At 43.1% G+C, this 121,896-nt stretch overlaps 1 protein-coding gene and 2 long non-coding RNA genes across 9 annotated transcripts; 1 reads left to right on the top strand and 2 right to left on the bottom strand.

Annotated features, from left to right (window-relative positions):
- The first annotated feature begins 3,826 nt into the window (after positions 1-3,826).
- Positions 3,827-81,369, top strand: LOC127493591 (uncharacterized). 2 transcript variants are annotated; one of them, XR_011390596.1, is made up of 6 exons: positions 3,827-3,963; positions 52,393-52,598; positions 64,574-67,844; positions 69,369-69,535; positions 73,143-73,312; positions 81,023-81,369. It is a non-coding gene; the product is annotated as an uncharacterized lncRNA (long non-coding RNA). The 2 variants fall into 2 exon arrangements; XR_007923997.2 differs by lacking the exons at positions 3,827-3,963; positions 52,393-52,598; positions 81,023-81,369 and having other exon boundaries at positions 67,170-67,844; positions 73,143-73,593.
- LOC138850619 (uncharacterized) lies at positions 51,337-52,738 on the bottom strand. The gene is made up of 2 exons (XR_011390597.1): positions 52,653-52,738; positions 51,337-51,635 (listed from the first exon to the last, which is right to left on the bottom strand). It is a non-coding gene; the product is annotated as an uncharacterized lncRNA (long non-coding RNA).
- Positions 76,148-120,583, bottom strand: SH3GLB1 (SH3 domain containing GRB2 like, endophilin B1). 6 transcript variants are annotated; one of them, XM_008264944.4, is made up of 11 exons: positions 120,143-120,583; positions 104,568-104,709; positions 100,726-100,854; positions 96,670-96,803; positions 94,462-94,554; positions 91,198-91,236; positions 89,564-89,587; positions 85,318-85,407; positions 84,833-84,933; positions 81,800-82,031; positions 76,148-80,763 (listed from the first exon to the last, which is right to left on the bottom strand). In XM_008264944.4, exons 1-11 carry the CDS (start codon positions 120,212-120,214, stop codon positions 80,656-80,658), a joined length of 1,164 nt encoding a protein of 387 aa, XP_008263166.2. In that variant the 5' UTR covers positions 120,215-120,583; the 3' UTR covers positions 76,148-80,655. The 6 variants fall into 6 exon arrangements, with proteins under 6 accessions (XP_008263166.2, XP_008263167.2, XP_051713488.2 ...); XM_008264945.4 differs by having other exon boundaries at positions 91,150-91,236; XM_051857528.2 differs by lacking the exon at positions 91,198-91,236.
- Between the last annotated feature and the right edge of the window lie 1,313 nt (positions 120,584-121,896).

Consider the following 121,896-nt stretch of genomic DNA (forward strand, 5'->3'; position numbering starts at 1 on the left):
TGCCTATCCCAATGAAACTGCAGTTATCCCCAGGTTATGTCATTGTCCCCTCTGTGTCTGTCAAGCATCGAAAGTCCAAAAGGCCAGGCAGATAACTAAAATTTAGATATAGTTTATGAGTACAGGTGGGAATTCTGGCAAAGAAAGAGGCATACATACCCTGTATAAAGACACCCCAATAGAAAGTTTTTAAATATCATCTTGGGCAGGGGCCGGCACCGTGGCTCACTTGGTTAATCCTCCGCCTGCGGCACTGGCATCCCATTTGGGCACTGGGTTCTAGTCCTGGTTGCTCTTCTTCCAGTCCAGCTCTCTGCTGTGGCCTGGGAGGGCAGTGGAGGATGGCCCAGGTGCTTGGGCACCTGCACCTGCGTGGAAGACCAAGAGGAAGCACCTGGATCCTGGCTTCCGATTGGCGCAGTGCTGGCCATAGCGGCCATTTGGGGAGTGAACCAATGGAAGGAAGACCTTTCTCTCTGTCTCTCTCTCTCTCTCTCTCACTGTCTGTAACTCTACCTGTCAAATAAAAAAAATCATCTTGGGCAAAAACCATTCATGGACTGGGCTGTTTAGCTGTTTACTGAGAAAGCTGTTTTCAGAACTCAGGTCTGCCTGTCCAGGACTCTGAGGACAAGACTCAGATGTAGGGTGTTTTGTGCATTAATTAACCCAAGAATAATAAAACAACAATCATTCCTGACTTCAAGTTCAGGAGCCTTGTGTAAGCTACCCAACATGATTTGCTTTCTAAAAAAATAAATTTCTATTATCTTATTTGAGAGGCAGACACACACACACACACACAAAGTTCCCACTGGCTGGTTCACTCCCCAGATGCCTAGACAGCCCCTAGCTGGGGCCAAAGCCAGGATCAGGAATTCAATCCAGGTATCCCATGCAGATAGCAGGGGCCCCACCACCTGCTGTCCTGCCTCCCCCAGGTGTGCATTAGCAGGAAGCTGGAATTGAGCTGGAGCCAGGACTTCAACCCAGGTACTTCTATGGGATGCTGGCATCCCAACTCGCAGCTTAACCACTGTGCCGAGCCCCTGCCCTTGGATTTACTTTTCATCTATGAAATAAGTTTACCTGGAGGCCCACCTAAATTTGTCAACACAATGCCTACAATCTTTCACCAAGTGCCAGTGAATATTGTTACTTGATAAGTTTTCTTTCTTTTTTTTTTTTAATTTTTTTTTTGACAGGCAGAGTGGACAGTGAGAGAGAGAGAGACAGAGAGAAAGGTCTTCCTTTTGACATTGGTTCACCTTCCAATGGCCGCCGCGGCCAGCGCGCTGCGGCCAGAGCATTGCGCTGATCCGAAGCCAGGAGCCAGGTGCTTATCCTGGTCTCCCATGCGGGTGCAGGGCCCAAGCACTTGGGCATCCTCCACTGCACTCCCGGGCCACAGCAGAGAGCTGGCCTGGAAGAGGGGCAACTGGGATAGAATCCGGCGCCCCGAGCGGGACTAGAACCCGGTGTGCCGGTGCCTCAAGGTGGAGGATTAGCCTATTGAGCCACTGTGCCAGCCGATAAGTTTTCCAAAGGGCCCTTTTCTATTTCTCCTAGAAGTGTCACCTCCATGCCTGCTGAGGGGCTCTCCCATCTGTGAAACCAACCCAGAATGTATTAGATCTGACATTTGTGCAGACCTCATAAAGGAATAGCATAGCTTATAAGAAAGGAAGAACTCACCAGAGATCTTAGTTATCATTTTTGTAAGATTTATTTATTTGAGAGTCAGAGTTAGAAAGAGGGAGACACACACACACACACACACACACACACCGAGAGAAAGAGAGAGAGAGAGAAAGAGAGAGAGAGAGAGAAAGATCTTCCATTCATTGGTTCACTCCCCATATGGCTGCAACAATCAGGGCTGGGCCAGGCTAAAGCCAGGAGCCAGGAACTTCTTCCAGGTCTTCCACACGGAAGGGGGGGGGGGGGGGCAAGCACTTGGGCCATCCTCCTCTCCTTTTCCCAGGCCATTAACAGGGAGCTGGATTGGAGTGGAGGAGCTGGGACTTGAGCCGGTGCCCATATGGGGTGCTGGCACTGCAGGTGGAGGTTTTACCTGCTACACCACAATGTTCCTAGCTGTTTTAATACTCTGCCGATACAATTCCAATACTATTGGAAGCCTCTATTTTCCTGGGTTTAGCAACCACAACCAGCCATGAGTTTAACATTCTTTTTCATTGAAGTTCAAGTCCATATGAGAAACTTTGTTTCAAAGAACCCAAATTAAAATACAACATCTGAAGGTGCTGTTACCTTGCAAGTTCAGAGCAGACATTTTTAACAAACAACAATAGAGTATTTGCTTGGGAAAGTTCTTAAAATGATGGACAACCACATAGTAGTGTTCATGTTTGCTGAATCTGCTACAAAGACACCAGAGGAATTATTCTTGGGGCAAAAACTACAAAAGACACCACTCTTCTCCAGGATGTGTTACCACCAGCTCAGCAATGCCAGTGAAATTGAGCCCAAGAACTGCTGGTCCTCATTTTGTAGGTCCTAAACAAGCAAAAGAGTTTCTGCTCTGAGCTCAGAAAAAGAGGATCCGGGGAGTCGAGAGTATCAGACTGAAACAGATACAGGAAGAAGCACAAGGCTGGAGTTTAGGCTTTCCCTCTACCCACTCCGGTTTTCCCAGCTCAGTCCCCCATATACCATGAGGGGAAAATATCACACATTTCTATCAAGTCTTCCCTTGAAGCAGTCACATCGTTTCCACCCTCCTCCAGCTTACTAACCTGCCCTTTCCCGCCCAACTAGCTTCCAAAAACTGATAGAAACATATTCTGTGCCCCTGTACTGTGTCCCCTGCGTGCCCACTGGACTGTAAAGGCCACAAGAGACCTTGCTCTTCTTATTGCCATTGTATCCATTGGACCAAGTCCAGTGTCTGACAATAAGAAGGTGCTCCATATATACGTGTTAAATTAAATGACATGCTCATTCACAGCACCGTGTTTTTGTCCCAGGAATTCTCTCCACCTGTAATGTCTTCATTCTTCATCTCTCTATGAGGCTTTCCCCAAATTCTCTGGCCCATACGAATCTCCCTCTCCTAAAGGAGATGGCATTTCAAGCGTGCCCTCTGCAATTTAGTATTTGATTGTATCCCACACTGGTGAGATTCTTTCAATCCACTGTTAAGCTCCTTGCAGCTCCTCGCACATTTGGTTGCTCAATGAACACTGAAACTCCTCCTAAGTAGACCCTTAGATAGAATGCCGGCAACTTTCAAGTGAGAGCTCTGCTTGTGTTTCGAAGGCCAGGGCTGCATTGTTCAGCTTGCAAATAAATCAGCTTCATTCCAGGAAAGTTTGAGTAACTTCAAGAAATTAGTCAAAAAGCATAGAACAAGCAGCTCCAATCCAAGGAACCTGAGCCTTTCACATCCTAAGAGGGTGATAAATCCCCTCAACAGGAACATTTGGGCCTGTACCCCCTGAAGATCCCACCCATTCCCTGCACACAGTACACTCTCACCCTGTTTTCATCTGAGCTGAACAGGAATCCTCCTATGGGATTCTTAAATGCTTCAAGATGATCTCTTTCTGGGATCATTTTGTGTGGTTAAATGAGAAGGTCATGCCAAGATGGCCACTGGCAAGCAAGCGTCCATTACTCAGGAATGGCTTCAGAAACCCCCTGGGAAACCACCTGGCAACGGAGCCTGCCTGGCCACAGGCTGTGATTGGATGGCTTTGGAGCCTGCCTGGCAACAGGCTGTGATTGGTTAGGACATAAACCACCCCTTGACTGGATTGGCTGCCTTGGCTATATAAGCTGCTGTACCATCTGAAATAAAAGAGTCTGTGGGCTGCTGGCCTCTGGCCTGCTTTCACCTGACTCCTCGTGTCAGTGTGGTGACTCCATGCCTCTTGTCCCCACCATGCTCCTCCTCTCAGAACGAATCCACAGCAACAGTTTTGTTCTACAGGGATTCAAGTGAGTATCCCAGGATCTTGTTTGACTATTTGCTCTAAGGCAAAGACTCATGGGGATACTTGTTTTTCCTTTGTGACAAGGACAGCTAAGTGCCAGTTAAAGTCCAAATTCAGTGGCAGCAACACATGACACTAGACAACTAGTCACTGAAGAATGGACTTTGTGAGAAAGGGAATTTTTTCTTCTTCCTAAAGTTTCCAGCTGATGAAAGCAATGTCCAAATTCTGTACCATAAGTCAATCTCCAACTGATTAATTAAGGTCCTATTTTTATCAAATGGAGGCTTGTATCAGGACTTTTGCAAAGTAATGATATAAACAACTCAAACTAGCCCAACACAAAAAAGAATGTAACGGCAAAACTAACTGAAAAGTCCCAAAGTTGTCTGGCTTTAGGCATGGTCTCAGACAGAGGTTGGCAAAGTACAGACCACTTCATTTTTGCAATAAAGTCCTACTGGCACACAGAAATAAAATTCTTTAATAGGTTGTCTAGGGTTTTTTTTTTGTTTGTTTGTTTTTGTTAAAGTTACAACAGCGGAGTTGAGACCTCTCAAGAGACACCTTATAACTGACAAAACCTAAACAATTTACTATCTGTCCTTTTCTAGAAAAAAATTGTCAAAAGATGATCTGGATTAGGGGCTCAGTTACTGTCCTCAGGATTCTCTCTCATCTCTTGCTGTGATGTTTCTCTGAGATGCTTCACTCCTGGGTTTCACATGCATCCCTAGCAACTCTGTGCTGATATTCCTTCCAGCTAACACTCCCAGCTGCAGAGAGCACACTCTCCCTGTTGACTCCTACAAAAGCTGATGAATTTACCCAAAACTGACAGCTTGGGTGAGGTACCCGCCCTTAAAGCCGTTACTGTTAATAACAACACTATGCTAAACATAAACAACTTCTTGTTGATCCTTTTAGCCCCTCCATAACCAGGCAGTTTTATTTCCACTTAACCAGTGAGGCAACTAAGGGGGAGAGGTTTAATAAAAGCTTGCTCTGAAAGTCCAGAGTCAAGGCTGGAACGGAGATCTGAGAAACTCCAGACTTGAATTATGCTGTCCCGTGTCCTCAACCCCGTAGAGCCTCACACTTCGGGGAATTCCCTCACTGCCTGAGTGATACCTGAGCACTGAACTGGGGGACCAGGCGGCCTGAGTTCTAGCTAACACCTCTGCCTCTTGTTCACTGAGTGACTTTGGACACGTTGCTTATTCATGTTTCCTCCTCATCTGTAACCGGAGCAGAGCAAACGCCAGTGACTTTCAAACTGTGTTCCATAGAGCATGGGACTTTGTAGTGGCATTTACAGTCTTCCACAGGGAGTGAGGGGACACCTGAAAAGTGCTCCCTTCACATTCATTCTGTCACATCATCTTCATTGCTGTCAACTGTGTTTCTTAGGTACAACAAGAGGGTACTTCTGAAAGTTCATGGGACAATCGAATTAAGAGATAACTTCATTTTGGTACAAAGCATTTTGAGATTTATGCATAGATTTTTCATAATATATGTTTTCCATAAACTTTTTGAGGACCCCATTGTATCTAAAGAACAAAGATGTCTGCCAAAAATTATTTTTACCCATGGGACTAGATGATTTCCAAAATCTCTGTCAATATTCTTTAATGTTCTTGCCAAACCCCTCATCTCTGCTCTATTCTCTGGGTTTGATCTAAGGACTAAATCGGCAAGTTCCTTGTACTATTAAGAGAATGGCAGAAAAACAAAGAATGGTAGGAGAGGTTATGGTGTTAGTTCCAAGCTCTGTGGCTGTGGTGGCCCTCCCTTCATCCCTTTCTGGGTTCGGGAAATTGCTCCATTCCTTGGTTCCACCTGATCTAGGGAGGTAGTGGCACAGTGCAATTGCTAGCCCTGGACTGCATCAACATTTCTTTTGCTATCCTGTTACAATGAAAATATGCCTGAGGGCTGGCACTGTGGCACAGCCAGTAAAGCCTCTGCCCACAGTGCAGCATCCCACATGGGTGCTAGTTGGAGTCCCGGCTGCTCCACTTCCGATCCAGCTCTCTGCTATGGCCTGGGAAAGCAGTAGAAGATGGCCCAAGTGCTTGGGCCCCTGCACCCATGTGGGAGACCTGGAAGAAGCTCCTGGCTCCTGGCTTCAGATTGGCAGCTCTGGCCTTTGAGTCTATCTGGGGAGTGAACAAGTGGATAGAAGACTTTTCTCTCTGTCTCTCCCTCTCTCTGTCTGTAACTCTACCTCTCAAGTAAATAAATAAAATCTTTAAAAAAGAAAAAAAAGCTATTAAAACAGTATAGATGGGGCTGGCACTGTGGCATAGTGGGTTAAGCCACCGCCTGCAATGCCAGCATCCCATATGGGTGCTGGTTGGAGTCCTGGCTGCTCCACATCCAATCCAGCTCTCTGCTGTGGCCTGGGAAATCAGTAGAAGATGACCCAAGTCCTTGGACCCCTGCATCCATGTGGGAGACCCAGAAGAAGCTCCTGACTCCTGGCTTCGGATGGGCACAGCTCCGGCCGTTGCGGCTAATTGGGAAGTGAACCAGCGGATGGAAGATCTCTCTCTTTCTCTGCCTCTCCTCTTCCTGTGTAACTCTTTCAAACAAATAAAATAAATCTTAAAAAAAAAAAAAGCCTGAGCCGGCGCCGTGGCTCAATAGGCTAATCCTCCACCTTGCGGCGCCGGCACACCGGGTTCTAGTCCCGGTTGGGGCGCCGGATTCTGTCCCGGTCGCCCCTCTTCCAGGCCAGCTCTCTGCTATGGCCAGGGAGTGCAGTGGAGGATGGCCCAGGTGCTTGGGCCCTGCACCCCATGGGAGACCAGGAAAAGCACCTGGCTCCTGGCTCCTGCCAGGATCAGCGCGGTGCGCCGGCTGCAGCGGCGGCCATTGGAGGGTGAACCAACGGCAAAGGAAGACCTTTCTCTCTCTGTCTCTCTCTCACTGTCCACTCTGCCTGTCAAAAAAAAAAAAAAAAAAAAAAAAAAAAAAAAAAAAAAGCCTGATTTCTGTCCCTACTTTCAGAAATAGTTCCTTTTAATACCCAACTACCCCTTTTTAGTGAGCTGTTAGAACCCTGACTGTATAATCTGTTAGCACTTTAGGACCTTTGATTTCAAGCATAGTAAACTGAGGCTCACCAATCCCAAGCGCATCCTCATTCCCACAGCACCTGAATGTCTTCCATATGCCAGGTATGGCTGACAGTGGATAGTTCCTTTTGCTCTAGCACTCTTTCACCTATGACCCAAAACACTTCATCAGAAATAATTCTTCTTCTTCTCCTTCTCCTTCTCCTTCTCCTTCTCCTTCTCCTTCTTCTTGACAGAGATAGTGAGAGAGAAAGACACAGAGAGAAATGTCTTCCTTCCATTGGTTCACTCCCCAAATGGCCGCTATGGCCGGAGCTACGCCGATCTGAAGCCAGGAGCCAGGTGCTTCCTCCTGGTCACCCATGCGGGTGCAGGGCCCAAGCACTTGGACCATCCTCTGCTGCCCTCCCGGGCCACACCAGAGAGCTGGACTGGAAGAGGAGCAACTGGGACTAGAACCCAGTGCCCATATGGGATGCCGGCACCGCAGGTGGAGGATTAGCCAAGTGAGCCAGGGCGCCAGCCCCCAGAAATTATTCTAATGCTCGCTTTTTAGAAGGAAGAGGCAAAAGATGGCAAAATAAACTGACATTTGGATTTTTAACATCTAAAAGGATACACATACATTCTTATTTTCCTCAGTCATTATTGCTTTTATTCCTTCACTCCTTCATTTAACAAACAGCTATGGAGTGTCTGAAATATTCTAGGCACTGGGCTTGGCCCTGTAGAAACAGACCAGGCACAGGTGTCAAAGATTTCACAGATCATAAAGGAAAGGCAAGTCAACGAGACATTTATGTATTGCACTTACTCCAGGGGCGTATCCTTCCCCAGAGCAGTTCACTGTCATCGTGCAGCACTGAGGTGGGCTCACTGTCAATCTTTCAGTAAGGCTTACAGTGGAGGTATGTTGGTTAACTTCAGGTAAATAAAATAAATTTTACTATTAAAATGTAATCTGTTCTCAAATTTAGTAAATTCTCATCCATTTGGATCTGTCGTTTGAGATTGTAAGTAATCACTAAGGTATTCATCTTTGCTGTTGATTAAACTTTCTAACTATAGTAATTCCTTCTTCTGTAGATTATCCATTTTCTTCATTAACAAAAGGAATCCAACTCAAAATTTGGGTTTGGTTGGGTTAAGACAATTATAAAATAAAACACAGTGGGGGACTGGTGCCATGGCTCACTTGGTTAATCCTCTGCCTGTGGACCGGCATCTTATATGGGCTCTGGGTTCCAGTCCTGGTTGCTCTGCTTCCAGTCCAACTCTCTGTTGTGGCCCAGGAAGGCAGTGGAGGATGGCCCAAGTGCTTGGGCCCTGCACCCACATGGGAGACCAGGAGGAAGCACCTGGCTCCTGGCTTCGGATTGGCATAGCTCTGGCCATAGTGACCATTTGGGGGGGTGAACCAACGGAAGGAAGATCTTTATCTCTCTCTCTCTCACTGTCTAACTCTATCTGTCAAATTAAAAATAAATAAATAAGTAAATAAATAAAACAGTGGGAAGATAGGAGAACTGTCATTGAGATGTTTCTCCTTCAGAGAAATAAGAATTATACCCATGGGTAGTGTGGTGATTAGTATTTGAATCGTGGTAGCCAGGGAGGACTGGTTAGCAGAGCTCAGATGGGGGAAATCCAGTGTTCCTGATCAAAAGAAGAGCATGGCCACAGCCCTGCCAGCAGGAAACTACAGAATGTGCTTCAGACAGTTCAGGTAGTTCCACCTGATAGAAAGTAGGGGGGAGCCAGCTGCTGTGCTTGCCGCTCAGCAACCACAGCCATTCATCCTGCTAGTAGAAGTGATACCCCAAATTATGCTTAGCAAGTAACCCCTCCTTCTGTTACTCCCTTCAGTGTGAGAGAGGTTGGCAAACTTCAGCTCTGAGAGTAATATTAATCAGCATATTCCAGCCCCCGGACCAAACTGATTGGTTCAATGATGGGCATGTGACCAAATGCAGACCAGTGAGAACCAGACCCCATGCTTCAGTTTGAATGTAGCAGAGATCTAATCAGAACACAGTGTTGACAGATCTCTTACTACTGGATTTGAAGCTAAGAGGATGTAGAGCTACTGTAACTGTTACATGTAAATACAGAGCTGAAGCTATTGTAATTGTTACATGCCCATAAAGGGGACCCTGATAACAAAGGGAGCCAGTCCAGAGGAAAGGCATCCAAAAGATAGGAAGTGCTTTACTTATTAGGATACTCTCTAAGTTGAAGTATTCCTTGAGTATTCCATTAACCAATCAACCAATTATTATATTAACTAATAAATTCCACTTAAATTCCCTTTAGGTGCTTAGCCAATTTTAGTTTTTGGTTTGTTTTTCCCAGAAAACTTTTTTTTAAGGAATATAAACTTTATATATTTCATAATTACAACTTTAGGATCACAGTGATTTCTCCTACGGTATCTGCCCTCCCCACCTCACTCCACCCCTCTGCCTCCTCCCTTCCTATTCTCATTCTTATTTTTTATATTAAGATCTATTTCAGTTAACTTTATACACATATGATTAACTCTATGTTAAGTAAAGAGTTCAACAAATAGTATTAAAAAATGTGTTTCAGGGCTGGTGCTATGGTGTAGTGGGTAAAGCCACCGCCTGCAGTGCTGGCATTTCATATGGGCACCAGTTCAAGTCCCGGCTACTCCACCTCTGATCCAGCTCTTTGCTACGGCCTGGGAAAGCAGTAGAAGATGGCCCAAGTCCTTGGGCTCCTGCACCTGCATGGGAGACCTAGAAGAAGCTCCAGGCTCCTAGCTTTGGATCTGCCCAGCTCTGGCCATTGCAGCCATTTGGGAAGTGAACAAGTGAATGGAATACTCTCTCTCTCTCTCTCTCTCTCTCTCTCTTTCTCTGCCTCTGCTTCTTTGTAATTCTGCCTTTCAAATAAATAAATAAATCTTTAAAAAAAACTGTTTCTCAACATTTGAGACAAGGGCTTTGCTTCTCAAAGTGTCAATTTCACTTCTATAGATTACCTTTTAGGTGCTCTGTTAGTTATCACAGGTCAAGGAAAGCATTTGGCATTTGTCCTTTCCTAAGCCAGTTTTGATTGGATTGTCTGTATCTACTTAAAAATATATTGTTCAAAGAATTGACCCTGAGATTTCAGAGGATCCATAATACCAAGACATCTTTTTGATATCATCATCTGCCTATGTCAGACTTGTGGACAGAATGAGAATAATGCTGATACAGATTCCATCTGACCCAAGTAAGCATCTAGAGTGTGTTGCCTTGGAAAGAATAAGGGCTTCAAATACATAATGGACTTGATTGTTCATTGCTGGCTTGGTCTTTGAGGAAGTTACTTAATGTCTCCTTATTTGTACAGTGTTGATGCCACAATAATCCTCACCTCACTGAATCGATATGAAAACTGAATTATATGTAAAGTTCCCAGCACACTATCTGCATTCACTAAAAGTTAATTTTTTTATTTTGGAAGGTAGTAGAATTAGACAGACCTGGGTTCAAATCCTGACTGCTCCTAATGCAATTTATGACTACCAGCTAGACAGTAAGTCCCAAGAGACAGGGACTGTGTCTGATCTTGTCCCCGCTAAATCTACAGTGCTCCTGGTAGGTACTCAGTAAATACTTGAATGACTTACAGTGAATTACTTAAGTTTTCTAAGCCTGAAAATTTAACACTGAGATAATAAGATACATATAGTAAACATGTATGGTAAAGGACAAATGATACAACACATTTAAGATACTTAGCTGATTGCTAAGTATTATTCACTGGCCCAAAATAAGTGTTCAATAAATAGTAATTACTGATAATTCTATTAATGTTTATTTATTTGAAAGGCAGAGTGACACAGAGGGAGAAATCTTATTCTCCTGGCTAATTTCTCAGATACCCACAACAGCCAGGGCAGGGCCACACTGAAGCTGCGAGCTGGGAACTCGACCTAGGTCTCCCAAGGCACCTGCCAGGATGTGCGTGAGTAGAAACCTGGAGTTTCAGAGGCAGGACTCCATCTCAGTGACTTTGATGTGGGCTGTGGGTGCCCTTGCAGAGGCTTAACTCACTGAGCCACAACACCCAACCCGACTGCTGCTCATTTTTATTGAGTACTTAGCACACGTCCGTCATATACTGACTCATCTAATTCTCAAAACCCTTTGCCTCTTTTATGAGTCAATAAAACGAGTCTCTCTCTCTCTCTCTCTCTCTCTCCCTTTCTATTATTGTCATAACTAAATAGTTGCCAACTCCTCGTCTTCTTACCAACAACTCAGGCAACTCAGATTCCGGTAAATGATGGCTTCTCTTTTTCTCTTTTACATTATTAGGAAGAAATAAAAGCTTCTTTCTTTCAAAGAGGACTCTTCTCCAGAGAGGGGCGGGACTGCCCGGGAGCCTTGCTGCTTGGCAGGAGCCCGCGGATTCCAAGGCCGGGCCTGGGCCCTCTCCTGGCCGACGCGGGAGCTGCAGCGGCGGCTTCCGCTCGGGTCCCTCTCCTTCTTTCCCTGAATTGCCTGCTGCCATCTGCTGGCCGCACGAAGGTAAACGCATCGTCGTCTTGTTCTCCCGGTTTGTCAAGGAGGCGCCAGCTGTGCCTCTCGGCAGCCTCCTGGGGCCTCTTCGGCGGCCTGCGTCAGGGCAGCGTTAGCCGCCGGGCCAGTGGGGCGAGCTTCGGGCTCTGGCTGTCCAGCAAACAGGACGCGCAGCGAGAAGTGTGTGTGCAGGAACAAGGCCCTCCCTGGGACAGATCCGGCAAACCGAGGCCATTCCCGCTAGCGTCCTCCCACTCTGGTCCCGCACACTTGCCGTCTTCTGCAGAGTCGCATTGTTTTGTGTGGCCTCTGCTTTTCCCACGCACCACCCTACCAGCCTTTGACACACACTAAAGGCCTCACACAGACCTGTTACTAGAAGTGCAGCTACTTAGCACTTCTAGGAAACAGTTGCACGTGGAAAAGGCACAAGAATAGCAGAAAGCATTTCCCCATCACTTCCCCATCGAAGATTTTCCAATTGTTGCAGAAGCGCCTGAGAGCAGAGGAGTCAACCCCGGCTCACCGGGCTTCTCCCCACCCCCCATTTTTAAATTTGGAAAAAAGAGTATTTTTCCATGACTTATTAACTTGACATTAAAAAAATGACAGATCAGTCATTTTTTTTTTTTTTTTTTTGGACAGGCAGAGTGGACAGTGAGAGAGAGAGAGAGACAGAGAGAAAGGTCTTCCTTTGCCGTTGGTTCACCCTCCAACGGCCGCCATGGCCGGCGCACCGCGCTGATCCGATGGCAGGAGCCAGGTACTTATCCTGGTCTCCCATGGGGTGCAGGGCCCAAGCACTTGGGCCATCCTCCACTGCACTCCCTGGCCACAGCAGAGAGCTGGCCTGGAAGAGGGGCAACCAGGACAGAATCCAGCACCCTGACCGGGACTAGAACCTGGTGTGCCGGCGCTGCAAGGTGGAGGATTAGCCTAGTGAGCTGCGGTGCCAGCCACAATCAGTCATTTTGAAGAATATCCCTTATTTGAGTGTATCTGATGTTGTCTCATAAAACCCAGCTTATTGGCCAGCGCAGCGGCTCACTAGGCTAATCCTCTGCCTGCGGCGCTGGCACACCGGGTTCTAGTCCCGGTCGGGGAGCCGGATTCTGTCTCAGTTGCCCCTCTTCCAGGCCAGCTCTGTGCTGTGGCCAGGGAGTGCAGTGGAGGATGGCCCAAGTGCTTGGGCCCTGTACCCTATGGGAGACCAGGAGAAGCACCTGGCTTCTGGCTTCAGATCAGCGTGGTGCGCCGGCCACAGCAGCCATTGGGAGGTGAAACCAATGGAAAAGGAAGACCTTTATTTCTGTCTCTCTCTCTCTCACTGTCCACTCTGCCTGTCCAAAAAAAAAAAAAAAAAAAAAAAACCCAGCTCATGCATCTTCCTCTAAAATGTAGTAGGTGCAGGGCTGTCCGTCCAGTCTGCTGCCACACACTGTTTATGATGGTGTTACTTTTAATCACTTTCATCAGTCAGTTTTTGTTATTTTCCTCTACTATGAAATTTTCTTCCTTATGTCATTGTTTTAGTTTCCTATTGTTTCCATACAAATGACCACAAACTGATGTAAAACGAATTCTGCAGGGCAGGTGCTTTCTTTAGTGATTAAGATACCACTTGGAATGCCACATCCTGTATCAGAGCAGCTGGGTTCAAGTTTTGGCTCTGCTCTTAACTTACACTTCCTGACGATATAGATCCCAGGACGCAACAGGTGATAGCCCAGGTACTTGGGTCCCTACCACCCATATTGGAGACCGGAAATGAGTTCCTGTCTCCCAACTTCAGCCTGGCCCAACTCTGGCTGTGGCTGGCATTTGGGGAGTGAACCAGTGGTTGGAGGACCTTTCTCTGTTTCTTCCTTGTAAATAAATAAATAGAATTCAAAAGAGCAATAAAGAATTGTTATCCAACAGTTCTGAAGTTGGGTCTCCCTGGGCTAAAATCCAGATGACAGCAGGGCTACGTTCCTTCTGGAGGCGCTAGGGGAGAACCTGTGATTCTCTGACTTTTTTCCGGCTCCTACAGGCCACCTGAGTTTCTTGGCTCTTGTCTCCTTCCTGCACCCTCAAAGCCAACAGCATAGCAACTTCAAATCTTTCTCTGATTCTGCAAGATAACGTGTTCACAGGTTCTGGGAAAAGGGACATGGACATCTTTGAGGGACTATTCTGCCTACTACTAGCTAACAAACTATTTTGAGACTGTGAGGATTCCTGTTACTTAGCCCACTGTCGCACATGAGTTTTGGGAGAAGTGAGAGACAGAGAGAAGGCAGGTGGGGGGCGGGGGGAGAACACTCCTATCTGCTAGCTCACCCCTCAAATGTCCACAAAAGCCAGGACTAGGCTGAGGCCAAAGCCAGGAGCTGGGAGTATAATCCAGATCTCCCAGGTAGGTGGCAAGAACCCAATCACTTGAGCCATCACCACTGCCTCCCAAGGTATGCCTTATCAGGAAGCTGGAGCCAGGAGCCATAGCCAGGATTTGAACCCAGGCACTCCAAAGTGGAAATGCAGGCATCTTAACTGCTAAGTTAAACTAATCTTGATTTGAGTGACTATCAATGTAATTATTACTAAAGCCAAATGGGCATTTTCTAGTTTTTTTTGTTGTTGTTGTTGTTCCTTCAACATGTATTTGCTGGCTTTCTACCATAATGAAAAACTTTCTTGGGGCTGGTGCTGTGGCGTAGTGGGCTAAGCCTCTGCCTGCAGCACCAGAATCCCATATGGGCACCAGTTGGTGTCCTGGATGCTCCTTATCTGACCCAGCTCTCTGCTATGGCCTGAGAAAGCAGTGGAAGATGGCCCAAGTGTTTGGGCCCTGCACCCATGTGGGAGATCCAGAAGAAGCTCCTGGTTTCTAGCTTCAGATCAGTTCAACTCCGGCCATTTGGGGAGTGAACTAGCAGATGGAAGACCTTTCTGTTTCTCCCTCTCTCTATAACTCTACCTCTCAAATAAATAAATAAAATCTTTTTATAAAAAGAGAACTTTTCTTATCCCCATTATTAATTCAGTTTTTTTTTAAAAAGATTTTATTTATTTTATTTGAGAGGTAGAGTTACAGACAGTAAGAGGGAGAGACAGAGAAAAATGTCTTTCATCCACTGGTTCACTCCCCAAATGGCTGCAATGGCTGGAGCTGCACCGATCCAAAGCCAGGAGCCAGGAGTTTCTTCCCAGTCTCCCATGGGGGTGCAGGTGTCCAAGGACTTGGGCTATTTTCCACTGCTTTCCCAGGCCATAGCAGAGAGCTGGGTGGGAAGTGGAGCAGCCGGGACTAGAACCAGTGCCCATATGGGATGCTGGCACTGCAGGTGGAGGATTAACCTACTCTGCCACAGCTTTGGCCCCTATTAATTCATTTTTATGTCAATGTGGATACATGGATTCCTTATTTGACCCAATAGATTATGATCCATTATAATTATTATCTATATTGGTTCTTGAATTGTCTAGATTTGGCCAGTGGAAGCCCTTTCAAGCTGCCTTTTGGTCTTTTTACTCTGTTATCTGTCTTGAGCATGTCCTTACTTTCAGTCATAAAAGATAGAGGTGTGTTTACCAAGTGGTTAAGAGGCCCCTGGGATGCCCGCATCTCATATCAGAGTGTCCAAATTTGAATTCCAGTTCTCCTGATTCCAGCTTCCTGATAGTGCACATCCTGGGAGGCAGCAGGTGATGGTTCAGGCGGTTGGGTCTCTGCCACCACATGGGAGAACTGGATTGAGTTCCTGGCTCCAGCCCTGGTTGTTGTGGGCATCTGGAAAGATTTCTCTGTCTCTGGCTCTCCCTGCCTTTCAAATTAAATAAAGTAAATAAAGTTCCCTGCTTTTTTTTTTCCTCTAAAGATAGATATTCCAGGCTCATCTTGTCCTGCAATTGCCCGTTTCTCCAAGGATTCCGTTTCCTTTCAGTTGAGATAGTTGTTGAGACACCAAGATCGGGCGGCAGAGGTGCTCACTCGTGCCGGGAGCTGCTGCTTGTTACTTGGAATGAAGAGAGCTAGGAAACACTTAAAACAGAAACCCACATATTTACATCTCTATTACTGTATCTGTGTGCATTGAAAACCAAGCGTTCATAACAATACCTGCAATTCAACATCCCCGGATTCATCACAGGGTTTTGTCTTTCTGTCTTGATGCCTAATACCTTGTGAGAAACCTGGCTCAGATTTCCTGTGCGCTGCTGATCTCTAGTCCAGTGCCCCTTCTTGTGCAGGCTGCAATCCCCACTGAGACCTGTCTTCCCCACTCTGGCTGCCTGTCTCGTTTGGGCCTAATGGCTTTCTGAAGAAGAATGGCAGTAGGAAGGAAAGAGGAGAGGGAAGAAAGGAAGGGAGATAGTACTTGTCTTTTTAAGAGAAAGGAAAGAGGAAAAGATGATCATGTCCTCCATTATTATTATTATTATTATTATGGAGGCAAAGACATCCGCTAGTTCACTCCACCCACTGGTGTACTCCGCAGACATCCAGGGCTAGGCTAGGTTGAATCCAGAAGCAAAGAACTCAATCCAGGTGTCCTCAACCACTTGAGCCTCATTACCTGTTGCCTCGCTGGGTGTATATTATCAGGAAACTGGAAATGGGAGTGCAAGTGGGACTCAAACCCAGATATTCTGTATATGGGACACAAGTGTCTTAACTACTAGCAAATGCTTGGCCTTATCATGTATATTTTTCTTGGACTTCAAACTACTATTATAATGAATTATTTATTTCATAGTTGTTTTCTCCACTAAAACTTAAACTCCAAGAAGACAATTACCATGTCTGCTTTGTTCACTGGATTGAGCCCCATGGCCTAACACAATGCCTAGCATGGAGTAGATACTTAATTTTTTAAAATAAATTATATAGAGCAACAATAACAAAATTATAACTTTCAGTTTATGACATAGCACATCTAAACAACTGCCATGTCTAGGTAGCCCGAATTATCTGTAACTATTTTCATCCAGAAAACAAATTTTGATACCTTTGCGATGTTGTCAAACATCACCATCCTGTAGCATTTGGTGGAACTGGTGTTGGCCACCATGTTAGCCTTTATAGTCCTGGGGCCTTGGTACTGTAGCAGAATATTTTAGACTGAGGGATGTGTAGACAGCAGAAACTTCTTGCCAGTTCTGGAGCTGGGAAATCCCAGATCAAGGCCCCGTGGACCTGGCATCTGGTGGGGCTCCCTCGATGCTCCACAGCACCTTCCAGCCACGCTCCCACCTGGTGGGAGGGGCAGACAAGCTTCCTTGGGTCTCTTTACAAGGATGCTAATTTCATTACAGACTCTGTCCTCATGACCTTAATCACCTCATCCCAGATGCCCTATTCTTTTTTTTAAGATTTATTTATTTATTTTAAAGGCAGAATTACAGATATAAATATGTATATATACATCTATCTATCTATCTATATCTTCCATCTGCTGGTTCACTTCCCAAATGGCTGCCATGGCTGGAACTGGCCTGATCAGAAGCCAGGTTCCAGGAGCTTCTTCCATGTCTCCAATGTGGGTGCAAGGGTCCAAGCACTTGGGCCATCTTGTGCTGTTTTCTCAGGTGCATTAGCAGAGAGCTGGATGGGAAGTGGAGCAGCCAGAACTCAAACCTGCACCTATATGGATGCTGGCACCACAGGCCATGGCTTTAACCCTCTATGCTACAGTGCCAGCCCCAAATTCCCCATTTTAATACCACCATAATCAGAATTAGGTTTCAACATATGAATTTTGGGGATGCACCAACATTCATTTGGACCCTAGAAGCCACAGAGGCAAGACAATGGAATGTTCCAGCGATCTGTTGAGAGAAATAATTGCTGTCATATCCAGAAGTGTGGCAACAAAACGGGCACATTCAGCTGCTTCCAGGCGTGCCCCCTCACTCTCCTAAAAGCATGTTTTAGCTCGAATTATTTGCCCTCAACTTCTATTAGTAAATGTCAAAGCCAGGCTTCCTACAAGTGTAACTCCTCCTCCCCTCTGTTCTCTTCGTAGACATGAAGTCCTGACGCATCTGTGCTTTCCTCAAGTGCAGGTGCCCTTTTCAGCAACTGATGGAAATAAACAGCTGGCCCCTGTCAGAGGCCACGTGAGGAAGCAAGGGAACACAGCTGCTGCGAGGGCTGAAAGTGGTTGCTCAGCACAAAGGGCTGGAGCTTCATGCATAAAAGCTGTACTTTCTTCCCTCTCTCGGAAAACCTGCCTCTCGGGTCACTTTGGTTCAGTGGTAAATAAGCAGTGAGGGACGCTGCCTTAGGAAAGTAGGGCATCCGTGGGAGCAAGGAGGGGCTGCTTTTGGTGCCAGAACCTCCCAGCCCCTCACCGGTCTCTGTGCGGAAGCCCAGAGTCTCCCTCCACCCTCCCTGGTCTTACCTGACCCTGACCCCAACAGCATGGCTGCCAAGTTCTGAAGACCCAGGGAAGGTAAAGGATATGAAACCTCAAGGGCTACTTCTGACTCCTGGCCGTGGGGGAAAGCAATGGACTGATAATATCCTTACTCTTTTGTTTTATCTGAGAGGTAAAAAGACAGAAGAGAGAGGCGAGAGGGAGCCTTCAAGCTCTCATTCATTCCCCAGTTGCCCACCATGGCTGGGATTGGGCTAGGACTGAGCCACAGGCTGGAACACAACCCAGACCTCCCAAGTGGGTGGCAGGAATTCCATTACTTGAGTTATCAGTGCAGCTTGCCAGGGCCTGCCTCAACAGCAGACTGCAGTGAGGAGCTGGAGTCAGGTATTGAACTCAGGTACTCTGATATGGGATGAAATATCCCAGTGTAGCACACCAAGTTCTCCAGGCAGTTAAAGGCTCTGGAAATTTCTGTAGAAGCAAAAACCATTTAACTTCATTTAATTCACTGTTTCCCAATCTTCACCAGGTGGGACCATGTCCCCCACCTCCCCACCCGCAGCAATCCTATTAAGTGTCATTTGGTTAGTAACTTCTGTTTATACAGAAGTGTCGTCTAGGGGCTGGCATTATGGCGCCGGCATCTATATGGGCGCTGGTTGGAGTCTTGGCTGCTCCACTTCTGATCCAGCTCCCTGATAATGCACCTGGGAAAGCAGTGGAGGATGGTCCAAGTCATGGACCCCTCACCCATGTGGGAGACCTGAAAGAAGCTTCTGGCTCTGGGTCAGCTCAGCTCTGGTCATTGCAGCCATTAAATCAGCAGATGGAAGACCTCTCTCTCTCTCACTCTCTCTCTCTCTCCACTCCCTCTCTGTAACTCAATCTTTCAAATAAATAAAACAAATCTTAACAACAACAACAACAACAAAATGTCATCTAACAATTTATTCTCAGTCTTATAAAACTGTCTGACCCAAAAGAGAGACACTTCTCTGCGAAATTAGTTCCAGTGTAGCCCTATGCCCAGCTGGACCTCATTTGTCATGGCTTGCACCTCAGTGACTGGCATTAGCAGCACTCAGTGGCCAAGCCCGAGTTCTCCCCTTTCCTCCCGCTTGACATCCTGACAGTCCTCGGTCCTGCCGTTCTTCCCTGGGACGTGTCCAGGCCTGCCCACTGGCAGGACTTGGGTCAGGAATGCTGGGACATCACCATTTCTCAGACACTTGCAATGTCCCCCTGGCTGTTTGCACTCCCCTGATACACTATTAACATCAAACAATCAGAATGTACCTTCTGAAGTTCAAATCTGACCACGTCACTCCCTTGCCTGCTACTCCTTGGTTGTCCTTGGTCTTCCCTGTCTTCAACCTGACAAACCACACCCACTCAGATCTGCCTCTCCCAACTCCTCCAGCCTCAACTTTTCACTTCCGCTAGGTGCATATGGAACTACTGGTAGTCACTAAATATGGGAATGCTTCTTCTAGCTGTCCCCACCTCCCTCTCTCAGCTGGCTCTTTTTGGCTAGTTTAGTATTCAGGGTCAACATAGAGGTCCCCTCCCTGGGAAGTTCTCCCTACCCACCCAACCTAAGATGAATGTCCCTGATCTGTGATCTTGAGGGACCACTTATTGTACACACAGTGTTGGGATTGGTCGTTGACCCTGCAAGGGGATTCTCTAGTTAAGCTCCTTCAGGACAGGGTTTATGTTTTCTTCATTGTTCTGTCTTCAGGACCTGGTACCCTGCCTAATGTACACAAGGCAATCAATAAATACTTGCTGAATCAGTGATCGAATGAATCACACGCCATCCAACACGTGAACCACAGGGACCCCACAAGAGCCCTGAAGAGTGCATTTCAGTTTCTCAGAAAGTCCCCCAGTCTTGCACTTCCATTGCAAACTTCATTATCAATCCAGTAACGCAATTTCACTGCATTTTCCTTTTCCCAGAATTCTATCTGCATTCTGTTCCTTCAGCCTGATGCTCCTGCTGAAGCCTATACCTGTTTTGCCCTCCTGGAAGCTGCTTCTCTGATCATTTTCAGAATCACGGTCCACATCAGAAAAGTCATGTGGCATCCCCATTTACCTAACCTAGACCAGTAATTTGGCTGCCACATCTCCTGGGAGGAGTTAGAGCACCTCTTACTGAGCCACCGTCACAACTCAGGATCAGGTTGACCTGCTGGGTAAACCTGCAGGACTGGTTACTGCGCCCTGCTCCACGCTCGCTCTTCACCGTTTTCTGTCTCCTGTCTTCAGCTAGCAAGACACCAGCAGATTATAATGAAGGCAGAGTAAGAGAGAAGTCTGGAATGTATTCCTTTGCTCCTTTGCTCCTTTGTCCTGGGCTGGGGTTTGATAGTGCCTGCGTTCCTTTATAACCCCAGCTCCTGTGGACGGGCCTCTCCTCCAGGGTTCCAGCTCTCCTTACACTCTAGTAACACAATTACCTGAATTTTCCCTTTCCGGTGATGTGGAGGTGGCAATGGCTCCCTGGTGCTTCAAGTCCCTGGACGCTTCAAGGTCTCTTTATAGCTCCTCTAACTCTGCCTACGCTTCTGTAAATAATTCCTTGATTAAACTCGCTTTTTGTTTTTGAAAGATTCAACTTTACTATTTTTGAAAATTAATTTTTTCAATGTAATATTTGTACATTTTATGGGGTACATTGCAGTCTTACCACACAAATACACAGTGCAAATTGATCATACCAAGCTATTAGCCTTTCTGTTCTGTTTTGTTTTTGCCTGGAGCCTACCAGCTCATGTATTCCAGATAGTCACCCCACTGTTCTGCAGAACACCAGAAACTGTTACCTTCCCTGGACTAGGTTTTGGTACCCATCATCCAATCTCCCCACCTTCTCCTTCCCTCTACCCTTGCTACCCTCTAGTAGTCTCTTTTAAATTCAGATGGAGATATATATATGTGCTTCCACATACGAGAGAAAAGAAAACACACAGTATATTTGCCTTTTTGTTTCTGGCATATTTTGCTTAACAATGATCTCCAGTTTCTTCCTCTTTGCCACAAATGTCAGGATTTCATTCATTTTATGGCTGAACAATATTACTTTGCTTACGTATATCAAATTTTCTTCACTCATTCACCTACTTTGTTTCCACATCTCGGCTACTTGTGAATAGTGCCCCAATGAGGTTGTGATTTTACATCCTTTGGATATATATCCGAAAGTGAGAGAGCTGAGTCATATGGCATACCTATTTTTAGATTTTTTAAAATATTTATTTATTTTATTTGAAAGGCAGAGCTACAGAGAGGCAGAGGCAGAGAGAGAGAGAGAGAGAGAAAGGTCTTCTATCCACTGGTTCACTCCCCAGATGGCTGCAATGGGCAGAGCTGTGCCGATCCAAAGCCAGGAGCCAGGAGCTTCTTCCTGGTCTCCCATGTGGGTGCAGGGGCCCAAGGACTTGGGCCATCTTCCACTGCTTTCCCAGGCCATAGCAGAGAGCTGGATGGGATGTGGAGCAGCCGGAACTTGAACTGGCGCCCATTTGGGATGCTGGCACTGCAGGCCGCAGCTTTACCCAGTATGCCACAGCGCTGGCCCCACCCTATTTTTAAATTTTTAAAAATGATTTTATTTATTTATCTGAAAGGTAGAGTTACAGAGAGAGAGAGAGAGAGAGAGAGAGAGAGAAAGAAAAAGATCTTCCACCTGCTGGTTCACTCCCCAAATGGCTACAACAGCTTGAGCTGGGCCGATCTGAAGTTAGGAGCTAGGTCTCCCACATTGAGTACAGGAGTCCAAGCACTTGGGCCATCTTTCCACTGCTTTCCCAGACTGTAAGCAAGGCAAGGCTTAACCAGCCTCAAGAATCTAAAAATAGGGGCTGGCGCTGTGTCACCACAGCAATTCCAACTGTGCTAATTTGCATTCCCATCAACAGTGTATTGGGGGGAGGGGCACAGCTGTGGTGTAGTAGGCTAAGCCTCTGTCTGTGTTCGAGTCTCAGCTGCTCCACTTCTGATCCAGCTCTCTGCTATGGCCTGGGAAAGCAGCAGAAGACGGCCCAAGTTCTTGGGCCCCTGCAGCCATGTGGGAGACCTGGAAGAAGCTTCTGGTTCCTGGCTTCGGATCAACTCAGCTTCAGCCTTGCAGCCATCTGAAGAGTGAACCAGAGGTTGGAAGACTTTCTATCTCTCTTTGCCTCTGCTTCTCTGTAACTCTGCCTTTCAAATAAATAAATAAACCTTAAAAAATACAGTATATTGGGATTCTCTTTCTTCCACATCTTTGCTAGTGTTTGTTATTTTTTATCTTTTTGATAATAGCCATTCTTTTTTTAAAAAATTTATTCATTTGAAATCAGAAAAACAGAGAAGAAAGAGAATCTTCCATTTTCTGCTTCACTTCCCAAATGGCTATAATGACCAGGGCTAGGCCAGGCCAAAGCCAGGAGCCAGGAGCTTCTTCCAGATCTCCCAGGTGCATGCAGGGGCCCAAGTATTTGGACCATCCTCTGCTGCTTTCCCAGGCGCATTAGCAGGGAGCTGGATCAGCCATTCTAACTGTAGTGAGATGATACTTCATTGTGGTTTTGATTTGCATTTTCCTAATGGCTAGTGACATTGACCATTTCTTCATGTACTTTTTGGCCATTTTCTCCTTTTGAGAGCTAGCTATTCAGATCCTTTGGTAATTTCTTATCTGGATGTTCTTTGTTGAGTTCTTTGAGTTCTGAATAATTTGCAAATATATTCTTCCATTCTATTGGTTGTCTCCTCACTTTGTTGATTGTTTCCTTGGCTGTGCAGGGACTTCTTTGACATAGTAATGTTTATCTATTTTTGCCTTTGTTGCTAGTGCTTTTGGAGTTTTATCCAAAAAAAAAAAAAAATCATTGCTTGTGCCAACGTCTTGAAGAGTTTCTCCTATGTTTTCTTCTAGTAGTTTCATGTCTTACATTTAGATCTTCAATTCATTTTGAGTTTCATGCTTGTGTAGGGTGAGAGGTGGCTGGGGTGGGGGTCATCTTTGTTCAGTCTTCTGCATAAGGAGATCCAGTTTTCCCATCACTGTTTATTGACAAGACTGTCCTTTCTCCAGGGCATGTTTTTTGGCAATATCTATTCAGCCATCTTGGATCCCAGATTGAACTCTGTAATTCCCCCTTGGGCTGCAGCAACTATGTCTTGATAGGACCCAGTCTAGTGATATCCTTATCTCATACAGTCCCCTCATTTCACAACACAGAGTTTGAGCAAGCAGAACTGCAGAACCAGGATCTTCTGGCCTAGTCCAGGGCTCTTTTCTACCCCGCTGTCATCACCTCTCTTGTGCTAGAATCCAAATATCCAATGTGTAATAATATAATGAATAGCTATCATTTGAGGTTTTTAGTATGCCAAGTGTTGTGCTGAGTTTTCTCCATGCCTGATCTCATTTCATCCTTACAGCAAGCCTGTGATGCAACCCTGTGAAGAAGGGTTTGTTAATTATCTTGATTTTAGAAATAAAAAACCTGAGTCTTAGAGACATTGAGTAATTTGGCAAAAGGCATGCAGCTGGAAAGTGGCAGAGTAGGGATTTTTGTCTGAGTGTTTGACTCCAAAGTGGGTAAGGATTATATGTGTGTGTGTGATTCAAAAAGGTGGTTGTTTTGCAAATGTATATGTAATTGTAGATATTCATGGGGTGTGGTGTGATAATTTGATACATGTATACAATGTGCAATCATCAAATCAAAAGAAAGGAGTTTGAGTGTTCCCAATACAAATAATAAATATTTAAGAAGATGTGAACGTTAATTATGCTGATTTGATAGGAATTGTTGTAAGCTAGTCACCCTATAGAAGACTAGAACTTATCCTGTTTAACTGTACTTTGGTACCTGTTATCCAACCTCTATCTGTCCATCTCCCACCCTCCCTAACCTCTGGTGACCAGTATTCTCCTGTCTACTTCCATGAGATCCACGTTTTAGCTTCCATGGATGAGTGAGAGCATGTGGTATGTTTTTGGCTTTCTGTCCCTGGCTTATTTCAGCTAACATAATGTCCTGCTGGTCCCTCCATGTCGCAGAGCAGGTGCTCTGGTCACTGTTGGATTATCTGCCCTGGATCAGCCCCATCACGCTGTGATGAGCTCACTGTCAGCTTCAGCCCTGTCAAATGATGATGTGGTCTCACTGTAGCCTGCTGGGAAACAAGGATGAGAGACCAGCCAGCCCAGGAGACAGCACTGGAACAAGATGGTTCTGTCCGAACAAAGGGATTGGCCAAGACTCAGCACTTCAAAGGCAAGGATGGCATCTTGGCAAAAGAAAGGGCAGGGCAGGCTGCAGGTGAGAAACACTGCAGGCACTTTGTACCACACCCAGCAACAACACCTCCCTGCATGCCCGTAAAGCAAAGAGACAAAAGCCCCAGAGTCCCCAGAGCAAAGTCAATGTTGTTCTGATTTTAAACAACAAGAGAGACCAATTGGCCACTGTGTCTGCTGGGAGCCATTGCAGGCATCTGGGGCAGAGTTAGAATAAATGCTGTGTATCTACCTCTGACATCTGTGGGTAAAGGAAAACATGAGCCTTTGAACAAAGACAGAGCAGATTTCTCTCTCCTGCAATCCTCTGTTCCTATGTGGCCCCATGGTGATCAAAATGAGTCCTTTATCCTGTCATTTATTTCCCAATAAGATTCAGCTTCTTTATATATGTGTTTAAAAAATCAAGTGTTTTTTCTCCTTATAAAAATGTATTTTTTGTGGAAATTAAAAAAAAAACACAGAGAAAAAAAGTCAGAATAAAATCACCTTTAATCTTATCACCCATTGCTAACCTGTGCTTTAATGGGTACTCCAGAGAGGGTGGAATTTGGAAGAATCTGGCTCACTGAGGGAAATTGTGGCCAGTGCTCCAGGGCCCTCGTTTGGATTCCAGCACAGCCCCTCCATTAGGGCTGTGTGTAACATTTCTAGTGGGATACACAAAGATGCCTTAAAAAGGCATAGAAATGGCTTTCTGCATGGCCATTTTTAATGTCTTAGAGTGTGTCCCCAGGTCACATTTTGTTAAATCGTCCACCCCAAATTCCACAAGCTCCGTCTTCAGAAAGGAATCTGGGAGGGATCAATAAAAGATGGCCAGCTTGAGAGCTTCAAACACCCTCCCAGTGAAGCTCCGCGGCATTTATTTTCTGAGACTGCCAGTCGTGAAACACCTCAGTTTCCTTCTCCATCACACAGTCAGTTAACTTCACGTCCATGAAGAAACATCACTTGAGGAAGGGACAGTCATGGCATTTAATTTTTTATAATTTATTTATTAATTTGAAAGGCAGAGTTATAGGAAGGCAGAGAGAGAGAGAGGTCTTCCATCCACTGGTTCACTCCCCCGATGGCTTCAATAGCCATAACTGGGCCAATCCAAAGCCAGGAGCCAGGAGCTTCTCCGGGTCTCCCACATGGACTCAGGGGCCCAAGCACTTGGGCCATCTTCTACTGCTTTCCCAGGCCATAGCAGAGACCTGGATCAGAAGTGGAGTAGCTGGGTCTTGAACTGGCACCTATATGGGATGCTGGCACTGCAGGCAGTTGCTTTACTTGCTACACCACTCACTGCACCAGCCCCCAGTCATGGCATTTAATGAGTTAATGAATATCTGCAGTTTTTTGCTCTTGTGAACAAGTTCAATGCTGTGGATGAACCCCTGTGTTCCTTCCATAGATAGAAATACCACTCTGAGATGTTTTCTTGGGAAGCATGGATAGTTGGGAATGTTTTTCTGTTCCAAATTAGAAAATGAAGTATTTGGTGCTGGTGGTTTTTTTTACAGTGTGAGGTTAGCTTTAGATGAAGAAAATGAGTGCCCTGGGTTATGGCTCTTTTTCCAAGCTCACTTTATGATATGTTCTCTGATGGGTGAAGTTATCATCAAGTATACACCATCATGAGTACTTTCAGTGGAGAACAATGATTTCAAAAACATTCCATTTAAAAAGTGATAATTAGGAGCCTCCCCTGTGGCATAGAAGATTAAGCCTCTGCCTGTAGTGCTGACGTCCCACATGGGTGCTGGTTCAAGTTCTGGCTGATCCACTTTGATCCAGCTCCCTGCTAATGCACCTGAGAAAGCAGCAGAAGATGACCCAAATACTTGGGTCCTTGTACCCACATGGGAGACCCAGAAGAAGCTCCTGGCTCCTGTCTTTGGCCTGGCCCAGCCCCTGCCATTGTGGCCATCTAGGGGGGAACCAGAGGATAGAAGATCTCTCTGTCTCTTTCTCTCCTTTTATCTGTATCTCTGCCTTTTAAATAAATAAACAAATATTTAAAAATGAAAAAAAATTCTATTTCAAAAATTTTAAGACATAAAAATTATAAATATTTATGGGATACAATATGTTTCGGTACATGTACACATTAAATCATGTGAAATTAGAGTAAATATATTTGTTTTCCCAAACTTTTAGCATTTTTTTGTGTTGAAAACATCCAAAACCGTATCTTCTGACTTTTTGTTTTTTAAAAGAGAAATTGACAGTACATTAACAGGACCCATAATCACCCTACTGTGCAATTGAACCCCAGAACTTCCTATACCTATCTAGCCACAACCTAGTACCTGTTAACCATCCTTTCCCTCACAGTGGTGTCTCCCCTCCTCACTCTCTGGTAATCTGGGAGGTGGTAATATGGGAGAACAGCATTAAATAGTTGATGAAGGAGCCACCGCGCCTGAGGAAAGCAGTGAGTGGAAACTGACCTGCTGGTGGCACCTCAAGATCTGTTAAGAGGCTCAGGCTGCATTGCCTGCCTGTGCCAAGTCTCGTGATGGAGGCTCCCTGCCTTCCAGGCCCGTCCCAGCGAACAGCATTTTGTGGAGGGAGAACGTTCATCTCTCTCCTTTTCCGTAGTGACAATTGCCCAGTTCATTATTCCAGCTTTAGCGGTTTTGCTTGTATTCATAGTCATGTTGAGACATGCTAAAGCTTTAATTCATTTTGCAATACTAAATAGTTTCCCTTTAATCGTTCATGTCAGACACCTATTAACATTTCTTAAAAATTTATAAAACAATTCTGAGCTGTCAAGAAAAAGAGCCTCTTTAAAATTCAGGTTATCAACATACCGCCTGTTCCCCATGTTAATGTGTTTCCTATCAGTCACCGGTGTCACAAAACTATTTGTACAAGGCTTAACATTCAGAAAGTAATTTTATAGTTTTCCACATGGGAAATGTTTTCCTACACCACCTAGCTTTTACAGACACTGTCCATCAACCTCTTCAATGCGTTGTGTTTTCCTTTATCATTGACCCTTAGAATCTTTCAGTTGAAGGGGCTGATCAGCACCCCCTGTGGAAACAAAGCAGTGTATGTGTGCTGGTTAAGAGCAGGCAGGTCTGGGGCTGTACCTTAGAGCAGTATCTTCCTAGCTGTGTGACCTTGAACAAGCCTAACTCTCCTGAACGCCAGGTTCCACACTTGCTAAATGGACCAACAGTATCTACCTCAGAGGTAAAAAGCAAGGGGAAGTGAGTGAGAGAGAGAGAGAGAGAGAGAGGAGAATCTTCTATTGGATCTGGCATTGTGGTGTAGAGGGTTAAGTCATGGCCTGTGATGCCAGCATCCCATATGAGCACTGGCTTGAGTTCTGGCTGCCCTGCTCCAGTTCCAATCCAGCTCCTTGCTAACGCACCTGTGAAAGCAGTGGAAGATGGCCCAAGTATCTGAGCCCCTGCCACTCACATGGTAGAACCAGATGGGGTTCAAGGATCCTGGCTTTGGCCTGGCCCAGCTCTGCTGTTGCAGCTCATTAGATGGATGATATCTCTCTGCATCTCTCCCCCTCTTTCTCTGTAACTTTGTCTTCCAAATAAATAAGTAAATGGTAAAAAAAAAAAAAAATAACCTTCCACCTGATGATTCACTCTTCAAATGCCCATAACAGCCAGGGCTGGGCCAGGTTGAAGCCAGGAGCTTGGAACTCAATCTGGGTCTCCTATGTGAATAGCAGGGACCCAAGTATTTGAGTTTCATTTTCTGCCTCCCAGGGTGTGCATTAGCAGGAATCTGAACCAAGAACTAGAGCCAGGAATTGAAGCCAGGCATTCAGATATGGGATGCAGGCATCGCAAGCATCATCTTAACTGCTGTGCCCATCGTCCACCCCCATGAGTACTGAAAAAACTTAGAAAGCAAGTGGTAGTGTGAACTGAGTTTCTATTACAAGGTATCATTAGGCACTGTTACAGCTTGTGCTTCCCCCAAATTCATGTGTTGAAATCCTAATCTCTGATGTGATGGTATTAAGAGGTGGGGCCTTTAGGAGGTGATCAGGTTTGGAGAATGGGGTCCTTATGAGTGGTATCAGTACCTTTGTGAGAAGAGACAAGAGAGCTGGCCCTGCCCACCTGTGCTGGGTGAGGGTTCAATGAGGAGACAGCTGACTGCCAATGAGGAAGAGGAGCCTCTCCAGACACGGTTTCTGCCAGGGTCTTGATCTTGGCCCTGCCAGCTTCCAGGACTGTAGGAATGTTGTTTAAGGCACTTGGTCTATGACATTGTGTGATAGTGCCTGAACCAAGACAGACATTGTGAATTTTGTTCTTCATCCTCTTCCATTTATAGACATTCTCACTAAACTGAAAATCCAAATAGGTCTGGTTAGTGCGTAGTTAATAAATAGTGTCTGAATATTGCTCCATACCAAGCACATGTTAAAAGAAGTGCAAAAAAAAAAAAAAAAAAAAAAAATCTGAGCTAATGCCTGCTGGTGTTGTGGAGAGGGTCCCTAGAGGCAGGGTAAAACTCTTGGCTCTGTACCTGTTTCCTCTGGGGTTCTCTGTGAACAACTTAAACTTCCCTCACCTGTAAGAGTAAATGCCTCCAGGAGGTGAAAGTACTCAGTCCTTTGCCAGGTCTCTGGAGAGTGCTTAGCGTCTCCTTTAAGACAGCCTGCAGGTTTTATGAGAACTAACAAGAAAGTGTGGTTCAGTCGCTGGGATGCTAAATGTTATCAAAGGCGGAGGGGGAGAAACAGGTCCTTCTGGAACAGTGAGTGAAGGTGTTTGGAGGAAGGCGTCTAGCAATGTGGAGAGTCCTGAGGACAAAGGCATTGCCGCTAAGCCCAGAAACCCATCCAGCTTTCTACCCTTAAAAGATGGCCTACGTTTATTTGGGGACTGGAGTTTCTTTAAAAAAAAAAAAAATCTATTTATTTGAAAGTCAGAGTTACACAGAGAGAGGAGAGGCAGAGAGAGAGAGAGAGAGAGAGAGAGAGAGAGATCTTTCATCCGCTGGTTCACTCTACGCAGATCTGAAGCCAGGAGCCAGGACCTTCTTCCGGGTCTCCCACGTGAGTGCAGGGGCCCAAGGACCTGGGCCATCCTCTACTGCTTTCCCAGGCCACATCAGAGAGCTGGATGGGAAGAGGAGCAGCCGTGACTAGAACCGGCACCCATATGGGATGCTGGCGCTTCAGGCCAGGGAGTTAACCCGCTGCACCACAGCGCCCGGCCCCAACTGGAACTTCTTAAAGAGCACAGCTCTGTGGAGAGCACTGCGGCTCTGTGGTTCAAGGTGGAATGACTTGGGATATGCGCCCTTAGACACAGGCTTCGGAGGGAAGGATCAGGATCAGGATCAGCAGGGAGGGTCCATGCTATCGCTCTCCAGGCGGTGAAACTGGAGGAGCCCTGTCTGTCGTCACCTAGCTTTAAAACCAGTCCTTTGTCCTGTCTTCAATGCTTACATTTAAGGTGTTTGAAAGCGAAGGTGTGAGAGTGCTTCCAACAAAACATACCTCTAAGGTCTCCTTCAGTCTAATGAATTCCCTCCTCTCCCCAGTCTTCTGTGATTTGGAAACCAGAACAAGTCCTGTGTCCAACAGCAGAATCTCACTGGCAGATCACAGTGGCTCCGAAGCACAGAGCACAGCTGTCCCCTCTTCTGGTGAACTTTGCTTTCCCTGCCCTGCACTTGGATCTGCTTTCACTCTCCCCCGCTAATTGCAGCCGCAGGAAAGCTCCTGGGAGCAGAAAGTGTCCTGAGAAGCAACTTGAGGACTGAGTTGGGCTTTTGAATTGCATCAATCTGTGTTTGTACTTCTGCCCTCTGCAAATGGCCCCTGAAGCCGCGAATGGATTTCTTCCCTTGGATCACTCTACATAACGGCTAGACATTTCTGTTTGTTGCAGGGTGGCAACAAAAGAAAGAGAACTGTGGTCACAATTTCCCTTTCCTCCAGAGAGACAGGGACACACACCCACAGGCTTGCTTCCAAAAACTTGGCACTAGCCAGCCTGGACTTGCTGTAGGAATATCAACAACCTCAGTTGAGGTTTCGTGGCCTACAGCAGTGAGAATCAACTCGCCTGCCTCCTGCAAGAGCTGGGCCAACAGCAGTGGGAGTGGGCAGGGGGCAATGAAGAAGCTCATTCTGTTGGAAGTTCACAGCATTCCCAACATAAGGGCTTCCTGGGGACTTTTTTTTTTTTTTTTAAGATTTACTTACTTATTTGAAAGGCAGAGATACAGAGAGAGAAGGAGAACGATCTTCCATCCATTGGTTAACTCCCTATATGGCCACGATGGCCAGGTCTGGGCCAGGCTGAAGCGAGGAGCCAGGAGCTTGATTCAGGTCTCCCACGTGGGTTCAGGTGCCCACGTACTTGGGCCATCTTGCGTTGCCTTCCCAGGCACATTAGCAGAGAGCTAGATTGGAAGAGGAGCAGCCAGGACTCAAACCGGTGCCCATATGAGATCCCAATGCCGCAGGTGGTGGCTTAACCTGCTGCACCACAGCACCAGCCCCTAGGAAGGGTTCTTATGGAGAAGAGAGGTCAGGCTTCCTCTAGTGAATTTGGACCAGGTTCCAGGGGGGCAGAACCTACTACCAGGGTCTAGATTCAGATATCTGTATTCTAAAAGGCTGATTTGTCTGAAGGAAAGAACACTGTTACGAGCTAGAAGCCTCATAAGAGAGGTTGTACTGGTCAATTTTCAAATCCTTTTCCGATTATGAGATTTTTCTGTATCTGACAACACAGACATTGGTGACATTGCGGAGTCATGAATCAAGCCTGACCTGAAGCCAGCTCTGTCTTTGGACAGCTCTATCTTTGTCCCTTGATTGAACAGTTTTAGTTGGGTTTTCTGTTATTGGCAAACAAAAGCATCTTAACCAATGTGAAAGTAATTGCAGGAAGCCTAAGAGTCAGTTTCTGACCTCAAACAGCTCCCAGTACTGTTTGGGAGATGAGACATTTTGAGAGGATACTTAGAACAATATAGACTAAGAATACAGAGAGATCAGATGTGACCACCAAATATTAGGCATTAGACATGATCACCAAAACCATAACAAGCCACAAAAAAGTCGCAACTAATTCTGTAAGCCACTCATAGAAAGCCACAGTGTCCTGCCTCCCTCCTCTAGCAAGAATGGTGAACCCTGAGGCTCGGTGGTTAGGAGCATGGTCTCTGGAGCTGGATTGCACAGACCTGAACCAGCTTAGCCACACTACCTGTTTGATCTTGGGCTAGCAACCTGTATTCTGCACCTTAATTTTATGATCTGTAGGTATAAGAAAACAACAGTTGCCTTGGCATAGTTGTAAGAATTGAATGAGTTAATGCAATAGTGCCAGGTGCATAACCAATATTCAGTAAATATTCATACTAGTTTGATCCAACAAGCAATTTTTAAATATCGAAGGTGTACTAAACACTGTATTTGGGTTATAATAGCAGTGAATAAAACACAGTCTTTGTCCTTAAGGAGGCTGGAACTTTTTTTAAGTAAAGATTTTTTTTTAATTTATTTGAAGGGCAGAGCTTCAGAGAGAGAGGGACATACATACATACACACACACACACACAGAGAGAGAGAGAGAGAGAGAGCGAGAGAGAGAGAGGCAGAGAGAGAAATCTTCCATCTGCTGGTTCACTTTCCCAATAGCTGCAATGGCCAAGATTGGGCCAGGTCAAAGCCAGGAGCCCGAACTCCATTTGAGTCTCCCAGGTGAGTGCAGGGGCCAAGGACTTGGGCTATTTGCTGTTGCTTTGTCAGGCACATAAGCGAGAAGCTGGATTGGAAGTGGAGCAACCAGGACTCCAACCAATGCCCATATGGGATTCCAGCATTGCAAGCAGCATTTAAGCCACTGTGTCACAGCACCAGCCCCCAGAGGTTGCAACTTCTAGTGAAGGATACAGACTACTGAAGCATGTGACAAACCAGCACAGGAAGCGTGCTTTAGACTTTGTTTATGAGAAATAGAAATAAATGAGCTCTCCTAAGCAAAAGAGTTTCTAAAAATGATATTATTCACTTTATTTTTTTAGAGATTTTATTTATTTATTTGAGAGGTAGAGTTACAGACAGAAGGAGGGAGAGACAGAAAGGTCCTCCATCCACTGGTTCACTCCCCAAATGGTCACAACCGCCAGAATTGAGCCAAACTGAAGCCAGGATCCAGGAGTTTCTTCCAGGTCTCCCACATGGGTGCAGGGGCCCAAGGACTTGGGCCATCTTCCGCTGCTTTCCCAGGATATCAGCAGAGAGCTGGATGGGAAGTGGAGCAGCTGGGACATGAACTGGCACCCACATGGGATGCTGCTGCCACAGGCAGAGGCTTAGCCTACTGCACCACAGTGCTGGCTCTGCAAAAGAAAATTTTTAAAAATAAGGATGTAGCCAGCTCTCTGCTATGGCCTGGGATAGCAGTAGAAGATGGCCCAAGTCCTTGGGCCCCTGCACCCACATGGGAGACCCAAAGGAAGCTCCTGGCTCCTGGCTTTGATTGGCGCAGCTCCGGCCATTGCGACAATCTGGGGAGTGAACCAGCAGATGGAAGACCTCTCTCTCTGTCTCTACCTCACTCTGTAACTCTGTCTTTCAAATAAATAAAATAAATCTTTAAAAAAAATAAGGATGTAGGGGATCGGTGCTGTGGCATGGTGGGTAAAGCTGCCACTTGCAATGCTGCCACCCCATATGGATGCCAGTTCAAGTCCTGGCTGCTCCTCTTCCGATCCACTCTCTGCCATGGCCTGGGAAATCAGAGGAAGATGGCCCAAATCCTTGGGCCACTGCACCCGCATGGGAGACCCAGGGGAAGCTCCTGTGTCCTGGCTTCGGATAGGCACGGATCCAGCCATTGCAGCTACTGGGGAGTGAACCAGTGAATGGAAGACTCTCTCTCTCTGTGTCTCTCTGTCTCTCTCTCTCTCTGTAACTCTGCCTTTCAAATAAATAAATAAATCTTTTTTTTTTTTTAAATAAGAATGTAGAAGGTGGGTCAGAGTGGGATTAGAACCAGGAACTGGATAGCCACTGGGAGCCCTAGAAGTACTCTTTCTCTGCTGGTTATCTGCATTCTTCTCACTTCTATGAAGACTGGCCTCTTACTTCTCTGTCTCCACAGAAGAATGTGACCATTCCATAGTTCGCTGCTGAGTCCTCAGGTTCCAACCTTGCCGCAAGGCTGAGTGGCTGTCTCTAAGTCCCTATGCTAAGTTCCCGGGGAAGGGACTCTAAATGGCCCCCTTGGGTGAGGCACTCAACTCTGGTCTACTTGGAGAGGTCGTAACAGAAACACGATTTCTGGGTACCAGTGACTGTCAGTTGTAGGGGAGTAGGCAAGAGGGGCTCAGCTCTCAGGGAAGAATGTGTGACTACTGGGCCAATTAGAGCCCTCCTACCTTAGGTTCTAAGGCAAGGACCCTAACCCAGTCTTGAGTCCCAGGATGCTTCCTGGAGGACATTGTGCATTGTGTCTAGACTGAGGTGTTGAACACTCACTAGAATTAAGAGGTGAAAGGATGGGAGTGAACCAGCAATTGGAAGATCTCTCTCTTTCTCTCTGCCTCTCCTTCTCTCTGTGTGTAACTGTGACTTTCAAATACATAAATAAAGCTAAAAAAAAAAAAAGAAAAAAGTCAATCTTAGGACACCTGCATTAGCACAGCCCCTGGTTTATATCAGGATGTCAGTTGAATGATAACAACACTGAAGCAAGATAAAGCTCATGTGTCTGATCCAGTGTCTGCAGTCCAGATGTTTTCTGGTTGCCTCTGTCATCAATGGAGCTGGTTGAACAAAAGCATTGTTAAATTGTACAGATCAGCACCACTGAAGGAAATATCAAAGACATTTTCTTTTTCTTTCTTTCTTTTTTTTTTTTAATTTATTTGAAAGGCAGAGATATATATAGAGAGGGGTGGGGAGAGAGAGATCTTCCATCTCTTCCATCAATTGGTTCACTCCCCAGATGGTCTCAACAGCTGGAACTGGGCCAGTCCACAGCCAAGTCCCTCATGTGGGTGCAGGGGCCCATGCACTTAGGCCATTTTCTCTGCTTTCCCAAGGACGCTGGATAAGATGAGGAGCAGCCTGGACTTGAACAAGTGCCATATGGATGCTGATACTGGAAGCTGAGACTTAACCTTCTACGCCACAGCACTGGCCCCAAATATGTTTTCTACCATTGCTATTTGGGATGATTTGCACTCCTTAATGAGCCAGGGAATTCAGCTTTGTAACACATGAAGAGAGGGGAGTTATGCTTCATGGCCAGGTCTTGAAGAGGAGGAGGAGGAAAAAGAGGAGGAAGAAGAGGAGAAAGGAAGGAGAAAGGGGAGGAGAAGGAGAGGAGGAGGAGTAAGAGGAGAAGGAGATGGAGGGAAGGAGGGATGGATGGCACAGATGGGATGGATGGTATAGTTGGTATCGATGGTAGTGAATCTTCTTCGCCACTGGCCTCTTTGGTTACAAGAAACCTAAGAAATTGTGTCTTTGTGAGGCTTGGGAGGCATGAGGGCCAGTTGACAGCTGTTCACAGGAAATGGTGTGGGAGCCAGGCAGGCTATGTGGCTGCTGCTGCAGCTGACAGAGTGTTCTGTGGGCCACGTGGAAGCTCCTTTTAGAAATATCTGGGTAGAGAGGAAGCACGGGCATTTGAGGGCAAGGGCTGAGTTCCTCTTCGTGTGTGTGTGTGTGTGTATGCGCGCACACATGCAGCAAGGCAGGGAGGTGGGATGCACGTTTGAGCCGTGTAACTCAGGCTGCTGAACTGTGAGGAACCCTTGTCTGCTGGTTACAGACTGGAGGCTGGTCTTTGAACCTGACAGTCTGGTGTCAGGGAAACAGAGAGGGGCAATACTGAAGTCAAGTGATTTACAATTTTGTGCCCATGACACTTGAGTGGAGGTATTTTTGCTCACCCTCTGGGTTCACAGGACACCACCGTGCCAGCGTGGTCCCAGTCGGAGTCTTCCAAATGCCCCGGGCAGCACAGCGGGGCTGGAGCACTGGGAAGCCCCCCAGCTCACAGAGGCTTCTCCTTTCAAAAGCTGTGATGCTGGCGTAGTCTTCCTTCCTGTTTGGTAGCTAAAAGCCTTCTTTTCAGGGAAAACATATTAATTAGTTTTTCAAAGGCAAGCTAAATCAGGAAGTTGAAAAAGTAAATTTAGAACAACACATTGGAAAGGTCTTTGTTTAATTATGAAAAATTCTAACTACACTTTATAGACCTCTGGTAGTGAAGTGTTTGGCCGGAAATTTCTATTCATGTTGCTAAAGGATCACTTATCATCTTAGGTAGTTAATAAATTTCTGCCTGATGGCAGATGTAGCACACTAGAGCTCTCACTGTCAGGAAATAGATGTTTCTTTCAGAAAATCAGCAGTATTGTGCTCTGATTGCATTTGCCTAATCGTGACGGAAATTCCTTTGATGAAGAGATTCAAACCTGGTTATTTGATCACGGTGTTTGGGGCGCTCCTTTGCTTTATGAGGAAGTTGATGCATTGAGCTTCTGTTCTGTTACCTGAAGAGTGGAAATTCTTGCTTTTGTTTTTTTTCCAGAAAGACCTTAAGTGTCCTGTCCACATCTGCTGGACTCTGCCATTTCAGTCAACTCCAACATTTCCAATTGCTTGTGTCTGTCGCTTCCTGCCTTCTCCAGCACCGAGAAAACTGCCACTTACCTGGCAGGAAGTGCTGGAGAATAAATACTGCCCTGGAGCAGTTCTCAAGAAATGTCGGGTAGTATCGGTGCATCAGTATTCCAGCCACATCCTCTTTCAGTGGGATAATTCTGACATGTGTTTGGTACTGTTTCAGGCACTTTTCCTGTAGGGTTGAGCTCCATTCGTGGTGCAGACTTAATAATCACCTATGAACATTGCCTGCAATACCCTGTGTCCCTTCTTCACTCCCCTTCTGTGGCTTCCTTCTGGTGCACCTGCAAAATAAGCAACTAACACTGAAATCCTTGTCCTAGGGTCTACATCTGGAGAACTTAAACTAAGACAGTCCCATTGGCTCAAAACAGCATCATTCTGCTGTTTGAATTCTTTTAACTGCTAGTAGAGTGTCAAAGCACAATGTTCAAACTGCTAAAAATGTAGTTCTCATACAAAAAGATGGCATGTGTCAAGGTTTTACTTAATTCATTTATGAGAGAACTGGCAGAATAACAAAGCTGATTGAATGTATTCGGTGAAAAAAGGAGGGCTGAAGTAAGATTACTAAATTAGATGTAAAACTGATGAATGTCCTATAGGGCAGTAGCATCATTAACCTTGCATTATGAGGAGCTTTCAAAAAGTTCCCAGAAAACTATACATGGATTTCAATTTTTTTGCACCAAAATAATTTTATCTTTTAATTCAATTTTCCACAAGTTTTTTTTTTAAAGTACCCTGTATATTATCACTTATGGGAACAAATATCATTTTGACTACCAGTTTTCTACAGAGATAAACTCAAATTTTATAGACTTGAAAAGGCCTGAGGCCGGTGTTGGGGTGTAGTGGGTTAAGTTGCCATCTGCAGTGCTGGCATCCCATATGGGTGCTGTTTTGAGTTCCAGCTGCTCCACTTCTGATCCAATTTCCTGCTAATACACCTGGGAAAGCAGCATAAGATGGTGCAAGCAGCTGGACCTCTGCACTCATGTGGGAAACCAGGATGGAGTTCCAGGTTCCTGAATTCAGCCTGGCCAGCCCTGGCCATTGCAGCCATTTAGGGAGTGAACTAGTGGATGGAAGATTTCGTTATCTCTCTGTCTCCTCCCTCTCTCTGTAACTCTGTGTTTTATCAAAAAAAAAAAAAATTATTTATTTATTTGAGAGGCAGAGTTTCAGAGAGAGAGACAGAGAGGGAGGTCTCCCATCTGCTGGTTCACTCTCCAAATGGCTACAACGGCTGGAGGTGGGCCGATCTGAAGCTAGGATCCAGAAGCTTCTTCTTGATCTCCCACGTGGGTGCAGGGGCCCAAAGACTTGGGCCATCTTCCACTGCTTTCCCAGGCCATCAGCAGAGAGCTGGATTGGAAATGGAGCAGAGGGGACTCAAACCAGCACCCACATGGGATGCCGGTGCCACAGATGGAGACTTAACCTACTACATCAAGCATGGGCCCCATAAATTAATAAACCTTAAAAAGGAAAGAAAGGGTCTGGGATGCTTCTCAATTAGTCATAGTCCAATAATGTCAGACCCTCCTCACTAAATTGGGTCCATCAGAAGAGCCATAGAGTGATCAAAAAGTCACTCAATTCTGTTTTTAAATTATTTCCAAATTTAGAATAATTTTTCTGAAGAGCATAAGAATTTTATGGTGTTTATAAGTAATCTATAGGGTAATGATTCTAACATCTTAGTGACAGATCAGTAAATTGTGAACGGTGTGCATTTATTCATTTTTTAAAAAGATTTACTTATTTATTTGAAAGGCAGAGTCAAAGAGATGCAGAGAGAGAGAGAGAGAGAGAGAGAGAGAGAAAGGGGGGGAGTCTTCCATCTGCTGGTTCATTCCCATTTAGGCTACAGTGGCCGCAGCTGGGCTGATCTGAAGCCAGGAGCCTGGAGCTTCCTCCAGGTCTCTCATGTGGGTACAAGGCACCCAAGGACTTGGGCCATCCTTGGCTGCCCTCCCAGGCACATTAGCAGGGAGCTGGATTGGAAGTGGAGCAGCGAGACATAAACCGGCATCCATAAGGGATGCTGGCACTGCAGGCGACAGTGACACCTGCTACACCACAGCACTGGCCCCACATTTATCCATATTTTAAGATGCTTGTTTTTCCATTATCTCTCAAATAATAATAATAATAATAATAAAAATAAATGAAGACTGAGGGGCAGGAAGTTGGTCTAACAATGAAGACACCAACATCTCATATCGGAGTGCCTGGGTTTGAGTCCTGCTTCCTGCTAATGTGGATCCTGGGAGGCAGCAGGTGATTTTTCATGTGCTTGAGTCCTTGCCACCTACATGGCACAGCTGGGTTGAGCTCTTGGCTCCTGGCTTTGGCCTGCACAGCCCTGACCAGTGCAGCAATTTGGGGAGTGAACCAGTGGATGGGAGGTTTCTTTCTGTCTTCATAATAATAATAATAATGAACTACTCATTTCACTTTTCTGAAACCTTTTGTAGACATTTATTATTATTTTTTTAAGGTTTACTTATTTATTTGAAAGAGTTACAGAGAAGCAGAGGCAGAGAGAAAGAGAGAGGCCTTCCATCCGCTGGTTCACTCCCTAAATGACCGCAACGGCTGGAGCTGGGCTGATCCGAAGCCAGAAGCCAGGAGCCTCCTCCAGGTCTCTCGCATAGGAGTAGGGGCCTGAGGACTTGGATCATCTTCCACTGCTTTCCCAGGCCAGAGCAGAGAGCTGGATTGGAAGTGGAGCAGCCAGTACTTGAACCGGCGTCCATATGGGATGTTGGCACTGCAGGCAGTGGCTTTATGCGTTACACCACAGTGACAGCCCCTATTATTATTTTAAAATATTTTATTTATTTTTTGAAAAGCAGAGTTACAGAAAGAGAGAGAGAGACATCTTCCATCTGCTTGTTCACTCCCCAAATGGCTGCAAGAGCCAGGGCTGGGCCAGGCTGGAGCTAGGAGCCTGGAGCTTCTTCCAGGTCTCCCACATGAGTTTCAAGTGCTTGGTCATCCTCTGCTGCTCTCCCAGGTGCATTAGAAGGGAGCTGAATTGGAAGTGGACCAGCCAGGATTCAAACCAGCATCCACATGGGCTGCTGGCATTGCAGGCAGCAGCTTAACCCACTGTGCTATAGCACAAGCCCTTTTGTAGACATTTTTAAAAATGTCCGTGCATTTTAATATTGAATAAAAATCTAATGTGGACTGTCAAGAACAAAGATCTATCATGTAGGGGTTCTGCTTTTTCTGTTTAGTTTTATTAAGTGTTTAGTATTTTGGTGAAAACATGGAAATTCCAGATCAGGAACCTGGCTACAGATGTGTTGTTTTCAGATTTTTCTTACAGGCTAAGGGTCTTTGGGGAGACATCAAAAATACTAGATGCATTTGAGTGTTTTAAGATTGCTGATTATTAGTCATTATGGAGAATAGGATGGAGGTTCCTCAAAAAACTAAAACTAAATTTACCATTTGACCCTGCTATCCCACTTCCAGGGATAAATGAAGGAAATGAAATCAGCAGATGAAAGACATACATGTATCCCCATGTTCACTGCAGCACTAGTCACAATAACTGGGGTATAGGATCAGCTTAGTTGTCTATACCAGCAGGTGAATGGATAAGGCAACTGGTGTATTTACACAGTGGACCATTATTCAGCTATAAAGAAGAATGAAATCCCAACATTTGCAGCAAAATGGATGGAACTGGAGATGATCATATATTAAGTGAAATAAGCCAGAAGCACAGATGATACGTGTTCTCTCTCACATGTAGAAGTTAAAAGACAGTGCATCTGAACTTGGAATAGAGACTGCTAGTGTCTGCAAGGGGTGTGGGGAGAAACTACAGCGTGAGCCTCAATCTTGGGTAGCAAAACAGACAGCGGCAGCCGCAGGTTCTGGTGTTCCATACCACTGCGAATGACTACAGTTCACGGTCACGCACTAAATTCTGTCCTCAGAACTGGAAGGAAGGAGCTGGTAGACTCCAAACACAAGGAAAAGATAAGGAGATGGAGAGTCTAGAGGCCAGGCTTGGTCAGTTTATGCTGTGTACAAGTGTTGAAATATCACACGGGGCCTCATAAACATGTGCAAGTATTACATGTTAATACAACTTTAGCAGAATAATTTATAAAAAATTAAAGACTTTATAGCTGGAGATGTTACATATTCTGATTTGATCAGTACGCAAATTGTATACATTTGCTGAAATATCACACTATACTCCATAAATGTACCACTGTTAAGCGCTAAAATTTCTTTAAATAAATTTAAGGCGATGGAAATGCTAAGTAACTTGATTGATCATTATATAGACAGCAAATTATTACCCTGTATTCCATAAATATGTGCAATTTAAAAAATAACATAAATATTGAAATTAACAAATGAAAAAACTGATTATTTTTAAAAATCGCTGAGTATTATTTGTTTTAAAGCCTAATAGTGGTCTTAAAAAAATAAGAAAAAACAACATAGGGCATTTATCACCATCCTCTGGAAATTGGACTCCTTTTGGCTTTATCTTAAAGGAATCTGGATGGACCATGTCAAGTTGTGATCAATGGTGCACTTTGTTAGAGAGCCTGAAGAGCTGTCCCATTATCAGCTAATAAGACCTACCTGCCACTGCTATGTGTGGCTAAAACCCAATTTGAAAACTTAGGAAAGGTAAGCAAGGCACGCCCCTGCCCTCTGATGCCCACGGTTTTGGTGTGGAAGCCTAGGCATATTGTCAGGAATTAAGTGGAGGTAGTTTAAGAGTCATTCTCAAAGAGTTGAAAGAGGCTTTTTCCCCTGATCTCTGAAAGCCACAACCCCCTGAATGCTGGCAGTAGAAGGGAGCAGTCACTCTGCAAATTCAATGACCTGATTTTTATCTCTACTTGGATTCCAGGAGGAAGCATGATGTCATTTCAACCACTGGCCAGAAAACTTCTTGCTTAATGAGCACTTTGAGCTTACTGGCAGCCAAGAAGGCCTTTGTTTACTGTGCTTAGAAACTGGGGTCAAAGATCCTCTTTCTCCGGCTCTTAGGAACAAAGAGGCAGGCTTGCTCACCAGCCTTTCTCTGTGAGCAAGTCGCAGACAATGGCAGTCAAATACCACCGCTTCCCAAAAGGTTCAAAAGTCTAAGAGGTCAATGGGACAGGAGCAAGAGGAGTTGAAATGCCATTAGAGATGGGTTTCCTGCCTCTTTCTATGGTGTGGGAGTCATCCTAACAGGACCCAAGTAGGGGCTGACCTTCAATCTGGCATCCTGTGGAGGGTATGCCCCCCACCCCACCCCAGCTCTCACAAGCTCCTGCCTCGGGCCCCACCCCAGCAAAGCGTCCATCAGCTCTTGAGCAGCTGCTGATGGGCTTGGATGCATCCAGCCCCTGGCAGCTGTTGAGATGTGTTCTGAGAATGGAAACAGGTCCCTGGAACTCTGCTTACAAACTGCTGAGGGCCATACCAGGAATATATATAAAAGAAGTGCAGAATGTTGATTTCTACTTGTTGCACATAGTAAATGAACTATTAGGCCAAGAAGCTGAGGATTATGCAAAACACGGTGAGGCCGATCTCTTATGGAAATAGCACCAACCCTCTGATAATTTTCCTTTTTAGAAAGCAGCTTTATTGGGGGTATAACTACTGTACAGTGAAGTGCATATGGCTGAGAAGTTTGGGTTTATATATATGTATATTATACACACACACACACACATATGTATATACACTTGTGAATATTCCATCCATCACAATAATGTGGCATTGTCAGCTCAGCCATGGTAGCAAATGTGCCTCTCTGTTTGGGGGATGTTGATAATGGGGAAGGCAATGCCTGTGTCTGTGTGAATGGAGCAGGGAGAGGAGAGGCAGAGAGAGAGAGAGAGGTCTTCCATCCACTGGTTCACTCCCCAGTTGGCTGCTACGGCCAGCGCTGCACAGATCCGAAGCCAGGAGCCAGGAGCTTCCTCCAGGTCGTCCCTTGCGGGTACCTTGGCCCAAGGACTTGGGCCATATTCTACTGCTTTCCCAGACCATAACAGAGAGCTGGATGGGAAGTGGAGCAGCAAGGTCTTGAACCAGCACTCATATGGGGTGCTGGCTCTACAGGCAGCAGCTTTACCTGCTATGCCACAGCACCAGCCCCCACCTGTTCATCTTTTGATAGATGTTTGGGTTGTTTCAGTTTTTTTTCTGTTTCAAATAAAGTTATAATGAATATTTGTATTTGTGTACAAGTCTTTGTGTAGAAATATGCTTTCCTATCTCTTGAGTGAATTTCTTATCTCTTGAGTAAATGGCTGGGTCATCTGGTAGAGGGGTATATTTAACTTTTAAAGAAATTGCCAAATTACTTTCCAAAGGGCTCATAATATTTTACATTCCCATCATCAGTGCATGAGGCTTCCAGTTCTTCTACATCCTCACTAGCAGTTTTTATGACCACTTTTTTAAATTTTGGATTAATACCATGAGTAGTATCATGTTGTGGTTTAATTTGCATTTTCCTAATGATTAATGCTGTGAGTGCTATTTCTGTGCTTGTTTGCCACTTTTATATTTTTGGGGTGAGGTGTCTGCTCAGATAATTTTGCACTGTTTTTAACTGAGTTGTCCATTTTCCTATTACTGAGTTTTGAGAGTGCTTTATAGATTCTGTATATAAGTCTTGTTCAGACATGCTATGCTATGCAAATATTTCTTGTCTTTGTCTTGTCTTTTCATTTGCCTAAGAGTATCTTTTGAGTAGCAGAAATCTTCAATTTTGATGGAATGCAATTGGTCATTTTTGTCTGACAATATTTCTAAAGGGTTAGAGCACTATTTAAATAATAAGATGGAGTTGATGTAATTTTAAGTGGCTTCTCAGATCTATGACTTACATTTTAAAATGTGGCCCAACAAGTTCTTTCCTGGTCCAATTTCATTTTGAAAACCATGATAAAAGTTGTCCAGGTTCCAGTGCATGCCAACTTATTTCAAGCACGATTTGATAAAGCAAAATTATAGTACCACCAGGAAATCCGGATGGAAGCACACAGGGATGGTGTGATGTTTCCATAAACGCTACTACCATAGGGAAGCATGAAGCCATTGAATTGGGCTTCTTGGGGATATGGACCAAGCAGCTTTGTCTTCAAACACAAGACATAATAAAGCCCAAATCGTCCCTGAATCAGGGATCTGCCCTTGAGTGAATCATGGGACTCCATCATAGATATTGGCTGCCTATGCATTTTAGAATGAGAAATTCTCCAGATGTTTACATGGGAAGCCCCAGCCTTACAATTCTATTTTTTTTTTATAATTTAGATAAAAGATTCATGTCTAAACCCAAATAATACAAGTAGCAGTTAACATTGCTAGTGCTCCTGCTTGCTAGAGGTGCAGCCTCCCAACAGTTGTGTGCAGGCACACTGGGTCGCTCGCTTTTACCGATGAGGACGCTAAAGCAGACAGGGGGCGTGAAACCCTGCAGTTGCCCAGGGAATGTGCTCTTCCTCTACGCAGGAAGCGCTCAGCCCCCACACAGCTGCACTCCCTAATCTTTACCCATGACTTTTAGTTAACTTTATCTTGCTGATTTTAGTCTGTTTACCAATTTGTCATTTAAAGGGGGAGTAGAGAGAGGTCACTCAAGGATGATTCTGATTGCCATGCTCACACCAAGAGAAGTGGCAGATGCTGCTTCCGCTTCTTTTATTTATTTTTTAAATATTTATTTATTTGAAAGTGACAGGGAGAAGAGACATAAAAAGAGAAACAGATTTTTCATTCACTAGTTAATTCTCCAAATGGTTGCAGTAGCTAGGGCTGGGCCAGGCTGGAGCCAGGAGCCAGGAACTCCATCCTGGTCTCCCACATGAGTGGCAGGGGCCAAGCATTTTGGACCATCTTCAACTGCCTTTGCAGGCACATCAGTAATAGGTTGGATCAGAAGCAAAGCAGCTGGCTCTTGAAATGGCCCCCTGAAACTGGATGCTAGTATCTCCAGTGGTGGCTTAATCAGCAGGACAACAATGCTGACCCCATGAATGCTTCTTAAGTAGCACACATGCCTTTCCTTGGTCCCCATCCACAGATCCCAGCCTGGGTCCTCTGTTTACCACAAGCTGCCTGTGGGTACTTGCTAGACTGGGAGCTCCAGGGTGTAGAGAGCAGGCTTTATGCAGGCCAGAGTCCGATCAGTTCTTGGCATACATTTGCTAATTGAAGAACTTATTCCAGCCCTGATTCTAAATTTATTTATTTAATTTCATTTAATTTATTTTCATTTGCAACAGCTAATATTGTTCTCATTTTATTTGAAAAGTGGAGAGTCAGAGAGAGAGAGAGAGAGAGAGAGAGAATCTTCTGTCCACTGGTTCACTCCCCAGATGCCTACAACAGCAGGGCTGGGCCAAGCCAAAACCTTAAGCCTAGAACTTAGTGCAGGTCTCTCATGTGGGTGGCAGGGACTCAAGTACCTGAGCCATCACCTGTTGCCTCCCAGGATGCGCGTTAGCAGGAAGCTGGAATTGGAAACAGATCTGAAACTTGAACTCAGGCACTTTGATACAGGATGCAGGTGTCCCAAGTAGCATTTTACCTGCTGCACCCATTCTATGACTTGTACACCCCTCTTTCTAAGTTTAGATGGTTGGGGCCAGCGCTATGGCGTATGGGTTAAGCTGCCACCTGCAGTGCCAGCTTGTTGGAGTCCTGGCTGCTCTACTTCCTATCCAGCTCCCTGTTAATACGCCTGGGAAAGCAGTGGAAGATGGCCCAAGTGCTTGGGCTCCTGCACACATGTGAGAGACCCATATGAAGTTCCTGGCTCCTGGCTTTAGCCTGGTCCAGCCCTGGCCATTGTAGCCATTTGGGGAGTGAACTAGCATGTGGAAGATCTCCCTCTCTGTCTCTCCCTTTGTAATTCTGACTTTCAAATAAATACATACAATTTTTTTTTTTTGTAAAGAGTTTAGATGGCTAAGAAAGACTGATTGCTTCACATGAAAAAAAAATCACTCAGCTTCCAGGTAACCGGGGCATTGCTGGATCAATTATTCCGCTAGGGAAGTGGTCAGACTGATTCCAAAGATAGCTCAGAGATCCTTATTCTGGGAACATGCTGTTATCTCATTCTCAGAATGAGTCACAGTCTCTAGATGCAGGCTAAAATCTATGGGCTTTGATAGATACAACCACAAAACTATGGGTAGTCCTCCTGAGGAGCCTGCATCACAATCACAGAGGAAAAGCAATGAGGTGCTTTGCCCAGGGAAGGCGCTTCAAAGGGCCCTTCCTAACAGCTGTCCCAGATTGCGCTGGCTGCTACACTGCTGTCCTTTACCTAACCCTAAAGGCAAGATAAAGAAGCAATGAATCAGGCCTGTGCCGCAGCTCACTGGGCTAATCCTCTGCCTGTGGCGCCGGCACGCCAGGTTCTAGTCCCGGTTGCTCCTCTTCTAGTCCAGCTCTCTGCTGTGGCCCGGGAGTGCAGTGGAGGATGGCCCAAGTGCTTGGGCCCTGCACCCCATGGGAGACCAGGAGGGAGCACCTGGCTCCTAGGTTTCCCAAGTGGATGGAGGTACCCAAGTGCTCAAGCCATCTTCTGTGGCCTTACAGGGTGCATCAGCAGGACGCTGGATTGCAAGTAGAGTAGTTGGGACTCAAGCCGGTACTCTGATGTGGGATATGGCGTCCCAGGGGTGCTCCAACATCCACCCCCACAATTGGCATCTTTTTATTTTATTTTAAGATTTATTTATTTACTTGAAAGTCAAAGTTACACAGAGAGAAGGAGAGGCAGAGAGAGAGACAGAGAGAGAGAGAGAGAGAGAGAGGTCTTCTATCCGCTAGTTCACACCCCAGATGGCTGCAATGGCCAGAGCTGTGCCGATCTGAAGCCAGGAGCCAGGAGCTTCTTCCAGGTCTCCCATGTGGGTGCAAGGGCCTTAGCACTTGGGCCATCTTCTACTGCTTTCCCAGGCCCTAGCAGAGAGCTGGATCGGAAGTGGAGCAGCCAGGACTCAAACTGGCACCCATATGGGATGCCAGCACTACAGTCAGCAGCTTTACCTGCTACGCTACAGCGCCGGCCCCAACAACTGGCATCTCACCTATTATGCCACATGCCTGCCCTGAGCATGTTGCTTAATTCCCACATATCTGTGGATTTCCCGGTTTTCATTATTTCTGGTTTCATGAAATTCTGGTTGGAATGGATGTTGGTATTAAATTTGGCCATAAGTGTTCTATTCTGGAGAATGTTTTATGTGTGCTTGAGGAGACCGTGCGTTCTACTGCCGTAGGGGGAATGTGTGTTTGATAGGTTCAGTGCTCTAGTGTTGTTCAAGTCCTCTGTTTCCTTATTGATCTTATGTCTGGTTAATCTATTCATTATTCAAAGGGGGGCTATTTAAATCTCTTACGAATATGCCACTGTGTGTATCTCCCTTTAATCGTCAGCATTTGCTCTCTGTATTTGTATACTTCTGCTGTTAGGTGCATCTATATTATAATTGTTATATCTTTCTGGTGAAATGACCCTTTTACCCTCTCTTAATGTTTTTTGTCTCTTGTGTCAGCAAAGTTTATTTTGTCCAGTAACAATGTGACTTCTGTTGCTCTCTTTTGGTTACCCCCTTTTTTTTTTCTTTTTAAAAATTTATTTATTTACTTGAAAGGCAGAGTGACAGAGAGGGAGGGGCAGAGAAAAAGATTCTCCATTGACTGGTTCACTCCCTAAATGCACAAAACAGCCAGAGAGGGGCAAGGCAAAAGCCAGGAGCCAGGAATTCCATCTGGGTCTCCCCCATAGGTGGCAGGGACGTAAGTGCTTGGGCCATCCTCTGCTGCTTCCACAGTGCATTAGCAGGGAGCTGAATTGGAAGCAGAGTAGCCAGGACTTGAACTGGCACTCTGATAAGGAATACAGCATCTCCAGTGACCTTTGCGTCACACACCTATCACTGTTCGGTTACTCTTTGACCAAAGCAATTACCGTAAGTGTATTTTCATACACTCATATCTATATTTCATATTACTATCTAGTGCCCTTTTGTTTTAAATTGAAGGACTTCCTTTAGTGATTCTTGTAACGCAGGTTTTGTACTGAGGTACTCCCTCAACTTTTGTTTATCTGGGGAGATACTTATTTTCTCTTCAGTTTAGAATGACAGTTTTGTGGGTTAGAATATTTTTAGATGGAAGCTTTTTTGCCTTTCAGCACTTTTAATGTATCATTCAACTCCCTTCTGACTTGTAAGTTACTGCTAATAAATTTGCTTCTAATTTTATGGTAGCTATCTTGTGTGTGACAAGTCACTTTTCTCTTGCTGCTTTTAAGATTCGCTGGCTTTTGATGGTTTGATTATAATGTGTCCTGATGAGAGAATCCATGGATTCATCTTAGTTGATCTCCTTTAAGTTTCTTGAATTTGCATGTCGGTTTCCTCCCTCACATTTGGGAAGTTTTTGGCCATTATTTATAATGAATCCTCTACCCTACTCCCTCTCATTTCTCCTTTTGAGATTCTCCTAACATTTCTGTTGGTTCACTTAATGATGTTGCACAAGTTTTTAGACTTTCTTCACTTCTGTCCTTTGACAATAATTTCAAATGATCTTTGAATTTGTTGATGGTTTCTTCTGCTTGTCTGATGTTGATCCTTTCCAGTAAATTTTAAATTTAGTTACTGTATTCTTCATCTCCAGACCAACTGCTTATTTTGCATAATTCTTTTTGTTGATGTTCTCATATTTTTATTGAATAATTTTCCTGATTTAACTTAGTTCTATTGTAGTGTCTTGAGCTTCTTTAAGATTATTATTTTCATTGTGATCTCCAATTTTAAGGTCAATTTTTGGAATTTTACTTTATTTTTTAAAAAGGATTTATTTCTCTTAAAAGTGATTTATATAAATAAAATATGACAAAGACACACACAGAGAGAGGTAGAGGTCTTCCATCTGTTGGTTCACTCTGGAAATGTCTACAACAGCTGGGACTGGGCCAGGGAGAAGCCAGGACCAGAAATTCCATCTAGGTCTCCTACGTGGGTATGAGGGTCTCAAGTACTTAAGCCTTTATCCGCTGCCTTCCAGGTGCATTATCAGAAATCTGAGTTGGAAGTAGAGAAATTGGGACTTGAACTGAAATGGCATGTGGGCATTCCAGGTTGGGGCTTAAGCCACTGTACACCCACAATACCCATCCCATTTTTATTCTTTTCATTGTTCCTTGTTTCTTCATGTGCAGTGTGTAGTTTTTGCTGTGAATTGTGCATTTAAAAACATTCACTTTTCCAGTCTTTACAGGAGAAGGTCTTCATACACAGGAAGACCTTCACAATAACCTGGTTGAGATTCTGGGGCCTTTGAATTCTTCTGTGAGAATGCATCGTGTCTCTTGCTTGTGGCTCTAGTTTCTTAATTAGAAAGGTTTACAGGTTCCTTTTTCAGGAATTGAGTCTCTTGCTCCTTTTGGTATCTACCTGCAGTACTGCAGGCTGACTGTGGCCGCAACAAGCTGTTGATCTCTTATGAGCTCTGAGGCCCATAGTCATTCAAAATATGCTGGTTTGTTCAGTACCATGTGCCAGGCATGTGACTGAGAACCCAAACCTTTAGCCACTGTGTGGTTTGTTTTTAGCACAGATTTAGCACAGATAATAGTTGCAAGTATATGTACTCTGTGTCTTGCCTATCTAACTGAAAGCTCTGTAGCTTGTTCTCTAGTGTGTCCTGGCACCCAGACTAGGGTTCGGTTTCATCAGAGCCCAGTAGATACTTGTGGAGTAAATAATGACATATGTAGTGCAATGGGAAGAACAGTCATCAGGAATCAGAGTTTGTTACTTGGCCACTGACCAATTAGTGACTTCAGATAGGTCAGTTGACTCCAAGTGCAGCAGTTTTTGCATCTGAAAAATGAGAATTAAATTATCATGGGAATTCACTGCAATTGCATGGGAAATTATATTATAAACTGTACTCCTTTGTAAATGTCAGCTATGATGGCTTCTTAAACTTGATGGGCAACTGCTACGTGCTTCTTTCCATTTCCAAAAGACAAGCAAGGTAGAGGCTATGACCAGAAAAATTCAGTTCCTGCCTATGCTGACGAGGCCTCCAGAGTAGGCCTGAAATTCTTAGACCATGAGAACATGTAGCTGACAAAAAAGTCTGATGGGAAGGTAGCTGAAAGGCCCATTTTCTCCTCTAAGAGCTCTGTTTGGGGTGTGAAACTCAGTGTGTCCATGTGGGTCTGATGGGATAAGTCTGGGGACAAAGCGATGTGAGTAGACAGTACTGGGACAGAATCAGAGAGCAGGATGAAAGAGCTGTGAGTCCACTGTCTGCTCATTCATACAGAGGAGCGCTCAGAGGGACAGCTGAGGTCTCTACTCCCTGCTCTTGTCCACATCTGTCTGACCACATGCCTCTGCCTGCTGTCCAGGATGGCTGAAAGCCCAAGATGAACAGTAACTGTGAGGAATGATGTGATTGATTGGGCCTGTCCTGAGTGATTGCGAAAAGTAAGGAAATGAAAAAAAAATCATAGAGAAAAACCTTGATTCTGGTCATGTAAAACCTAGAGGTGGGGCCGGTGCTGTGGCGTAGCAGATAAAGCCACTTGCCTGCAGTGCTGGCATCCCATATAGGCGCTGGTTCAAGTCCTGGCTGCTCCACTTATGACCCGGCTCTCTGCTGTGGCCTGGGAAAGCAGTGGAAGATGGCCCAAGGACTTCATGAACATTTAGGATTGGATCAAACAGGTTCTTCTCAACGTCTGTTCCTATAGTCCCACCCATAAATACCACATGGCCATCTGCCTCCCGTGTGGGAGATCCAGAGGAGGTCCCTGGCTCCTGGCTTCAGACTGGCACAGCTCCGACTGTTGCAGCCATCTGGGGAGTGAACCAGCGGATGGAAGACCTTTCTTTCTCTCTCTCTCTCTCTCTCTCTCTCTCTACCTTTCAAATAAATAAATAAATCTTAAAAAAAAAAAACAAAACAAAACTAGATGTAAGGAGAGTCCTATCTAGTAGTGATGATGGCCACATCCCATAGTGGAGTACCTGGGTTCAGTTCCTGGCTCTGGCTCCTCACTGCAGCTTCCTGCTAATGCAGACCCTGGGAGGGCGGCAACAGTGATGGCTCAGGTAGTTGGGTGCCTGCAAAGCATGTGGGAGACTTGGATTGAGTTCCTGGCTCCTGGCTTTGACTCAGGCCGGGTTCTGGAGCTTGCAGTTGTTTATAAGGCAAACCAGCAAATTGGAGCTCTCTTGCAGGGAAGACTGAAAAGCAGACAGGGGTACAATCTCAAGACAGCAAGATGGCTGATTCCCCATACTAAAATACTTATCAGGGGAGGGCATTTCCTCCCCACTTTTTAGCAGTGAATTTCAGTGACCCATGGACTCATGTAAGGTCACACAGTATTCAGTGTCAAAACCCTGAGCGGTCTGCTCACTGGGGTCCCAATCCTGACATTCGCTTCTTTTGTAGATCTCACTGTCTGAATATGTTCTTTCTTTAAAAACAGCTGGAGACAGATCGTGAGCATGAACAGACACAAATATGGATTTCTTCACAGTGGGGGAAAAGGCAGACTCCACACAAGTACATGAGGTATAGAGATACTAATGGCCTATTAGGATCGCACAGTTCTGGCAATGTCTTACCACCTGGACTTTAATGATTGCAATTAGTTATCCACCCTGGGCTGGCCCTGGGAAAAGCTGCCAGGTGCAGTCCTGCCCTGTAAGAAACCACTTTGCTGCCAAAGAGAAAAAGCTTGGTTTTTTGCCACTAAATTTGTAGCGGGAGAAGCAGTTCTTTCTAATGGGTCTGGAATCTGAACTTTCACAAAAGGCACCTATCTCCCCAACTTTCTCATATGTCTTCATCTGTTCTATTGACTCTCTTTGATGGACTATAGCAGCAGGCGCTGCAAAGTGCTTTTTAATACTTTAGTAAACAGTTGAGAGAGAAACCTCATTACAGATAAAGTGAGAAGTGAAGCTGGACAGCCCATTTATCTTACTCAAGATGATATAAGGGCCATTGTTCAATTAGGCTAAAATAAAATCTCTCGTGTTTCCTTCCTAATGTCTTGTTTGAGGGCAGAGGAATGGGGGCGGGGGAAGCGCGTGGCAGGATGAGTAAGCTGCTGAAATATTGCCCGAGAATGTGACAACAGAATGTGACCGGCCTCGGGGGAGGGAACGGGACTCCAGCAGCTGCTCCTTGATTTCTGTCAGCAGGAAGCGGGGGCGTGAAGCAGACAGGGATCCATCCTCGGTCCTGGCCCTGCCCTGGGCCCAGGAAATCTTATTTGAGTGCCTCGGAAGGGAAAAGGGATCGGGGAGGCAGATGGCCATGTGGTATTTATGGGTGGGACTATAAGAACAGACGTTGAGAAGAATCTGTTTGATCCAATCCTAAAGTGTTCATGAAGATTGTTTTTTTTTTAAAGATTTTATTTATTTTTTATTTATTTGAGAGGTAGAGTTACACACAGAGAGAGGGAGAGACAGAGAGAAAGGCCTTCCATTTGCTGGTTCACTCCCCAAATGGCTGCAACGGCCAGAGCTGAGCCAATCCGAAGCCAGGAGCCAGGAGCTTCTTCCGGGTCTCCCACGTAGGTGCAGGGGCCCAAGGACTTGGGCCATCTTCTACTGCTTTCCCAGGCCATAGCAGAGTTCTGGATCAGAAGAGGAGCAGCTGGGACATGACCTGGTGCCTGTAAGCGACGCTGGCCCTGCAGGAGGAGGGTTAGCCTACTATGCCACAGCGCCGGCTGCAAAGATGGTTCTTTAGCTGTTAATCATAGCAGTGTGTTTTACTCCCCATTGTTTCGTTTTGCTGTGAAGGAAGAAACATGTTGGGTGGGGCACAGGAGTTGGGAGACCCTGGTGGCAATGGAGGAGGAAAAGGAGCTTGCCTTGTTGCTCATAGTTTGCACCTGGCTCTTTCTCAGCCCACTCTGCTGGTTAATGAGATACTTTATTTATTTTTTCTTGGATGCACAGTTATTCTTCAAAGATGGGAGAAAATCCCATTTTTGACATCTAGACTGTTAACCAGTCCAGCTCTTTGCTAGGATGTAACTTTTCTCCACTTTGTTTGAATCACATCAAATTTACCCTGAGAGATCCAATATATTGAAAAACAAAACAAAACCCAAAGCAATGAAAACTGAAGGCCAAAGTTCTGACTCATTTCTTTGATGTTTTGGACTGTCTAGGTACAAAACTCCTCCCTGCCCTCAGGCGCTAATGCAGTTTTCTCTAGGACATCCATCCCTAGCCATAACCGGCATTCTACTCTTCGCACTAGGATTCTTGCGTTTTTAAAGAAAGTTTTTAAAAACAGGAAACAGGAACAGTATGTTCACTCTTAAAACTTTTCTGTCAGCCTTAGAGGCTATTGCCAAATAGCAACTTGATTCAGTTCCTCTGATGAGGTCATTAAAATAAGAAGATTTTACTTCCTCAAACCCTTCTTCCTGTGCACAGGAGAACAGAGCACCCTGGGGTTGGAGGGCAGCAGCTTCCCTGTGTGCTGGGCCACAGGACAGTGAGGATGGCACTACGGTCTCCACGTCAAAGCCTTCGTCTGTGATCGCCTGTCTGCCCCAGGTCTGGCACTCTCAAGTCCTCAGGAAAGTGGGAGAACACTTCAGAAAATACAGAATGAAAATCCAGACTTGACTTGTGCTATGGTAAATAACTGGTCTCTGGTTCCCAGGACTGAGCCCCTCTGCGTGTTAACTTACCAGGAATGCACCATGAAGCAACTCTAAGAGGCTGCCGGGAAGTTATTCAGGCAGTATTAGATTCTGAAGTGAGAATTCAACTTGGCTGCTTGTTGGGGAGGCTGGAGCTGGGCTCAAGACCCAGAGGGTGGAGCCAGGTGGCCAACTTCCAAAGCTTCCTTTAGCTGCTTTTAGAGTTCAGACAAGTTTACAGTCCTTTTCTAAGGCCTCCAGCAGCCTGAATCCCTAGGAAGGGAATAGTAGCCATCTTCGTTGCAATTACGTAGATGACTTATGGTACATCTTGTTTCTGCATTCACCAACCCACCCTTAAATTACCATGTGGTTCCAGACACCTGTGTAACAGGAAGAAGTGCCCAAGTCAGGGGTTTGCTTTTCAGAGGGAAAAAGGGGAGAAGCTAAAATAAGTTTGTGGAGCTTCTCTGTTCAAAAAGTTTAGAATCCACTATGGAAATAAAGTGAAAATAACCCACAGTTAATATAGGACACAAAGCTGAGAGGAATTGAGTGTATGGCCTTGATGGATTCTCTGAAACCTGGTATGTGGCTCAGAAAGTTGGCAAGTTCAGTTTTCCATACACCTTACTATGGAGCGGGACTGTGGGTCTCCCTGTGGACACCTCCAGGCAGCCATCTTCAACCCAAAGGGCATACCTTCCCTTTGAGGAATAGGTGAATTTCTACAAGACCTTTCAATGAACTGTAAGAGGATTAATTTCTAGATTCTCAATTTCCAACTACACTCTTTCCTAACATTGATTTGCCAAGTCTGTGTTTGTTTGATTCTTCCCAAATTCTCTTTTAAATCTTCTTTACCAAGGAAAGACAAATCTCTCTCCCATCCTAAATCTTATTAATGTGCATTGCTCCAGTAAACCAAACAATGGGACAATTCTAGGATGTCATGCCCCTGTAGGGTGTCCCAGGGGTACAGGCAGGAAATATTGAGGGAAGTGGTCCCTTATTTCACCCAAGAGATAGTCTTGGCAAAGCTCTGAGGATTTCTCTATTCGTCCATCCATCTGTCCATCTCTGAGTTAGAATTTAAAAATGAAATGGTTGTCAGAGGGGTAAGTGTCAGAGGGATAGGTTATTTGAATTGAAAAATCAAAGCAGGATTTTTTCTGATAGAAAGCAAGTCAGATTGGATAATTGGTTTAACACTGAGAACTGAGTTTTCCAAGTTACATAGTACATTTAAAAAATCTATTTATTTCTTTGCTAAGTAGAGTTACAGACAGAGAGAGGGTGGGGAGAAAGAGAGAGAGAGAGAGAGAGAGAGAGAGAGAGAGAGAGAGAAAGGTCTTCCACCCACTGGTTCACTCCCCAAATGGCTGCAACTGCTGGAGCTGGGCTGATCAGAAGCCAGGAGCCAGGAGCTTCTTCTGGGTCACCCACATGGATGCAAGGGCCTAAGCACTTAGGCATCATCTTCCACTGATTTCTCAGGTCATTAGCAAAGAGCTGGGTGGGAAGAGGAACAGCCAGGACATGAACCTGCATGTCCCATATGGGATGCTGGTGCCTAGGCAGAGGCTTAGCCTATTACACCACAGTGCTGGCCTAAGTGGATATATTTTATAAATAGAATAATCAAGATTTACAGCTCTATAATTTTTAAAACTTTATTTATTTGAAAGGCAAGAGTGACAGAGAGAGAGAGAGGGAGAGACAGATAGATAGATATAGGTCTTCCATTCACTAGTTCGCTCCCCAAATTCCCACAAGAGCTCAGACTATGAAGGGCTGAAGCCAGGAGGCAGGAACTCCATCTGTGTCTCCCACGTAGGTGGCAGCAATCTAAGTACTTCTGCCTCCCAGTCACATAAGCAGGAAGCTGGATTGGAAGTGGAGGCAGGACTTGATCCCAGGCACTCCCATGTGGGACGCAGGTTTCCAGGCATAGGTTTAACCCACAATATCACAACGCCCACCCCTACAGCTCCAAGATTCTGACAAAAAATACTCTCAGAGCCCATAGGCACCACAGACCATGTTGGAAATTTTAGAATTCACATTTTGAGTGTCAGTTTAAAATTCTGCAGGATGCATATGAATTATTTTTAAAATGTTAAGGTAATATGCAAGAAAACATGAAGATATCTGCTCTTAAGATTCATAAAGGACTAGGTTAGGCTGGAGCACTCTGAAGAGGATTCTTGAAGTGCAAGGCCAGAGAAGGGTGTTAGAGGAGGGTAGGATGGGTCAAAGAGAAGAGGCAATGTGGCCATTCATTCAGAGCCAACAGCAAGTGCAAGGACTTCTACAGATGTGTCCAGGGAAGAGACAGTACCATGACCAGCCTCACCTTAGGACAAGAACCAATGGCAGGGGCTGCTGCTGCCGGCATTGCTGGCATCCCATATGAGTCCCAGCTGCTCCACTTCCAATCCAGCTCCCTGCTAATGTGCCTGGAAAGACAGTGGAGAATGGCCCAAGTACTTGGACACCTGCTGCCCATATTGGCAATCCAGATGGAGTTCCTGTCTCCTGCCTTTGGCCTGGCCTCACCCTGGATGTTTGGCCATTTGGGGAGTGAACCAGTGGATAACAGATTTCTCTCTGTCTCTCTCTCTCACTCTGCCTTTCAAATAAATAAAATAAATCTTAAAAAATAAAAGAACCAATGGCGTTGCAGGGAAAAGAACTTTGGTCTTCTATCTCAGCCTGAAAAGAGTATCTTCCTTGATGGGGAGCAAAAGGCGGGCAGATTGGACAGATGAATGGGTAATGAGGCAGGTGAGATAGCCTCATGTAGGAACCTCATGAACAGAGCAGGATTTAATCAGTGTTAATGCCGCTCACTTCCTCTAAGAACGGTGTTCTGTTCTTCACGGATTGTCATGAAAACGATGTCCATTCTTCTACTACAGGATGTTTTCTTCCCTCTTGTGGCAATTATCTGCTCACATGTTACTTGGTGAACTCTTCAGAAAAAAACTGATTATGTCTTATTATCTTTGGAACCCCAGTCCCTAGCACATCTTTCCTTAGGTGACAAAATCTTAATAAACTTTTTATTGATGAACTGAAGAGGGATAAAATGGGAAAAAGGACAATACCGCTATGCAGTCCTAGGTACCAGGGACTCCTAGTCATTAAGGTAACCCTCACTTGAAGGATGGGTATCATTTTTGTGGTCCACAACTCAATAGCAGTTATAAAATCAATTTAGTGGATCATGACTCTCATTAAAGTAAGAGAGCAGAACAGTATAATATGATTAATTTTTATGTTCCATTGTGTGTAACTGTGGGTGTGCATGTGAGTTTTTGTGCTTGGTCTTACTGTAAATTACATTTCTCACTGTGGGTCTAAGGGAAAAGCTTTGAAGAACACCATACAACACTCTGTTGCCAACACAAGGTAGCAATAGGGCTGCTGGAAAGTAAGGGTGCAGTGGCACAGACACTTCAAAGCAAGAGTAGACAGGACCTGATAATTGATTTGCTCTGAGAATTCATTGAGAAAGGCCTTCAAAGTCTAGAACCTGGGACATTAGAAGAATATGGGGGTAGCACTGTGGTGTAGTGGGTAAAGCTGCTGTCTGCAGTGCTGACATCCCATATGGGCACTTGTTTGAGTCCCAGCTGCCCAACTTCTGATCCAGCTCTCTGCTAATGTGTCTGGGGAAGCACTGAAGGGTGATCCAAGTACTTGAGTCCCTGTACCCTGTACCTGGAAGAAGCTCCTGGTTCCTGACTTCAACCTGGCACAGCTCTGGTTGTTGTGGCCATTTGGGGAATGAACCAGTGGATCGAAGATCTCTGTTTCTCCTTTTCTTTGTAACTCTACCTTTCCAATAATTCTTAATAAAAAGGAAAAAGAATATGGGTACCATTGTTATAAACATTAACAAGGGGGGTTGTAGCAGACACTAATGCTGCTCTCAGCAGCCCAGGGTAGGTTTGCTATGGGCAAATGGTAAGCTTGCCCTTCTTGGACCTTCTGTGTGGGTAGCATCATGTGGCAGTGAGGCCATTGCATTGGTGTGGGAGGGATGTGTGTCACTTCCAGGCTGGCATGTCCCTCCAGACCCTCCCATTCCCCTGCATGGCATGTGGCAAGATTTGAAATTGTGGTCGCTCTGTCAGTCTGGAGCCCGGAGAGAGGAGATTTGGAGCAGAGTGTTTTGGCCAACCCATAGTGGAAATGCATCATGAGCAAGAAACGAACATTTGCTATTTCTGTTGAGGGGGGCAGTGCTGGTGGAGGACAGACTTCTTTTTTACATTAGTGAATGGGAAGGGAGCAGCGTGTAGCTCGGAGCGGCTGCTGAGGAAGCTCTAGGCTGGAGTAGGGTAAGAGCTATAGGATGAAGGGTATAGGAATTGAGAGTCCAGGGAGCTTCGTTATCCAGTAGCTCTAGACCCAGACGTGTCACAAATGTGGGAATTTTGTTCTATCTCTTTCCATATTCTATCTCTTTTTTGGATCCTTGGCTGGGGCTGTTCTTGGGCGAATTGCCTTCCTTCCTGTGGTAGTAGAATAAGGGCCCCCAAAAGGTGTCCAGGCCTTAATGTACCCTATGAATGTATTATTTTACAATTACAAAAGCGATTTTATAGATGTCAATAATGGTCAACATTTGAGATGAGAAGGTTATACCAGACTGTTCAGGGCCCAGTCTGATCACGTAAGCCCTTAAAACAAAGAACCAGAGCTGGCAACGTGAAAAGGATTTTGGTTTTGCAGACCAAGGGTGGGGCCAGTGCTGTGGCATAGCAGGTAAAGCCGCCGCCTGCAGTGCCAGCATCCCATAGGGGTGCTGGTTCGAGTCCCAGCTGCTCCGCTTCCGATCCAGCTCTCTGCTATGGCCTGGAAGAGCAGTGGAAGATGGCCCAAATCCTTGGGCCCCTGCACCCATGTAGAAGATAGTCCAAGTCAGCGGCCCTTTCTGTTACCCCAGTGTGGCCCCCAAATAAATAAATCTTAAAAAAAAAAAAAAGCAACACTTCAAAGAGACAACTTGATTTTTTTTTCTTCTTCATTTAACTCTTGGTCCACTGCAACCAGCCCAGAATATCTGAATGGACAACTTGGAAATAACACTAACAAAGGTGTTTTTCTCTTATTTGGTACTGAGGGTGCTGAAGATTACAGTTGCTGTTTTTACTGGAAAAGCCTGTGCTGTCCATGAGATTCTCATCATGGGCACTACTTACTGCACACACTGCCCTCCGTCCTCACCGCCTTGATTTTCTTCACAGGGAGCTGACTTAGGGACTCCACCATAGCTCCTAGGATGGCTCCTGAGGGTCTAGGTAATCTCATTCCCCTTACTTAGGGGAACTGCCCCACTTGATCACCTCGGGTGCGTTTCTCTGAGGCGGAGCTCCTGCTGAGGGATTACAGAGGAACGTAGCGACGTGTGAGGTGATGCCAGCGAGCAGGGCTGAGGGGACAGGAAGGTGCGCGTGGACCTTCTAGACCTGCCCGTCACGACGAAGGGTGAGACAGAAGTGCCCCTTACAGAACCAGACTGCAGAACGGACCCGTCTCCTCGGACGCAGCGCAATTTTAAGGGGAGGGAGGCGGTTCTCTGTAAGGCACTGGCGGGACGTTAGGTAGAAAGCAGAGATTTTTTGTTGTTGTTGTTGCTGTCAAGTCAGTGAGGTCAGCAAGGATCTTAATTTACTTCTTAGGCTTTGCTTAGACAAGATAATGCACTTAGTACCGCTCGGCTGGTCTCCAATGCTTGGCTGCCTCTCAAAGAGCTCTGGGGAAGGGATAGGACAGGGCGTTCCCAGGCAGCCTTATCAGCACCAGACAGTACTCAGACTGCAGTCTCGATTGTGTGTGCGCCCTTTTGCGAAACCTTTCAAAGGCTGCGTCTGCTTACTGAGAGCCATTAGCCGGGAGATCCCACGAGGCAGCTTGCGGGGTGGCTGGGCGTCCCGCCCTGAGAGCACCCCGGTCGTGAGGCAGATTTCCCTCTTCACGGTCTCTCACCGCGGCTTCCATCACGGGTGCAGGCAGTCACCCCATCTGGGTGGCGGGAGCGGCACTTCTTACGCTCACAGACAGCCTTTCTCAGGGAGGGCTCCTCCTCTGAACCACATCACACACACATCGATCTGAGGGACTATTTTTTTTTCAATCCTTCTGAGAACAGTACATAGCTAGTGCCGTTCTTGGTGTGGGAGAGGAGTTGATTCATGAGATGAATGGCCAGGACAGCAGGGGTCAGTTATTTCATGGAATTCTGGTTCATTTCCTCAGTGAGTTTACTGAGTGCCTACTACATGCCAGGTACTCTTACAGGTCCTGGATATACAGAAGTGAACAAAAGAGTTTATATTCTAGTGGAGAATTCAGATTTAGGATAAATACAAAGAATATACACGCTGGACCCCAGGTCTTGAAGAAAAGATGGTATTTGCATTGTAGGAGGGAAGGAGAGGTCATTTAATAGGATCTGGGGATGCCAGGTTGTATGGACATGGATCTGAGACCTACTGCTTTCTGCCCCTCCCTGCAGAGAGAAGGGCTGTAGGGGCAGGCTCCCCCTGACCCTGACCACCGAACCTCATAGTCCCTGGTCTCTGAACACATGCCTTTTTGTCCATCGGCCCATGGTCAGACTCATTTTTAGGGACAGATGGTCCTGGAATCAGATGTTACCCAGAATGAGACTTGGAATTTGGTGATAGGACTGGGGAAATTGACCACTGGAATGGGGACACCCACTTATACAGTGTGGTATGATATTTTTTAGCAAAGATTTATTTATTCAGAGGCAGAGCTACAGAGAGAGAGAGAGGGAGGGAGATATCTATAGATATCTGTATCTCTATCTATATATGTAGATAGATATCTCTCTATATAAATATAAATATAGATCTCTATATATGCATATCTATATATATAGATAGGTACAGATATATAGATATACATATATATTGAGAGAGATCCCCCATCCACTGGTTCACTCCCCAAATGGCTGCAACAGCCTGGTTGGACCAGAGTGAAGCCAGGAGCCAGAATCTTCTTCTGGGTCCCCCACATGGGTGCAGTGGCCCAAGGACCTGAACGGTCTTCCACTGCTTTCCCAGGCACAGAAGCAGGGAGTTGGATCAGAAGTGGAGCAGCCGGGACTTGAACTGGTGTCCATATAGGAGTCTGGTGTTGCAGGTGGTGGCTTCACCTGCTATGCCACAGCGCTGAGCCCGGTGTGGTATGATTGAGGGCCGTGAGGGGGACTTCCACTCAGACTCCCTTCCCAGAGCTTTTTATGTGGCTGAGTGCTAGCCTTCCCTATTCCTTTGGCTTAAGGTAGAAGCTCTGAAACATTCTGTTTACAGCATGCTTAGTGTTTCACTGCTTTATTTATGACTCTTGTAGGCCAAAGAAAGATTTGATGGTTTTGTTTCTCAAGGAGGTATGTCCAAACAACTTCATCATGGGTCTGCCAGATGTCTCTGTGTTTCCCTCAAAAGCCTAAAAATGTCCCGCAGCGACCCTGTGGGTTTGCGATGGGATGCTGAGCATATGCCTGTCCCTGTGGGCTCAGGACATACAAAGCCTTATTAAGGCATAAATGGTCCTTATCAGGGATAACTCATCGTCCGCCCTCAGTGCCACATGCCTCCATCTGCTGCAGTGGAGAGGGAGCTGAGCTGATAGAAACAGGAGACAGGGTGGTTCTGTTTGAGTGGAGGGGAAAGGGGAGAAAGGCCAGGTTACAAAGGGCTATGGGAGTCAGATGGACCTATGAGGGGAAGAGGCTGCCTGGGATGACAGGGGATGTCATGATTAGTGAGGGGAATACGAGGCACCGAGCCCGGCGGGGGAGCCTTCAGACCTGCAGCAGGGAAAGAAAAGCAGTAGGCGATGAAATGGATGCAAGTTACCTTCCCTGGAGGGTCTGCAGCCTCCAGTGTGTTCCCGGGTGTGGAAGCCATGGTGAAGGCTGACTCAGTCTCCTTGTTGAACTGGTGTTTTGATGACCTTGAACTAACTAGCTTTCTTTCTTCCTCTCTCTCTCTCTCTCTCTTTCTTTTTAAGATTTATTTATTTATTTGAAAGGCAGCGACACAGAGAGAGAGAGAGAGAGAGAGAGAGAGAGAGGTCTTCTATCTGCTGATTCACTCCCCAAATAGCCACAACAGCAGAGCTGCCCTGATCCGAAGCCAGGAGTCAGGTCTCCCAGCAGGTGCAGGGGCCCAAGCACTTGGGTCATCCTCCACTGCTTTTCTAGGCCATAGCAGAGAGCTGGATCAGAAATGGAACAGCTGGGACTTGAACTGGTGCCCTTATGGAATGCAGGCACTGCAGGTGGCAGCTTTACTCTCTATGCCACAGCACCAGACTCGGCCTTGAGCTTTCAAAAATGCCCCCCTCTCTGCCTTACCTGCCCCACCTCCAGTGTGTATTCCAGGGCAGGTAGAACAGATCTCTCACTTTCTACACCAACGTTTGCCGGCCCCTCCCTCGGCGTGTTGCCCAGGTGCGAGGGCTGGATGAGTAGTCTCTGCCTTTATGGCCATCTTCCCTGAAGACCTCAGGATCTCCCTGTTTCTTTCTCTCTAGCACCAGAGTTCTGGTTCACCTGGCTTTCTGGGACTAGGGTCTGTTGATGAACTCTGTCCCTTATATTCTCTTTGTACCTGGACCGTTCATTTCCTTCCCCTGACTCATGTCATAGGGAGAACCTGAGTGAGAACTACAAAGTCAAAGGCTGCGAGATACACCCAAATATTTATGTATTTCTAAGAAAGAAAAAAGGTTGCCATTCATAGCTAGCTATAACATTGATTTTAAAATATATGTTATCTTTTGAAATGATAGAATGTTAGGGCTGGCGCTGCAGCGCAGCAGGTTAACGCCCTGGCCTGAAGCGCCAGAATCCCATGTGGGCGCCAGTTCTAGTCCCGGCTGCTCCTCTTCCAATCCAGCTCTCTGCTATGGCCTGAGAAAGCAGTAGAAGATGGCCCAAGTTCTTGGGTCCCTACACCCATGTGGGAGACCCAGAAGAAGCTCCTGGCTTCAGATTGGCGCAGCTCCAGCTAATGTGGCCATCTGGGGAATGAACCACTGGATGGAAGACCTCTCCCTCTTTCTCTATCTCTCTCTGTGACTCTTTCAAATAAATAAAATAAATCTTAAAAAGAAAAAAAAAAAAGAAATGTTAGAATGTGCAAGCAAGGCAAGATGTGTCTTAGAAAGCATAAAAGATGGTAACACTGAGTTAGCATCTGTCATGATCAGACATTCAGCGAGGCACTGTTTACGTTGTCCCATTAACCCCTTCCTTCTGCATCTACTCCTAATGATCTGTCTCTGCACGACTAAGACAGATTGAGATCCTTTCTGCACCACCAGTAGACTGAAGGCCTCGTGTGGGTTTCTCTGAGGCGGAGCTCGTGCTGAGGGATTACAGAGGAGCGTAGTGACGTGTGAGGTGATGCCAGCGAGCAGGGCTGAGGGGACAGGAAGGTGTGAGTGAAGAAGGGGAAGCCAACTGAGTGTGGGGTTCACTGCCTCAGACTCCAAAGGCTCTGCAGGGGCAGCTGATGCCTAAGGACAGCTTCTAGACCTGCCCGTCATGGCTTGGAAGGCTGGGCAATTGTCTAGCAGATCCTGTTCTCCTTTCTAATTTTTTGAAAAAGGATTTGTTTATCTATTTGAAAGGCAGAGCTACAGAGGCAGAGAGAGAGAGAGAGAGAGAGGTCTTCCATCCACTGGTTCACTCCCCAAATGGCTGCAACAGCTGGAACTGTGCCAATCTGAAGCCAGAAGCCTGGAGCTTCTTCCGGGTCTCCCACATGGGTGCAGAGGCCCAAGGACATGGGCCATCTTCTACTGCTTTCTCAGGCCATAGCAGAGAGCTGGATCGAAAGTGGAGCAGCTGGGACGAGAACCAGTGCCCATATGGGATGCCAGCACTGTAGGCAGTGACTTTACCTGCTACGCCTCAGCGCTGGCCCTCCTCTTCTCCTCTGGTGGACAGCTGCTCCTGGGGGCTTCAACTACTCTCTCTTCCTGGCCCAATCTGAGTGTGGCCTGAGAGGGCTCCTGTAGTTTAGGAGGAAGTTCTGAGGGGGAAGAACAAAGGCAGGGGACACTTGAAGTGAGACTCTGTCACAGCTGCACCTGGGCCTGAGGGGCTGGGATGCAGGGTGACAAAGCCACCTGCCGCATCTGCCAGGGAATGGGAGTGGGCTTGAGACTTGTCTGTGGTGAGGTAGTTCCTGAGACGCGTTTCCACAATTTGTGCAGGAGTGGGATGAATCACAGGGCTTGGGCTGTCCAGTTTTAGCCTCGGCTTTGGATGTTCCTGGGCAGGGCTCTCCCCTCCTAGGGCACCAGCTGTCCCCTCTGCTGAGTGAGGGCAGTGGACCGCACAGGGGCCGAGGAGCCCATTTTCAATATTCCGCCGCTTGACCCCACCTTTCCATGGAGCACAGTACACTGGCTGTGAGTTTCAGCACCAGCCGCTTTGCTGCCCACCCCCTTCCCTTCTTCAACAGCTTCTCAAAGGCCACAGGGATGCTGATGAGCAGGGCTGGCTTTGTGTATTTGTCTGACTACACCAGACAAATCTGACTCCACTTTAAAACACAGAACTCAAACTTTCTTCTTTCTTTAATCCAGTCATTCATTCAGTAAAAATTTTATTGAATGCCTACCACATGTCATGCACCATGGTCAACTCTGGTATAGGGCAAAAAAAAAAAAAAAAAAAAAAAAAAGTTCTGTTCTTTTGCAACTTGCATTCCAGTGGAGAAGGACACAAAATAAATAATTAAACCAGCAGTGAGAGAGATAAGTGCTATGAAGAAGAGAAAAACAGGGTAAGAGCTAGGAAGTGCTGGGCGCTATTTTCTACAGAATGCAAGCTAGTGGCGAGCAGGGTCTTCATTCATGACTTCAGAAGAGGCAGAGAGAGAGGTCTTCCATCCGATGGTTCACTCCCCAGTTCGCTAATCTGGAGCCAGGAGCCAGGAGTCAGGAACTTCTTCCAGGTCTCCCACATGGGTTCAGGGGCCCAAGGACTTGGGCTATCTTCCACTGCTTTCCCAGGCCACAGCAGAGAGCTGGCTTGTAAGTGGAGCAGCCAGGACTTGAACTGTGCCCATACAGGATGCCACTGCTGCAGGCTGTGGATTTACCCACTGCTCCACAGCTCCAGCCCCCTCTTTTACTACTACCTCCCTCCATCCCCCCACCTCTGGCTAAAGTCTCATGTGGCAGGGTGCAGATAGGTGTGACAGTATCTTCAACTCCCCATGCTCTTCTTATAATATGACTTGGATATTCCTTCCATCGAGATATGGTGTCTGTGTTCCCTCATATCGAATCAGTGGGTTTGTGGTTTTGGAAAAAGTGACATTTAGTGACACCTAAGGTTAGTCTTAAAAGGAGATGCAGCAAGCAGCAGGGTCTCAACACAGCCAAGTTCATGGCAACATTATTCATAACAGCCAAGCGGTGGAGGCAGCCAAAACGTCCAACGACAGATGAGCAGATAAAGAAAATGCGGCACGTGCATATAATATGATGTTATTCAGCCTTACAAAGGAAGGAGATCCTTCCACCATCTGCAGCACCAATGAACGTTGGGGGCATTGGGCTGGGTGAAGTGGGCCAGTCTCAGAAAGAGAGGTGCAGCCTGGTTCCACTTTCATGAGAAACCTCAAGTAATCGAATTCATAGAAACAGAAAGTAGAATAGTGGTTTGCAGGGGTTTGGGGTAAGGGCGAGTAGGAAATTCTTTAAGTGGTATAGAGTTTCTTTCTGCAAGGTGAGAAAGTTCTGGAGATTGGTTGTACAGCCATTTGCATACTACTGAGGTCCACACTTAGACGTGGTGAAGGTGGAAAATGTGGGGTGTGTGTGTGTGTGTGTGTGTGTTTTAACCTCAATTGAAAAACAAGATTATGTAGTTTCTGCTCTGCTCACTATAAAATTTCCACCAGAGTCCTGAGCTGGGATGGAAGTGCACCACCTACTCTGAGGTCACCGTGTAGAGGTACCACATGAAACAGCCCTGACTATCGGAACAGAGAGAGGCGCCTGGCCATCCCCCAACTTCTCAGGCATGACCTGACCACAGCCTCGGGAGAGACACTGCACCAGAGCTGCCCAGCCACATTCTTCTCAAATTCCTGATCAGAGAAGCCTTGAGAGGTGATGGAGAACTGTTTTTTGAAGCCACGACAATTGGGCTTAATCTATCACACAGCAATAGGTAGCAAGACATCTCACCTCAACCTCCAGGTCAATCCTGACCATAGGCAGAAAGGAATTAAGTAGCACTAGCCTGCCACTGTGCAGTGGCTGGTGGTCAAAGCTCTTTCACATAAGGGCTCTGTGTCACCACGGTGTCCATTATAGTCTCTTCCTCCAGGAGAATGTTTGGTGTATTGCAAACATTGTGCACCTTTTTACTAAGTGCCTACTATGTGTTGATGACTCTGTTAGAAGTAAAAGAAGTCTAAGGTAAGCTCATTGCTCTCAGGGAATGTAATCCAGAGACAAACATCGAACATACAAACAAAGTGTGGTTCAATGAAAAAAAAGGACCAGGCATGCTTAGATAGACTTAACACAGGGGCATAATTTCTACTGGAGAGAGTCATGGCAGGGGTTTCTGAGGAAGTGACATTTACGTTGAGACTGGATGAGAAGGCATTATTGGGCTTGGGAAGAGTACAGGAAAGAGTATTTTAAGCCAAGGAAATAGCCCATATGAAGGCCTTGAAGCCAAAAAGAACTTGCTGTGTCATATGCTTGATAAATATGTCTTTGCCCGGGCATGCTGCAGGTCTGCTGCACAGGTCTCTCCTCCTGTTTGAACTAGTGCTACCTGGGAGGTTCTTCTCATGGCACTGGCAGAAACCCAAGAGGGCAAGCCCAGCTCTACAAACACCTGCTGAGCCCCTGTCTTTCACACCTGTTGTTATGGTTTGGATGTGCTTTGTCCCTAAAAGGTTCATGTGCTCAAGGTTGGAACTCAAGAGGATGATATCGAAAGGTAGTGTGACTTTGAGACGTGGGGCCTGATGGGAGATGATTGGATCAGGACTGTCCTTGTGTAGGGGTTGATGCTGGTCTCACAAAGTGCATTGGTTCTCAGGGAAGCAGAGCAGTCCCAAAAGAGCAGGTTATTATAAAGGAAGGCAGCGGTTCCTCCCTGGTGTCTTGTTTCCTTCCTCGCCTTGCGACTTCATGCTCTTGCTTATGTTCCTGCCATGAGGCCTTCACCAGAAGCCCACACCAGGGCTATGCTCCTGGACCTCAGACTTGGGAGCTAAATGAATGCCTTTCTAACGTACCCAGTCTCAGGTATGCTGTCATAGCAACATAAGCCACAAGAAGACACCCACTAACCTCCTAGGGCCAAGCCCACCACCCACTGGGCACAGGAGGCCCCTGCTCTGATGGAGGGAGAGGAGACCGTGGTGGGTGCTGTGTGTCTGTTGCTTATCTCATAGCTTCTACTGGCGTGCCTGTTGCCTGGGCCCTCACTTTCGATCTGTTCATTGCCTTTGTGGGTTACCCAGACACCAGCTAAACTGCTCCAGCACCTCGAGCTGGTTGTGCTCCCTCTCCTGCCCCCTCCAACCACTCACACTGGCCATGTCAATGCCTTTTTGATTCTTCATTCTCATCTGTCTGCCCCATTCCACAGCGCTTAACCGCCTTGCCAGCTGTATCCGGCTATGACAAGAAGATCTGATGAAAATGTAGGGTGCTGGAAAAATCATTTCATGGAGATAAATTAAAGTTGCCGAGGCTGATTAAAATGTGGAAGAAGAATTGAATTGGAACAGGATAATAAAACTCACTTATCTTATAGGGTTGCCATGAAAATTAGCTAGTCAGTATTCATGGCTTGAACACAAAAGAAAAAATTGTTATCGATTTACGTATAATGTCTCTGTTGTGTCTTCCAAAAGCCATCTCAGCTAATATATAACAGAGGATGGACAAACCAAATGTTTAGGCTGCATCCATCTTGGCTTTTTTTTTTTTTGGCCCATCAAGGATGACATCAGTGGTGGTGAAGATAGCAACAATTCTCTTGGCAGCAGGAGGGAAGAGCAGAGAGGGCTGGCTCTGGACCTAGACGTTTTAAAGAATTGCAGTGTAGCTCGTAAAACACCATTGCAAGCATAAAGGATGGCTCATTAGATTTCTGATGAAAAACTCCAAGGGGCATCTGCTTCCCTGCTCTGTGCTCGCCCACGCCCGTCACCATTAGGGACCATTTTTAGAGTAAATTATGGCCTGTTTTCAGTCTGGTTACTCTGGGCCCGCTTGGCTCGGCAGCCATCTTTCCTCCTGCCCGTCCATGTCCCCCCCTGCCTTTCAGAGCTTCCTAGCCCTGAGCCCTGAGCATCCAGAGGTGGACACAGAGAAGCAGGCCTGTGGCCCATTTGTAGGCCTCTCGATGGTGATGCTGGTGAAAGGTTTGAGGGCAAAGCAGGCTGCATGATGGCTCTCAGTGGCAGGTCTAGGGACGGGGGCACACCTGCCTCCCTCCGTGCTGACCTTCTCATTGTCTTTCAGAAGTTGGGGCTTGTGTCAGTCAAAGGCCCTGTGATGGAGTGATGGCGGTCACGACCACAATGGGATCTAGGGAGTGACTGATCAGCTCCATGCAAAGTACTTTGGAGAAACGATCTCGTTTGGTTCCCATGGAGACGATGGAGGTGGGACATGTGCGGTCCTAATTTCTCCCCACAAGGTCATGGCTGAGAGCAGCCATGGCAACTGTGTGAGAAAGATCGAGAAGCCTGCTCCTTCTCCAGGACAAGCTGCTCCATCATCTCTGCCCCACTGATGCCTTTCTTTCCTCTGCGCACTCCTCTTCTGGACCCGGGCTTGTATGGTGGCCCTGTCACACAGGTTCTCGTCTCCCCTCTGTGAAGGGGCCACCAGGGCTCCGGGGCAGCCACTCCCCACCTGCTTGTGCAATTTCCATGTGTGTATTATGGGTGCTGTCCATGCAGCAGAGCCTCTGGCCAGCCTCACTCCTGACTCCCAGCAGCTCCGCACCCACTGAGGTCCCACAGTGCCGCAGCTAGGGGGCACCAGCCTTGGATCCAGCCTGCTAGGGCTCCGTTTCTGCTTCAATCACTTATCACCTCTGTGGCCTTGGAAAGTCACGTGACTTCAGCAAGCTTCTGTTTCTTGAGACTGATAACCGTGCATGTTGCCTGGAACTGTTGTGAAGGTCAAATGGTGAGTGCTTAATAAATACATCATCCCTCATTGTTGGGACCCCAGGCAAATCTGTGAATACTCGAGTCCCTTATATAAAATCATGCAATATTTGCATATAGCCTATGCTTTAGACATTATCTCTGGGCTACTTACAATACCTAATATGAAATTCTTTAAGTAGCTGTGACATTGTATGGTTTAGGGAATAAAGACAAGGAAAAAAGTGTGTCATACTCAGAACAGACATGATTTTTTTTTCAAATGTTTTCCATGCATAGTTGGCTGAATCTGCCAATGTGGAACCAGCAGCTGCAGAATGTTGCTTATACTCACTATGATTATTTTCTACTATGTGCTTGTCATTGCTCTGGGACTTGAGGGTCTTGAAGAAGTCTGAGAAATTCTCGGCTCTTCAGCAATTCTACACTATTCTGGGTTCTGCTGCACATTAATCCACAGGCACATCAGAACTGAAGTAGCATTTGGTGCACTGACCATATATGGGAGCCTCAGCATGGCTTTTGGTTGGTGAACATCCTCTGTATTTCAGCCCTTGGCTCTCAAAAGGCCTTGTAGGAAAGCTACTGAGAGAGCTGTGTAGACAGGATTCAGAACAGGAGCAGTGTTCATTTCCTAAGGGAAGGATGAGGCTGGTGCCCCTACTTGCCCTGATAGCCAGGGTTCTCAGCCCATTGGATGTTCCACTGTAATGGGCACCCACTTGGGTTTAAGGACCCAGAGAAAAGGAAACCTCTTTCCTGGAATAGCCCCAGCAGGCAGGAACCCTCAAACCATGCGTGGCTGTTTTTCTCTACACATGTCTGTGGCTGCACTCTATGCTGATTGTAGAGAATTGTCCACCCCTCTTCATTCTACACAGTAGTCAGGTGTGTGGTATGACAGTTCACTGAGGCGTCTTGGTAGATGTTGAGAGCCTGTTTTTTTTTTTTTTTTGTTTGTTTGTTTGTTTGTTTTTTGACAGGCAGGGTTAGACAGTGAGAGAGACAGACAGAGAAAGGTCTTCCTTTCCATTGGTTCACCACCCAAATGGCCGCTAAAGCTGGTGTGTTGCGCCTGGCGCACTGCACCTAGCACACTGTGCCTATCTGACGATCTGAAGCCAGGAGCCAGGTGCTTCTCCTGGTCTTCCATGGGGTGCAGGGCCCAAGCACCTGGCCCATCCTCCATTGCCTTCCCGGGCCACAGCAGAGAGCTGGACTGGAAGAGCAACTGGGACAGAATCGGGCGCCCCAACCAGGACTAGAATCCAGGGTGCCGGCACCGCAGGCGGAGGGTTAGCCAAGTGAGCCACGGCGCCAGAGAGCCTGGCTTTTGAAAGAGGAAGACCTGGGTTCAAGTCTAGACTCTAGCATCCTACCAGGGCTGTGATTTCAGAGCCTTCTGTTCTTCGCCAGTTAAGGGTGGTACTTACCTCACAGGCTGTTATGAGATGATGCATGTAAATCACTCTTAGCACAGTGCCTGGTATGTAGTAGGTGCTTAACTCATAATATGATTTCCTTTGTTCTCTGCAATTGCAAGTTCTCTGTGGACAGGACTTTTGGGTGAGAGGAACCTGGGAAAGCGGCAGGGAAGATGCAAAGGAATCCCTGTGTCGCCACTCTGTCCATTACCAACGTCCAAGGTCAGTGATGTGAAGCCGTCAAACTAACCAGTGACCACACATGGAAGATGGTTTCTCAACTGTGGTGAGTTTTTAATATATTTATATGGCTGCTAAGAGCAAGTATCTGGGACAATACTAATATTTTTCCATTACCAAACTAAAGGGATTTTTTTTCGGCCTTAGAAAGTACTTTGGGGAAACAATCTCATTGGTTCCCTTGGAGACTGTGGAGGTGGGACGTACATGGCCCTAATTTTCCCACACAAGGTCATGGCTGACAGCAGCCATGGCAACTGTGCAGGAAAGAACGAATAACCTGCTTGTTCTCCAAGATGAGACGCTACTTCATCTCTGCTCCATTGATGCCTTTCTTTCCAGAGAGCCTTCCTTTTCCGGATCCGGGTCTTAGAATGTAGAATGTAGGCACCATTGGTGTATACATATTCTTTAATTTAGGGAACTACAAGGGTACTTCAAAAAGTTCATAATAATGGAATTAAGATGTTTAATGTGTTGCAAAAATTAAATCCATGTTTAGTTTTTTCACAATACACATTTTCCATGAACATGTTTAAAAGAGATTTATTTATTTATTTGAAATATCACAGTTAGAGAGAGAGAGGGTTGATCTTCTATCCACTGGTTCACTCCCCAGATGGCTACAAAAGCCAGGGCCGGGCCAGGCTGAAGGCAGGAGCCAGGAGCTTCTTCTAGGTCTCCCACGTGGGCGTAGGGGGCCAAGCACTTGAGCCATCTTCCACTGCTTTTCTCAGGCCATTAGCACGGAGTTGGATCAGAAATGAAGCAGCTGGGAAACGCATTGGTGCCCATACAGGGTGCTGGCGTTGTAGGTGGCAGCTTCCCTGCTTTGCCCCAATGCTGGCCCCTCCATCATCATTTTTAATGCCCCTCATGCAGATAAAACCAGTGGTCCCTGTGGCAACCCTGAAGGAGTGGCACTGTGTCATACGCTCAGCAAATGCTGCAGTGCTGCGTTGCCACAATCGTAACAAAGTTACTATTCCAACACAGCAAGCCACACCCACAAGGTCTATTCATTCAATCCAGTTAGTAATATGCACGCTAGCCCCGCTGTACGGCAGTGAGGCAGAAACATCAGCCATTTATAGATATGACTATACTTTCCTTAATTTCTCTATGACCTTAGGTGGTTGCTCAGTATCACTGTGGAGTGGTTTCCCACATCCTTCTACATCATGCCTCCTCATGCTACTATGACTGTCTTCCCTCTTTCTCCCTGGGGCAATCCTGTCTCTGAGACACCAAGGGGCCTTGAGCCTCAGCCACCACCCTAGGTCAGTGTCTGGGTGTTGAAAGGCTCCCATTTGCAGACATTGAGCATAAAATTAGCCAGAGTGGGCATCCTGCTGGGGTTAACGGAGAAGTGAGAACTGGCTGCGAGGGAAGGCCTGGAACACTCCTTCAGCGTCTGACAGTCCCAGGGTTAAGAAACGGGCGGCATTAGCACCCAGAGGAGGCAGAAGGAAACGGAGACGCAGCTCAGGACATCCACTGTAGAGACGCGAGGTCCGTTTATACTTAATGCTGCTAAGTTTCAGTTTTCTCATGTGCAGAGCGAGGGCCCTTGAAGCGCTGTTGTAGGACGGAAGTTTAAGTTTGAGAATGGGTGCAAAGCAGTCCACACAGTGACTGGCATCTGGCGAATGGCAACGGGCAACCCCGACGTGTAAGTGGTGCATTCTTGTCCTCAAATAGGGCAGCAGGCCCATGGGGAGAACAGCACGACACTGGTTAGAAAGAATGAACAACATTACCTGGCTTTCTTACCTGGGGAAGAGGCAAACAGAGCACATTCCCTTACTATGGAATGCTGAAATAAACTCTTCCATCCCTGGTTTCTTCCCCCTCTTCCTGGCAAAGTCATATTCTGAGCATTTTTAGTTGCTTACTAAATTGCTCATTAGTGAGTGGCCAATGGAGTCAGGAAAATGGTATTCCACTTCAGTTATTTTAATAGCTGGGAGGCATACTTGGGGATGTGTCATTCTTTGTTTTTGCAGGTGAGTCAGCTTTAAAGTGAGGGAAGACAGAAAGTTTGTTTCTCTCGGCTTTACTGAAGCGAGTGCTTCTGAAACACGTGCACCAGAATTATCTGGAGAGCCTGCTGAAACATGCAATGGCTGGGTCCCGCTGCCAGAGCTAGTGGCGACTGCACTTCGAGAAGCCCAACCGAAGGAAGCAAGGCTGACTCCTCTGTGTTTTCCGTCATGGAGGCAGTGAGGCTGGCAGATCCCTATGTAGCTTGATGATATTTGTAGGTGTTCTTACTTGGTTAAGTAGTTTATAGCTACTTTATGTGAAAAGCAACACTTTTTTTTTTTTTTCCTGCCCAAGAGAAGTTACTAACCCAGAAGGAGTGTGGGTAACCAGCTTGGGGGTGAGGGGTGGGAAGCACAGACACACTGAGGAAGGAGAGCCTGGGCTTTGAAGCGGGGAAAACAAGCATTTTCTGGCTGAGCTGCCCCCTAAAGTCTGCTTTCTTATCTGTAGGATGGGGATAAGTATAGACTGTGAGCGTCACCTTCACATAGACACTCCTTAGAACCACTGCAAAGTCTAAGCACAAAGTGCGACCTCTTCCTCTGAGATCAGGGTCAGTTCAGGGAGAGAATTTTCAAAGGAATTTCTTGCATGGGGTCATTCAGCTTTTCTAAAAATAAATAAACGGACAAATAAAGGAAACAACCCAACCAACTGCCTACTAATATAGTGGTGCATACTGTTTAATTAATAGTTTGGGGGGCTGGTGCTGTAGCATAGTAGGCCAAGGCTCCATCTGTGGCTCTGGTATCTCATATGGGCACTGGTTCGAATCCTGGGTACTTTCTTCTGATCAAGCTCCCTTCTTATGGCCTGGGAAAGCAGTGGAAGATGGCCAAGTACTTGGCCCCTGCACCTGTGTGGGAGACTGGGCAGAAGCTCTTGGTTCCGGATCAGCACAGCTGTGGCCACTGCAACCATTTGGGGAGCAAACCAGCAGAGGGAAGACCTTTCTGGCTCTCCCTCTCTAACTCTGCCTCTCAAACAAAAAATCAAAACAAAAGCCTCCAAAATGTGGGTATTTTGAGATGGTCCTAGTCAAAGCCAGTGTTGCATAGCTTAACATGATCCCTGAGGGACCCTGACATGAAGGTAGAAGTAGCCTGCAGCGGTGAGTAGCTCCCCAGCACCCAGGGCTGTGGCACCAAGGGGAACCTCGGTTCCAGATCTACAAGGTATCTAAGAGTAGAATTTTTCACCAGCCATCCTGGTGAGTTTTCTCCTGGGAGTACTGGCTTTGTGTATGTAAATTCAAAGAGCTCTTGAGCTCAGAGTTGTGCTGAGAGACTGCAACTGAGAACAGGGAAGGAGGCAATGGCTCATGCCTCAGCGCTCTGACTTCCATCTCTCTCTCTCTGAAGCAGCTGTGGGCAGGCACTGGGGCTGGAGTGTTTAAGGGGTGGGGTCAGATGTCAGCCAGAAAGCACATTGTCTGGGTAGCATCCTTGTGACTCTGGGTGCCTCGTTGCTGGGTCCCTGTTAGTTTTAACAGTGAAGCCAAGAATTCTATCAGGTAATGAATGGAAGTTTTGAGTCCTGATGACCAAACCTACTGCCTCGAAATAAGCTCCATCAACTGCAACTGCATTCCATTCCCACTTCTGTAGGATGCCCCATCAGAGGCCAGCAGCGACCTTCAGCTTGATCAACTTGCAACCCATGAAATCCTAGCTTCCCTGAAGAGGCCACAGAAAGCTTTGAAGCAACTGGGATACTTGCATGATCTGAGAGCAGAAGGCAGAGTTCCTGTGTGTGAGGGTGTTAAGGTGATCATTTTGTGCTTATTTATATGCCCAGTTTAATGAAACTTGCCTAGCACCCATGTAAAATTTGCTTCCTGAATCAGGGCAGGAACTCTGGTTTCTTCTCTGCTTTGGTCCTCGATGCCGTCCTTAGTGCCCCCTTTATGTGTGGTTGTCTCCTGAGCAACTGCATTTCCACATGTGAAGGGGCAATTTGAAGTCTGGTCACACTTCTTGCCTCCTAGAAATCTGGGTCAGATTTGTCATTCATAAGTAGCACCTGAATAGAACCTTATAATACATTATTCAACTGGTCTACCATCTCTCTCTTGTGCATTTACCTTCCTCTGCCATGTGGTATACACTTTGCCATCTAACATTTTGAAAGAAAGAGGAATATGTAGAGGAAGTGGGAAAAACGACGGTGGAAAAGAGGTGGAGAGGAGAAAGGAAAACATCTACAAAAAAGGCTTATGGTAGGCATAGCCCAATCCAAACTAGAGCTGGTTCTAACTTTAAAGCATAGATCTAACTAGCAAAATCCTTTTTTTTTTTTTTAAAACCAAATTAGTTTTCATAAAGTACAAATCAGTGATAAGCACTGTAAAATGAACTGAACAGTCAATGGGAAGTCATAATGATGACAGATTCTGGACTCTGCTCTCCAAGAAAAGTAGGACTGAATTTTTTGGTGCTGACATCCAGAAATGGGCAATGTTTCTTAAGACAAATGCACATACCTGCACATCTGAATAATTTAATACTCTTGTAGAAATGAAAATGTTGCAAGCAGCTAAAACTCAGCTTTAGCTATGCAAGGGAACGCAAAGTGTTGTCCTGGGGCTCAGCTAAGTCAGCAAATGACTGCAATTCAGGACAATAAATGCTTGCTGAGAGAGACAGAGAGAGAGACAGAGAAGGGAAGAAGGGAAGAAGGGAAGAAGGGAAGAAGGGAAGAAGGGAAGAAGGGAAGGGAAGGGAAGGGAAGGGAAGGGAAGGGAAGGGAAGGGAAGGGAAGGGAAAAGGAATGATTCCATGTGAGGCAGTCCAGATTATCTTAATAAAGGGGTATGTGCATTTGTCTTAAACATTGCCCATTTCTGGATGTCAGTGGCATTTGAGCTTATTCTTGACAAATGAGTAGACAGCCTTCAGGGTGGAGCTGAATAGAACAAAGTTCATGGAGAGTCAGGCATTGTGGTGCAGCAATTCAGTTGCCCCTTGGGATGCCTGCATCCCATTAGAGAGCCTGCTTTGAGTCCTGGCTACTCTGTTTCTGCTTCAGCTTTCTCCTAACGTACACACCCCGGGAAGGCAGAAGGGTTAGGTTCCATACTCGGGTCCCTGCCACCTACGTCGGAGTTCTGGGCTCCTGGCTTTGGCCTGACCTAGCCCTAGCTGTATACTCAAATACAAAAAGTAGGCAGGCAACAGGCAGGCACCAAAATGCACCGTTGTTTGGGAACTCCCCAGTTTAAGAACTTTCAGACAACTTCACTAGCACATGGGACTAGGCAGAAACATGTGCCCTGAACTCTGGTGCATCAGCCTCAGAAAAGTTTCATCTAACAGTCCATCTGTTTCATCCCAGTCCAGGCATCTGTCTTGTTCTCATCAACCTGAAGCCTCCTATCACTCACTACAACTCTCTTGAGTTCTCTTACTACTCACTCCTTTCAACAAGCCAGATGTTAATTTAAATTTAACAGGGTTCATTCCAAATGAGATGGGTTGGCTTCTGGGACTTAGTCTGCTATGAATATTACAGCTGTCTTTTTGAGAATACCACTGATCAACTTTTAAGAATTCAGATACTTCTCTAAATAAATTCCTTAGTATGAGTCAATCAGTTCCTTGTTCTCTAGTCTTGGAGATGCTATATGGACTTAGCTAATTAACACTATCTTTATTGAGCCCAAGCTTCTGTGTCAGGGTATTTGCAGAGAGGGTCCAGCCCTCCCAGGCATGAAGATCAGAGGTGGCCCAAGTGTGAGCAGTTTGTTAGAAAGGGAAGTTTGGCATGGCATACACGTCCCCCTCACCATTTAAAAACAGTAGGACTACCACTTCATGGTAACATTGACATCTCCCACTAGACATCTTGTCTCTCATTTGGTTAATTATTTGGATATCTGGCTGGAAAAATGCATGGAACCAGATTTTGTAGGTATACCATGAAGTACAAGGCAATGTCCATTTATTGTGACAACTTTCAAAGAATATTTTAGGTGACAATGGCAGTGATGTTTACCCCACAGGGGCTGGCAGCAGTAATTACCCTGTAACTACTCCAACACACTTAGCAGGAAATCCTATTAAGTTATTATCACCAGGCAGCGGTGGGAGAGCCAGAGTTCTGCCTATCATTTGAGGTTCTTTTCCCTATCATGGTCATGCTCCCTCAAACCATCAACAGTAAGTAAGGCTGCCTCAGGGCTTCTCCAATATCCCAGTCTACTCAAGATTGCTCCCCTAACATCTCAGCAAGTCAGAAACACGATAATGCTTCCAGGAGGCTGAACAAAAGAGACGGCCAGTACTGCAAACATTCCTAAGATATCACAAAGTGTTAAGACAGAAGAGAACAAGTAAGATCATAAGAGAACAATCTTTTAAATTTTTAGAATTTAAAATCCTTTTACCTTTGATTTAGAAGCCAAAGGTTCTAAGAACATTCAGTTGGAGCTCTCCAAAAAGAAATTATTCTTTCATATATTGCTAAAAAACTGTAAACTGCTGAAAGTTTTCTAGGGAGCAAGGTGGCACTAACAAAATCTTTTCAAAAGTGCATACTCTCTCCACTAGCAATTTCACCTTAAAGAACTCATCTTAAGGAAATAAGGATATATAAAAGATTTAGTAACACAATATTCTTTAAAGCATTTTATTAGTGAAAAACCAGAAACCTAAAAATTCAATAGTTTAATAAAAGGTGGCACATATGATGGAATATCATGCAGCCATGAAAAAGATATAGAAATATATTCGATACAGCAAGATAGTCATGGTATTGTGGGAAAAAGTTACAAATGGCATGTACAATTTGATCCCATTTAAAAAAAATCTACAAATGCACAGAACAGTCTGGAAGGCCATATTCTGTATTCCTAAATTACAGTGGTTCTCTCTGGATGGCAAAATTATAGGTGGTTTTAATTTTCTGTTCTTTTTGCCAACAGGACCGTGACTTTGTGTTACAAAAAAGCATTAACAAATACCTAGTCTCCTTTGAAGTAGGAATGAAAACAGAGTTTATCTAACAGGCACAGGGAAGTACATATACATTAGTCTGATACTGCTTCAACAGTTCCCAGCGGTGTTTTGAGGTTAAATTGTCACCAGTTAAAGGCACAGTGCTGAGTGGAGACAAAGGATCCATTCCTAGAAACCTTTCACAACCACCAAGTACTGGCATTCAAGCAAGATTTCCCTTACAGACACCAAACATTGCCTTCTATCTTCATACCCGCTTGCATATAGCCTCCACACTCAAGAGAGTGGTGTTTGTTGGTAAGGACTAGAGAAAGCAGGGAGAATTTTTCAAGTGACGTCAGATGGCAGGTCTGAGGGTGAAAGGCAAGTTCTCTTTGTTACACTGCAGCCATTCTCAAACTTAAGAATGTAACAGAACCACTCAAATGGCTTGTCAAAACGGATTGCCAGGCCCAACCCTCAGAGTTCGATTCAGTAGATGTTGGGAAAGGCTTAAAAATTTTAAATTTTTTCTTTCATTCAACAAATATTTATTGAGTACACACTATTTGCTAGATTTGGGCTAAGAACTGGGAATCTGTGGTACAAATAATTAAAGTTTCTATCTCAGGAAGCCTATCTAAATTGATAAATACTAAACAAATAAATTATAAAACTATATAATTACAATTATGATTAGTGCTACAACACAGTAAACATAAGATCTAGTTTTTGTCTTAAGATACTTAAAAAACTATCACACAGAAGATTAGTTCCATAGGCCTCGGAAAACAAAAGAATACAAGTGAAGGTAAAAATACTTGGAAATAGTTGATTAGCATTTTCACCACACTTCCAGGTAACACTAGTGTTGCCAATCTGGGGCCTCACACTTTGAGAATCACTGCCCTGCCGAGCTGATGTTCTAATTAAGATAACTGGAAGAAATTGTACACGTGGTTGCAGGGACTCCCTCTCCCCCTTCTGAGTCTCACCACGATGGAAGAGCCATTTACTCATCTGGAGCACGGCTGAAGCTGCCGCCCACAGCCCGCACTGTGAAGCCATCCCCGCATTCTGGCTCCTCACCCAGGCTGGGAGTACATTTATGCCAAGATAACAGATTTGTAATTTCAGTTGTCTGGGACACAGGGAAGGGATTTTTCAGAAATCCTGTCAATAAAGTATGGGGGAAGTTAGGCCTTCTCTGGGTAAATAAGTTATTTCCTGTCCTCCTCTCCATCATCTCCTCTACTCTGCAAATGAACTCAAAATGTCTTCTCAGCCCAGCTTCCCCGTCTGGTTCTAGTGAAAGAAACTACAGACTCTAAGACCAGCTCTATCCAGCTGGGGTCCTGGCCTCTGGTTCCTTATTTCCATTCCCTAAGTGAGGAACATTCCTATTTTGGGGACTTCATCTCCTACATTATGATTTTCTTAGATTAGCACCATAAAAAATTTTAACACCATGACCTTTTAATCTGGATTACTTTGAGAACAAAGGTAGACATAATACAATCATTTCTTTTGTTTATGAGAGGGCCCTTAATTACTTCCGAGTTTATGATTTAATTCATATTGTGTCTTCTAAATGTTAATATGCTTTCAGATTAAGCTCAGGTATGCAGGGCTTAAACACTTCTGGCCTGCAACATGAATTAACAGGGTTCCCAGGCTTTTACTTCCATGCCCAAGAACCTTTATGGGTCTTCACAAAAGTGAAAACTAAACTAGGAGTTTAAAATGAACCAAAACCCAAATTAAACAAAAAACTCAATGAAGCAACTGAACAAAATTCCACTGAATTAAAACAAAAGCATCAAACATAGAATAAGCCTACATATTCTGCAGGATTTGTGGCAAAAGTACAAGGTCTTTGAACCTGTTAACATGATACTAACCCAGTAAAGTACAGAAGCCTTCAAAAATTAACATCTACCCACAGAAAGCAAGTAGTTCTGAAAACACATCTACACTGACTGGCGGTGGGGTTAAATCTAGATGTATATCTGCTTTAAAGAGGGTAAAAGGGAGAAGTGATACAGAGCATAGGTGAAAAGAAGTACCTCAGGTACACAGACACAAACAAGGTCCACAATTTGTGTAGGTAAGGAAACTACAGCAGTTAACAAGTGGAAACTGGTAGGTAGAGTTTGTTTGATATGTGCTACGCCTTTCCCTAAAAAGCATCTAAAAAGATATTTCTTGACAATCTTACAACTCTAAACTGGCATAACTATTACCCCAATTTTACTGGTAAGGAAATGGCAGTTATACATCTGAACTGAAGCTCAAAGAGAACTGACTGGGAGGAAGAATGGATACAAACCCAGGTCCATTTCATTCCATGACCCATAACCTTTTCCATTAATACTCTACTTCTCATAAACCAAATTTACAGTTGCTGTTTAAGTTGACCTAAATTCCTGGTAGAATCTTTCACAGCCTAAATTTGGACTCGGACCAACACAGCAGATGGTACTTCAAGTTGTTGAACTTGCTGACAGAGGATGAAAAAAAATGCTTCATTCACTTGGTTCTATAAAAAACCAGCTTGAGCAACTTCTGGAGTTAAGAGTATGGCAATTCATAGTAGGAGTCAAAGTTTCTTGTACAGTAATACAACTGCACAAGGATTTGTCTTGCACCACAGAAATAAAGGGTAAAAACTATTAACAAATTTTGGACTGTGTACTAAGTTATTAACATGTCTACCAAGCTCTTATTAGGAGGTCTAAACACAAGGGATATTTAAAAATGGTATCTAGATATTCATATTTTAAATGTACCAAAACAAATCATTTAGAAGGATTAACATGATCTGAATAAATGAACTACGTATTTTCACTTCACACTTAAGCCACACCTGGCTGTTTTGAGTAGTGAGATCTGAGTGAAGCACCCCCAGATCCAGTCCCTATCTTTCTTCCGTACAACCCCGATCGTGTCCCTGGACAATGGCTTGTTCATCTTTTTGTATCCATAGTGGTCTTTTAAGCCCTGCAGGGGAAAGGACTGCACTCTTGTTCAGGGTAGTATCCCCAGCTGGTCAGTGCACACCTGGTCCTCAGCAAATGTTTGTTGAAAGAACAAATGAGAACGACAACAAAAAAATGTAAGTGCTAATACAGAAGCAATTTGTCACCTTGCTGATTTATAGAAATTGCCGATTCTTAGTAATTGTCTAAATAGCAATTCTGACTCCAAATGTGTCACCAACAATTAGTGCGTATTTTACAACCAGAGATTTGAAGCAAAATAATCTGTATTCGTTAATAAATTTTCAAAGTTTTAGTAAGCTCAGAGTAATGCAGTTTATTTTGTTTGTATATATAAATTTATAATGAATGTAGTTATACTAATCTCTATTTTTATATAGCTATGTTGTTCAATTAGGACAAATCCTTTTTACTGTATGTTAAAAGATCCAATTCTGATTATGCATTAAATTGTGCCAACTGAATAATCTTAAAAACATTCTTAGTGAATTAAATTTTTCCCAGATGTTTTAGAAGTCAGAGAAACATGGTAATGCTTTTCAAGGACTGGTTGTTCTTACATCAAAAAGATCATTCAGTAGTGTTCAAAAAGACCCCAAAAAAACAAAAGAAAACCCATCAAAACATAGTACTGCAATCATTTGATTTTTGTTGGAAAACAAGGTCAACATGGTATAATTACATTTCAGTTTACGAAAGAAACATTCAGAAACATTACATTTGTCACAAAAGAAGTTTTTATCCTACAGCTCTTTTCTAAATCAAAAGTTTAAAATAAATTTTAATTTTATTCATTGGCTATTAATTATACCTAATAAATGAGTCACTGATATCAATTCACAATAAATTTATTTTTACATAAAAGAAAAAGTCTGCAGTTAATTAAAAATTCAGTATAAAACAGTTCTGCTTTAAGTTGGGCCTCAAAAGTAGAAGTTGCTTGTTAGTGAAATCTCAGTAGAAAGAATTTTGTAAGAAAACATTCTTGGCATGAAAGCTCTAACATAAATTCTGTAATGAAATCTTTACCATGCAACTTTATTGGCAGAAATGCCAGTTTTTGGTGGCTGATAGTTTATTTCCAGTCTCTTAAGACATTTACATGGAGGATACTTAAACCTGCTTTATTTAGTTAACTGTGTATAAATATGGTGTCATGATGGGTAATCTTTCCATAGTCCACCTATTTAATTGAGCAGTTCTAAGTAGGTAATTGGCACCTTGCCTTTCTGATTTCCTCTTTCTCCCATTAGCCAGTCTGAATCCATTCCAACGACACTGAACACAGTGATCACCTACAAAATAAAATATTTCCAGTTATTAACTACTTAAAAAAACAGAGAAAACTAATCAGAGTTGGGTTTAAGTTGTATTTTACTATGAAAGGACTTTATGTATGATTATCAGTTTTGTTGGAGGTCAAAGGATTATGGGAGGCAGATTTATACATCTTTGTTACTTAAATATTTAATTTTAATTATTAGGATGGGAGTTTGGTCTAATGGTTAAGATGCCAGTTAAGATGTCTGTGGGGCTGGCGCTGTGGCATAGCAGGTAAAAAGCTGCCACCAGCAGTGCCTGCACTCCATATGGGCACCAGTTCAAGTCCTGGCTGCTCCACTTCTGATCCAGCTCTCTGCTATGGCCTGGGAAAGCAGTAGAAGATGGCCCAAATCATTGGGCCCTGCACCCACGTGGGAGATCTGGAAGAAGCTCCTGGCTTCGGATCGGCATAGCTCTAGCTGTTGCGGCCATATGGGGAGTGAACCAGAGGATGGAAGACCTCTTTCTTTCTCCCTGCCTCTTGTATCTCTGTGTAACTCTTCAAATAAGTAAATAAATCTTTAAAAAAAAAAGATCAATATGAGATCTGCATCTCATATTGGAGCCCTTGGGTTCAAGTTCTGGCTCTACTCTTGATTTCAGCTTCCCACTGATGTACACACTGCTGGCAGCAGGTGATGGTGCGTGCAAGCAGTTGGGTCCCTGCAACCCATGTGTGAGACCTGATTGATTTCTGGGTTCCTGGTTTTGGCCTAGACCAGCTCTGTCTGTCATGGGAATATGGGAAATAAGCCAATGGATAGGAGCTCTGTCTGCCATGCAAATAAGTAAGACAAAAATTATAAATTTTAAATATTTGTGATGTTCTATTATGTTATGAAGAATAGCAATTAAAATTTTATAGAATGTTAACATAACCACCTGAAATCCAGTAGGTATTCATGATGATCTTTTTTTCAAATAATAAGGTATTTACATATTGTTATAGTACTAGAAGGCATGTCTGTTTGTGATTTTGTTTCTTCCCACCATACCCACATTACTCACCTCATCTGCAAGAAGTGATAATTCAGTACTGTTTGCAGCATCATAATCATAGAGAACTCTGGCCTTCCTGCTGCCACTTGACTCCTTAAGGTCATTGAGATTGGAAGGAGAGTTGATTACTAAGCCACTTGTTGCTGAAGCCATGGCAGAAGAACCAATCACATTTGATAAAACAGATGGCACAGGTGTTCCAGAAGTCTGATTATTGTTACAAAGATAATTGGATGGAAAACTGTTTAAAAGAAAACAGACCATTTAACTATTTCCATGTGATGAAAGTTCTGAATTCCTCCACTTGGTGGCACTGTTTACTGTCTACCAATCTCCACAATGGAAGGTTTACACATGACAACATATGCTAACTTCCTCTTCCTTCTGGCCAATTATACCAGACCATACATGTGGGATTCAAATATAAGTCCTTAAAATTTTGTTTCAAAGCTGTATATATAATATTAACTTAAATAAAATATGAAAAACTACAAAAGTATTAAATATTACCACAAGAATGAAGTTTTTAGGTTAATTCTTTGAGAAGTAAAAGTATATGAATATCTGAACATTTTATTTTTAATAAAACCATCTAATCATACTTTCCTATTCATTCCAATGACAAATATTCATTTTGAATATACACTCAGCATCATTAGCACAATCTGAAGACAGACAGATGAAATTGTCCATCCCCTTAAGGACACACAGACATGTGAGGTGATTAAAACACTCAAGCTGTAGCTTGATTTAGTAAAGCCTTCCAATTATGTTCAAAATAAAAACACTGACTACCCTTATAACAAATACTGCTGTTTCATCATCTATATAGTGTGGCTAGTAATAGCACCCCCCTCATTTGGTGGTGAGGATTATAAAGTTAATGACACATGTGAAGTATCTGGAAGACTGGACTGGGCACAACTGAACCCTGCACAAGTGATTGCTGTTTTTCAGTTACTGCTACTGCCAATACTGCTGTTAACAACTATTAACAATACAACCTGGTTCTACTCTTCAGAAACAGCTTTTGGATATGTTAGTGCGGATCTGGATGATCTGTGAAGTTCTGGGTTTGAATATTTCTATGTCTTATGACAAATAAAAGGGCTAATACTTCCCCTACTCCCTCTCATGGGTCCTTAGGAGTAATATAATTCTTTGAAGGCAGAGGTAAGCTGGACTTTGTTCTCCAGAATTATCGCACTGGTTTTACTCTGTAATGTTGGAGCTTATCCCAAGGTGTCGCAAATAGCTACATTTTCTTTGAATGGCTGAGTGCCCAGCAATGTGTGGCTTTAAACAGAACTTAAGTATAAGTAGTAAGAAGAGTAACCTCTTTGCCGTACTCCTAGAGCTCCAAGGCAAAGTAGAGAGGAAGTATCAAGGCCTCCTGGGTTTAAAACAATTGTAGTGATGTGGGGATAAAGTGGTATTCTGCCTTTAGACATTAAAACCATTAGAAAAATCTCAAATATAGACATATAAATCCTATTAGAATAACTGATGTTGGGATACAACTTGTTTTTAAGCATCCAAGTGTGCTTCACTTTGTTCTAGGCCTAGTTTTGAAGAATTCTGAATTCTTCTGAATTAATATGCAGAAAGGCAAAGTGATTTTTTAAAAAGAATCTTATTTCTTGTAACTTGATACTCTTCCTTCAAATGTACCATATCACTACCCAGCTTTAATGCTTCCTCCCTATACAAAATCCAAATTCCTGGGGCCAGCTCTGTGGCACAGAAGGTTAAGCTGCTACATGAGATGCTGGTACCCCATATCGGTGCTGGTTCAAGTCCCAACTGCTCAACTTCTGATCTAGCTCCCTGCTAATGTGCCTGAGAAAGTAGCAGCACAAGATGGCTCAAGTGCTTGGGCCCCTGCACCCAAGTGGAAGATTCAGAAGTTCCTGGCTTTGGTAGGGCCCGGTCCTGACTGTTGCCATTTGGAGAGTGGACCAGTGAACAGAAAATCTCTGTCTGTCTCACCTCTCTCTGTAACTGTGCCTTTCAAATAAATAAATAAAATTTTTAACAACAACAAAAAAAATCCAAATTCCTTACCACAGTTCACTTCAAAAATCAAATCATGGCATGGCCCCACTTAGCTTCTCTAGCCTCATCTACCATTTCATTTCCAATGAACATTGTGTTACAACCATATGTTAGTACCCTGAACTTGCCAAAGTCTCTCCCCTCCAACCTTTTTATATATATGTTCTCAGTTTGCTTGGAATATTCATTCGTACCCCTTTCTGGATTACTCCGCTACTACAACTTCACCTGGGAAACTCTGCTAGCTGTCCTGAGTCACAGATGCCTCACACTACCCTGCACTTCTGCCTTCCCACTATCACATGGCCTCTCCACCAATGGCTTGTATTTCTACCTAGATATTAAGTGTTGTGAGAACAGAGACTGTATTTGCCTTATACATTTTTTTTTTCAAGTATCACCTTACAACGGGAGCCTCATAAATACTACCATTTTTGCTTGTTTTGTTTGCTGACATAACCTCCAGAATATCAAACAATGCCAGGCACATGGCAGGTATTCAATAAGTATTTGATGAATGATTGGGTATATGCTTTAAACACTATCATTTTTCTTGAAAGCCCATTACCCTGACCTTCAAAATAATACTATCAGTAGGGCTTGAAGTCTTTGAGAATACTCCAAAACTTTTTTATATAGTGAACAGTGAGTAATGAATAACTATAAATTAGTTTTTCTTTAAGGGTAACGAAGAGTCAACATAATTCACTAACAGCAAAAAAAATCACTCAGTAGCAAAGAAAAGTGAACCTCACTTTTAAGTTTTCTTCATATAGCAATAAAGTATTTACTTAAATTCTCTTTTCATCCCTGCCAGAAGAGCTCAATTTCAGAAATCTGATAATTACTTTCCTAAGAATAAATCCCAGTTCTACACAAGCCAATAAAAGCCTTCAATTCTTCTAATCTTTATCCTATTAGCTTATGTGCAAAATCTTGAGTTTCTTCCCTCATCCGGAGTTTTTTATGTGAAAAGGAAATTACCACCTTCCCAATTGTTTCTGGAGATCTAACATGTACTGGTAACACTGTGCATAGTAAGTCATCTGGGCTTCTACAAAGTCATTCAGACAGCGGAGGTGATGGGCCTGTGAAGAAGAGGTGCAGTCAGTTCTTAGATCTGTAATATACCTAATGAGGCAAATGCTAAGGGGAGACAGCACAGCACTGTACTGAAGGAGAATTACCAGTATTGTACATCTTATTAAGATTGACCTCAATGAATGATACAGTAACAAATTCTTCTTAGTCCATAAAAACCAAGTGAATTTGATGAGGATAGGACAAGATGATGATTAGGTATAAGCAAAAATTTAGAATATTTCATTATGTATCTTGGAAAATGCCACAATTTAAATTTCCTTGATAAATGAAAAGGAAGCCCAATAATTTTACTCCCCAAATTGCCTTACAATCTTCAGGATTATCAAAGTCTTTTGCTCTAAATGAATTTCCAATCAATGAACACTTACATGTGTACTGCTGATTCCCTCTAGCAGAAGTCTGGTAATCTCTGCTTGACGATCAAATTCACTTTGAGTTATTCTTAATTCCTGTTCAGACTTAAGTTGGAACATAGTTTTAGAATATCATTAGAAGACTCATTTCATCTTACATAAATTCATTTGGACAGTATAAAATCCCCCAAACTCAAATCATAATCTGGCAATTCTCTGATTCCGCTTTATAAATAAACTTATTCCTGGTTTCTAGTTCTTACTTTTCTAATATTACTTAACCTTGACAGAACTGATTCCTTATCAGTTCTCAACTATTAATGCTAAAGCTTAATTACATACTCCTAAGAGCCTATTAAAACTACTATGGGAAAATAAAGATATTTTAATAATTTCCTAGTATGAACTTTTGCTGAATTTTAATATTTTACAAAATCTTTTTAAGAGTACCAGTTTTGTAAGTATAAAGTAATAGTAGTGCAAATAAATTTCTCAATTATTACTATGATTTTTTTTAAACTGTGAAGTTAAAGTCTTTGATCTCACATACAAGACTTCAGCATAAAGCCAAAGGATTTTTTTTAACCTCTAGTATTTAGATATTCAGTACTGGTTCTTAGCAACATAGTTATTAGGTTCTTTCAGAAGATTCTTTGTCAAACACTTTAAATGTCTTTCTTATACATTTTCTTTTCTGTTGATTAGAATATGCCTTAAGCAGAAATATGTTAATATATATGACTGCTTAAATTTTTTTTAAAGTTATGGCTGACCTTCAATCAGTGGTGTGCTAGTAAACTCGTTTTACAGGAAAAAGAAAAACTCAAATATCTTGATTTTGTGGTATAATGCTCAAACCCTGACTGATTTCTGGCTGATTTCAAGCCAGCAAGGTAAAGTCACTGATGAGCTGGGAAGAGATTACACGCTGAGTATCCTTCATCTGAAAAGCTTGGGACCAGAAGTGTTTCAAATTTTAGAGTATTTGTATCCATTGGGGATGGGACCAAAGTCTAAATGTGAAATTCACTTATGTTTCATATGTCAAATACACACAGACTGAAGTTAACTTTATACAAATATTTTTTGGTGTGTTATGTTCTATAACCTATCACAAGGTCAGGTGCTGAAGTTCCCACATCCTATCAGTGCTTAAAAAAGTTTGATCATGGGGCATTCTAAATTTTGGATTAGGAACCTACATATTATAGCATACCACTACTAGCTTCAACCTTCCAACACAGGCATATAGGTTTAGTGCTGAGACAAATCAGTATACTGAAAAAATCAAGATCTAAAAATGGTAAATATGGCAAATATGTTTTCAAACCTTCAGCTAGAATTGGCTGGTATAAGTAATTACTGGAGAGGAGAAAATTAAACCTCAGCTCACTGAAAAGAATTAGCTTATCCACTTCTGTTCTCCTCTCTCCAATTATCACTGGTGACAATGTCATCTTAATGCTACTTTTTATTATCTCTCCAGCTTAATTTTTTCCCTATGGAAATAATTTACAACACTTATAAGATATAGTAAATATAAACATTTAGTCTGAACTTTTTCATTTTATGCCCTATCACTCTTCCCTTCACCCTTCAGCAGCAATAGTTAAGTGAGCTCATCAATATGGAAGTAGCAGCAAAGTAGAAAATCAGTTGCTGTAATATTCGAATGGCCAAAAGATCTGGCAGAGGGGACTAAGAATTGACCTCTAGATTGGATTTATGGATATAAACTTGGAGTACTTGGAGTAATTAAAAGAAATTAAAATTCATGTGACTAAAACCAGAACACATGGAAAAAGCAGGGTTAAAGTAACTTCATCTGGAAGCTAGTATGAAGCGGAAAAAAAGTCCCGGGGGAAGAAAAGAATTAATATTCTTTCTAAGGAAAACCAATCAGGTCAGTGTTATATTCTCATTATTTACTATTCTGCTTGGTTGAACACAAAATGGCTTTATTAGAAGTAATTACAGCAAACCCAAAATAAGTAAGTTCAGAAGTAAAGTAGGCTAGTTCCATGCAGGTCTTTGATTCTGAAGGGACAATTCAATGGCCTTTAATAAAAAGGGCAAAACAGCCTACTAAATGGCAATATTTCTGTACAAAAGTAAGCAAGCTAGGTAGCAGAATAAAGTGACCAGTTGGTTTGAGACTGAAATGGAAATGTTTAAATGCCACGCACACTGAGTAAAAAGTATATTAAATGAAAAAAAATATATATTGAATGACCTCATGAAGGATGAAGGATTGGCTTTCTAGGCTTATGCAAAATTTACTTAACTGTGAAGAAAGGTACCATGTTGCAGAGTTTAGTAAGTCATTCTTCTATACAACTTAGATCTTTATTTAGAAAAGGTAAATGATCGGAAAGGAATGAATCTCATTTCTTGAAGAAGTTTCAGTATATGTCTAGGGTGGCTGCAAACAGGCAAATGTCCCAAACTATCTGTACTTTTGATACATATAATTGATCATAATTAATCTGAGAGGTAAAGGAAATTTAAATTAGGTTCACCATAATCTGTTTACTTGGGAAGAAAATGATCTAGTTAGATAAGAAGGGTATGAAGTAGGACAACTAACTTAAAGGGCTAATTTTAAATCTTCCAGAAGATCTCATTCCTTGACTTAATTTTCAATTGAGATGTACAGTGCTAGGGAAAAGACCTGCTAAGAACTGCTGTTACCAGACAACTTGGTCCATACTATAAAATAGCATAATGAATTAGGTAAGCAAAAAAGAGTTCCAAAGATATAACTTGGGAAATGGGCAAGATCTACTGTCCGTAATATCAGGACTAGGTATCAAAAAGCTTGAAATTTTGGCCAGGCTTCTGAGGCATTTGCTGTGACAACCTTGGTCATTGTTACCTACTTCTTTAATTAGGCTTAAGTCTTGAAATAGTCCAGGAATATAAACTTTTAAACTTTAAATTATAAAAATCACAGAAGTATAGAATAAAAAAAAAACACCTTCATGAACTCATTTTGATATATTTTCTTCAGATTTTTTCAGATATATAAACATTTGCTTTATGAGTTTCTTCCCATTTACATCAACTATTTCTCAATGTAGAGACTGCAAAATCAAGTCAGAAATTTATATACCTGTACACTGAACAAATGGGTAAGCCATCCTATTTTTCTTATTTAAACCTATATTCTCTCCAATACATTGTTCTATCCCGTTACCATGCTAGAGGTTTAGGAAGAAATCAGAAAAAAGAATGGAACCATGACTAAATTAAATATATTCCATAAAGAGGAGGGGAGGATAAGTCATGAACTTCACACTGCATTTCCAAGTCTTTATCAATAGCTCCATAGCTTATGAATGAAACAGAGTGTATAGTCAGCAATTCTACAGTCAGGAAATAAAGTTAATAAACTTATTAATAGCCAGGGACCACAATTATCACCTGCCCTCAATCCTGAGCATTATTCTCATGTAAAGGTCACATTTGGCAGGCTTGAACAAAAGAAGTAAATGAAAAATGTTTCTGAAGACCTAACACAGCACTCCAACCAAATCTGTGCTAATGTCATAATTTTATTCCTTAAATTCTTCCTTAATTACTAGATTTCCTAACTCAGAGAAGATCAGAAATGGTTAACACAGGCAGAAGGACTGGTAGCAGTAGTCATATGGACAGCTTCTAGAACAGTCTGACATTATGAGAGAAGATACACACTTGAAAAATGATCAAATCTAACTGTTACATGGTTCACTAATGGATATTTGCAATAATGATCTTAATTTTAAGTAAAAATAAATATTTGCTATCCCATTTTTAATGCAGCAGTAAAGTATGTTTTTCACAGTTATAGCTGTGGTGCTGGAGAAAGCAAGCTTCAGCTCTCTAAAAAATTCATTTGTGTGAAATGATAGATCCAATCTCTGAAGACATAGGATACGGTGTTAAGTATATTTTAGATTTTAAAAATTACTACTAAAATATAATTGTCAAGGAATAAACAAAGTACTTGAATTGTCTTCTAGCAAGGCATTGTAAGATTATCACTTAACAGGCATGTAGGATTTATCAGGGTATGTATAAACCACATCTTTGCAGCTTTGCTCTGTTGTTCTGTGGAGCTATTAGCAAAACAGACTTGAGCATTTCCATGTTTTCAGATTTTGTAAGACATAGTAAAATAGATTGTGACAAGACCCATGGTTGTTATGCAGTAAATATTTATTGAATGAATGGCAATTAAATTCTTGTTTCATATTCCATAGTTTAATAATTTACTTACTTTTGTCACTTCCTCTGCCCAAATCTAGCCAGCATTAAAAATTAGAGAAAAATATAGAGCATGAAAGAAAGTTGGAATTTAACATTTTCTACAAGTATTGAAAAATTTAAGTATTTAAATTCAAATGGCATACTCTTCTTTCCCAGAATCACACTAACAGATAAAATACAGAAGGTAACTAAGTCTGTACAATTTAAAATACTGTGAAAGTATGCTTTTTATATTTACCAATATTGTCAACTTTTAAATCTTATGCTAATTCTACAAGCTAATTTAACAGTTTTCTCAAATTGAGACTATCTAACTTCTCAGTTCCAGTGTTCTCATCTGCAAAATGAGAGATCAAGACTAAGTTTTGATTTCTAATTTCTCACTTAGGTATTAATTCTAGAATTTTAGAGAATGAAAATAAAGCAAGGATAAATGGACAATGAATGCTGATACAGCCCCTTTTTGGGGTACACGATAAAACTGAGATACAATGAATTTAACATTACCACAGTTAAATATAAATATATCTTACTGTAAGTAGATTACATTAGTAGTAAAACAATGCTTAATAAATGAAATAAAGTTCTGTTAACTGTTTAGGAGACTCTTTTACCCAAAAGAAAATCTATGATTAACATACTAAATTAGCAATGACTGAAAAACACTTTTCATTTATCTACAGATAGAACAATGGAAATAAATGAATGCATTCTCTTGCTATCTAAAGCAAGCCCTAATTCACCCAGGGCTTCAGTAATTTTAGCTAAAAACAAAAACAAAACTGCAGTTTACAATATTCTGTAAAATAATCTACAACACTACAAAAGTTGTTTTCCCCTGCTTTTTGTACAATGCTAGTGCAAGTCACTTAACTGCCAATTTATATTTGTACTGAAGACACGCCACTTTTAAAGTAATGTTCTAGAGGTATACCAAACATTGTATTTATACATTTTTATTGGCTAACAGGTACCAATTGGCTACATTCAGATTTTATAATTTTTTAAAAAATTTCTAGTATCTCAAAAACTTCTTCAACTGGAGCTCATATATACATAGGATATTGATAGAAAACAAATTTTGACTGGCTATTGGAGGCTATCACTATTCCACAATTTTGTTAACCGGAGTTAGCACTGGACAGAGAATAGACCTGACCCCTAGAAGAATACTTAACTTACTGGAGGTAGTCTTGGCCCAGAATGGCAGAAAAAATTAATTTTGTTAACTTTATGTTGAGTTTGGGTGAAAATAATGTAAATAACGAAGCAACTGAGAAGTCAATTTGTATACCTTAAACCTTTCTCAAAGTAAAGGTTTCTTTGCCAAAGGTGATTACATGAATTGCCAGCTTAATTAGCAAAAAGCACTATATTTTAATGTATAAATCCATTCTAAAAAACTATATTTGGCATAGCCAATATACTTGGCAATTAAAACATACGATTTCTTTTTTTCAAGTTTCAGTATCACTTGAGCTAGATTTTTTTGTTAATGAATACTTGGCTTTAACTATTTCTTTAACTTCTACATGCAGCTAATAACAAGAGAAGGCACTTTAGTCAAGATGTAGAAAACACAGTAGGCCAACAAACCTTCAGCCATTTTACATGCAGGAAGTTGAGCATGTAAGAGAAATTTACCATAATGTTATCTCCTTCAAGGCGAGCTGAGTTTAGTTGCTTAAGTGCATAGGCAAGAGACAAAGAACACATTACAGCAATGAACACAGTGAAACAAGTTACTTCTGCACAATAAAGAACACACTAAACAAGAATTAAACAAGCTGATAAAATGTATTTTCTACTTTAAAAAAAACTCAACCATAATTATTGTTATGAAATTTCATAATTTGATGCCCATCAATTTTTCCAAAAGATTCAAAAATTTAAAACGAAAATATGGTTGATGTTTTATTTTCAAGTTACAATAAATTAGAGAAAATGCATTATTTTAAAGTCAGTTACCTAAAATTTTTATAAATTTTCACCTATTAAAGCCCTTCTGGCTACACAATTTTCTTACTCAAAGATCATTTCTATTTTATGAATTTATGATGCCTTCAACCACACTCTTTCAATCAGTCTCAGCCAGGTCTTGGCACAATCTGAAGAAATATGAAAGGCATGTCAATCTTAGTATTTTTATAAAATTTGAACATGTGTTCATACAAAGTTTAGGCTATGATGGTGCTATAAATTTAGAGTTTACAGATTAAAGATTTAGACTGTTGGGGAAATGCTTAAGTGTGTAAAGGGAACTATTAGACACATAATATTATTTGAAGAAGTATTTCACATCAAATTTGGGTGTCCAAAAGTAACATTCATTTAAATCTCTAAATTTTAGACTGCTTTGAAGCCAGCTGATAAAACTCAAATATTATTAAAGTTTCCATTAGATTCAATTTAATTAGTAAAGCAGGTGCCTTATAATTTACATGCATTTGATTTTTTTTTTTTTTTAACAGGCAGAGTTAGACAGTGAGAAAGGTCTTCCTTTTTCCATTGGTTTACCCCCTAAGTGGCCGCCATGGCTGGCACGTTGTGGCTGGCGCGCTGATCCGAAGCCAAGAGCCAGGTGCCTCCTCCTGGTCTCCCATGCGGGTGCAGGGGCCCAAGCACTTGGGCCATCTTCCACTGCAGCATTGATATTTTTGCCTTTGCTTCTCAGACCTTATTTTTATCATATATATATTTATATACATTATTTTCAAGACTACTTTTGTTCACTGGGAAACATTAAAGTGGTTTTTTCTTTCTGCTCTGCTGACAATTTTTGAAAAAAGGCTTTTTTTTTTTTTTTTTGACAGGCAGAGTGGACAGTGAGAGAGAGAGACAGGGAGAGAAAGGTCTTCCTTTGCCGTTGGTTCACCCTCCAATGGCCGCCGCTGCAGCCGGCGCACCGCGCTGATCCTGGCAGGAGCCAGGAGCCAGGTGCTTTTTCCTGGTCTCCCATGGGGTGCAGGGCCCAAGCACCTGGGCCATCCTCCACTGCACTCCCTGGCCATAGCAGAGAGCTGGCCTGGAAGAGGGGCAACCGGGACAGAATCCGGCGCCCCAACCGGGACTAGAACCCGGTGTGCCGGCGCCGCAAGGTGGAGGATTAGCCTATTGAGCCACGGCGCCGGCTCTGAAAAAAGGCTTTTGATGCTGCCTTATCATTCTTCAACATACTAAGACAGAAATTAGCAAAGTAGCAATACTGGACACAGGCAGAAATCTTTTACTGATATGCCTAAATCACCAAAAAGTTTAAATTAAGAACTAATGGAACCACAGATTTTGCAATATTATCTATGAACTCCTTCTCAGTATAGTACCTTACTCAGATTTAGCATTTAATAAACACAGAATTTGACAAGAGGTTCCAGAAACTAGTAAATAAATTTTTTACAAAGTGCTAATATGCGTGGTTCCCGAACCTTAGTAGTGGAGGACAGAAAAATTAATCCATATAAATTTATAAAGAAGTGAAATCAAAGGAAGTAGGGTTAAATTAATCTTTTTTTTTTTCTTTCTTTTTTAAAGATTTACTTTTTTGAAAGAGTAACACAGCAAGAGTGAGAGGAAGACAGACACAGACCTTCTATCTGCTGGTTCATCCTCCAAATGGCTGTTGCAGCTAGGGCTGAACCAGGACAAAATCGGGAGCCCTGTAACTCCATTTGGATCTCCCATATGTCTGGCAGGGGTCCAAATATTTGGGCCATCCTCTGCTGTCTTCCCAGGAGTATTAGCAGATTGCTGGATCAAAAGCAGAGTAGCCAGGACTCAAACTGGCATGGTGATACATATGGAATGCAGGTATCACAAGTGGGAGCTTAACAGGCTGCGCCACAACACTGGCCCTAAATTAATTTTTTCATTTGTCAACTAAGAACCAGAAAATGCGTCAAGGAGGGAAAAAAAGTAAACCCTAACTTCTAGTGGTTTCAATTTTTGTGAATTCTTCAAGTAAATTAAGAGAAATACAGTTAAAAAATTTACCAAATATAGGTATGCCTCAAGGTTTTCATAGTAAAAAATTAAAAGAACTTGTCCTTTTTAAACTATTTCAGACTTGTTGTTATAAAGTTTAAAAAAATGTATTGGTTATTTGGGAGAAAGAATACCACTAAAATCAGGAGATGTGAATTTCTTTTGACTAATATTTTTAATACTTGGCTGAATTTAAATTTTGTGTTATATATTAATTACAGAAAAGCTGTGTATAAATGAAATTGCTGAATAAAGTCATTTGTATTCTCTTTTATTTTAACCATAAAATTCCTATGGAAAAATTTTTGACTTAAGAAATACACAGCAGAAAATCACTAAGACCTTTTCTAGATATATAAGAAGGAAACAGCTCTTAAAATTTTTCTACTTAGCTCTCATACTTTTTGATAATAGTAGTAGTAATATAATTCAGAATAATAAAAGAACTTGTGTACTAATAAACCTTATGTTCTTTCTGGTACTCTTCTAGGAACAAGGCAGAATATCATTAACCTGTAACAGTGCTTGTTAAAGTTTTGTACTGAAACTTGACCAACAGTATTTTCCTTCCACAATGACCCTTGGGGCTTGTGTACGCATTTTGAATAAAGAGATTCTGCTCCAGCTCAAACATTTATTTCCAAATGATCCTTGCTCATCTTAACTATTTTTTCCTGTTTATGAAATTATCTTAAAAATAAATTCATATTTTAGCATACTAATTCATTCCAAGAGATATACTGCCATTTCCACTGAGGATTTTTAATGAACATGACACAGCTTTAGGAACTACCCTAACTTCTGCTATTAACTCTGTTGAGTATCACCTCTTACTTCATCTACTTTGTACTAATCTTTACGTAGTAAGTTTTGATAAACAAATTGAAGTAATATTCTAGTCTTAACAACAGAAAAAACAATACTCACTGAATTTCTAGTTTCTGCAGCTTTTGCCTTTTTTAGCCTGGTTTTTGCAGCATCCAAATCCAGTCTCTTATTTTGTAATAGTTTCCTTTCTTTCTGTTAATATAGAAAAGAAAAAAAGAATGATCAAACATGATTTAATCCAGTAAAAACACACATGCTGAAAGTATTATTCTCCATTAAATATATGTATTTCCTGGTAAAGATTTGTGAATACAAAATTGGCTGTTAAGTAATCATTCAGGCATTTAACTTTCCTTTTTCCTTAAAAAAACAAAAACAAAAACCTCTGGGGCAGATGGAAGATTAGGATAGAAATAAAAGAATAGTAGTTTGAATATTTTGTGATTTTGCCCCTCATAGAATACTGCAAAGTATCTTTTTGGCTGTTCCAATTAGGAAAGGGATTTTACTAGTAGCTACTGGGTAGAATCTAGGGATGCTACTACTAAACATCCCACAAGCAGTCAGCTCTCACAAAAAACTATTCAGTTCATTATGTAAGAAGGGGCCAGGTCGAGAAACTGTTTCAAACTGTTACAGATTATCCAGAAGATGCTTATGCTGAAGGAAGTATATGGGTCTAGAGTATGGCTCTCTTAATGTGCCACAACACCAAATGCAACTCAACTCCAAAATGGAATTTCAAAGTACAGTAAATAGTATGTGCCTGTGTGTGTGTGTGTATACAACTTGGAACTCCCCTGGGAACGTCAGTATGAAAATTAAGTTTAGGGGCTGGTGCTGTGGCATAGTGGGTAAAGTTGAAGCTTGTAGTCCGGGCATGCCATATGGCTAACAGTTGGAGTCTGAATCTAGCTCTCTGCTATGGCCTGGAAAAGCAGTGGAAGACGGTCCAAGTCTTTGGGCCCCTGTACCCACGTGGGAGACACGTAAGAAGCTCCTGGATTCTGGCTTCAGACTGGCTCAGTTACAGCTCTTGTGGTCATTTAGGGAACAAACCAGCGAATCCAAGACCTCTCTCTCTCTCTGTTTCTCTATAACTTTTGTCTTTCAAGTACATAAAAATCTTTAAAAAAAATTAAGTTTATAAAAATTGAGTTTGCTTTATTAATAGATTCCATACATCAAATTCTATTCTACTGACCAGCTAGTATCTTTTGAATCACATTTCAATTTGGTGGTTCTTCTCTGTTTCAGAACAGATACTTGCTTATATATGTATGTAAATACATGCTGACATTTAAAAATATTAAATTTCTCTACAATTTTAAAAGAAATCTACAAATTAAATTTGAAGATGCATTTCAGTAGACCACTCTTGCAAAAATCTGAGGAAAAAAATCCACCTAGTTCTTTACTCTGCATCACAGGCAATTTAAAATAAAAAATTATTGACTTGGTTAGGTTTGAGAAAAAGTTATGTTTTATACACTTCAGAAATAAAATAAAGCAGTGTGAAAACAGGCTTCTAGACACACATTAACAGATAAAAAAGAATAGCCAGACTAATACTTCCAATAATTAAGTTTCTAACTCCTAATGGAAGAATAGTTATATAATTATGCTATCGTGATATTTTGTACCATATTTTCATAATCATTCCAGGGCTGTATAGATAGAATTTAGTAATAGTAATGAATAATAATGGATGTAAAAGTATCTCAATAACACTACAGGACACAAGAACAGATGATGTTATTAATAATGGTCTTCCGTTTTAGTTTAGTTTTATGTTCTAATGAACATGTACCTATATAGATAATTTAAGTTTTCTAATCTCCTATATCTATAGTCAATAAGGGGCAAATTATTCATTAAAAACTAAATAGGCTGGTGCTGCGGCTCACTAGGCTAATCCTCTGCCTACAGCACCGGCACCCTGGGTTCTAGTCCTGGTCGGGGCGCCAGATTCTGTCCCGGTTGCCCCTCTTCCAGGCCAGCTCTCTGCTGTGGCCCAGTAAGGCGGTGGAGGATGGCCCAGGTCCTTGGGCCCTGCACCCATGTGGGAGACCAGGAGGAAGCACCTGGCTCCTGACTTTGTATCGGCGCAGCACACTGGCCGCAGCACACCGGGCTGTAGCGGCCATGTGGGGGGTGAACCATTGGAAGGAAGATCGTTCTCTCTGTCTCTCTCTCTCTCTCTCACTGTCTAACTTTGTCTGTTAAAAAAAAAAAAAAAAAAAAAAAAAAAAACCTAAAAAAGATCTAAGTTATTTTACTTAATAAAGGGAACATTTTCCAACTCACAGCAATTGTTTTATAATCTCCTTCTATAAAGTTTCTTAAAGGAGTGAGAAAATTTAAGGCTGAAGTTTGAATCAACTCTCTGTCTGCTGTTCCAATTCGTTTCTGTGTTTCTCCACATTTAATAAGAGCATTACCTGCAAAGGAGAAAAAAAAAATTTAACCAGGGTTTAGTAATGCAGAACATAAAATCATGTAAAGAAAAATTAGTAATGTGACTGCTTTAAAGTTATCATTTGTTTACTTGTGTTTAAGGTGGCTTTATTTTAAAAGTAAATTTAAGACTGTAAACATCTAAATAAAAAAAACTCAGATGAACTTTATGTCATATCATAGGTAACTGTGCAAATTCTACCAATGGATATATACATGTACCAAAACTCAACCCAAACAGTACAGTTATTTTACAAAAGTATAATGTTTACAATATTTTAGTAAGTAGATCAAGTTACAATTTTCCTCTGTTTCTGTAACTATACATTTATCTTATATTTTAAGTTTAGAAAAAAAAACTCATGTCATTATAACACATACACTCTAGTATTTAAATAGGGCAAGCACAGTAGGAAAGCAGAAAGTAGAGAAGAAAAGAAATCCTAAGGATCAGCCTTCTACTCCTAGTTTTGCCTATAATAAACTTTACCTCTGTGTATATTAATTCTTTCATGATAGAATGAGATTAGAACTAACTGGTAAGGAAAGGAAGACAGTACTGTAATTAAGAGGTCTGTCTCTGGATATGGACAGATTTACATATAAATTAGTAAGTATGTGATCATGGATGAATTACTTAACCTCTCCAAGCTTCAATTTCCTTCGCTTTTAAATGGCGATAATAGAATTTATCTTACTTGTAGGATATGAGAGGATTTACTGAAGTAATACATAAACACATGTACTCCATTGTACTTATTAGTACAATGCATGAAATACTACATTTTTAGTTACAAGCTATTAATAATAGGTTCAAGAGGCCCAATTCCAATAATCAGGACACATTTACTGAAACTATCAGAGGTACAGATTAAGGAAATTAAAAATGGAAAAAATCTATAAGTTTTTTAATGCTCATGCTTCAGCAGGTCTTTAGCTTGGTGAAGGAAAAAACTGGGTCTCCTTCAGATATCTTTATGACTCAAGCATCTGATCAACAGTGATGTACAAAGTTTTTCTAAAAATTAAGTTAAAATTTAGAAATAATTATCTATTTTAAAATCTTAAGAATTTCATTATTTATTTATTTATTTTGACAGGCAGAGTTAGACAGTGAGAGAGAGACAGACAGAGAGAAAGGTCTTCCTTCCGTTGGTTCATCCCCCAAATGGCCACTACGGCTGGTGCACTGCGCCGATCCGAAACCAGGAGCCAGGTGCTTTCTCCTGGTCTCCCATGCGGGTGCAGGGCCCAAGCACTTGGGCCATCCCCCACTGCCTTACTGGGCCACAGCAGAGAGCTGGATTGGAAGAGGAACAACCGGGACAGAATGCGGTGCCCCAACTGGGACTAGAACCTGGGGTGCCAGAGCCACAGGTGGAGGATTAGCCAAGTGAGCCGCGGCGCTGGCCAATCTTAAGAATTTTTTAAAAGATTTTTATTTATTTAAGAGGTAGAGTTACAGACAGAGAAAGGGAGACAGAGAAATCTTCCATCTGTTGGTTCACTCCCCAAACGGCTGCAATGGGCAGAGATGAGCTGATCCCAAGCCAGGAGCCAGGAAACTCTTCCAGGTCTCCCACATAGATGCATGGGCCCAACCACTTGTGCCACCTTAAACTGCTTTCCCAGGCACAAGAAGAGAGCTGTATTGGAAGAGGAGCAGCCAGGACACCAGTGCCATATGGGATGCTGGCATTGCAGGGGAGGCTTGGCCCAACACCACAGGACTGGCCCCGTATTTAAAATCTTAAGAATTTTCAACTTTATCAAAGAATTTTTTTGAAGAATACAATGTAGAAATTACAAAGTTATACATAGGAAAAGCTTCATTCATTGCATTATACAACTTATACATTATTTCCTCAACATAAAGATGGCTACCAAAACTTAATTCATTTAATCCCAGGATTTATGAGTTATTTCATACATCAGAAACTATCTGTGGAAACTCAATCTATTTACAATTTCATATCCAAATAAGAATCAATTTCTTGCAAGAGTTTTTTTTTTTTTTTTTTTACATTCTGAAAGTTTATTTATTTAAAAAGCAGAGTTAGAGAGAGGGAGGGAGAGACAGAGAGAAAGGTCTTTCATCTGCTAATTCACTCCCCAAATGTCCCTAACAGCCAGGATTCTGTCAGCAGGAAACCAGTATATCAGAACTCTATCCAGTTCTCCTACATGGGTGGTAGGAATCCAAGTACTTGGGCTGCCTCCCAGGCACATCTGCAGGAAGCTGGACTGGAAGCACTGTATTCAGGACTTGAACTTGCACTCTGATATCAAATGTGGGATCCCAAGCAGTGTCTCACCCCACTGCACCACAAACCATGTCCCTGTTCAGATATTTTGTTTGTATCTTATTGAGAGGGATTATTTAAGTAAAGTAGCCTGAAAAATGGTTTCCCAGATCATACAACCTTCAGAGGGTTGTCAATTTATTGTGCTGCCTCAAACTAGTGGTACCTTCTGCTCCAATGACACTGGAAATAAGCTCTTGATTTTAGTTCTTAAAGTCCTCTGCCCCTTCTGCTTATACTCAGCAACTGAATTTTTTTAAGTCTTAATAAAGAGAAGCATTAGCCATAAACATCCAGAAAATAAGCTATAGAAATCTCAGGTTGTCTTATGTTACCAGAAACTTTTATCTGAGTGATAAGGAGGTATGACACTGAACTTCAGAGTTGTACATTTAAGTCAGAATATAGCAATTAAGAAAGACTGGCCGGCACCGCGGCTCACTAGGCTAATCCTCTGCCTGCGGTGCCGGCATCCCATATGGGTGCCGGCTTCTAGTCCCGGTTGCTGCTCTTCCAGTCCAGCTCTCTGCTGTGGCCCGGGAGGGCAATGCAGGATGGCCCAAGTCCTTGTGCCCCTGCACCCGCATGGGAGACCAGGAGGAAGCACCTGGCTCCTGGCTTTGGATCGGCTCAGCGCGATGGCTGTAGTGGCCATTTGGAGAGTGAACCAACGGAAGGAAGACCTTTCTCTCTGTCTCTCTCTCTCACTGTCTAATTCTGCCTGTCAAAAAAAAGGAAGATGGCATAACTGTAAAACACAATTACAGAATATCTGAAACATACAAAAGGAAACTAGAAATTAATTCTAAACATCTAAAGAGAACATTTTTGGGGTACTGATATTATTCCCAAATTTTAACAACAGCACTATAGTGATTTGTTCAACTTACTATGCACCAAGTACCTTCAATATAAAATAAATAAGCCCTTTAGAAAGCTTAAAAATAAAAGCAGAAGATATATATATATATATATATATATATATATATATATAACAATGACTGTATTATAAAACAAGAAATACATTACAATAGAGATGTTGGAAGATCAATAGGAGTCCAAGTGAAAAATTCACTTAACTTTTCAGAACTAAAAAAGATATAAATTCTGGGGCCAGTGCTGTGACATTTGGAGACCTGGCTGCTTCACTTCCAATCTAGCCCCCTGTTAATGTGCCTGGCAAAGCAGTGGAAGATGGCCTAAGTGCTTAGGACCCTGCACCCATGTATGAGATCCAGAAGAAGCTCCTCACTCCTGGCTTTGGATTGGCTCAGCCCAGCCTGTTGTGCCCATTTGGGTAGCAAACCAGCAGATCAAAGACAACTCTGTCTCTTCCTCTCTCTGTAACTCTACCATTCAAAATAAATAAATAAATTCTTTTTTAAAAAAAGATATGAATTTTCAGAACAATTAAATATTTGCTTAAATATATTAAGTTGACCTTTAGCTACTTATTGGTCACTTGTATTTCTGAAGTTATCAAAAATTTTAACTTAATAAACTTGAGGCTAAAGGAGATTTAATATATGTTAATTACATCCCTAAGCAGTTAAAATCTAAGAATAAATGTATTTTTTACAAAACCTTTTTACCTTTCACTTACCATATGCTGTTCCGGGACCAAACTCAGTCCCCGCATCAATCATATATTGTCCCAAAAGTTCTGGGTTGTTTATACGACTTGGAGCTTTTCTATCCAATTTCTCATAAACAAATTCTTCTATCCTGGCATCTAAGAGAAAGGTTAAAATTACCCATAATTTCAAAAATGCAATACTATGTAAAAGATTATTCTGGTCTTCTATCTGACATAAGCAATTAGCACATTCAAGTATATATCTTAGCATATAATTTTTTTATATGTTAAAATATTACTTAGCTCTAAGAAATTTGTATTTTAGAAATTTGATAAAATATCTTGGCACAAAACCTATGTAAGAAATAAAGCTACTCTCTGAGTATTCTATGGGATTTTAATGTTCCAGAAGATTGATGATAATTCAGCTATTATGTACTGGAGTTGTCTTTTCCCCTATTTTAGCATTTTGAATTCTAATGTTTAAACTTTGAATAGACTTCAAATTTCAAAATCAAAGACCTCCAGCTAGGAAAATAGGGAATTAAAAGACCTACAAAAACCAAAGGGTCACCACATCTGACACCTTTAGCATCAGTACGTGCTTTGCTTATTGTAATATTTAACAGAAAAGAAATTCATATTTACATCACTGCCAAAAAGGGAGGTACGTTGAGAAAAATGAGAAAATAACTGAAGTTTCCAGCAGCAATGATTAAGTATAAGTTAAAATCACAATCTGGTAAGAACCTAAGCCAAACTGGTTTCTTTTAAGCACTTCACATAGATTCCTACATAAATTTCACACAGTACACTGAAAATTTCAAAACCCAGCAGTACTAGTAACAGAAACAGTTCAGGAATTGGCAAAAGGGTAATTATAATACATAACAGAATAATAATAATTTTTGTGGTAGATTCCAGTTATAAAAAGGGTTTTTAGGCAGGAATTTAAAAGCCTTTACTTTAGTTAAAATCAAAATGAGCCTTTTCAAAAGATAACCAATCAGAGGATGCTAACTAAATTTTGGAATTTCAGTTTCTGACTGGAGTGATTCTTAGCTTCGATTACTTTTATACCTATCTGGTCAAAGGTGTACAGCTGGGATGAGTAGTTGGTACACTGATTATGATGTCTACATCCCATAATGGAGTACCCAGGTTCAAGTATCCACTTTGTTTCCAATTCCAACTCCCTGCTAACGTGTACCTTGGGAGGTACTGCATGATAGCTTAAGTACTTGGGTTTCTGCCACCCATGTGGAAGACCCAGATTAAGTTCTGGGCTGGCTTCAAGCTGGCCCAACTCTTTGTTGTTGCAGGCATCTGGGAGAATGAATCAGTACTCTCTCCTTGCTTTTAAAGAAATAAAAATAAATTTAAAAAAAAGTTTACAGTTGAAATCTATGTAGATTTAATTCTGTTAATAAAACACTTGGTACCTTAATACATCAAAGTATCATTTCAACAGGCCAAAAAAATCTTAAAATAGGCAGGCAATTCTGCCTATAATGCAATATATATTTTTAACTGTAGTCTCTAAAAATCATGCGTGAAAAATAACAGGGCTCACAGTGTAGTGGAAGGAGAAGGTCATGCCAAGATGGTTGACAAAGAGGAGTTGGGTATGATTGCTCAAAATCTATGTAACTTTATAAGCCAGAGTAAAACAATTCTGTATTACTTTATGACCCAAAATGAATGGTGATATGGGGTGTTATACTATGTTTTCTTTTTTACCAGCTGTGTATGAACTTATTGGCCAATCAGAAAAACATACTCTAGACTAGACTTACACAGAGAGTCTTCAAAAAGTTCAAGGAAAATGGATATTGTGAAAATCTTGTGCATGGCTTTAAAATTTTTTTTGTACCCAAACAGACTTATAATTCTGTTTTGCCATAAACTTTTAGAAGTCTCCTTGTATGTAAAGAGCAAGAGGAAAAATGTCTCTCACTTTTTCAAAGTGCCATGGTATATGATTTATATGGTTTTAAATAAATAAGAAATACTACATGGTATCCTAAGACAATGGGCCATACTTGTATTCCTAAATTACATATTAAAGACATAATTCAGGAATCACTAAAATTTAACTAAAGTGACAGAATTACCAGTATTTCTTATAGTACTTTAAGTTAGTATCTAAAAGTAAGTCTAATGACATTTCACAACACGGTCACAATAACACTGGGGAAAAAGAAAGGAAGGCAAGCAGCGGTGACTTTGTTCTTCAGCTTTGATATATAAAGCTCACAGTGAAGACTGGACGTTAATATACCTGGTTCTAGTCCAAGTTCCACTAATTAGCTTTGTCACATTGGACAAGAGGCTAACTCGTGAATATCATTGAATAAATAATTATTATGCACTAATTTTCAAGGCTGCTGAATTGAGAGACCTGAAAAACCCATGGTTGTCTGAAAATCAAATAGAGTTAACTTATGTGAAAATATAAAACTTAACATAAACAAGCCGAAAAAAGTAATCGTTTAAGTTTCTATTTAATGTTCCCTTTATTATGTAGGGACAACTGTTCCTTAGATGAAAAAGAAAAATGTTTTAATTATCACTGCCTCTTTTAACTCTTTAAATATATATTTATTTATTTGAAAGTCCTGGGGCCAGTGTCGTGGCACAGCAAGTTAAACTGCTGCTGCAGTGCTGGCATCTCATATGGGTGCCGGTTGGAGTCCCCACTGCTCCACTTCCAATCCAGCCTCGCCTGCTAATGTGCCTGGGAAAGCAGTGGAAGATGGCCCAAGTCCTTGGACTCTTGCCACTCACATATGGAAGACCTGGAAGCTCTTGGCTCCTGGCTCTGGCCTGGCCCAGCCTCGGCCATTTAGGAAGTGAACCAGCAGATCAAGATCTCTGTCTCTCTTCTTTTTTTGTAACTTGGCCTTTCTAAATACATCTTTAAAGAAGAGAGGAAAAAAAAAAAAAAAAAAAACAGAGAGAGAGAGAGAGAGAGAGAGAGAGAGAGCTCTTCAATCTACTGGTTTACTCAAGTAACTGCAACAGCCGAGGCCTGGGTCAGGCAGAATCTAGGAGTGCGGCACTCAATCCAGGTCTCCCATGTGTGGCAAAGACCCAAACACTAGAGCACCTGCTGCCTATTAGCAGCAAGCTGGATCAGAAGTGGAGAAGTGGGACTCAAACCAGACATTGTAATATGAGATGTGGATATAACAAGCAGTGACTTTAACCACTGCATCCAACACCTGTCCCCTACTCCTCACTCAACATAACTCTATTTTTTATTTAAAGCTTTTATTCAGTGAATGCAAATTTCATAGATACAACTTTAAGAATATAGTGGCTTTCCCCCCCATACCCACCCTACTACCCCCACTCCCATCCCACACCTCCTACTCCCTCTTCCATCCCATTCTTCATTAAGATTCATTTTAATTAACTTTATATACACAAGACCAACTCTATACTAAGTAAAGATTTCAACAGTTTGCACTCACCCCCAAACACAACATATAAAGTACTGTTTGAGAATAAGTTTTGCTGGTAATTCTCATAGTACAACTCATTAGGGACAGAGGCCCTACATGGGGAGTAAGTACATAGTGACTTCTGTTGTTAATTTAACAATTAACACTTCCAACATAACTCTTAAAATCCAAAGCTGTTGCCTGAAATTGAAGTTTAGGAGGATTCTACAGACCTGAAAACTTTATTTGTAAATTTGCTACAGGATACACAGAAGTGTTTATTATCTCTTCACAAAAGTACATAAAATAATAACCATAGACTCTGAAGCCACACTCAAAATTCTATTTTCAGTTATCAAAACATTTTAACAATAAAATAAACACTAATAGTATTTAAGGCAGATAGAAGGTAAACTTTCTTACTTGGATTTGGCTGCAATAATACTTCTGTTTGTTTCATTATTTTTTCTGTCCATATTTTGGTACATTCAGCTTTGCTAAGGAGGTTCTCTAAGTGAGCATCCAATTCTGTCTTCTCTGCCTGGCCCAGCTTTTCTTCTGTGAACTGTTACATATATATATAAAAAAAAAGTTGAAATATACCTCAAATAAATTTTAGGAAATTTTATCAATAGGTAAAAAACAAACTCAAGTCCAAATAATCCTAAACATATAAACAATTGTGCTTTGGCTTTATTTTTTAGCCAGTGCCTATGAATGCCTCCCCCCCTTTTGCCCCTATAGTAGTAGTTGTTTATCCATAAGTTTTGTGGCATTTATGACGACTTAATATATATTACAGTTATCACATATTCTTAGTTCTGCTAAAATGTGTGAGTGAATTCTGTAGAAAATGCAGCTAAGTGCTTGGTTTATAAATATTTCTTACAATTAAAGGCAGCAAGAATAATGGTGAGGAGTAAGAATTTTGTCAGTTAGATCTGAGTCCTGACTACATTGCCAACTATTTGATCTGAGCAAGTTTTTGAGTATTTTTTCTTCAGTATTGTTAAAGAAAGACAATACATATTTTATAATGTTTTAAAGATTAAGACTGTGTAACTTAAATAATTTTGTTCAGTGCCTACTAATTATTTAAGCTTAAAAAAGGCTGTTTATGTTTATTGTGAATTGTGTATTTATATGGGCACTTTCCTCACATCTAGTCAGATTTTTATGGGATGTTCTGGGATATGCTCTTGCAGTTTATTTATAAACCTTTGAAACACACCCCTATTTGTACCTTGGAGGTGTCTTTTAAAGACCATAAAATGCAGTATAATGTATACTCAATATATCAATTTTTAATCTATTGACAGTGTTGCTATTAAGAAAGGCAGCATTGTTGATGCAATAATAAGGAGGTAAAAAATATTTCTGTGCAAATCTTATTGAGCCTCTGGATACTTTTAATTAAACAGAGGAGACCATGACTCAGACTGTTGATCACTATAATTTTTCTTTGGAATATATGGCTTTGTCCATCCAAAAGTATCCCATGAGCACTAATATTATGGTTACTCATGACTAACTCCCAGTTAACAAAATTGCGTTCATCTTGTCTTTTCTCCCCATTCCTCAAAAAATCTTTTCTGCCAATCTCTTTTCTGAGATTTATTTCAGCATTTTTTCTTGGTCTAATAGTTTTAGTTGGTTATTATTACTTGTTAGCTAAAGGATTCTCTAAAATTTTATTCATAAGACTTCTGGTTAAAATTCCCACTGAAGATCCTGTTCAGGGGCTAGAAACAATGGTTTAAATGGCTGCTATAAAGCCTTACTTGTTTTTGAGACTGCTCTGTACCCAAGCCCTGATATACAAAGTGAATTGAGAATTGCAGTTACAACTTATTGCCCAAGTCTGAGGACTGCCTTAACTTTATGAAAGCAAACCCTGAGCCTATGGTCAGCTGGATAAACTATGCAACCTCATTCTCAAAAGAGAACAAGATGTAAGCATAGGGGCCGGCGCTGTGGTTCATTTGGTTAATCCTCCGCCTGTGGCGCCGGCATCCCATATGGACCCCGGGTTCTAGTCCCGGTTGCTCCTCTTCCAGTCCAGCTCTCTGCTGTGGCCTGGGAAAGCAGTGGAGGATGGCCCAGGTGCTTGGGCCCCTGCACTCGCATGGGACACCAGGAAGAAGCACCTGGCTCCTGGCTTGGGATCAGCGCAGCGCCGGCCATAGCGGCCATTTTGGGGGGTGAACCAATGGAAGGAAGAAGACCTTTCTCTCTCTCTCTCACTGTCCATAACTCTACCTGTCAAATAAATTAAAAAAAAAAAGGAAAAAAAAAAGGTGTAAGCATAGACTTCCTATATAGATCAGACCACCAACAGTCAGACAGAAAATCTTCCATATAAAGCAACCAGTAGAAAGGGAAAAAAAGAGACTACAACCAGGTTAATATCAATTCAAAATGATGATTTAAGAAAAATTTTTTGCACTTTAAAAATCAGAATCACAGGGGTCAGTGCTGTCATGTAGAGGGTTAAGCCACCGCCTGTGACACCAGCATCCCATATAGGCTGCTCCATTTCTGATCTAGCTTCTTGTTAATGGCCTGCAAAAAGGAGAAGATGGCCCAAGTGACTGGATCCCTGCCACCCATGTGGGAGACCTGAAATTAAACTCCTGTCCTCCGCCTGGCCCAGTCCTGGCTGTTGTGGCCATCTGAGAAGTGAACCAGTGGATGGAAGATCTCTCTCCTTCTCCAACACTTTCAAATAAATAAATCTTTAAAAAAAATTGGAAACACAAGCATAAATTCCCCTTTTAGAAAAAAGTGGAAGATGGCCCAACTCCTTGGGCCCTTGCATCCTTGTGGAAGGCCCAGAAGAAGCTCCTGGCTCCTGGTTTTAGATCAGTCCAGCTCTGGCCATTGTGGCCATTTGGGGAGTGTACCAGTGGATGGAAACTCTCAGCTCTCTTTCTCTCCCTCTCTCTGCCTTTCAAATAAATAAATACATCTTTTTTTTAAATTCCCCTTTTATAAGTATAGCTATTTGTTCATTTCATTCATTCCTTCAACAAATATTTATTAGCATCTACACAGATGCCAGGCACTGTTCTAAGCACATGGGTTTCTGCAGCCAACAAAGCAGATAAGGTCTTTGCTCTTAGGAAGCTAATAACATTTTAACAAGGAGGACAATAAACAAGCTGATGACAAAGACATCAAGATTGTGGGGAGTGACTCAACATAGGTGGTACTTCTGTTTCTTGAGTGACATAATGAGTTTAAATATTACGAAGAATTGGCTGGCGCCGCCGCTCACTAGGCTGATCCTCCGCCTGCGGCGCCCACACCCCGGGTTCTAGTCCCGGTCGGGGCGCCGGATTCTGTCCCAGTTGCTCCTCTTCCAGTCCAGCTCTCTGCTGTGGCCCGGGAGGGCACTGGAGGATGGCCCAAGTCCGTGGGCCCTCCACCTGCATGGGAGACCAGGAGGAAGCACCTGGCTCCTGGCTTCGGATTGGTGCAGTGTGCTGGCTGTTGCAGCCATTTGGGGGGTGAACCAACAGAAGGAAGACCTTTTCTCTGTCTCTCTCTCTCTCTAACTCTGCCTGTCAAAAAAAATTATTACTAAGTATTCATTTTGGGGGGGAGCAAAAGAAATTAGGGAAGGCTTCAATGGGCAAGGGATGGGAGACCCGGGCTTAGAAGAGTATGAGATGGGAGCGATCAGAGAAATAGCATCTCTGAGCAATTAAGAAATAGCCTGAGAGGCAGCGCTGCGGCTCACTTGGCTAATCCTCCACCTGCGGTGCCGGCACACCGGATTCTATCCCAGTTGCTCCTCTTCCAATCCAGCTCTCTGCTGTGGCCCAGGCAGGCAGTGGAGGATGGCCCAAGTGCTTGGGCCCTGCACCCGCTTGGGAGACCAGGAGGAAGCACCTGGCTCCTGAATTTGGATTGGCGCAGTGCGCCGCCGCAGCGGCCATTTGGGGGATGAACCAACGGAAGGAAGACCTTTTTCTCTGTCTCTCTCTCTCTCTCTCTCACTAACTCTGCCTGTCAAAAAACAAACAAACAAAAAAAACAAAAAGAAATAGCCTGAGGCTGAAAAGAAAGAAATTATCTATGTAAAGATTTAAGGGTAGAATATATAGTCCTCTGATGATTTATTTCCAGTTGCATTATTTCTATAGGATCCTTAGCATCACCTTTTAGTATATGAAGTATCAATATTAATTATTTTCTAGAAAGCCTTAATTTATATTTAATAACAAAGAAAAAGTAAGATTAAAAGATCAGCGATATTAAAAATCAGTATTTATGAGTTCAGTTTTTAGGCATTTTTCTGAAAACTAGAAGACATGGTCTCTGTTATAGGAGAAATAATTGAGTATTATCTAAGCAGTATAAACCTACAGGACTATTTTTTTCAGAACATAAAATGTTATCTAACAGGGTGCAGTGTTTGGCTTAGCAGTTAAGACATCAGTTAGGAAACTGGCACCCACATTGGAGTGCCTGAGTTCTGAGTCCCAATTCTGCTCCCAATTCCAGCTTCCTTCTAACATGTACTCTGGTAGGCACCAGATAATGGTACAAGTAGATGGGTACCTGCCACCCATGTGGGAGACTTGGATTGAGTTCCCAGGAACTCAGCATTTGGGGAGACCAGTAGATCAAAGTTCTGTAACTCTGCTTCTCAAACAAAAATAAAAATTAAAAAGCTTTACCTATTAGATGTTCAAAAAACACACTGGAATTAAAGGAACAGCCTGGAATTTTCTAAAAAGTTTTTTAAATGAGGCTGGCATTGTAGCTTAGTGGGTAAATCCACTTCCTATGACACCAACATCCCATATGGGTGCCGGTTTGAGTTCCTATTACTCCACTTCCAATTCAGCTCTCTGCTAATGGCCTGGGTAAAGTAGTGGAAGATGGCCCAACCCACTGGGAGACCTGGATGAAGCTCCTGGCTTTGGCCTGGCCCAATCCCAGCTGTTGTAGACATCTGGGGAGTAAACCAGTGGATGGAAGATTTCTGTCTCTCCTTCTCTCTGTAACTCTTTCAATAAATAAATTTTTCAAAAAAAAGTTTTAAAATAGTGATTAAAGAAACAGTCACTGAATTTATCTGACACAAGTTAGGATTTAGGGCAAGTTTTCTCCTGATAGTATTATAGAGAACAAACAATCAGAAAATTAATTATTTGGAAAATAAAATGTTTCCATCTTCAGGTCAAAAGGCTTGTTTACATATTTAATATATATATATTTTTTAGAAGCTAAGCAGCAACCAATTTTTTTTTTTTTTTGACAGGCAGATTTAGACAGTGAGAGAAAGAGAGAGAAAGGTCTTCCTTCTGTTAGTTTACCCACCAAATGGCTGCTACAGCATGCGCACTGCACCAATCCAAAGCCAGGAGCCAGGGGCTTCCTCCTGGTCTCAATGCGGGTGCAGGGCCCAAGGGCCATCCTCCAGTGCCCTCCCGGGCCACAGCAGAGAGCTGGACTGGAAGAGCAGCAACTGGGACTAGAACCTGGGTTGCTGGTGCCACAGGCAGAGGATTAACCTAGTGAGCCATGGCGCCGGCCCATATTTAATATTTTATTTGTTGATTATCATGGTACTACCTTTTTTTTTTTTTTTTTTAAGATTTATTTGAAAGATGGAGTTCTAGAGAGAGAGAGATGGGGAGGGTAGGAAAGGTGCCTTCTACCCTGGTTCACTCCTCATTTAGCTGGGGCTGAGCTGATCTGAAGCCAGGAGCTTCTTCTGGGTCTCCCATGTGAATGCCGGAGCCCAAGGAACTGGGCTGTCCTCTGCTGCTTTCCCAGATGCATTAGCAGAGAGCTGGATAGGAGGTGGAATAGGCAGGACTCAAAGCAGTGCTTACATGTGTTGCTGGTGCTGCAGGCTAGGGCTTTAACCCACTGTGCCACAGTGCTGGTCCTTAATGGTACTACCTTGCAGTTATCTCATTAAGTACACTTTTTTTTTTTTTAGTAAAAAAAGATAGAAGTACAAGTATAATATAGTAATGAATATTTGCATCCAGTCTGAGGAAGAAACAAAGAAATATGTAAACTGATTTACAAAATAAGATTCTACAAACAAACAAGAGTAGTTTATTATTCTAGTTCAGAAGGACAAAAATAAACAATAATATAAGGAAACCTTACAAATCAGTGAGATAGTCTAACTGCAGAATAACTCTTCAGAAAATAGCAATTCTAAGGGAGGGTTCACATAAACTATGTACTTAAGTACCAGTAATAAATCTTACCTCATGCTTATCTACATTTTCTAAGACTGAAAACAATTAGTATACTTCACTCTATGTATATCTATGCTTTATCCTTTAGTACATTATGTGATTGTTTTACCTGCTAATTTCTTAAAAAGTTGTTTTTTTCAAGAATTTCATGTTTTTCTTATATCTTTATTTATTTATTTTTAAAAAGACTTATTTATTTGAAAGGCAGAGTTACAGAGAGAGGTAGAGACAGGTCTTCCAATCTGCTGGTTCACTCCCCAAATGGCTGCAATGACCAGGGCTGGGCCAGGCTGAAAGTAGGAGCCAAGAGCTTCTTCCAGGTCTCTCATGTGGCTGCAAGGGCCCAAGCACTTGGGCCATCCTCTGCTGCTTCCCCAGGTGCATTAGCAGGGAGCTGGATGGGAAAAGGAGCAGCTGGGACTCAAACCGATGACCATAGGGGATGCCAGCGCTGCAGACTAGGGCTTTAACTCACTGTGCTACAGCACCGGCCCCACACTTCTATATTCTTTTTTTTTTTTTTTTTAAAGATTTATTTATTTATATGAAAGGCAGAGTTACAGAAGAAGCAGAGGCAGAGAGAGATAGAGAAGTCTTCTATCTGTTGGTTCACTTCCCAAATGGCTGCAATGGTCAGAATTGAGCTGATCCAAAGCCAGGAGCTTCTTCTGGATCTCCCACACAGGTACAATGGCCCAAGCACGTGGGCAACTTGCTGCTGCTTTCCCAGGCACATTAACAGGGAGCTAGATCGAAGTGGAGCAGCTGGGACTCGAATCAGTGCCCATATGAGATGCTGGCATGCAGGTGGCAGCTTTACCAGCTATACCACAGCGCCAGCCTCTTAACAATAGCATGGCTAAATAAATGTTTTAAAATTCCACATAGTAAGAATTATGTTTTATTTCAAATATTCAAAAGAATCTTTTAATATGGGCAAGAATCATAATTTCAATGATAAGTTGCAGTTGAGTGACTGAACATTTTTCCTAAGGTATCTGTATTGGGATTCAATCTTACATCTGTTTGTATTACAGTCATATAATATGCCATACTATCTTTCTAGTATATATTTGACTTTGAGAAATTAATATTTTCTACGTTTATCACCATTATTCCAACGTATTCTGTGTTTCCTTGTCCCTGAGTCTTTCTTCACACTGGCTCCATCTCTGTTTCCTACATATTTAATAATTATTCACATCATTAAGGGTAACCTAAATCCTATCTTAAATTAAGAAGGGTGCAGGGGAAGCACACAATAATATTTCTAATATTATCTTTTTAAAAATAAACAGCAGTGTATTGTTTTAAAGAGTTATTTATTTGAAAGGCAGAAAGAGCAAGGGAGAGACAGACAAACACACTCACACAGTCAGGGAACTACCATCCCTGCCTGGTTCAATCCTCAAATGCCAACAAGTTCCAGCTAAAGCAGGAGTCAGGAACTCAATCCATGACTTCTACATGGGTGGCAGGGAATCCAATTACTCCTGCCATGTGCCAGTGTATGCATGAGCAGGAAGCTGGAATTAGAAGCAGAGCCGGGACCCAAACCCAGGCACTCTGAAATGGGATATGAGCATCCCAACCAGTGCCTTCACTGCCTAAGCCAAATACCCACTCCTTGAAAGTATATTTTTAAGACTTTTTCTTAGAAAATAGTTGCTATTCATAAAATTCATAGTGTAATTTTAATAATCGGTTCAGAGAAAATGTAAATACAATACTTATTATATATATTACATACAATAATCTTTACTACAAGGAGATCAGCCTATAATGTGTTTTTTGTCCTCAGGGATTTTATGATCAAGTTAGGATAATAATACTGCCTTAACACAAACATAAAATTTTAACAACAGCACCCTTTTCAAAAGAGCAAAGGCCTATTCCTTTTTTTGAAAAAAGATCCCTTTCTAGTTACCAAAACCTTAAACATTAACCTATGAGAAATTTAGTCTTCAACATCTTCAAATCCAAAATTATTACTGACTTTGTAGACTCTTAATATGTTCATGAGAAACTATACTTGATTTAAAGCATGTATTTCAATGAACAGGTAGCAGTACAGAACTTTTGTGCAAACAATCTACAATGAAAGCTAGAACGTGAGTCATAGAAACCCAACCCAGTGTTCCCCAAATATAGTTGTAGTATAATTCTTTCATAGTCTTTCAATTTAATAGAGCAAAATGGCATGAGAATAGATAGTTTAATCCCTTCTTCTTTGTGTATTTTCTCTCAACCTTGCTTTAAGGGAAGGACTATCTTTGAGTCAGTCATATTACACCAGGTACTATAATACTTTACAACAGAATAGGCATATAGTCTTTTTTTTTTTTTTTTTTTTTTTTTTGACAGGCAGAGTGGAGAGTGAGAGAGAGAGACAGAGAGAAAGGTCTTCCTTTGCCGCTGGTTCACCCTCCAATGGCCGCTGCTGCCGGTGCGCTGCGGCCGGCGCACCGCGCTGATCCGAAGCCAGGAGCCAGGTGCTTTTCCTGGTCTCCCATGGGGTGCAGGGCCCAAGGACCTGGGCCATAGCAGAGAGCTAGCCTGGAAGAGGGGCAACCAGGACAGAATCCGGTGCCCTGACCGGGACTAGAACCTGGTGTGCCGGCGCCGCAAGGCGGAGGATTAGCCTATTGAGCCACGGCGCTGGCAGGCATATAGTCTTCAGTATGAAATAAGGTCCCTGGATTCCACATTCTGTTTTACTAGGAAGAAAAAAGAACTACAAGTAAAAAGGGAGTGTGTGATCAAATGGAAACTCTAATCACCAATTCTTCAGGTTAGAGTAATATTCAAAATAATCTAAACTATTTGGGGAAAATATATAACACAAATTTTGAATATAACATATTAATAAAGTAGATTCCTCTCCTTTGGTTCTCCATTTTAGATGCTCTTTTGAATTACCTAGGGAAGCTTTCAAAAACACTAGTGTCAGATCCAACCCCTAAAATTTTAATTTAACTGGACAGGGGTGCAGTCAACATATACTGGCATTTTTAAAGATTCCCTGGGTAATTTAAGTGCAGCCAAGACTGAGAACCACTATTCTGAGCTCATACATAATTATTTCAATATGTATCATTTGGTTTAGTTCCCACTGCATTACTTCCTTCTGTGGCCCATTTAAGATCTTGATTGTCATTATTGTCATTTCACTATGCTGGAGTTATGCTCCAAATACATTGTGTTGAAACTCAAGTTTTTGTCTTAACAGTATTTAAGTAATTGACCTACAAGTCTGATAATTTTAAACAGGAATACAGCAATCAGTATCATATTGACTGGGTGTGGTTTGGTAGGAAAGAGTTTAGGATCATTTATAGCTTTGTTATTACCTTAAAATACTTTCAAGAATTATGATGAATTCAAAACAAACTTGTAGATTTCCTTTTTTTTTTTTTTTTTTGACAGGCAGAGTGGACAGTGAGAGAGACAGAGAAAGGTCTTCCTTTTGCTGTTGGTTCACCCTCCAATGGCTGGCACAGCTGGCGCGCTGCGGCCTGCGCACCGCACTGATCCGATGGCAGGAGCCAGGTGCTTCTCCTGGTCTCCCATGGGGTGCAGGGCCCAAGTTCTTGGGCCATCCTCTACTGCACTCCCTGGCCACAGCAGAGCTAGCCTGGAAGAGGGGCAACCGGGACAGAATCCTGCATCCTGACTGGGACTAGAACCCGGTGTGCCGGCGCTGCTAGGCGGAGGATTAGCCTATTGAGCCGCGGCGCCGGACGTCGATTTTCTGATTACCTCATTCACAGAGTATGTAGTATAAATTTTAACATCAAGTTAACAAGTTATCTTCTACCTAGTGGTTTACTGAATTAACATCAATATTACCAAAAGATGTAAATACAGTTTTAAGCCACACTAAAAGTAGTTTTTGCACAATGAGAAAATGTATGGATTTTGAATGGGACCTTTTATTTATCAGAGTTTGAGAGGCATGGTAAAGTCATCACAGTTTATAAAGAAAGTGCAAATTTGGAAGGGCTTGAGTGAGCTGTTTAGCCAAGATGGAATTCTAGCCAGGGCCTGACAGGGTCCTGTCAATAGCACCACCACAGTCATCTTTGTATTTCCAGCTTAGACAAGCTATTATGCTTGCTGAATAAACCTCAAGACCACATTTTAAAGACTTTCTAAAAAAAATGTTTACAATTTCATAGTTTAACTTTAATAATCAGTTATAGAAAACACCAAAAAAATGAACATTCTCCTAAATTAGCTTGATCTTTTTTTTTTTTCCCTTCATATCCAACAATCTCAGATCATGTACTATGTAGTTAGGCCTACAATGGTTACAAATGTACTGAGCAGAGATAAAACTTTCCTGTAAGTGTTCCATAAACAATATGGTATAACAACTATTTACACAGCATTTAGACAGTATTAGATACTACTCTAGATTTAAAGTATATGGAAGGGTGAGAAGATAAAACATATGCAAATAACTGTGATACTTTAAGTGATGTGAATACCCTGAGGTTTTGGTATTCATGGAAATTTCTGGAAGCAATTCACTTCATAGCAAGGGATAACTATATATGCTCTTATATTAAAGACAGTGAGTCAAGTTTTGCTTTAGAATCAATTCTGAATTAAAAATCTCTCTTAGGATTTGCACTATAGCATAGCCATCATCTACTATGTGCACAGGTTGGAGTCTTGGCTGCTCCACTTCCAATCCCGCTCCCTGTTAATGTGCTTGGGAAAGCAGCACATGTGGAGATCTGAAAGAAGCTCCTGGCTCTTGTCTGGCCCAGCGCTGGCCACTGCGGCCATTTGGGAAATCTCTCCCTAACTCTGCCTTTCAAATAAATAAAATAAATATTAAAAATAAACTCTCCTGTTCCTTCATTCATTATCAAATGAAAGGAAGAGTAATTTACAAAGTGGGTATTTGCTAAAAAGGATATTTAACAATGGCAAATTTGGGGCTAAACTGTGAAGTCCACAAAGGCAGGGACTAGATATCATACATCTTTGTATCTGCAACACCAAGCATCTATCTAACAGGTAGTCAACAAAAACAGGTTGAACAGTTTAACATTTTAGACTGGTATTAGATATCTTCAAGGTCAGCAAATATAATGTTAGAAAAATACTAGCAAAGATTACAAAATTATTTAACATGCTAAATGATTCTTGTTTCCCTTCACAGAGTAAACTTTTCATATGGAAACTAACTTGTTAGGCTAAAATGACAAAAATTAAAATGAGGCATGTTGGATGTTGTGATAGGGGAACAGGAAACATATGGTTGATTCCTTAGGACACACAATCTTTTTTAAAGAAGTGAAAACATATAGCCACAGAATTTTAGAGCTTGCAGAGACCTTGCATAATTGTTCATTAGAAGAAAAATTTTATAGGATTGTACATCAAGCTCTTGTGGCCTGAGAAGCCTTCACAGTTGAGATGAATTTGAACCTATATCTTGAGGGAAGGACAGAATATGTAGAGGGCACTCCAGTTAACTTTATGAACAAAAGCCTAGAGTCAGAAAAGTACATCATATTATATTTTGGAAATCAAAAAAATTTAATTAAAATCCAGTGTTTAATACTCAGGAATCTAGACTAAAAAGACTGATTTTAAGATAAATGGCTTTTAAGACACTAGTAAAATAACATCTTGGCAAGGATAAATTACTTGAAGCTATTATATTGAGGAAGTTAAAAATAAGTAATAAGCCAAATAAATTTAAGAATACTCCTTATTCATTTATACATTCTACTTTAACATTTATTTTAAAGTACCAAAGTTTACAAATGAATTTTAGAAGTGTGAGTGATAATAAAACTCACTTATACTAGCATGCTTTAACAGTCTAATTTGATGATTTTAAAGCAAAGAACACTTTCGATTTTTTTAACTTAAAATTTTTAAGTAAAATGGAAAATGTATAAAATTGACCAGCCAGAGGATGGCTTATTCCTTTATGTACAATTTGCTTTGAATGGAGATTATTATTTAGAAATAAAAAAGCTTAATGCCTTCCCTACTGTCCCAATCGCTTATTCAGAGTTACTGTCATAGCTCTTAAACTATTCTTAGCATGAAACTTGGTACTTTGGTATTATACTGATGTCAACACAATTCAGAGTAGGAACTCAGTTACTGACTAACTACAGAAAAGAGAAAGCAGTGTTTTGTTGCCTATTATCCAGAATTCCAAATTTCATGTTACATTTTGGAAGCACTTTTAAGTTTTATTTTTAAAAAGCATTATGGAAAATGTCATATACCAAAATATAGCAGTATAATAAAAATGTTATAATGAAACCTTAAAAACCCATAACTCAGTTTCAATAACCATCGACACTGTCCTGATCTTGTTTCAACTACTTCTACCTTTTTCCTCTGAAATACTTTAACGCAAATTCACAAGTTTAGTACACTTACATACTTCAGGTTGTATCTCTCATAGTTACAGACTTAATATAAAAAGACACATTTAGTGGTGGGCATTAAGCCTAGTGGTCAGGGTGCTTGTGTCCTACTCTAGTGTCACTGGACTTGTTCGATTCTTGGCTTTCTTGGCGTTGGCTCTTGATTCTAGCCTCCTATTAATTCAGATCTTGGAAGGCAGCAGTGATGGCCCCAAAAATTGGGTTTCTGCTACTCATGTGGAAAACCTAGATTGAGTTTCTGCTAACTAGCTTCAGCCTGCCCCTATAGGCATTTGGAGAGTGAACCAGTAGGTGTCTCTCAGATAAATAAACAAATTAATTAATTAATTAATTTTTTGACAGGCAGAGTTAGACAATGAGAGAGACAGAGAGAAAGGTCTTCTTTTCCGTCGGTTCACCCCCCAAATGGCTGCTATGGCCAGCATTGCGCCGATCCAAAGCCAGAAGCCAGGTGCTTTTCCTGGTCTCCCACGCGGGTGCAGGCACCCAAGCACTCGAGCCATCCTCCACTGCCTTCCTGGGCCACAGTAGAGAGCTGGACTGGAAGAGGAGCAGCCGGGACTAGAACCCGGGGCCCATATGGTATGCTGGTGCCGCAGGTGGAGGATTAACCAAGTGAGCCACGGTGCTGGCCCTCTCAGATAAATTTTTAAAAATTTTAATTTTTTTAAGGGGGACATGTTTAAGGAAATCCCTTTCTCCAGACATTTCTCCCTTTTTATAAACGATTCAAGTCAAAATCCTGGCGTCATCCTTGACTTGTCTTTCACACCAGAGAGCCAATCTGACAGCCAATACAGATTTTGAAACTCCCCTCTACCACTGTCATCTAAGTCATATTTTTACCTGTCCCATATGACGACAGTTCCCTAACCAGTTGCCCCAGTACCTATGCAACTTCAGTCATTGCACTTGTTCCTTCTGCCCTCAAATGCTTCTGGAAGGAAGGAAGGAAGGAAGGAAGGGAGGGAGGGAGGGAGGGAGGGAGGGGAGGGGGAGGGGGAGGGGGAGGGGGAGGGGAGGGGAGGGGAGAGGAGAGGAGAGGAGAGGGGAGGGGAGAGGAGAGGAGAGGGGAGGAGAGGAGAGGAAAGAAGACTCTATTATACTTGTTTGAGGTCTCTCTGTATTTCATCCTATCAGAAAGCCTTGCCCTGACCATCCTAGCTACACAACATAGCAACAACCACCACTTTGCCTATTACCTTATTCTTCTGGCTTTTTTTCCTCTATCATCTGATGTATTTACAAGTTTATTTTCTGCCAGAATGTAAGCTCTAGGAAGGAAGATCCTTTACTGATTGTATTTCCTGCTGTATCACCAGTGTCCAGAATAGTGATGGAAGAGATGGACTAGGCACTTAAGTATGTAAGACCAAAAAGAAAATTGACAGCTAACAGATTAGGACAGAATGAAAAAACTTTTCCCTAAAGAGATGGAAAGAATCATTAAGATTCAATTGAGGAGGTATACTCTTTGCGATCTTTGGTAGATTTACTTTTTAAAATTCTATCTACCAACAATTTAAATCACACTAAATTCCAGAAATGTGTCCTATTTAAGTAGCATGGGTCATATAAAGCATTGTATAGTGTCAAATCTGCACCAAGGATATAAAATCACAGGTAATGGCACCACAGCAAAAAATATGGAAGGCTCTAGTCCTTTATTGTCAGCAATGTTAATTCTAAGTGTCTCAGAAATCAAAATTCATCTCAGACCCTCTATCATTCACTCCCCTTGCACCATGTTTTTGAACTATTGGAAACAGGCTAATTGAAATCAAGAAAGTATTTTAACTATAAAAGTTCAATGTCTTTACATTATACTTAATATTTTAGGGAAGAAGAGGTAGAAGACTTAAGATGGGTAGTTTATTATCACAGAGATTTTGGAATTCGAAATCAAAAGCTAGGAGGAATTTCTCATTTCTTCAGTGTTATTTGTTGCTGTTATTGAAACACATCATGCTACCTTATATTTAAAGTCTCTCTAGGCCACAGCATTCTATTTCCATGTATCTTAAACTTGCAACGGCTTATTCAGATAGAGAAATTAGTTGGCAGTAGTAGGCCAGATGGCAACCAGTTGTTTACTACCCGTGCAAGTTAGGCAAGTTACTGAACCTCTCCGAGGCTGCTTCCTTAGACATAAAAGGGGGTTAGTAACACCTACCTGGCAAAGCTATGGAAAGGACTGAAGGGAGTTAGTCAAATGAACAGCGAACTACTTGACATACATACAAGTGTTTCATAACATAGGCAGTTATTACCTTGCTCTGGCTCTTGCATGCTTTTGGTGAGACCAGTGCAATGTTAGAAGCAACTGTGCCAAAACTGAGGTAAAGGAGACAGGAATGTAGTAAAGCAATGGGACAGGTTTGACATTTCAGTATGCGTGTGAGAAATTAATTTCATTTTCTCTTTACAAAAGAGAATGCTGCTGCTACTGTGACTGTGTTATTAGCTTAAACAGCAGATTGTTTACAACCATGTTGTGAAATTTACATCTGTTCCTGGATGTAACTGACTTAGCACAATGCGGATGACGTCTGTAGAAAGCTAAGCTCCCTGGTACTGACACGTCCTTGATTGCAGCATTCCCAGAGCTAGTCAGTCTATAGTTCCCCTTCAAGTGTATCAAGCATGCCACTGCGGCTCCGGACACCACGTCAATCTTCCCCCCACCCCTCTCCTTACTCCCCAGCTGAGTTTGCACAACGAGAACCCCAAACTCTGGGTCTCTTGGCCCTGGCAAAGTTTGGACGCCAACTGGCGATGTGCATTTCCGCCCCTCCCTCCCCCGGGGGCTGCCAAGCCCAGGGACAGTCCTTTCAGGAAGACAGAGGGCTGGAGGGAACTGCCTTGGCAGAGTTCTCTGGGTTGAGGGGCTGGAAGAGGAAACTCCCTTCTCGGATTCGGCAGGGAGGGCCAGAGGCGAAAGGAAAGCGTGGGGGTGGCGCCCCAATGGTCTGCGGCGCTCGTACCCGCCGCGCTCGCCAGGCGCCGCCGGCCCCGGGAGGGGCTCACCCGGGCGGCCAGGGCAGCGCCTCGACCCGAGGTGAACTCAAGGTGTCCTCCAGGGGCGGGAGGGAGGTTCAGGCCCCGTCCCCACCCCGTCTCGCTGCCCCAGAGCGGCGGTTGGAGAGGAGCGAGGAGGAAAACGCCCAGCGGGACCGTAGGGGCACCAGGCCGCGCCCATCGCCCGAGCCTCGGCCGCAGCAATGCCGCCGGGCGGCCGCCGCCTCCTCGGGCTGGGCGCTCGGGGGCCCCTCCCAGGTCCCCCCTCGGACGCCGCCACCCTTTCCCACCCCCCACCCCCCCCAGCCCCCAACCACTGTGGTACCTGCACGGCCCGACTGAGGAAGGTGCCTGCGTCGGCCGCCAGCTTCTTCACGTTGAAGTCCATGATGTTCATCCCGGGAGGCAGCCGGGCGGAGCCGCCGGCTGACCTAGCGGGGAGGCGGTGGCGCCGAGGCCGGGCTGGGGCGCCGGGCGAGAGCGGCGGGGGCAGACGTGGTAGGTGGAGGGAGGTGGCGCCAGCGCCGCCGCCGCCGCAGCTGTCGTTTCCGCGAAGGGGGAGGCGGAGGGTGGGGCGAGGATCGAGTACCAGCGCTTCAGAACAGGCTGCGCTCCCGGGCTGCGGCGGCGGCGGCCGGGAAGTAGAGCGCGTCCAGCCGGGAGTGGGGCCGCCAACGTCCGCGCAGGTCGCGGGGGCCGAGCTGCAGGCCGACGGGCGTCCCTGCCTTGTGGGGCCGGGCCCCCGTCGGAGGAAGCGAGCGAAGCGCCGGCCGCGGGGCGGAGCCTTTCCCGAAGTTATCGCGGGAACAGCGACCCCTTGAGGCTCGCGGCGGCTCCGCCGCGGGGCGTGCCGGGAGCTCCTCCCGCTTTGGGCCTGCCAGGCTGGAGGGACTGCTGTGGAGGGGGTCCCAGCGCTCTGCGCGTTTGCCTTCAACATCAAAGAACCGGGAGCGCAGACAACCAAGATTCCTCTTTTTTTTTTTTTTCCACCTCCTGAACGAGAAAACATGTAATTACAGAATAGAATTGCAATATCTATGAAATTAGAACAGGCTTCGGTCATCTTGTAGCAGCTGGGTGTGCCGCTGGTCCGCGAGGCTTGGATGGCACTCAGCTCACCTCTTCATAATAGAGTTCAATTTAATGTCCCCATGGGGACTGTAGCCGATTCATTCAGCATTATTGAGTACCTACTGTGCACCAGGCTCTGAGTCAGGTGCTGAAGACACCACACTGAAGAAGGCACTGTCAAGCGCTCAGTCCGGTTACTTGACTTTTGAAAACCTCCCCACTCCCAGCAGAAGCCCTGTGACTCTTTTTTTTCTTTTTGGACAGGCAGAGTTAGTGAGAGAGAGAGACAGAGAGAAAGGTCTTCCTTTGTTGGTTCACTCCTCAAATGGCCGCTATGGCCAGCGCTGTGCCGATTCCAAGCCAGGAGCCAGGTGCTTCTTCCTAGTCTCCTGCACTCCATGTGGGCACAGGAGCCTAAGCACTTGGGCCATCCTCCACTGCACTCCCGGGCCACAGCAGAGAGCTGGACTGAAAGAGGAGCACTGGGACTAGAACCGGGCCCAGGGTGCCCGCGCCGCAGGCAGAGGATTAGCCAAGTGAGCCATGGCGCCAGCCTGCTTCAGGGACTTTAGGTCTCTCTTGAGGCACTTGCTGAATTACAGAGCCACACAGGTGCACACTGTGTGCCAAGCACACAAAGCACATGCTGGGGACACAAAGGGCCTGGTGAAAGCGGCAAAGAAATGTAAAATGGTGAGTGACTTAGGGTAGTCTTAATAACAATGCAGCCTGACTAGTGTTAACCATTAAGTAAGATTGTGAAGTTCACAATCCTTGCATCCCCAGTAACTTCCTAAGCAGTTATAGCCTATGTTAACAGCCTGTGCTAGAACAAAGTAAGACAGATACAAACATGGAAGGAGATGCATTGCTGTATCTCAAGAATAAGAAAACCCTCGCTGGTTTTTGTGGGGTGATGCCCTTTGGATTTAATGTGGCTGGGAAAATGTAGGCCCAGTAAGCAGTGAAGTGAGCTGGCATTCAGGCTTCAGAATTTTACTGAAACAG

This window comes from Oryctolagus cuniculus, chromosome 7 (assembly GCF_964237555.1).
Source record: "Oryctolagus cuniculus chromosome 7, mOryCun1.1, whole genome shotgun sequence".
In the NCBI taxonomy this organism is placed as follows: domain Eukaryota; kingdom Metazoa; phylum Chordata; class Mammalia; order Lagomorpha; family Leporidae; genus Oryctolagus; species Oryctolagus cuniculus.

Excerpts from the sequence above, each read along its gene's own strand:
- SH3GLB1 (XM_008264945.4), bottom strand. The coding sequence starts at position 120,214 with ATGAACATCATGGACTTCAACGTGAAGAAGCTGGCGGCCGACGCAGGC. Across the intron at positions 89,588-91,149 it reads TGCATGTAAAATGGCTGAAG|ATTTGGGCAGAGGAAGTGAC; the intron begins GTTTGTTGGCCT and ends AATGCTGGCTAG. Across the intron at positions 82,032-84,832 it reads CTCCAGAAACAATTGGGAAG|TTTTCCATCCAATTATCTTT; the intron begins GTGGTAATTTCC and ends TCTTTTAAACAG.